The sequence below is a fragment of the Aphelocoma coerulescens genome, chromosome 3, assembly GCF_041296385.1.
Source record: "Aphelocoma coerulescens isolate FSJ_1873_10779 chromosome 3, UR_Acoe_1.0, whole genome shotgun sequence".
Lineage (NCBI taxonomy): Eukaryota > Metazoa > Chordata > Aves > Passeriformes > Corvidae > Aphelocoma > Aphelocoma coerulescens.
In genome coordinates, this window is record NC_091016.1 from 23,046,752 (window position 1) to 23,187,539 (window position 140,788).

Consider the following 140,788-nt stretch of genomic DNA (forward strand, 5'->3'; position numbering starts at 1 on the left):
ACAGAAACCCAGCCCGTGATGCCAGAGAAACCCCACACAGATGTACACAGCATCACACCACTCTCTTCCCAAAGGGCAGATGCCCTGGAGAGGCTGCCAGGCCCTGGGACAGAGCAGCTGCTGGGACACAGGGCAAGGGATTGTCTGCGTTTGTCAGTGCTCCTGCTCCATGGCCTTGGCAGTGTCCTTGATGGAGGCATAGCTGCTCTCCTGGTCACAGAGCACACACGGGCTCCTGGATGCCACCCTGCCGGTCCTTACAGAGATGTCCTACATAAAATGATGTAGAAGGTGTAACTTGTGACACCTCTTCCCACTTTAAAGCTGTGGTGCCACTCCTGGGTGCACTGTGCTGGGCAGCTGTGTGGAAAAACTGCAGGAAAAACACGAACTCTTGGTGGCCATCACTCCAGCAGAGTCCAGTGGGAATTTTTTATACATTTGAGAGGGCTCTGCTTGTGCTGTTATGCAGTTTTTGACAATGTTTGGGGAGAAGGTATTGACTAAGCTGTGCTGGCAGAAATTGGGGAAGCACGGCCAGCACAGAAGAGAGTCCAGATATCACAGAGAACAAGGTACCTGTTTCAGACATTCAGATTTGACAGCAACTCAACAAAGCAAAGGCAGCCTTACATCCAGAGGCCATCAATATGGACATTGCAAACTGAAGGTGAGTCCTTCTTTGGAAAAGCCAGATAGAAAGATTGGAGGCACAAAGCAAAATTATTAAAGATGGGACTCCTGGAGGCACCAGCAGATGCATGTCTGGTTCAGATAGGGAAGACTGAACTAACTGTGCTAGTGAGGCTTCATCTAGAATATTAGAGAAGTTATTCCCAAATAACCTCCCTCACATCGTATACAGAATATCCCACAATATCACAGACCTTGGCAAGTATTGGATTTTGTATAGCCATAAGAAATCCTACCTAATTACTTTCTTTTTTTCTGAACAGGAGTTTGGGAAGTCCATCTCCTCTCTTCCTGCCCCAGGACTTGACATGCTTCATTGTAGCTACTACTTCCACATGCACCCACTTCACGTAAGTATCTTCCTGATTTAAGTCCTCCTTTAAGCAAGGATTAAGCATTCCCTATAATTAATAAAGTTGCATTAAATTGCAGAAAGTAACACTCAAGACAGAGCCTTTTCCTTGCTACTATAGTTAAAATTTTAAATAATGAAACAAAACGTGAACTCTAAGATTGTTTATTTTAAATGGTATTCTGAAATTTGTGGTTATATACAAATTTTCCAACTATGAAGCTTAAGACTGCATGGTGACTGTCTTCACAAAGTAAGGCTGCTCGGTCAGTGATCTCAGAGCTGATTCCATTGAAGTGTGATTACTCGGAGTACAGGATGACTTCAGGAAGGTTGCTACCCATGAAGGCACCAACACCAGAGGAGGGAGGCCTTCCTACACAAAAAGCTAATCGAGGGTCCCCTTGGTTGCCATGGGACCTTTGTTGAATTTGAGAGCATCACCAGTGGGGAAAGGTCTGAGTGAAAACAATGGTCACTGTGGAAAGGCCTTTACACTGCACTCACAATCTGGAGACAGGTACACACTGCAGGGGCTTTTCTATGCCAGTCTTACTCACTGTGCTTTATTCCTCACTCAGCTGGGCCAGTGACAGGAAAAAAACACAGAAAAAGGGGGGAAAAAGCAGCTTATGCTACTATAGGAATTTAACAGTGATCTTTAGAGACAGAATATTTTCAGGAATAATTAATAGGCATGAACAGGATTTATGTTAATGCTGAAACTTCAGTTCAGATACCAGACACGGGTGGGATGAAATGTTTCACCCTGCAGCCAACAGACAGAAAGTCTTCACTTCTTGGAATTCCCATGGAAAACAGATGAGCTACTGCCTCCTCTTGTGTTCCCCAATACTAATGGCAGAGATATGCTTCATGAGTTTGTTTTATACACAATTAAAAATACATTTTAGCAATGTTTCCCATTAAAACCTCACCCATAGCACAGTACTGAAATCAGTGCAACAAAATGAAGGAGTATTTACAACCATACTGTATTGTACCAAATTTGCAAGACAAGAAAATTCTAAAGTGCAAAGTTGTCTCTATTCTACACAGACACAGGGATCCATTTTCCTGCTCATTGTATGAACCACTACCATCTTTACAGACACACCACGTATCCATGCTGAACATCCAAGTGACCAAACTCCATCCCTGGGCTGACAGGCAAAACTCCTCTATCAAATCCAGGAGGCAGACATCAGCATCCAAGGGCCAGGTTTAGTCCCTCAGCTGTCACATGCTGGATGGAGAGTAACTACTGAAAACCCAGGAACACGGAACATGGAGGAAGTGTATTTAAATACATGGAGAAAGTGTATTTGAATAGAAATCCTACAAAGAGCTTAATGGTTTGGTTTATAGTAGACTAAAGACAATCACTGCTTTTCTTAAAGCACAAAACAGAGGGCCCAGCACTCTGTATTTCATTCAGCTGCAGTTCTGTCCTGCTTCAGATGGGGCACAAAATTTTAAAGACTATTTACACCGATAAGATTTGCAGGCTTAGCCATGAGAACCTCTAAAACCACAGAGAGGCCACAAAACCAGGCTCTTGCAGCATTAGAATATTAAAAAGTCACCATTCAAAATACCTCACTCTTAAAAATTACTAAAGGGAACTATAATAGAAGGAACATGGCTGCTGGGTTTCCAGATTAACTGAAACTCCCAGTTCATTCACCCATATTCTTAAGCATATTGATCAGTTAATCTATATCCTATTTACAGTAATTCCTACTACCCAACAAAACCAGAAGAGAAAGCTGCTCATTGCCTCACAGCTCTCTCTACTTTACAAACTAAACAGTCTCCAGTTTCTTCTTTTTTGGCAAAACCATCCAATGTTTGCCACAGGATTTTAGCTACAAGTAAGCAAAGTTTGTCTTGAAAAGCAACACATGTTAAGCGAATTAGTTTGTTCCATTAGTCTATTTTTAAACTACTACATCATATTTACTGAAACAGCTATGGCCTAAGAGGTTACACGGCTAGGCTTAAGTAATGTCATCATCTGACACAATTCACTTGGTTATGCCCCAAACTATTTACAGTGAACTTGATTCAGACAAACCACTTGGTTTGAGAAAGCGTCCAAAGAATTCCAAGTCCATAAAATAATCTTTCCTACCAAGTTGTTTGGGAACGATTTAGTCATGATTTGTTAATTTGATTTTAAGATATTCCTATACTGGAACCCACCCATGGGTAAAAGCTGCATTGGAAATGAGTCCCAGGATCTACACGTGCACTAGCAAGCAAGGCTAAGTCTGTGCCACAGTTTGTAGCAGATGGAAGGGAAAATGAGGGGAGGGAAAGCAGGATCTACAGAAAGAAAACTAGTTCAGTTGAGAAGTGTACATATTGACAAAGAATTCTGAAAAACAATGAGTAACTAAAAAATTGTGATTATGAAACTGAGTTAACTGTATCTCGATCCTTAAAGGGAGCAGGCTGAGCAAATGTTGATGACTACAGCTGGAATACGTTTTTAGAATTAAGATCTCTATAAGAAAACTAACTCCACACTCCACTCTGGCAAAACCTAGGCTGGTCTTTTAACAATGCAAGAAGTCTACTGAGTCAACTGATCAAGTTATGATCAAGTTATGATTTGAGTAACTCTTCATGAAACATAGCCCAGGTCCCTGTGGAGCACCAGAAGAAATGGAGGAGCCATTTTAGATATGTATTCTTCTTGATACTCATTATCCTCTAGGCCCCTGCAGAACAGAAACTTCTTCCAAAGAAATTCAGCTCACTTTACACTTATTTTTATGTGCAGGACTGACAGAAGGAAAAATCCAGCACAGGAAGCAAGGAGGTCTGCATTTGATCAACCCACAACAGCCAGCATTAAAAACCTCTTTGCCTTTTGTAGCAACAAATTTTGTAGTTTGGTCCAGTATCTCAGGAAGAGTCTTGAGCTTCCTATTAACATCCTCAACAGCTTTTGTGCCACAGGCCTTCAAGGAGATACACACCTGCTCTCTAAGGTAAGTGACTCCAAGCACCATGAAAGATTTTAGAAGCACTGAATTACAGCACAGTGGAAGGTGAACAAAGAGTACAAAGTGAGGAATGTGTTTACAGTTTACATCATGGTAAGTGCATATGCCATCATGTTTGCTGAAAAGGGTGAACCTTGTCAGGCTGCCCAGTTTCTTTCTCAGGCAAAGAGAAGTACCCAGGGATTGCAAGGCTCTCACTTCAACATATGCATCATATTCCTTTGCATTTGCAGCAAATCAGAAAGATGTTTTTGTTGTCACGGGTGTTTTGCAGTGCTCAGCACTAAAGAATGCTGTCACATTTTCCACAGCAGGCAGAAATGGAAGCAGCAAGTTCTACAAAATCCTTTCTTTCTCAGCCTTGACTGGGCTTGGTTTTTGGCAAGTTTTCTTCAGAAAGAGCTGATTTCAGTGAAATACTGAAGCTGAGAAGCAGCACTGTTTACACAGGGCATAAAGGAAATCTAGAGCTTGGCTTCCCAGTTATGCCATCAGCTCTTCAGCTCATCTTTCCTCCCTGTTCTCCTGACAGCTTCTTACAGACACCACCCAGATGGAAACACAGCTTACAAATCCATTACCTTAGCATGACAGCTTCAGGAACTCCAGTGCCAGGAGATCTGAACCATCTGCAGCCTTCAAACTTAACAAAGCTTTGAAGATTCAAAAACTCTGAACAAATATCACAGTGATGCATTGCTTTTAAGCACTTTCATATTACTTGCTGCATCACTTTCAGATACACTTTGATATTCAAGAATTTTGATTAAAGGACAGACAAGCTAAGGTACCTTACTACAAATTCTGATATAAAAACCCTAATCTGTAGAGAAAAGAACGGAGACTAATAGTTTCAGAACATAAATTGTGCTCCAGTTAAACTTGAGGTTTCCCAGGTTCTGTGAAAGTCCTGTGAAATACCATAGGAGTGTTACAAACCAAACCCAGATTTTCTTCCCTCACTACAGTTAGGTGAATTGGAACACAACAGGGTGCTAAGTCTGAATGACAAAACTTGAATAAATATAACTGTTCATGCAAACTTCTGTTTGCAGAACTGGACATAATATAGCATATAAGGTAATGGAAAAATCCTCAAGCATTACAATCATGATACTTCCTTTGCTATTTCTGTGTAAAACTAAACCCACAAAAAGAAACTCCCTAGAGGCACAATAGGAACATTTAAGCCCATTCATTCTATGATATCCCACTAAAACCAAAAATAATTCAGATATAAATAACCTCCTAGAAATCCACCACATTCTTAAACAAGATAGACACATATTAACAAAGGTAAATTAAATTAGTCTTCTAAATGAAAAAAAGGAGAATCAAAAACGGGAGATCAGAACTAAAGCCCCAGAGTCCTATGAATAGGAGTTTCAAAGTGAATTCAAAGCACTTATGGCATTTAAGAAATCTGGCATCCACTGTCTCTTTGAGGCTTTATATCTGGTTCCTTCAGAGGTTTTACTTCTTCATCTGGTTTTGGTTTAGCCTGCAAACAAGAAGAAAAAAAACCCCAACTTAATACCACAAGTACAAACCACTGTATCTGCACAGTATTTATGCACAGCTAACTTTACATCTTATAATCTAATAGTCCCCTCTCTTTTCAAGGCTGAAGACTTTGAGTAAGCCTCAAGCAAGGGGGAAAAGCTAACTATTCTCTGTTTCAGCATCCTTAAATGAATCTTTTTCTAAAAAAGAATCTTTCTCTAGCATTCACTCCTGTAATGTTACAGGACTTAGTAAAAAATGACCTGAATTTCTAGATGCTGGCAGTGTGGCAGAGGTTAATTGATTTGTCCCTGGCACAGCAGGATGAGCTTAGGTGGTAGCTTTGTGTCTGCTTCCTACACTGAGCTGGGGAATGTTAGAGAAGAGCCAAACTAACTGTATGATACACAGAATAAAGCTGGGGCAAAGAACAGCACATGGGATTATCTTACAGTGTCATCCTTTGGCCTCTTGGTGAGATCAAATGCTGCAACTGTTTCAGGAGTCCAGTGTGTATTCAAGGCAGGAAACTCAAAAGGAACAGGCTCTACTAAGCCATAGTTTGCTTTCAGTTCCAGCTGGGGAGCCTCTGCTGGCACCTTCTGGAAATAGCTGGAACAGAATACAGAAAGGTACTTAAAATACAATGCACCATCTCTGCAAGTCTTGTTTGCAATTCTAAACAAAACAATCTAGGTTTTCACAGTGGCAATCACTGCTGGTCTCTTCCATTTCATTAAGGCACTGCCTAACATGCATTTTGCCAGCAAGATTCACAAGAACAAAAGCAACTCCTCCTTAGTATTATTGTTTGTTCCCTAATAGTGTGGTGGGTTTTCTCCTACTTAATAACCATTATTCCCAGTGCTTCAATGAGAAGAGCATCTTTTGTTGAAAAAAAAAACCCTTCAAAATACAAATGAGGATTTAAAATACTTCCCAAAGATGAAAAGGACAGTTCTTCTCCTAAACAGTCTTAATGTGCCACAGTGGATAATGGCAACAACACAGCAGCCCCCCCAAAGACTGGCTATAGGGCAACCCACCCTGCTGAACTGGCACAGGACACAGAGTGGGACAGCACAGACCCACTGCAAATCTGCCGAGAGAAAATTAGAGAATCTCAAATTTATCTGTAAGTTACATGCCGTGCCCTAAAGTAATGTAACAATTGGAGAGTAAAATTTACCATCCCATCCTGAAATAAAGGCAAAGGAGGTAATAACACTTCATACAGAGTGCTGTACCAACCATGAATTACTTACATAAATCCATTCTCTCTCTGGCATTTTTCTAGTGTGTTCTTAATCAAACTTCCTAATTTCCTAAAGAAAAGATGTCCAGAAGGCTTGGCAGTAGTCCCAGGCCCTTTGGTTTCTCCGTATTCTTTGCACAATGCTTCAGCCTTGGCAAAAACTTTGCAAGAAAAAAAGGAAGTAAAAATTATTAACATGACCCTCTTAAATCATGGTTCTGCTCTACAGTGCTTCAGTCCTAGAAGACACCAGAATCCATTCAGGCCTCTTTCTTCTTAGAAACAAAACCAAACTAGTTCAAAGGCAGCACTTCAGCCAAGATTTACTGCATCCAACAAGTGACTAGGAACAGGAAAAGAAAAAGATAGCTTTTTGGGTGGGCAGATGCAGGAAAGTGTTCTTATGTGTGGCGCCAAATGCAACAATAAGCCCAAGAACTGTGCCATGTGGTAGGGAAAAACAGGGTATGAAGGTGTCCACACACAGTTGATGTCCCAAACCAAACAACAATAAACAATATGGAGTGGGAGAAGGACTCTTCTCTGAACAGCAGAACAGTATTTGTTTTACTCCAACTAACCCAACTTAGTTTGTTCTTAATAAATTTTTTATTTCTTTTTACAATTAATACTGATGTTCCCAATTTGAAGATTTGAGCACTTCTATACATTGCAGTAAAGTTATGCAGTGCAGGCTGTTGAGGTAGCAATAGCTTTGAAGAGAGAAGACTGGGCAGAAGACCTTGAACTTCTGCAAACTTGCCTGAATCTACCTTTCAAATGAATAGAAAGGAAATAAGTTACTGAAACCTGTTTAAAAATAAACAAGCATGGTCTAGATTTACTATTTAACCTCCAAAGGAGAAATGGCTGCACTACTCTAGAAACCAAAAAACAGGATGACCAGACCATTGGTTTTTACAGTGTATATTGCAGGCAGTTCAAAACCAGTTTTTAAGCCAGGCTGAGAAGTGAAGATGAAATTTTCTGCAGCACTGTTACGAAAGACAGTCTTTGGTAAGACAAAAAAAAAAATACACTGTCTCTATTTAAAGGTGTGCTGGATTTCCATCAGGTGGCAGATAAAAGCTTTATGGGAGAACAAATGAACACGATCCAGGAAAACAGAACAGGCATGGCATCATCAGACCCTGTAATCCAGTCTCAAGCACACTTACATTTTTCTGATTCCTGCAGAGATCTGATTGCTTCCCCACACTTATCACTCGCCAGCAAAGTCTGGCCATGGTAACAGTATGCCTGATGGGAGAGGACAAAATCATTACCAACATCACTTGGGCACTTCCTGCACCAATTCCCTTCTCCTGCTCCCTACACCAGCTGCAGCTCTTTGAGGCTGCCATTCCCTGCAGGTAGGTGACAGCCAGGGAATGCAAGTCAAAGCAGCATTCACTGAACCATTAATGCAGCTCAGCATGGACACTATGAACCAGACCCATAAACACTTGGTATGAACCGAGCTGTCTCAGGTCTAACTGAGCTGCACAACGCTGTTTGACCAAAAGCACTGGCACACAGGCCAGTTCAAGCTCTCACTGTAGCAGTGTGCAGATTTAAGCACCAGCACAGAAACAGAATGAACCCCAGGTGAGTTTGCAAAGCTAAGACTGAAAACTAAAACCACGTGAACACTCAAAAACTCCACCCGCAACAAACATCACTGAATCTGGAAAAAATGAGGTATTCTGCTGTCTGAGATATTTTGTCATAGTTCCAATAACTTTTCCACCCCAAAAAGTCCCATTCTTTCATATCTATGCTTGAAGGTGGTATTGCATTTCAGTGAGAACTGAATTGCCTGTTATCTATTATCAGGAGTTGAGTTGAAATAGTAAATACAATAGGCAAAGGAACAATCCTACCAACTACTGCCTACCTTGCCCCCCTTCCTTTAGTGCCTGTTCCCACAGTACAACTCTATCTAAATCTACCATTGCCTAGATCACACCAATTAAAAAAAGGAGAAGTACCACAACTCTGACCCTCCCTCACCTCTCACACTTGCTAATAAGGCAAGCAGCTTTTAGCTAGACATTCACCCTAAGAGAAAGACAACGCTGTTACCTGCTTAGTTTGGGCCTTTTGTACAGTATAAAAAAGACAAATTACAGGCCGTAGTAAGCTACAAGAAATACACAGCAAATGAAGCAGCTGAGGATCCCAAGGGCCCCACTGCACTTGTTAGGAGATCCATCAGGCAAATAGGGACAGCTCTTGGAATGGTACCTACTGGTACTTGATGCAGTTTCATTCAGAGCCTTCCAAAAGATGCTCGGCTCTGAACTGTGCCTAGGATCAGACTGTGATGTAGATAACAGAGATGACCATTATGCTCAACCTGAATGGCTTCAATTAAAGATCCGTGATCACAATAAATCCACACTGCTGCAATTTCATTTGGCTCCACGAAAACACTTCAAGTGCCACTGACACTGCACAATCCCTCTTCACAGCATGGAAAGAAAGCCAAGGCAGTACTTAGCCCCCATTCCCTATCCAGCCCTTGGCAGACAGACAACAAGCTGTGACTGCTGCCACCCAAAGTACTTACGTAGGCCATATAGAAACAGCTCTTCAAGTTTAAGTACTTCCTCCATTTACCTGCATAGGTTGGATCCAAACTGGATAATGTTTGATCTATGAATAGATATGTAAAGTTATCCTTAAGACATTTCCAGAAAGAACCCCAAACACATTAAAAGACCAGAATTCTTAAACTTAGCAAAAGATCCTAACTACAAAGAATCCAGAAACAAGGGACAAAAATTACTCCTGCAAAAGCATAGAGAAACTATGAGAAAAACCCCAGAAATATGCAGCTATCATGCAGTTGTCCCTAGAATCCCTGAAACTACTGTCCACTAAGTTTGGATGGCTAATTCTCCTAAGTATTTTTAGGCAGCATTTCAAAGCTTGTTCCTAGTTCAAGTTCCAGGAGTGACCTACAATGCAACATATGTTACAATGTTCTCCTGACCCCCATACTTCTGTGCTCCTCCCTGTTGGCTCAGTAAGCCCAGAGGTCATTTTACTCATCTGGAAGGTGGTACATAATTAACCCACTGCACTCTCCATGCTCTGCATCATGATCTGCTGCCCAAAGGCAGCTGGAACATGCTCCATTTACATCAGGCCATTTGTCTGCTGCTAGTCTGTCTTCTGTCATTAACATTTCCTACCATCAGCTACAGAAAAAGATTCCCACAAAACCAAAAGGCCTTATCAAAATACATGCTGATAACTGAAGCCTTAAATGTGCTAAATAGAAGCTAAATACACACTCCATATCCACCAAGAACAGTGTTAATATTCAATTTATGGATGGGTAAAGCACGTCTGCTGGCAAGAATGCATAAACCAAGTCACTAAGGATATAAAACAAGACACTCACCAGCTTTTTGGTAGAAGTTGGCTGTTTCATAAGCAAGAGCAGCTATTAGGCCTGGATTGTGTTTCAGCTCAATAGCCCGAGCAATTGTCACTGAAAAAAAGTTCCACACCACGGTTTAAATTTAATTGAAATGTCCCATCACATCAAATCAGCAGAGGCGTTTAGGGTTTTAAAACCCCGGCATGAACAGAAAATAGATGTAGTGCAGTCAAGCAAACAGCAGAATAAAGACAGATTGTTTCTTGGATAGAATGATTCCAGTTTAATAGAAAAACTGAAGGAATGTTAGCCTTAAGATTAGCTAATAAACAGAAGCTGCACATATTTTAAAGGAACTGGGAATTTATGTTAGGCAAGCATGGTGGTGAAAGGGTTGCATGAAAGGAAAAAACAAGAAAAAGGGAGGAGTGCCACACACAATTCTGCCAAAGTGAAAGATATTCCATATTATATTTGTAATACCACACTGATTTTTGGCATTTTCCTTCTAAAGTTGTAACTTAAGTTTCTTTAAAAGCAACCTGCCCCACTAAGCCACAGTACTTCAGGGGAATAAAAAACCCATGGCCTTGCTGCCAAGCAGAATTCATGAGACATCAGTGACCCACAAAGAGTCATTTCCCACACCCAACCAATGTATATTTGAGGGTACCTTCTTGAGCTTCAGCTTGACACTGTATGATGTAGGAGTCTATAAGTCGAGCTTCTAAATCTCTTCCCTTTTCTACAGGTGTAATCAGTCTTGGAATGTGACTTTCCTAAATACAAAGCAAGTTTCAGAGTCAGTTTAGGTTTAATACTAGTGCAAAACAAGTGCCTCGTTCCTAAATGGCACACTCAGTAAAGGTCCCAAGGCAGCTGCCCACACTGTAGCACATGATATGGGCAGAAAGACAAATTACTGTTCCACTGCCATTGGGAACGAGTTGCAGGGATTGAGAGGCACCAAAACATATTAATATCCTTCTTTTTCCTGTATCATTCAGGAGGTCTCAGGTGTGTGAGTATAGCAAAGGCTTTTCTAAGACAAAAAGTCAAGTATTTGGAGTCAAGTATTTGGAGACACCTCGAAGAACAGACAGCAAAGAAAGTCCTTCTACCTTCAGGTGTTTAAAAATCCCAGCTGCTATTTTCAGGCTGCGGTGAACATCTTTTGCTTCATCTTCTGTTATACTGAGAAAACAGAATGAATCAGTAAAATTACGGTTAGAAAGGGCCTCTAGGTGTCATTTAGTCCCACCTCCCGCTTTGGGGCACCACAATTTGCAACAGTAGATCAGGTCAGTTATGGCTTTGTCTAGATGAATCTTAAATCCTTCAAGAATCAAGAGTCCACTGATTCCCTAAGTGACCTGTCCCACTGCTGTGCCACCCTCAGAGTAAAGGAGGGTACAATGTTCTTACAGTGTCCAATCATTAAACAATCAAATAGAACTTGCCTGAAAAAAAACCAAAAGCATCAGATCCTATGATGACTCTCAAGTAAAAGGCAACCTCAGTGTCAAAAGCCAAGGATTTAGAAGTCTGTAGGGCTAAAAGACAGCAGATCTGTGATTTTGAGAATCTCAGTTTTGTACCTGGAGCAGGGAGATGAAGGGTTTATTCACAGCGGACACTTTCTCTGTATTACCATCACGTGGTATTAATCCACTTGGTTTACAGAGGCAAGAAGGGATTGAAGTGCTTGTGTATAAAGGCCAACTCCTTCCTGGAACTCCTCTGTCTCAGCTGGACATGCCTCACAGCAGGCAAACCCCAGAACCTGCTAAATCTTTGGTGGAGTATTGCTGCAGTAGAATTATTAAGAAAAGAAAACCACTTACTCTTCTTTTCCAGCGAGTCTTGATGCATATTTTGTGTACCATAGAGCTACATTAAATCCCATGGAAACCAGTTCAAACACTGCATCCTGCTGGGCACTAAAGAAAGACAAAAACCCCCCAAAATCTTAATGCATTCAGTTTTGTTCTGACAATCTCTCTCTGCTGATAGTTCATGTAGCAGAAGTCAACATTTCTCTCCACAAAACATTTTTCATTTAAGATGTCAACAATCTGCAATTCAGAACTTCCTAGCTGCTGAACTGCCTAAGAGAGACTTCAATTTTTTTATTTGTTCCCTTTAAGAGCTCATAAGTAGATTCTCCCACATTCAGATGCCCACCCTTCTCTTTTGAGAACTTTTATTTTAAAACTGTAACTTGAGATTTGTTTAGCTTTGGGTGTGGCTGACATTTTTCCATCTCTTTTTTTTTTTTTTTTTTTTTTTCAATTGCACATTTTGTGGAAAGCCTTGCCCTGGAATGTCCCCTTTAAAGTTGTACCGCGAAGTTAATAAATCAGAGTCTGTTACAACCCTCTCAAATGAATGTTATTTCAAGTATTTATGTAACTGCAGACAAATAGCATGTGCAAATAGCAGCATATTTCAAAAGCTAAAAACAGAGTCTTTGAAAAGACTGAACTTGCAATCACAAGCTCAGTATAGCTTAGGAACTAGCAAACCTTTTAAAAACAAAGATGTGGGAGTGGGAAGAGTAATGTTGGCACAAGTACAAGTGTGTGTGACCGTGAGAAAATTAGAAGAAAGTCCTAATCAACAGATTTTTTTCCAAGGGGAGTAAAAGCTTTGAGGAGGTCAAGCACTCCTAGCTAAAGCTTGACAAATTGGTAGGTGTGGTTATACAACACAATTACCTCCAATAGCAAGAGACAAGTGAGTAATTCAGAAGGTTACAGATCTGTATTCCTACTGGAACAGAAGATTTGTTTGTTTGAACCAAGAGTACATGTACTCAGAGCTTCAGAGGACAAGAACAAAATCACATCTTCAGCAACACTGGAACCTCAAAACACACAGAAGTTGCTGGTCAGGCCATAGTGCCAAACGAGGAAGTTTTAAACCACAGTGAGCTTTGTTACCGTGCTCAACTCACCAATACCCTCAAGGCTCTTCCTTGTAGTGCTGTAGCCAACTGCAGGTTTAGTTTGTAGATCAACTAAGACCCAATGGATCCTTCTACAATTATTGTGCATTCTCACAGCTTTACATAAAGGCCACGGACACTTCAGAACACTTAACACACTAGGGCAGTTACGAAAAACACAGCAACACCTTTTTAGAAACTACTTTGTGTTCAAGACTTTGCTACATTTCTGTTTCTCCTCAAATGGGTGGCACAGGTGCAGGTGTGTAACAGAGCAGCAGACAGCAGCTGCATACCCCACACCCAGAGAAGCACACGCACCTCGGGACTTGTCCTTGTAACGTGTCTGTCCACTTGAAATTCTGGATATATCTCAACTTGCACTCTTGGGAAGAGTCATCCAGTGAAAGGATGAAACCTATGGAATAAACAAATGTACCAACAGGCAATCTCAAAGTAGGAAACAAACGAGTAATGAAGGAGAGGGATCAATAAGAATACAGATATAGATAAAGGAATGTTTCTTGCTGAACCCCTCAAAACCCCATGTTTACTTCCTGAGGTGTTTGTTCCTCAGTATCTTGAGAACAAAATGTGGAAAAAACCAACTGGCTACTCCAGGAAACTGCTTGCCCAGCACATTACCAACTCAGCCCTGAGAAGCTTGACTGCTCAAGGAAAACCTGGCAGATGTCTGCTAGTCCCAGATGGTGACAAGTTGGGAGTGGGACTGGCCCAGGTACAGGATGGCTGAGGTTGTTCAAGGTGAGTGAGTGGCTATCTCTGCCACCACAGTGGCAACCTGGAAATTCCAGGGAACTCACCTGGTCAACAGGGAGAGGGAAAAGGGCTTCTAAGCATGGACTAACCTAGTCATCATCTCTTACAGCTGGTGATGGGGTCCGAGGCTGTGACCCAGGAAGAGGTGACCAGTCTGGGGAGATGGTCCCGAAAGGAATCGCCTTCCCGAGGTCCAGTGTCTTCCCCCAGCTGCTGGCAGAGGGGCCCTTGCAGAGGCTGTCAGCTCTTTAGTGATTGTCAGCTCGTGATTCCAGCTCAGCTCTGCAGGGCAGCCTCCAGGCCAGACCAGACCAGAGAGAGACGAGAGGCTCGTGTGGCTGGTTCCACACGGAGGTAGCTTTATTATGGGTCCCCTCCGGTGAAGGGGAAAGCCAGTGAGGCATGCCCTTTCCCGAGGGGCCTGAGGGAGCTTGCCTTTCTAGGGATACAGGGGATCAGTAGGAGACCAATGGGTTACAGAGGGTCTGGGACAGACCAATGGGTTACAGAAAGATCTGCATAGTGTCTCTCAAAGGACTGTGGGTCTGCCTTTCCTCGCCATGACCCAAGAAGTGGTTGCCTTTCCAGGGAGTCCTGCTGGGCGATTGCAAAATCTCTTGTCTCAGCAGAGATTCCTCCAGGGCAAGGGCTGGGCATACCCCACAATCATCTGTCTCCAGGGCCACAGGAAATTGGCTCTTTATGTCCAGCAGTCCAGAAAACAGCAGTCAGTGGGATGAAGCTCATGCTATGGGATGTTCAAATCCTAGCATATGCAGGCCCAGGAATTTTTTAGGGAGGCTTGAGAAGGGCCTTCGTCTGATCAGGTCTTACAGATTTTAAGAGGCCAAGAGCTTGCCATAGCAGCGGCTGGGGCTACAGCTTTTGGTGTGTCACATTTTTATAAGCCCAGAAAATACTTGTTCCTTTCACATGCAGATGATTTTAGTGGCCAAGCACGATATTTTCCTAAAGAAACGCTCCAAATCTTGGCTGTAGCAACAGGTATTTTTATCTTACCTTTATCTAGATGTGGCATTAGCCTACACTCTCCCAGGGCCTCACTAAACCAATGTTCACTTCCCACAGACTCAAAGATCCCACTTTCCACAAATCAGCTGATTCCCGAAAACCCAGTCCTAAGAAACCTGGCTGAGCACCTGACTGCTATGACACAGTTATCAAAATATTGGCAGAAGGAAAGTTTCAACAGGAATGTGTCATCACAGGTGAACCATCTACTGAAAATGTAGATATCATGCTAATGAGCACCTAAGACAAGCAGCAGTAGAAGGTAAACTTGCCAGAAGTCTATGGTCTAGTATTACCCAAACCAGCAGTTTATACTGAATTGTAAATGATATCACCTAATTAATAGACTCAATTTATACTTAAGGAGCAACTCACCACCAAATACATAAGACAAATACACATTTTCTCCTCCACCAGAATGGAGTTAAAAGGAGGAGGGCAGGACTGCCAGTACTTAGTACTGGCAGGGTCACAAAGGACACTGAAAACTTGGAGAAGGGGCCTGGTGAGCAGCCACCACTGGTATCAAGCACAGAACCCATGAAGACACTCTCCTTCCTGAGAACTGCAAAGCTTCTTTACAGGAGATCAGTACAATGCACTTTCTGAGAAGTGCCATTAAAATTCAGCTGATGCTTCTCTTGGTGAATTAGTAGTACTGCTAATAAATCTTCCTACCTTGCAGGAGTGAGAAGTACAAGTCAGCTGCATTCTTCATCATTTCTGGATTACAACTCGAGTCTGTGAACAGCTCCAGTAGCCGTGCTCGAGATAACCTCAAGTCACTAAATGAAAGAAGAGAAAAAAAAACCCAAAAAAAACCCTTAAGAAATCCTACTCAAAAATGTACTAATACAAAAGAATCTTCCTTTCTCCTCTGGATACATATAATTGACTCTTTAGTATGATCCATTCTGGACACACAGCAGTGGATAATCAGTACTCAATCTGTTGTTCTAACACTAAAATAACTATGCCTTTACCTACCAAGAGGCTAGGTGCACAGAGAGGAAAGGGAAGTAACAACAGGAACATTCTTCGACATTAGAATGGGATGATGGGATAAAGAGATAAGAACAGGTCTGCAAAATAAGCTGAGATCTCTTTTCATTACATTCCTATCCACAACAGAACAGTCAGGCCTTATCCACTTATGGAAATGAAGCCATCTTTTGCAGAGGAATGCACAGTCATCAGAAAGACAATGAAGTGTTTCGTCTTTTGCCTCTGCATTGTTGTAATTGGCCTTGCTGTGCACTCAGAGAGTCAAAAACTGGAGAATTTGTTGTCTGTAAGCAAATGTTCCGTGTTAGCAATGTCTTACTGCCTCCCTGCCTACACATCTGCAGCCAACTTGAGCTCAAAAACCAAAGAGCAACCATGACTTTTAAGGATGTGCCTCAAACTGTACGAGGCAGAGTGAAGTCAGTCCCAAGTACACTTACTTGCAAACCTTTGTTGCAGCTGGAGTGGTGGCTACCCCATAATAATTAAATGAAACAGGAGCTGTAGCCTTCAGAGGGTTGCGATGGAACCAGTGGGTCATTTTCTTCCTGTAATGTTGTTTATGCCAAATCTAAGGAGTGGAAAGGAAAGATCAGCTGCAGGAACACGTACAATTGAGGTGCTGCACATCATGCTCCTCTGCTCACAAAAAGATATTCCAAATGTAACCAACTAGGCAAGAAATTAATTTGAAATTAACTTCTTTTTTTTCCCCATTTGAAATGCCAAGCTTCCATGTGCTTTGTGCTCATCATCCATGTGCTCAGTGTGAGACTCGCACTCTCTTGAGATACAATTGCTTTCTGAGGCAACAATTTCAAGTTAGGGCAAAAGCTACCACCTACTTTGTGGTAGCTCTATGTGAGCACACGCATTCATAGGAAAAAACCCACATTTGTTACCTCCTGCACAAGGCTGAATATACCTGTAAATTACATGAGAAATATCTCAGAATCAATTAGGTTGGAAAAGACCCCTGAGATCACTGAGCCCAGCCTTTGACAGAACACCCCCATGTCAACTAGACCTTGGCACTGAGCACCATGTCCAGGCTTTCCTTAAGCACCTCCAGGGATGGCAGCTCCACCGCCTCCCTAGGCAACCTGTTCCAACATTTAACAACCCCTTCTGTGAAGAGATTCTTCCTAATGTCCAACCTGAACCTCCCCTGGCACAGCTTGATGCTCTTTCCTCTCATCCTGTCACTTGTTACCTGGGAGGAGAGGCCTATCCCCAACTTGCCACAACCTTTCAGGGAGTTGTAGAGTGGTAAGGCCATCCCTGAGCCTCCTTCCTCTTTTCCCCTAAATCTCAATTCACTGAGACCATTAAACTGTGTCTGGTCAATCTGTGAACAGCTCGTATTTGGGGGCCTTTGGCACAAATAAACCTGCAACCACAAACCCTGACTGAAAACAGGGATCTATTTACATAAGTGTATCTGACCTGGAAGGCTGGGAGAGCAGAGATAAACCCGACCATCTCTTTTCTTTTACTTCAATTTCAGCAAACAAATATAACACAAGTATTGCAGTGAGCTTTACAACAGCAGTGTATGGTGATGGAACATAATGGGCACATCCTCAACATGGGAAGGCCGAACTGGATAAAAGGAGAAACTCCTTCACCATGAGAACAAAAAAACTGAGGAACAAGTTGTGTGCTCTCCATCCTCAAAGGTTTTCCAGACCTCGCCGGACAAAGCCCTGAGCCCCCTGGTGTGACCTCGGAGCTGTCCCTGCTCTGAGCACGACGCTGGACTGGAGACCCCCCAGGACCTCCATCACCTCGTGGTCCTTTTGGAATCCCTTAAGTTCATCCTGATGAAACACTCTGGACCTTTGCTGAAACAAAAAACCAAAAACAAACCAAGAAGATCTGCCCGCGACCCGTCGACACTGTCCAGATCCTCCTGCCCGAGCGGGGGGCTTGTTCACCGCGCCGGCACCTCTCGGGGCCGGTCCACGGGGCAGCGCCATCGCGCCGTGCGCACCCACCTGCGCGGCGCTGCCGTCCCCGCTGTGCCGCACCCGGCCCGGCCCGGGGCGCTCCCTGAAGGCTCCCGAGGCCGCGGGACCCCGGCCCGGCCCCGCCGCTCCCGCCCGTGCGTCACGCGCCCGCCGCCGCAGGCAGCGCCAGCCGAGAGCCGATGGCACCGCCCCATCGCGGCCGATCGCATCGACCCCGCCGCTCGCCCTCCTCCCCACCGGGGTCCCTGGGCCGCCGCCGCCGCCTACAACAACAGCCCCGCGGCTGTGGGGCCTCCCCCCGGGACAGCGGCTGGAGGCGCGGCCGGGGCCCGCAGCCCTCCCGCGGGAGGGACCCCCGAACGCCACCAACACCGGCGGGAGCGGGGGGCGCCAGCAGGACACCAGCCCTCCCGGAGGGGCGAGAGGCACCTGCGGTGCTGCAGGTGGGCGCCGGGGCTTACCTGGGGGCGGGCCTGCGGCGGCGGCACAGCCGGCAGCAGGGGGAGGAGCGGAGGGAGGAGCGGAGCGGCCCCGCCCGCGCCCCGCCCGTGCGCACGTGACCGGCGCCATGACAGGTACCGGGGCGGAAGTGGCGCCTTCGCCTCGGTAGCGATGGCGCGGGCGGGCGCGGCCGGCGCCGCCTCCCCGGCTGGGCGGTGCGGGCGGGAGGCGCCGCCGCGCTCGGGTGTCCCGGGGCTGGGCCGGGCTGTGCCGGGCGGGGCGGTGCCGGCGGCGGCGCGGGGCTGGCGGGAGCGGCTGGCCGGCGCGGTGGGTGCCCCGGCGCGGGGTGAGCATGGTGCCCTAGCGCTGGGGCTATGTCGGAGGCGGCCCGCAGCCTCCTGCAGCGCTGGGGCGCCAGCTTCAGGAAGGGCACCGACTTCGACTCCTGGGGGCAGCTGGTGGAGGCGATCGACGAGTACCAGATGTGAGTGCGGGCCCGGCACGGCCCCGGAGTCCCGGGCGAGGCGCCGGGGTGAGGGAGCGGCCCGGGGTGGGGTGGGGCAGGGCAGGGGGGCCCCACCGGGCCCAGGCCGCGGCCCCCTCACCCCTGGGGCCCCGCCGGCGGGTCCGGCCCTTTCCCGAGGCGCGGGGCCGGGGCGCCCCCTGGGGCGGGTGCCCGACCGAGGGGCGAGGCGGGAGCCGGCCCGTCCTGCCCTCCTTGGGAGGGCGGCAGCGGCCGGCGTGGAGCTTGGAGCAACCTGGTCTGGTGGAAGGTGTCCCTGCCCATGGCAGTGGATGGAACAAGATGATCTTTACTGTCCCTTCATACCCAAACTACCTTGTGATTTTGTGAGCGTGGGCTGCCGGGATTGGTTGGTGGAGCCCCACAGGCGCCACTGAACCGGGCTACCCCCATCCCATTACCCTGTTGCCCTGGCACCACACTTGTGGGAACGGGGGGACCTGGCAAACGGGCTGCCTAAGCATCGGCCTCAACCAGAAAAGCCCCCAAGCAACCTATCAGAATGAAAAGGGGTCCATCACACACTTGTGTGTTTTGTCCCTGATGGTACCAGGGTGGGAGAGTGGGGAATCTGGCAGCCCCAATCAGGTTGGCTGGCACAGGGTGGGACCGCACCATCCATGAATCCTTTGGCAGTAGAGGAGTATTGGCTGTAGGGCACTGATGATGGACTCCTTAGAAACAGACTTGGTACCTTTAGTCAGATGTTCTCCCCTACTACTCCATTTGCCCTGATGATGAAAGCCATTTCTTTGTGATTGGAGTATTTCAGGCTAGGCTTCTTGTGGTAAATTTTCTGGAAGTCGTCAGGAGGGTTTGCACTTGTTCCCCAACAGAAAGTCAGCTGAAGAGATGCTCCCTGAGGGATCTTTTAGCGCTGTTCAGGACTGGTCAAGTTGGGCTGTAATCACACTGGCTGCCAGTTCAGTTGTCATTCAGAGTAACTGGTCTGCTGGCCACGTACTGTGTGGTCAGGAGAGGCTGTAATCTCATAAGTTCATTCACTCACCAGGCAGGATGATGCAAGTTCAGTGATTTGCAGTTTGCTGATGGCCTTTAGAGTAGGGCAAGCTGTTACTCTACAAACCTTGGCACAGAGATGAAAAGAAGTTTTCTTACAGATCTGTATCTCAGCAGAAAAAAAGAATCATCAAGAAGTAAAAGAAGATATTTTTACTAATGGCCCTTATGTGGATGTCTACGAGGAGTCCAGTAGAATCCTAATGCTTTAAACTGTCTTACCAGTCTCAGCAGTGAGTTTCATGTAATGATGTTTCTTTGGGATGAACAGTCTTTGGGCTCTCCTTCTGAGCTCTCTTCATTGAGAAGTGAGGTCACTAAATGTTTGCAGACAGGCCAGTTTGAGAATTGAAGTGCAATTTATGTTGCCTTCCTCCCTCCTCTGCTTGCATCGGACAAGAGCTGAGGTGATCTCCACACCCTGGCTCTGTTCTGACCTGGGAGCAGTGTGGTGTCTTTGTAAGAAAGCTCCTCTTGGGTGGAAGCAACATTCTAAGCTGCTCTTATCAGTGAGTTGCTACTGAATAGTTGTCAGTAGATGAACTCTGTAGTCTGAGGACTGTGTAGAAAGGAGAGAGAAGATCAAGGGATTACAGGAAGATATTTCCTAGGGAGGAACAAAACCTTTTCTGTGTGTATATCTTATCATTTGTATCTTTAGCAGGTAAATTAATAACAATATCAAGCAGTAGGGTAGAAGCTGCAAATAAGCAGCACAGGGCAAGATACCAAGCTGTAGTTCTGGAGAAACATTGCAGGATAGGTTTATTCTGTTGCCTTCTCAGAGGCACCCTGAGATGGGATGAACAGGTGTGGTGCTGCTCTTGACCAGGTGCTGTGAACACCAGCACTGTCTGTGCTGATCCACACAAGCATCCTGGAGAGAAGCTGCTTACACTGAGCTTGCTGATGCTGAGAAAGCTTGGATTTGGGAAAAAGCGAAGTCCTGATGGCTGGTGTTGTAAAACACAATTATGTACCTCCTCTGTCCATCTGTTCAGGTCTTCATGTTACTCCTGGAAGTACAAGAAGCTTGGTACAAAGACTGGCCCTCCATCATTCAGGTGCTTATTCATGCAGGAACCCTTCGAGCTGTCAGCAGTGGCTTCCTTGTTAAATGTCCCCATCTGTGGAACTTGGTCTCATCCAACTTTGAACGAGCTTCAAGGGGAATGCCAGATGCATTTATTTGGATTAGGGTGGATTTTTTTTTGTGTTAGTGACAAATGGAAAGAGGGTTGTGTTAGTGATGCTTGCAGAAATGTTAATGCTGTGATGCTGCCTGTTGTGGGTGGCATATTGCTGCTATGGTGATATGTTTTCTTAAATCATTACTTTTAAATGCCCTTTCTCTGTGTCCTGTGCATCATAGGGCAGTAGGCAGGGAGTGTACTTTTGGGTTCAAGCATGTTGTGCTTTTTGTCTTTTCTCAGACCCAGTCCTTCTCCAGTTTTGAAGGGGGACCACGCCACTGGGTTGTGCAATTACCTCATCCAGTTTGTGTTTTCCCTGGTGAGAGTGAAAAGCTACAGTGCCCTCAATCAGTATGGACATTTTTTGAGAGAGCTTATTTTGAGGAAAAGCAAAGAAATTGAGTTCTGATGTTTGTTTCTGCCACAGGCTTTGACAACAATCTGTTCTGCTGTATGTACCTTGATGTATATATTTTAAACTCCTCCTAAAGCTGAGCCAATGTCCACAGCAGTGGTAGAGAAAAGCAGAGTCCCTTTCACAGTGGAAACTTGTGAGGTTCCAGGAGGAAGCCTATTGTGATGTCCCTGGGTTTCCCCTCAACAACCCCTGTCCTCCCTCTGCCTCTGCTTATAAAAAAAATTATTTACAGGGAATGGCAACAATTGCCCAGAGGTTTTGCTTGTTTAATGTCCTCCTTCCTCCTGGGACGGAAACTGTAACTCTTCCCATAGCTTCCCTCCAGCTTCCTTTCGCTTTCTCGAGCTGTTTGCTTACTGTTACTTTCCAAACCCTTTGGTACTCCTGCCTTGGTGATGACAAGGGGTGGGGTTTGTGCTCTGCCTGTGATGCTGACAGGCACAAATGTGAGCGGATCCACCCGACAGCCTGGGCCAAGCTGCCCTGTGCCTGGCTTCCAGTGTGCTGGGAGAGCGGGTGCCATGGCATAGGGTGCCCGAGCCCGAGCCCCCGGCATCTCACTTGCCTCAGCCTCTCCCTGGGAAATGTGTGTGGGATTGCACCACAGTGGGTCTTCACAGGGGTATGGTTTGTTATTATAAAAGAAGAGGTTTGTGAGAGGAAAAAAGTCAGTGCTTGTAAGAGGGGCTGTTGGCTATAAGGACCCTCTTACCTGTTCTCCCTTCATAATGCATTAGTCTTTCCTGCCTAATGTAGTTGCACACCTTGTCCACCTTCTGGGGTTTTTTCCTAAGTAGGAGCTACCATGGCCATAGAAAAGTTTGTTTCAAAAGAAAAAAAAAAACAAAACAAAAACACAACAGCAAAACCAACCCAAACCTCTTTGGAGCAGCAGTCTGTGAACCTTTTGGCTGACATATTTTCTGGAGCTGGGGTGTGTGTGTTTGTGTTGTGTTCCCACTCTACAATTTTCTTTTCCCCCATCCAGATTAGCAAGGCACCTACAGAAAGAGGCGCAGTCTCAGCACAACAACTCGGAATTCACAGAAGATCAAAAGGTGAGTACTGCTGTTTGCTCAGGCAAGGAGCTTGACTCATAGATGTTGATGTGTGTTATGTTTTTTTATCTCGCAGGCCAGGGCCTTATGAGACCTTTTTTCCTCCCTCAATGTACGCAAACAGAAACAGAGCCCAGCGTGGCTGAAACAGTTGCTGTCATTAGATGTGAGGGATGCTCTGCTGTGCTATTGAATGTCAGGCATGCTGGCCAGAGTCCTTCATAACTTGGGTGTTTCTTTTTTTTTTTTCCTTTTTGGAGTAATGGTTGATAACTTGCTTATTCAATGTTAGCACAATTTATGTCGTGAGGTCTGAATACAAAACATCTTGAACTGCAGACGTTGAGGGTGTATGAGGGGGTTGAAAGCTTAACATGTAACACCTGACAGGGAAGGATCCTGACAGAATACTCCCTAGCAGCCTCTTAGAATGTTGTTTATAATCTTTCAAAATATTGAAATTACTTTACTCCTCCCTCTCTCCCCTCTGTTGAAAAGGCTGTTTCTTGTCTCAGCAACATACTACTGCAGTTCTGTGATGGGATTTAAATGGGCTCATGCACTCAAGCATTTACTGCAAAATAAAATCTTTTGAGATTTGAGGCCCCACTAAATTTCCTTGTCTTCTATAAAGGCATGTTTTTCTTAGGAATAACAAACTAGAGACTTGTATTTCCAGATAGCCGTGTCATAAGATCATTTGTTTGAGCAATGCTGTTACCTGAAAATGGACATTTGCTAGCTCAGAATCTCACCAATGGTAATAGGATGCTAGAGTAATGGGATCTGTGCTCAGGAATGGTACTCCTGAAAACAGGTCCTGGCTATAGAAATTCAAGATGAACTTGCTGTGCGTAAAGAAAGTCATACAAAGAAATGCACCTTTACATAGACTCTGAGAGAGCATTGTAGCTGTTTCCATGTTGTGTTCCAATAAGAAAAGGAAAGACCTGGTCTTCCATGTTCTGCTTACCATCTGCAAAGAAGATGATAGAGCTCCTGATTGCCTTAAACGGAGCCATAATTCTGGAGAAGGATTTGGTCCACTTTTCCTGAACTGTAAGCCTTGAGAGCCTTGCTAATGTTGGACAGCTGTTTATTCCTTGAGTGCTTCTGCTCTCCCTCCCTTGCTGGTAGCTTTCTCCATCATTCTCAGCTAGAGTCATCTTTACTGTGTGTTTCCCCTCTGTGGAGACTTTTGAAAACGTAGTTACTTCATGAAGGCGAAGCTGTTAATCTCACTTCTGGAGACATCATCTCCTGTGAGTATGGGAACCAGAACCACACAGGGCTTTGCCTCCAGATGTTCCCTGAGTCTTATGAAAAGGACCTTGGACCAGATTGTGGAAGTGAATGAGGTCAGCCGTGAGGGAAGGCCTGGGGGGCTCCGGAAGTGGAGATAACTGACCTCAGATGTTTGATGCACAAGTGCTGTCATGTCTTAAGGCAACAGTCTTCTGAAAGAAAAAAAGTAAGGAGTGGTGGTTTTACATCCTAGCAGAGTGATACCCATTTCTAAAGCTGATATAATTTACAAAATAGGATGGCATTTTTATCACTTGCTGGTTTTTGCAAATCATTAAGTGGCTGATGCACTGAATCTTTGAGTCTGGTTATCAAATAGCAGTACCTGTTTCATTAGCTACATGCACAAACCAATTCCCCAACATTTTGTTGAAAGAACACTTTATCTCCTCTACCATGAGGAATGCTAGTCACAAAAAGATTTGTGACTAGAGTCTTGCTGTTGCTTAGAAAAAAGCAGTTAAAACTCTGTACAGCAAAATCTCTGATGTAAAGCTTCTTGCTGTGCTGGTCTTCCCTATTTCTGCAGGAGCTCAGCCAGTATATCATCTAGTGATTATGACTAATTACTATCATCACTAATATCATTCACATGGCATCTGGTTGGAGGGCTTAGTGTATGCTGGGTTTGCAAGCAGTTTGATTAAATAGAAATGTATCTTCTTTCCTGCTGCCCTTCCAAAAATCAGCTACAAATCAGTAACTTTTGCTCAACTGTTCTCCTGCCAGTGCATTCACCAGCATGCTCTTTCCTCCTGGTTGCCAAAAATCTCTTTCCCTAATATCTTGACTTTCTGAGACTCTGTATGTTGCATAAGAGCCACCTATTTTTTTTTTCTTTTTTTTTGTTTTTACTGTAGAAGAGTCTTTAACCTTCAGGGTTTGCTTATCTGTTGTCACTGCCCAAGGCTACAAGCAGAATTTCATAGATTGAAAGGCCATGAGGCTAATTATGATTTCCAGTTGCTTGATCTAACATCATTCCAGTTTTTTTGTAGATTTCCAGTCAGCTGTTTTCCAAAGAACCATACATGCTGCTGAGAATTGCTGTGAGGCTGTCGTTGTTTCTTACTTTACTTTGTGGGGAAGGTGGATTTCAACAGAGACTCCTCTGTACTAAAGGGAAGCTACTTGCTTTACAGCTGCAGGGAAAAAGGACAAGAGTAGGTTCAAATCCTCATCCCTATCACTCTGTATGAACTTTTACCACATCTGGGTTTATTTCATGTATCACATGTGGTGTTACAGTGCAGATATGGCCACACCAAAATTGATGGTGTGTTACTTGCTAGTGTAATCGTACAATCTGTCAATCTAAGAACACTTGACAGATACCACCAGTTTCTCTCCTAGTCATACTGTGAGCCAGTTATCATTTATCTTCTAATACATGTATTGTTTATGGTAAGAGTTCAGGCTTTGAAATAGTCATATCTTTCCTTTTTGCTCCTAAAGAGTCAGTTTTGAAGCACTGTATGCTACTTGCCTTGATAGAGCAGACTCCAGATTTTGTTGTTCATTCCTGTATTTTCAAATTCTGATGAGTTGTCATAACTATTGCTGGATGTAATTCTGGAGTTTTAGTCCTTAGGGAAGGCTCTGTCTTGACTTGGGTAATTGACAGTGCTGGAATCTTCATTAGTGATTGTGAATTTTATTGAAGAATTTCTCGGCAGATCCTGTAAACAGCAAATCATTTTGTTTAGTCTCCCTTCAGCAGCTGTAAAGAGGCTGTGCAAGTTTCATCACCTAGAAGCAGCATGTGTGGAATACCTACAGCTACTGCTACTGGTGAATTTACCTCAGCCTTAACATTTTGAATGCTGCTGTTCATTGTTTTACCTCCATTCTCTTAAAATCCCATCTTCATTCATGATCAGCCACTGTGTTTTGCGATAAGAATTGTTCCAGTTAGGTTTGGCCCTGGCTGTCAGCTTGCCTCCAGCTACAGTTACTCTCACCCAGTTCTCTGTGCAGTAAATGTGACCTTTAAAGCCCTCTTCCAACCACAGTTGTTGCTTCTCGTGTAACTGTTTTTGTACTAGGCTGAATTCTCGTCAGTGTTAGAAAATCCTGCTTTTGAAGCAATGATAACTTGCTGAAATACGAGCACTGTTGAACAGTCTTAGCATGATTCATTAAACTACTGGTCTTCTAACAGCCTAAACTCTGGTTAAAGCCAAGCTCTGCTCTGGCTCTGTGTTTGTGCAAACATCTTTGCCTGCATTACAGTTAACGCAGTCATTACTCACACAACTGCTCTGAAGAAACCTTGACTACGAGATCAACTGACTTTTCCCCGTTCTAATCATGAGTTTACATAAAACTGAATCTTCACTATTTTAAACTAGCAAAGTTAATTGGGGCTTCAGTCTTTCTAATGAGATGCAGAATGTTTTCCCTGCTGCAAAAAGGAGCCTTTGCATGGGGTAGTTGCAGCTGAAAATGATAGCAGTGTTTAGCTGCATTTTTAACTTTTGGGTTGGGTGTGGTCCCTTAAAAAAATAGTTATGAATAATGCCTGCTGGGAGCTTGCCATATTTCAATAGATTCCATATAAAACCCATTCTTTACTATTTTAAGACTCCCAAACTCTCTTCAATTAATCTGTTTCTAGAGCCATTATTGCCCTTCAGCCCCCAGGAGCCAGAGGACACACATTTTGTATTGCTGTTTGTTCTGTTAGGAGGTTCCTAGTTCGGGCACTTTTCAGAACACACAGTCATGAATCTGCAGGATAGGGAATAGTGGAGTTGTTGAACTTACTGGTGAATTGACAAATGAGATAGGGGCTGAGCAGTGCCTCTGAGATCTTATTTATGCTGTGGGCTTAATGAGAGGCCAGGAGGGCCAGAGCCAGGTGAAAATCTGTTTACGTGTTCTGGTTCTGTGGTGGGGCATGGAGACCGTGTGCTGGTACCCTGCAAACTCATAGCCCTCTTTCTGTTGTGCAAATGGAGGAGTTTTGATCTCACACTGAATGGGCATGCTCTTTTCTTAGCAGTCAACACCCAAACCATTGGAACAGCTGGACTTTTGCAAATGCTGGAGCTCTGGTCAAACCTCAGAGATTCCCCTCCCTTCTCTAGGAAAGCTCTGGATTCTTTTCTTTTACCCATTATTTCACACCTTCCCCTTTAAGAATCTACCTTTCCAAATATATTCTTCCAGATGTTCTCAAATATGAAAAGGAATTCCTTTTGTTGTACTGCAGCTGATTAGATGGATGTAGTGTGTTCTCATTCTAGGGACTGAGAATCTGCTTCTGCAGTACTACCTGGCGCCCTCTCACCCAGCCTGGCAGTACATGTCAATAAATCCACAATGCCCATGTGTGCAATGTGGGTCTGAAAGTCTCAGAGTGAACTCAGGACTCTACATGCTCTTTTCTATTTCAAAATACCTGTGTTTTTTCAAGCTATGCTGGAGATCCAGTCATGGGTCTCTGTTATGTAGCAGAATTTATTTTGGGGAGAAGGGAGTTTGTTGACTGAACAATGTGTCCTGTGTTAATAGGCATCACTCGCTGCTTTCTGGGAAGGTGCTCAGAAGAACTAAAGTTTCTGAAAGGCCTCCATACAATGGACAGTAATGAAAATTATGAGGATGTAAAGTCTGGCCTAGTGCCATATTGAAACAGAATGTTAAGGGGAGAGGAGATGCCAGCTGGGGAGAAATGGCTTCAAAAGCTTTGATGAGCCTGTGGTAGCAGGTGAAAATCTGCTCAGATACCTGAGGCTTTTGCATGCTCCAGTTGGCTCTGCCCTTGAGGTACTGATGTGTGATCTACTTATGATTCAGCTCCTGAACTCTTTCAACTTTCAGAGTGGCCTAAGCTGAATTGAAACTTCAGTCACTTAGCTTTTAGCCCAGCCTGTTGAAACTGCTGGTGGCCTAGGAGCTGATTGAGAAGGATTTGTGACACCCCTTTGCAGGAGAGCCAGAGCAGGTGATGGGGGGAGGTACCTGGGAAAGCATGCCTAGTTTTTATCTGCTGTTCCCAACCTCTTGGGGTCCAAAAACTGTAACCCTCCTTTTGGATTTGACAGACACTGCATAGCTTGCCAGGTGCCCATACTCTTGAAGTTCTTTGATGCTAGGGTTGTGCTCTAGGAAATCTTTTCCTCCCCTTGCATCTGGCTTGTGGAGGAGCTGTTTTTATACTGCCTGATTTAAAATGAGAGAATGAGTTACAGGTTCATATTTCAACTTTAATCTTCCTTCTGGGGGGAAACTTAATTTGAAAATAAACTGCTTTTCTTTGTAGCTTCATTGTTGCTGGTTTTCTTGCCCTATAAATGTTCTACAGAGTATTTTGAGTTTATATCTGGCCCTTATTTCTGCAGATTATCTGAGTTTTTCTTCACAAAAAGGTTTTAGTCAATGAACAAACTTGTGATGGTCAGGCAAAATACGCTGGGCAGTTGTGTCCTCTTGATGTCGCTTACAGAAGTCCTAACTCCTCATTTCAGCTGGTAGTAACAAACAAATGTGACTTGCTGGAGCATCTTATTTTGTGAGATATAAAAGCTTAAAATTGTCTTCAAAGCAAGAGTGCTTGCAATGGGCTATTCTGAAGGCCTTCCCTCTCTTCTACCTTTTTGAATTAAAATGAGAAATTACTTCACAGTTCTGCTCACAGATATTTTAGATTGCTGACAAGTTTGAATTCAGGAATATATTCCATGATTCACTCAGAGTTTAAATCTCTTAAAATCACAAAAATAGAAAGTTAGAAAAATAATCCACCTTTAGACTTCCTCTCCCACCAAAACCCACAGAAGTGGGCTGTGTTGTTTTAGGGCTGAGATACTGGGCTGCTGTAATGTCTGATGTGGGTGGACTTGGTCTGCTGATGTTGGGAGCCTGGTAGAGGAACTGTAGGCCTGGCTCCTAAAAGGGCAAATCAGCACAAACCACTCAGGTTCTCACAAGGTGCTTGGCTTGGATTTATTTTTTTTCAGTCCCCTATCACCTGAGAGCAGTTGAGTTTATAAACAGTTTATGATGTGATAGGCATTATTACAGTTTCTGCTGAGTGAATGACCCCCATCTGTGTTGTTGGGCTGTGGGAGGGGAGTTAAGTGGCAGATGTCTTTCATCTATTGTGCTTTCAGCAAATCCTGCTTGTGTATAAAAAAAGCTTCTGATGAATGGTCTGGTATTGAACAATAGGCCTGAAATCTTTGCAAGAAAAAGCAACTGTTTATGTTTATGTTCTTTAAAAGTGTCAATCTGGACAATACAGTTTCAGTACTAATTTTTTTTTTTTCCCTTTCAGAAAACCATAGCTAAAATTGCAACATGCTTGGAACTGAGGAGTGCAGCTTTACAGGTATAGCTCTTTTTCCTATCTGACTTCATACTTTAGCAGCAGGGAACTGTAGAGCTTTTTAAAACTCATTTACTGTCTTCAGAAATACCCAAACTTCTGAAAACAGAGTGAACACTTGGAATTTCCAGGTTGTTGTCGTAACGGCCCAGGTGGCTGCCTTAAAAAAAACTGCAAGTGCTTGCATGAGCATCTGTTAGGGCTTGTACAGGAATTTAACTGCACATTTTGTGTCTTTGGTTCTTTGCCTCATTTTCATCCTTCAGAACTGTTTAGTTTCTCTTCCTAACTTGTGTGCAAGGGTAAAAAGATCCCCAGAATGATCTTGCACTTACTCAGCTGCTTCACAAATCATAATACACCACAAAGAAGAATGTGTATGTAGAATAAAAATTACTTTATAGCAGTCATGAAAACTGGCAGTGCTCTAGGAAAATGTGGGAAAACAATAATTGGTAAACTACTCTTTGGACTTTTTTCTGGACTGCAAGTAGATGTCATAGGAGTGAATATCTTTTTTTCTCAGCATAAGCTTATCCCCAAAACAAAAAGTGAGCAAGAGAAGTTTCCAAAAGACCATGAATAGGGAAGGGATGAATCAAAGCCTGGGTTACTGGATTACCTCTTTGCCAAGAAAGAGTGATGACAGGCAAATTTTGCATCAAGTTACTCGCAGCAGCACTCCCAAATACTTGTGTTGCTGGACAAGGTGCTGCCTTCATTTGCCCAAGAGGCTGGGATACAGCATGCTGGACTGATGAGGTGGGGGCTGACCAGTCGTGAGGCTGTGAAGAATTTGAGGAATTATTTGGTTACCTCTACCTGTCATTCTATTTTGATCTAACCTGGGGTTACCTCTACCTGTCATTCTATTTTGATCTAACGGGTGCTTCTACGACTACAATTGAACATTGATGTTCCTAATGCTGCTGTCTTACTTGGATGGTTCTGGCCTCTTTCTCTCTGAATTGTGCCTTTGTTTTGTGGTTTTTAAGTGTATCTTGAATAGAGTAAATCTTAATCAGGCCAATACCAGCCATTTCATAAAATGCTCCGTGAAGTGTTTTAATTCACGTTGTCAATTAACTTTGAAGAGTGTGGTGCTTGCTTGGAGTCACTGTGACTTTGACAAGGACCTGCGTGTTCCACTGTGGAACAGCTTTGTGGGTCAGGTCACATCTGGGAGCAGCAGCAGAAGCTGCAGCCATGTCATAACCTGCCAAGCTGGAGAGATGATGTTGTGCAAGAACAGCCTTCCTTGCTGTTGATTCCCCAGCAGTAACTCAAGGATTTTTATAACCTTTTGAGAGGGTACAAGAACCTATTGCCCACTTCACTTTGGGGTGGGGTTTACTTGCTGCAGTTTGGTTATGGTTTCTTAGCAGAGGTTAAAGCAGTTAGTGAGTGTGGTCACCTTTTCCCACTCTCCTAACACTAAGTGTATAGCTGCTTTAGTATCCTTACACAGTCTTGCAGAAGGTCCCTATTCACTCTTGGACAAAATCAAGAAAAAAACCTCATTGGACCTTAAATGCTGAAAGCAATAGGCAATCTTAAGGAATGCCAAGGGTGCAATGACATAATAGGTAAGACCTGATCATCCACCTAGAAAAGGATGCAGTGTCAATCCTCTTATTTGCACTTCTTTTTATGCCAGCTCTGCCACTTGTCTCAGAATAAACTAATCTTACCAAACTGTTGGTGAGCTACCTCAGAATAAAAAATGGAGAACTTCTCTGTTGCGTTAGTAACTCAAATAGGCTTACTGAGAACTGTACGTGTATGTGCTACAGACAGAGGAGAAAACCATCATCAGAGCTGGAGAAAAGAAAGATGGGAATTCCTCTTCTGTTTTCAGTGAGTTCTTGGCTGAGTTTTGTCAAGCTCATCCTGTGTACTGTAACTCCTACTAGTGTCACAATGTTGGACACGTGTCTTGAAATGTGAATGTTCCTGTGTGCAGTAAGAATGTACCACTAGTTGGTTTAAAAATATTTATCTTGCATTAGAGCTTGGAATACTGGATAAATTTGTTCTTAATATTTGAGAAGTAACGTAGTCTCTGCCTCACCTGGGAACCTGCCTTTTGTTGGGTAGATTTTTTGGGGGGATGTAGCTTTGAGGTAAGTTGGTGTGCTGGAACAAAAGAAGCACCTTGCACGTTTATTTTAAGAGAGGGTAGCTCTGTGTGAGAGGAAGGTGCATCCCAAGATCTGACTCTTTCTTTGTACTGTCCTAGTCCACCCAGTCGCAGGATGAGTTTAAGCTTGAGGATCTGAAGAAGTTGGAACCAAGTAAGTGGTATCTTTGTATTTTGAATGCCATTTATCATGACAATGGAAAACATGACAGCAGCAGGAATACTGACTGACCACACTGCAGTTCAACAGTCATGCTGGGTTTAGGTGCTTCTTCCAAATGTCTGTTTCCGTGTAGACAAAACTTGATGTGTATTAAGGAATGTAACATGAGTAATTTAAAAGTACAGTAACCCAAATGTTTCAGATAATATATAAGCAACTTGGGTGCTGCTAATTTTTGCACAAAATAGTATTTTAAGGTATCAGTAGTACATTATATAATTTACCTGCACATTTTTTATTTGAACTGTGTTTCAACGCTTTGTGGTCTTCCTTCTTGCAGCATGAAATTTATTTTTTCTTTTGAAAATATTTAACTTGTGCTTATGGTAGCCAATCACCTGTCACCTCCCACTGTAATGCAACCAGACCAACGAAGCTGAGAGTCAAAGTGAGGATGTGAGTCAGTCTTTGAAGGGTTTTGTGTGATGTTGTTTTTTCCCAACTGATCCTGGGTCAGTTCTTGGTATGTCAATCCAGAAATAACTTTTCATGTAGGAAGTATCTATTTATCTGCTTCATTTTCCTTCCTGTAACACTGGCTGCTTTGTTCTCAAAGCATCCTTATGATTAGAGCTTCCACATCTAAGCCATATTATTGTGAATATTAATGTTTCTTCAATTCTCAGGGAACAGGAAATGCGGAAGAGCTTCTTTCATGCTGACAGAAGTTGGTTTTATTTTGCTTATGGCACAGTTATAACATTAAGGGGCACGCTGGGGATAAATATGATGGGCAGGCAAGTGTTTTTCCCCTTCATGAGTAGGCTGAACTTCCCTGCAGAGGATCTTATGGGGAAGCTTGTTAAAAAGTGGAGCATTGAGCTGAGCTTCCTGATATCTCTACCAAAACATAGAATCCAAATGCTTTTGAACTGTTCCCTGAAAGTGCAAAGTGAGGTGTGTTACAAACTGCTGGGTCTGTGAAGACCATAACTCAGGAAAGGGTTTAACTGGGTGTTGGAATATTCGGTCTTCCTCACTCTACATATTGTATGTCTGGCCTCTGAATCCTCTGACTTGGGATTTTTCTGTATAGATACTGCTGCTCTCTGTTTACAAAGTATTTAAAATGTTGTAATCATTGAATGACTGTGAATTTTAGACTCCATTGTGCAAATGCCCTGTGAGTGACTGAATGTTGGAAGAGAGATGGGAATCCTGTCCAAAATTTAAATTAAGGTGCAACAGTCCTGTTGCTTATCTTGCCCTCCATCAGAGAATTGATTTTTAGCTGTCAAAAGAACTGCTCAGCAGTGTGAAGTGCATTCAGCCCACACCTCCTACAACAAGCAACTATATTAAAACTGAGGAAGAGTGTGTGGCCATCAGTTTTCAAATACACTGAGTTATTTTCCTTGGAGGAGAACGGGTGCTTCTACGACTACAATTGAACATTGATGTTCCTAATGCTGCTGTCTTACTTGGATGGTTCTGGCCTCTTTCTCTCTGAATTGTGCCTTTGTTTTGTGGTTTTTAAGTGTATCTTGAATAGAGTAAATCTTAATCAGGCCAATACCAGCCATTTCATAAAATGCTCCGTGAAGTGTTTTAATTCACGTTGTCAATTTTCTTTTGCATCCCACCAGAAAAAGCTAAAAAAATCTGGGCTGGCAATGCAAATAAGTGATTCCTTTGTTAGGTCAAGCCATTCCATTAGGGTGGAACAAAAACAGCTATTCACACAAAACAGCTATTCACACAATTTGGCTTGTTTTAATTACTTTTGTGCCTGAAGCTGTCAGAATGGTTTTGGTGTTGTTATAACAACCAGGGCCCTTAGATTTACTTTTTTTTCCCTTAATCTTGTGTTGTTGAGTTCTAACTTTTCCTACTTAAGCTTGCATTTCATGCAGCTTGGAAAGTGAAGCAGTTGGCTACTTCTGTTTGTTTATAGGATTTGTCACTGAATAGTTTGTGCTGGAATAATGCTACAGGAGGTTCCATACATACAAATAGTTCCTTTGAGGCTGCACTGTGTGAAGTCATTGTTAACACACTGGATCTCACAAATCCATTTCTTTGTGGAAGCTTATACCAGTGTTAGAATTCACAGTACAAATGGAGGGGCTGGGGCATCCCTTGTGCCTAGGTGATAATTATAAGACAAGTGGATACTGAGTTGTACTGGGAAGCCTAGTGTCCAAATTATTTTATGTTGTCTATTAAAAAAAAAATCAGTACAGGTATGACAAAAAATCCCTGTCACAGAAAATCTAAATGGACAGCGGTCTTTATCAAGTTAATGTGTCCTGGTCTTATGGCCCATGTTGATATTTCTTTTGAAGTCTTTCAAGAAAGAGCCAACTGCTGATAAAATCGGGCTATGAGGATGGTGAAGGGCCTCTAGGGGAAGCCTTATGAGGAGAGGCTGAGGGCACTTGGTCTGTTCAACCTGAAGAGGAGGAGGCTGAGGGGAGACCTCATTGCAGCTACAACTTCCTTGTGAGGAGCAGAGCACGGGCAGGCACTGATCTCTGCTCTGTGTGACCAGTGACAGGACCCAAGGGAGTTGTGTCAGGGGAGGTTTAGGTTGGATATCAGGGAAAGGTTCTGCACTCAGAGGGTGGTTGGGCACTGGAACAGGCTCCCAGGGCAGTGGTCACAGCACCAAACCTGACAGAGCTCAAGATGCTTTAGGACAATGCTCTCAGGGACATGGTGTGATCCTTGGGGTGTCCTGTGCAGAGCTGGGAGGTGGACTGATGATCCTTGAGGGTCCCTTCCAAAAACTCTGGAGATTCTGTGATTCTATGCAAATCAAAGTGACATTTGTCCAATGTCACAAAAGGAAAGGCAACTTCTGCAGAAGAGCCTGCAGAAAAGTATTTTTAAAAGATCTCTGTTGGAAATGCAGCAGAGATGGAGGCCATGATGCTGGGATCTACTGATTAGTTGCACTCGTGGAGAATTTTCCATGAATCACGTTCTCGAGCAGCAACATTACAGAGGGGAAGGGCTCTTTCTCCCAGAGGTGATTGTGTTTTTGAAAACAAAACAGAGATCCAAAAAAGCTCAAACCAACCTTTTAAAGCTTGGCTGTCTTACACAGCATTACAAGGGAGATTCCTGTTCATATTAACCTAATTTTTTTCCTGTGATCTGGTATTTTTATTTGAATCAACTGAAGCTCACACTTGTGGTAGATGCAAAGAGGATTTTCCTTTTCCTCAAAATTTTATTGCTTAGCTTTTTCTTAGTGGCTTTGAATAAGTATTTCACCAGGCTGAGTGTGGTGGACCTGCTGCTTATCCTGTTGATCTTTAAAGGAGCACTTAAATTGCTGTGTTACAACTTTGCAAAGTTATTTGCCACTGGTGATGAGACAAGAATTGAAAGCATTTTAAAAACTTGAGCCACGGCTCTGTGCACCAAAAGGCGACAGGTTCTGCTTCTGAGCTGAACATTCAGCACCACATTTGTTCCCGGCAGGACAGGGGTGCTCAGCCTCGGGCAGCAGCAGGATTTTAGGTGCTGTAGAACTGTCTCCTCTTGCATGTGCTCATGTCAGCGGAGCACTTTGGGCCCTCTAGTGATGCCTGAGGTGAATTACTAGGAGGGTTTTTTCAGGGGCTGCTCGTGAGAGGACCTGGTTACTAGAAGAGAGGAGTCTAGCACTTATCAACCTTTGGAAAGTGGGAGGAAAGCTACTGTGACTCCTGTCTCTTCTGTATAATGTGCCTATGATCTGTAAGAGATCTCACTTCACTGAGGCTTTTCTCCTGGGGTAGTTTCACTTTCTGTTTCTGCTGTGATGTAGCTCTGTGAGAGCAGGGGAATTCTGAGAGTAAGAAAAATCCCCTTCTTTTCCTGAACCTCAGCAGTACTGGAAGGTGACTGCTGTTGATCAGCTGCTTTTCTGGTGGGAAGTGGCTGTGATTCTTAAGATTCATGTTGAGCTCTGCATTACTGGTGCCTCAGAGCGAAGTCTTTGGAGAGAGAGACATGGCATCAGCTTTGTTTCTCATCACAGCTCTGACTTTAAGGCACTTTAAACCTTTCTCTGTATTTATGTATTGTGTCTGGCTGGGATCAGGCAGTGCTTAACCTCTCATGTCATAGCACAGAAATCAGAAAAAAAATCAGTATGAGTAAAGACTGGAAAGACTTTTTGGTTTCTTTATAGTTTCCCAGAGGGATACTTTATTCTTAACGCATTCAGATGGTGTCTGGTAAGCTAATGCAGGAGCCCAGGCTGGGTGATGGGAATGTGAAGGCAGACAGGGAAGCTCTCCTGCACTGGCTGAGTTGTAGTGTGCTCAGGCAGAGGGGCCTGGCAATGGCTCCTTAAGCATAACTGCTATTTAAGTACCTCTTGGTATTTGTGTAATCTGAACATTGTTTGAAAAGAGTTTTGTTCTCATTCACTACTCCTAAGGGGAGGATTCCTGTGCTCTGAGAGGTCTTACTGCAAAGTGAAGCTCTGTTAGGGGACTCAGGAGTTTTTTCCTCTCTGTTCCCCCTACCAGTCTGGGATACTCATTGTCTGGTAGGAGAGTGCCTCTCCTTGCAGGTGTTCTCTTGTAAATTTTTAGGCCCTTTAGCCATCATGAAATGCTTATTTCTTTCACATGTTTTTGGCAGTTTCTCTTTCACTGGTAGATGTGTTTGGAAATGGCAGATAAAGTTGGGATTACTAAAATGTGAGTAAGTTTCCAATATAAATGGCAAAGCCATTCTCCATGGAATGCTGAAGGTATAGGCAATGTCTCTGGAGCTTGGTGCCCAGGTATTGCACATTATCTCTCCTGAATTTCACCAATCTGCCCAGACATCCGAGGGCAGATAAAAAGAAAAGAAAAACAAACAAAGCCATCACCACCAAACAAAACTCCCAAAACACATGACTGAAGAAGCAGAAAATGTCACCAAAGCTTTGTGTTATCAGCACAGTTGGTCTCCCATGGTGGCTGCCTGAGTGTGCACCCACATCAGCTCTGGAGATTTCAGTCTGTGTGGAGCTGAGGGCAGTAACACCACCCCCCTGATGGCAGTAACACCACCACCCTGCTCTCAACAGCCACCAAAGATTGCTGCCCTCACCTCGGGGCTGCAGCTTTTTCTCATGAAGATTCTGGTTGTTGCCACGTTCATCTTCCCTGTGTGAGTGTGGTAGTGATCTTGTACTGCAGTTGCAGTTCAACCTGTCTGAATGTTACTGTGATAGTTGTGATCACAGCTGTGCTGGTTTTTAAAACAGGAGAGAAGAGGGGTGTTTTTTGTATGATCTGATTATTTTAAAAATTATTATTATTTGTGTGTGAAGATGCTGTGAGAATGGACATAGCTGTGCAAAGCAGTAGAATTAATGCTGATTTATGAGTATGGATTTTTATTTTTTCCCTTCTCTGCAGTCTTAAAGAATATCCTCACTTACAATAAGGAGTTCCCCTTTGATGTTCAGCCTGTCCCACTCAGGTAAGAGAGAACTTCTTGGACATCACTTCATGTACAGATATGTACTTGAAAGGGAGTACCTGGTGTGCACCTGGAACACATTTCTAGAGCCATCTGCTTGCCAGACTGCTTTATGTAAACTGGTTAAAAGAACTTCTGAATTCTGTTTGTCTCAGTATCACTAAAAATCAAGACCATGCTTTTGGTAAAATCAGTACTTGGTACATCCCTACATCTCTGAAATTTCCAGTATTGTCTCCTGTTTTTAGGCTCTGTGCTTTCTATTGGTCTGAGCTCCTGCAGTCTCTGTCGGAGAATGTAGGTAGAGATAGAAGTTAAGAAGTATGAAAGGACATTAAAGAGTGTTGTCCCTGCTCTATACTCAGATGCTGGCTTGTGAATTGACAGCCAGGTGGTGAGTGAGTGTTGGTCTCATTTCTTCTTTCTTGTGTTTTACAGGAAGATTTTAGCACCTGGAGAAGAGGAACACTTGGAGTTTGAGGAGGATGATGAGGAAGGAGGAGCTGGAGCAGGGTCTCCAGACTCTTTTCCTGCTAGAGTTCCAGGTAGGGGTACTAGCCTTGCCATGCCAGCCTCTGTAGCTTCTCTGAGAAGCCTCTTTTTCCACCTGTGATTTGAAAAGCTTGGGTGGGGAGCTATAGGCTCATGCAAACAAACCCTAATGCTGTATTGGACAACCAAGGGTGGCCAGTGATTTTTTTTTTTCTCAGCAAACAATATCTTACTGTGAAACAGTTGTATGGAGAACCTGTGAGGGTGGTACTATCTACCTTAAATAATTAGCCTTTATGCCTGACTCAAACTCAGTATTTTCATCCCATGCACTTTCTTAACTATGTGAAGTGTTTCAAATGTGTTCAAATGTAAATTGTGGCAATGTTTCTCCTGCAAGAAGCAGCACATCCTCCTAGAGGTGTGGTAAGTTGTTGCTGGTTATTTTTGTGTGGTGTTTCTTGGTGAGACAGTGGCTTAGAGTGAAGCCAAGCTCTGAGAGGACAAAGGGGGGTTTTGATTTTCATAGCTTTAGTTCTTGTCCATGTGAAAGCACTTGTAGAACTGGATATACCTACAGAGAGGGTCTTCCTGTAGTTTCAGGTTTTGACAATTTAGATGTTGCAACAGAGGTTCTTTAGGTCCCTGGTGTAATTTCTTTGCAGAAGAAACAAGTTTCTAGTTCCAGAGCTGGCTAGCAAACTTTGTATTTCAGGAATGAGATAACAAGTAAGGAAACCAGTGCTGAAATTATGGTCAGAAGAGCTGGGGTGTTGCATTACTGATGCCTGGAGAAAACAGATGATATTCAGATATGATCCCAAGCTCAGTGCTGAATGTGGTCCCTGCAGGCTGTACTGGATGTGGACATGCACATTCTACACCTGTCTATGCCAAGCTCCCAAACAGGCCATAATATATGGTGCTACTGACTACTGACATTTGCTGTTTTGATCCTTGTTATTCACCATGATAAATCCATTTATGGAGATGCCTTCTGTCTGTCCCAAGCACAGCATGGAGACCTTGAGTAGGTGATGGTGGATCAGCAAGGCTGTGACCTTTGCCACAGTGCCAACAGTTAGCTCTGCAACCCATCAGAGCTGTGTGCATGTAGTGGACATAGAAGCTGTGTATGGGCTTAAGAAAGAGTGTAAGTAGGTGATAAGCAGGCTGAGTTTACAGTTAAATCATTTTCAAAGAAGGAGAGTAGCCAAGTTGGAAAGAGGAGAGGCTTGGGGCTTATACTTTCTTACAGAAATACTCCTCAGTAAGATCATGCTTTTAAGAGGAGGTGAGAGCAACTTGTGACTGCTGTTTTACATTGCCATCTATTTAACAGACTGCATATGTGACTTTTCTGAGCTACTTTTTTTCACATTAAGGTAAATGTCTCCATAACTACAATAATATAAATCTCTAAGGTGGTTTTGTACTACGTGTTTCCCCACTGGATGTAAATACTGTGGTGTTTCTTACCTGATTGGAGGTTGGTCTGTTTCTCTTCCCTGGGTGATGAGGCTCAAACAAAAGCAGTTTGCAGCCCTGGGGTGAGTCTTATGAGTAAAGTGAATTTTGCCTATCAAATTGACAGAGTTGTGTTGCACTCCTTGCTTTGATGTGCCTTTAATCCATAGTGTGTGACTGTACTGTCTAACTGACCATGGTCTTGTCTTCTCCATGCATGGCTTCATCGTTATCACATTGCCCCATTCATCTAACCCAGGAGCCAACAAAGGTATGAGAACCTTTTAGTATGTACAGTAATTTCTGTGATCATGTTCATGTAGCTGTGGTCTTCTTCATGCAGCTCTTAGTGCCAACCCTCACAACACAATGTTTGGTAACACTCACAGTACTGGGCATCTATCTGTTGGTCTTCATTTGTCTTCAGTACGAGGAAAAGGGAAGGCCATGGTTGTTGATTCAAACAGCTCTCTAGAAGTCCTGCTGTACTAATGAAGAGGTTCTGAGTTGGGGTGTAGCCAAGAGTAGGTGTAGCTGGATTTTATTTACTGGAATACATATTTTATGGGAAATCTTACAAAGAGTATTTGTGTAGTTGGACTTCTGCGCTGTGTGGAGCTGAACTGAGCAATGGCTTGCTGCCTCTAACAGCAAAGGTTTCCTGCCTTTCTCCTGGTTATATATGACTTTACTCCAGTGCTGTGCTCTTCTGTGATCCATTTCACTTTGTGAGCCCAGCAGAAGACTTGTCACTTTTTCCCCTTTCTCTGAACTGGAGAAGGGAAGAGAATGCCTGAATGTCTGTGTCTCAGCTGCAGTGGGCTGCTGGGCTGGCCCATTGTCTGTCTCTGAAACCCACTTGGAGGAGGACACTTCCTTCATTGCAGGTGCTCCTGGTACCCTCTGGCAGAGATGCCCTGTGGTTGTGTCTGGCGTGGCTGCAGCTTTCTCCTGAAAGGCCTCAGTGTGAGCCTGCTCAGGGGCCCAGGCCGTGGGGCAGACAGCGGGTGGTGCCCAGCCCAGGAAGGCTGTACCACAGAGCGGGCACTGTCACCTCCTGGGGCTGCTGTGTGAAGTGGCTGCAGAGGCTCCAGCACAGGCCTGCCTGGGGCTGTGGCTCACGTGAGACAGGCTACTAGAGTCAGCTACTCTAGTCCACTGCTGGCTTGGCTGTTCCTCCTGCTGGTTCCTTGGATACTCTGTCCTACTGTTCTCTTATCTCCTGGAAGTGAGCTTGACTCTTCTCTCCATTGCAACTCTGCAATTTCACACATTCTGGAAAGCATTCTTCAAGAATAATTTCTCTTAAGCCACTGTTTTTATAATAAATTCCAGGCTGAGGCATCTTTCAGGTGATTTTTCTATCAAGTATCACATCTCTTAGTCCCTTGGAGTGATGGACAGGAAAGCTGAAGACTACATTTGGTCCTGGCTCTTGAGGCCCATGCTGCTTTTAGGAGACAACTGAGAGATGGTGGAGCAAAGTTTTGTGCCAAAGAGAATGCAGGCTTGCTTCTGCCTTCACTTAGATTGAAATAAGATCTCTATCTTTGAACATCTCTTCAGGAAAGACAGCAAGATTACCTAGAGCATGTGCTGCTTTGCAGAAATGAGGGATCTCTACTAAGTTTGCTCTCTAACATTTCTCCCACTGCAGTCAGAAGCCTTTCCCATGCTCAGAACACTGGGCTGTGTCTGCTGTGCTGTGTTGGGAGGTGCCTGCAGACACAGTGCTTTGGAGGCCCTGAGTCTCCTCAGGACAGGAAATACAGAAACATGCAGCATCAGAGATGGGAATTCAAGTCTTGCATGTGATCCTGAGAGGGTGATTGGATGTGGGAACACTCAGGAAATCTTGCTGAAGCTGTGCCTGTAGTTCTCAGAGCAGAATGTAAGGTCCCCTCTTGCAAAGCCAGTCTCTCATAGGACAAAATCTTTGTGGTTCCCCAGCTCCTTAAGCAGAAGAGAGGAAAAAATTGTGTCAAGAAAAAACCCATATTGGATTTGTCAAAGGAAATTATTATGTTGTTTAGTGCTCAAGCCTTAGGATAACTTATTTTTTTCATTAGAAAAGCAAAGCTTTGATCCAAACTTGCTCATGAGCCTGAACATTTTCTGTCCTGGTGCTTGTTCATCCAATAGGGGAGAGGAGCTTGAAGTGTGCTGGTTTTTGCTAAATTCAGCATGAAATAACCTACTCCATGTTTGATGACAGACTATCATGACTTTTAGTAAGTTTGAACAGTCTGGATTTCTTGCCAGCTGCACTGTCTTCCTCAGCACTGTGAGGATTCATTTATACTGACCACCAGGTTTTGATGCTAAATGTTCTTGATGCAGAGCTGGGAACTCCTTCCTTCAGGCAGAAGGGAACTGAGGGGATGCAAACTCTTATATTTTTTTCCCCCTTTAAGTAGAAGCCAGTAGAGCTTACTTAAGAATCAGTTTTCTGGTTTCCTTTTGTACTGTGGGATTTGCAACGATGCCATTTTCCTCCTTAATCTCCCAGTCTAAATGTTCAACGTGAAGCCAAGTCATGTTCAGTGGGGTGGGACTCCTAATCAAATGTCTGAACCTCCTGCAACTGCAGATTGAATCCAGCCTCCCAAATTTAACCCTCGAAAATGATACCAAGTGAGTTCCTTGAGTGGGTTATTCTGCATGACAGCAAGAAATAACACTTTAAACAATGCTCCCCTCTATCCTTATGGCACTAGTTTTTTATCAGTTGATTTGACTTGAGGCAGTCCTGGGTTTTTTGGGAGGGGGCTTTGAAATGTGTCAAATGGTGTTTTGTGTCTCTGCACACAGACATTCCCATGGTGCTGTGTTCTATTGGGATATGAATCTTTGGAGTTTGTACCCCCTAAGAACAGCATCTTCCATGAGAGAAGATGGGATAAGCAAAGCCTCTGCTGTGAGATGACCCCAAGGGTTAATAATATGCTTTACTCTTTCCAGGTACTTTATTGCCCAGATTGCCATCTGAACCCGGGATGACATTACTCACCATCAACATAGAGAAAATTGGTCTGAAAGATGCTGGGCAGTGCATTGATCCTTACATCACAGTCAGTGTAAAGGGTAATGATTTCTGTTCTGCCTCCTCGGTGCTGCTTTGGAGAGAGTGCATTTTCTGAAAGCTCTATTGATTTTTCAGCCTGCCAGGAAAAACGTTTGTTGGTAGTTCTATTGTGGATTTAGGGCTTCTGCTTTAATCATGGGTGGAAAACTCTGTATTTGAGAGCTACTGGGAGGTGAATCTCTACAGGATACGCTCCTCTCTGTGCACTCAGGGGTGCCCTGTCCCTGCTGAGAGCTGAGTGACTTTGCCCTACTTCTCTGCCATGACTTCTGCAGCTGACTCCTGAGTACGGATCTTCTTGGACTGTGTGTACTCCCCACACATACTGGTCTCCAGGCTTTCTGGAAATGGGGAACCACGGCCCACTGACTCCATTCTTGCCCTCTCATTAAACTAATTTTGTAGTACTACAAATATAATCTTACCAGGGCTTGAGGTCTAGAGGAATGGGTGTGAAGCTGGGAAGCAAAGCTTGCAAGTGAAATAAAATAAAAGTGTTAGCCTGGCTAGTGAAATGCTTTGGCCAAAGCCTGGTGGGCTGAGAGCCTCCATAAATCTGGAAGAACCTCTCTCTCTGTCAGTCCAGGATAGGCAATGTTAGGATTTCTCTGTTTCAGATGGTAACATAGTTGGTATCTTTTAAGGCTGAGATTTTTTTGGTATTCACACTCTTTCTAGTGGAAGTATCTGTCCCCCATTTTGCGTTTCTTAGCAGGAAGCCCCTGTAGTCAAAACTGCTTACCCTTGCCTTGTTCTGCTTTACTTCAGCTTCTCTTTACAATCTTTGTAGGAGTTTGATTTTTTTTTTTGTTTATCATGTAAAAATCTGTAGCTGAGCCAATATCCTCTTGTTATTATCAGTTGTGATAATGACCTTGTATGTGTCCTCTTGAAATGTGCTATTGGATATTAAATGTAGGGATGAAACACTTGTCAGATGTGTGATCAGTGCTTCCTCCACCAGACGTCCTCTGGCACAGGGGAAGGAGCAGTTATCAAATGTCCCTTGAATACTTATCAGGGCTTTTAAAGCAAACATTCCTTGTTCCTTGCCACTGAAGTGTTTGTCTCATTGCACACTGCTAAAACTGCTGCTGTAGCTCTCATTTCCCTTCTGGAGCTAAGGGAGACTCTGTGTTCCTGGGCTTGCTTTCCCAACAGGTCTCTCTGTTAACATGAGGCTCCCTGTTTCCAAACTCATTTACCTATAAATGGTGGCTGCCAAGTAAGGAGGTAGAAACTAGGATCAAGAAGTGAGTGTGTGGCCAGGGTATGGCTGAGTCTGCTAATGGTGCCTTTTGATACTTCTATTTTTCAAGGTTTTTGGTCAGGAAAAGTATCTCTGAAGACTCATTTTGTCACTGTTAGGAGTCTGAGGACACTTAGTAGCTGTTTTCCTTGGTTCTAAACCAAGCTGCTTTTCTGCAGGTTTGGAGAGAGGTTTGTTCCTGATGCAGCATTGGCAATCCCAGCCCATGCCCTGGATGAAGGGAATCACTGGTGCTCCAGGGCCTCAGCCTGTGCTCCAAGCACAATGTGTGCACTCCATACCTGTAATCTTGGCCACATCATTAGCAACTTCCTCTGCCAGAGGGAAGGGGATTGGGAATGAGAGGAAAGACAGTAAGAGGACAAATGTACCCCTGGAAACAGCAGAGCCTTAGTGAGAAACAATATTGGCTGTGCCAGACCAGCACAACCAGGGGCTGGTGCTGAGAGCTGGAGTCCATCCCATGGCCCTGCAATGCCTCTGTGGAAAACCCAAGAGGAATAATGCTTGTTGTGTCTAGGGACAAAGCAGGGCATACACAGGATGTGTGAGCTGTGCCAGCTGTACCCTGCAGACCCTGTGTGGAGGGCAGCCTTTGGTGTGTATCCCACTTGGGCTGGAGCTTTGCTGCACTCCTGTGTGCACAGGAAAGGGAATCTTTTGGTGACAGCAGAAAGAAATGCACTCTTAAAAAGAGGGATAATTCCTTTTTTTAGTCTGAAATATTGCTAGAACTTTAGCTGCTTTCCTGTTGTAATCAAAAAGAAAAGGGATATGATTTCCCCTTTTTTAGATTTTGTGGAAATATCCAGGTGTGCATGAACTTTTTCTGGCAGAATTAGGAGAGACTCGTAAATCTCTTAAAGCTGAACCTTAAAGTCTGAGAAGCTTCTGCCATTTTCGTGCTGTTTCTTTCCTGCAGATTTGAATGGGATAGATCTGACTCCTGTGCAAGATACTCCTGTGGCTTTGAGGAAGGAGGACACATATGTCCATTTTAATGTGGACATTGAGATTCAGAAACACATTGAAAGACTAACAAAAGGTATGTGGTACCAGAGACCTGAAACAAGGCCCAGGAGCTTTGGGAACACAGACACTGGGCTGCTCCTGAGCTGGTGCTGCAGGGCTCAAGATCCAGACAAGGATAAAAATAGACCTTTGCATCCTGTCCCTTTCAAATTGGTCACTGGGATGGCTTGCAGGCAAGGGAGAAATGAAAAGAGATAAAAACAGAGCAGTGTGCTCTGCTACACAGGTATTGAGCTGCTTTATCACCTGCTTAGTCATTGGTACCTGGGTGTGAGCAATGGAGTGAAGAGTTTAAGCTGTTGAGAGTGTGATGGGCATTGTAAGAACACAATGTAGCTTTTGAGTAAATAACAGAAGAGTTGGAGATAATTCCCTTCAATTTAAGTAGAGCAACTTAATGGCAGATAAGATTTCAGATAACTCTTACCCATAATTGCTAACTTTTCTATTCAACAATTTTTCCCTCCAGGTGCAGCTATTTTCTTTGAATTCAAACACTACAAGCCTAAGAAAAGGTTTACTAGCACCAAGTGCTTTGCTTTCATGGAGATGGATGAAATTAAACCTGGGGCAATTGTTATAGAACTGTAAGTGACTCACAATTATGGATGACAATGGCAGAGGAAATGAACCAGCCTTCAGTTACAATGTGTGGCTTGTTGCATTAAGGAAGGTTTCTTGGACTCATTAGATTGACTTCCTTAAAGAATACTTCAATAAAAAGGGGAAGATAAAATGCTTTTAGGCAAGTAAGATGGTTAGAGACTCAGAAAGCAGGCCTGTTTCCAAATAAAATGCTGGTGTTAGTAATTTAATTTTGTATGAATTTAATGAAGTCTGTAGGGGAGATTTTAATTTGGAGTTTAGCCTGAGAGTCAGATCTGATATATTTTAAAAAATAATCAACTCATTCTTTTGGTACAGAACTTCTGTAAAGGAAATCTGATTTGAGGCATGAGATATCGATTTGCAATTAAGTTTATGAACATTTCAAAGTAGTATTGAGTGGTGTGCATCCTCCCCTTGCTGAGTGGCTGAAGGTCTGAGGGGAGGGGTTTGGGGTTTGGTTTTTTATTCAAGAAGAGGGTGAATCTTGCAGTTCTTGGAAGAGTGCTTAGTCTCTGCTAGCTTGGAGTACTTCTGAAGTACTGAGTAGCCGATACTGGGTCTCTCCTACAATCCAGAGTATTATGTTGGGAATCTCCTTACAAAAATATTACGTTCATTTACATATTGAAATTTTTCTCCTGTAAAAATCATCATCCAGAGAAAATACCATTTCTTCATTATTGTTGCTTCCAGCAAGCCTTGTCAGATGTACTTAAAAGATGAGGGTAATAAGATCTGTACAGGATGAGCTTTCTAGTTTGCTTTCATCCTCCTGCACAGCCATTAGCACTTGGATTAATGCACTTTCTTGTGGTTACAGGTACAAAAAACCCACTGACTTTAAAAGGAAGAAATTGCAACTGTTGACCAAGAAACCACTTTACCTTCACCTCCATCAAACATTGCACAAGGAATGACCCCAGTTGTGAGACCTCTGTGAACTGAACCACAAGTCCTGGTAGCTGTGTAGTAGCCTTAGGCTCCGAGGGGCGGGAAGACGACTCTGTTCATGCCAGTAGGTCACACGGGACCATCACCCACTGCACAGCACTACTTCAGGGCCAGGGACAAGCCCACCATGCAAGTGCAAGATTTTTTTCAGTAACTTCTAGCTACAGGTTTTTCCAAGAGCCCTGATATAGGTTGACTGCTTTTCCTAAGTTTGCTGTTCATCACTTTTTATCTTTAAGCGTTATTCTCCTTTTGCCTCAAGCTCCCCCTGAGGATGGAGAATGCCCCTTTGCCAAACCTGCAGCAATAAAGATGTGGCAGGCCTACTAACTGTTTACACTGCTGTGCTATTGTAGTTCCTCTCATCTGCATTTCAGAGTCCTCTGGAGTGGGCAGGGTGAAAGAAGACTGGGAGAAGGACGAGGTGGGCTGGGAAGGAGCTTGAGGTACTGCAAGTGCTTTGAAGTGAGGGAGAGGAGAATGCGGGTCAGGTGGGTGGCCACAAGTCCCTGTGGTCAGGTCAGGAGGAGGACAACTGCAGATGAGAACGCTGAACTATGATTTTACAGCCCTGCCTGAGTTTTGAATACGTTACAATCCTTGCAATCACTGTTACTCCCTCCTAGAGCTGTTACTTTCTGTATCTTGTCACAGAATGGTTTGCAAAGGTGGGTGGGGGATAGAGAGGCCTTCTCCAGGGCTTTGTCCTGGTGGCAGTGGGCGATTTGCCATTTCAGTGACAGCAGGACAGGCCCTCAGTGTTGAAGTGTCATTTTTCCAGAGCTTTGTATAAAGTAGGTCTGGCTAGCAGGCTGACCCATCTTTTACATGAAACTGCTGTTCTTATGGAAACTGATTGTATGCAGTTTTCTGCATATTTTGTGCAAGTCTGGAAACTTACTCAAAAAATTGCCTTTTTATGTAAGTAGATAGGATTATCATTTATTTTCTATATTTTTGATTTGGTGTGTAATAAGCTGCAGGACATTGGCTTATTATGACACACTTGCATTCACCTTTTGACCTGAAAAAGGGACAGAAGTAGAACCCAGTCAAATCTTTCATATATTTGCGTGGATATTTAATATGATACTTTATGGTTTGATAAACTTCTTGCATATCTAACTAGTGCCTGAATACTCTGCTATGCTAACTAAAGACCCAGCTCCCAAACTAGTGTCAATTATTTTTAACAGCCTGGATGCAGGTGTATCATCCGTTCCTCTTTTCTGTCACCTCACCGCAAGATGTTACATCATGTGTTAAGGGAAGGGATGTTACTTTTCTTCATGCTGTTTGTCTTTCTCCACTCAGCTGTTCAGCATTTTTAGCTTTACCATGTTGATTAGGATAAAAAGCTGGTTTTGAATGTCCTAATCTTCTTGCCTTTCTTTGCTCTGGTATAACTAGGGATGACATTATTTAGGTGTTACAACAGAAGTCAGCAACACTTCCTCTAATTCCACTGCTGGTTGGAGGGGAAAAAGGGCAGGTGAAATGTCCTGTTTATGGGTCTTTACAATACCCCACTGGTTCTAAAGCTGATGGGTGACTATCAAGATATCCCTGTGAGTTATGGAAATACCTCTGAATGCAGCATTCTGGACACCAGACTAAAGGAGGATACCTACACTGATAAAAACCAAATACAAATCATCCTTTGAACTCTGCAAAAGGACAGAGCAAAGAGTTAGGATGTGGTTGTAAATAAATCTGAGCTTGGCCCATTTACTTGTCAGTCGCCCCTGGCTGGCTCAGAACTTACTCTGACCAAGAAATTGCAGGCACTGAGTGTCCCCAAAGAGTGGAAGGGCTGGTTCTGGAGTTCAGTCCAGCCCTGCCATCCAGGGTAAGCACTGCAGTTGAGTGTGTTGGGTCTAAGGTGACTCCTGGTGCATCCAGAGGGAGATTCCATCCAACTTTTAAGTTCTTACTGTTAGCTGGGATGGGTAAGAGAGAGGAGACAGTGAGCACCACAAAGGCTTGTATGGGGAAGGAAAGATCCTGAACTTAGAGAACTTGACTTTAAATCATGGATGTTCATCAATGTGTCATCAGCCACCCTGCAAACTGAAATACTGTCCCTTGAAGTACAAACCCATCGTTTCTGCTGCTTACCTGGACCCTTCCCCAGCTTGTAGATGTCTGTATTAATGCCAGTTATATGAAATGTCAACTTTGAAGTATTTTTGTTAAATACACAAGTAGAGCTTTGTATTTAACTGATTGTGAATTCATGTCTGTTGAGTGTGAAATACCATTTTTAAAGTTGCTTCTATCCCTTGCCTTTTTTCTGTGAACCGTCTCACTGCCAGGACTGCTGCTGCACACACCACAGGCTTTGGGATTGTTTTATGCTTCAGTGATGTTCCAGCTTGTCTTTCATCTGAAATCTAAAGCTTTACACTTGTGCTGTAAGAATGTAACACCTAGATGGCAATTTTAATGGCTGCTTGTTCTCTGGCAGTAAAGCTGTAATGGCCTCCCAGTAGGGTTTTTTATTATTCTGCATTGTTTTCCTTTTTTCCTCCCTCAGGCTGCCTTTTGTACAGTGCACTTGTGAGAAACTCACCGAGACAGTCAAAGGCCTGGTGTTCCAAATACTTGCACTAACACTTGAACTGCAAGTGTAGGGTGTGTTTTTAAAATTATTCAGTGTTGGTAGCTGCAGTAGAGGTTTACATGGTTTCACAGCCCCACTCTGCTTTACAGAAAGACGCTACTTTCTTTTCTGATGGAAGAAAAAAGGCTCTCCAAGTCCAGCCTTCCTGTTAAAGAAGCTCAATTGCTCTTAACCCTGAGGAAGATGAAAACGCAGCTCTCAAACTTTGCTTGATGCTGCAAGGTACTCTCAAAAGCAGAAAGCAATTTGGGAAGTTCTGAGTTTCTCTAGTGGAGAGGCACTGCGGAAACACAGGTCAATTCCACAACTTCATCAAGGTTTCCAGCTCTGGAAGCTGTATCCTCCTTGGTCCTCGTTACTCGAAGCAAGTCCATATTGTGTCAGAGTAGATCAGCATGAGGGTAACATGGTCATTACCCTGCAGCAGCATTAATTTGGCCTTGATTCAATTCTTGTACCCAGAACTGTAGTATTCTTTGTCACATTACTGAACCAGTTCTTTCTGAACAAAAAATGGCACTGAAACAAAGCCTTCGGGATTTAGCAAAAGGAATTTTGCTTTTTATTATAACTTTCCTTTGAATACAGTGTCATTTGTACTTCTGATCTCTGACCAGACATCTTTTTTAAAAAACCCCAGAACCTCAGAGTCCTCATGTAAACCCCTGGCCTACAGTAACTGCAGCTCAATGATGTGATGAAGAAGGCAGGTTGGATAGCATTTTACTTAAAAAATTATTTCCACAGGAAATGATTTGATTTACATTTTTAACGAAATTAGTTCATTTGCCAACTGGTTACAAAGGCTACATTGAATTAAAAGTCTCCACACAGGTACTTTCTTCCTATTGCACTTTTAGAGTAGGTTCAAGTCCATCACAGAAAGGTTCTTGCAGCCGAAGTGGATGGATGAGTTTGTGATCATAAATGCACATAAGATGGCTGTAGCAACTGGATAAAAATCAATCCTGCAAAAGCTGAGATATACTGAAATGGGACCAATGTCTTCAAACCAAGAGCCATTTCCTAGAGTTGTGCCCATGGGAAGCACATGGGAGCCAGGTCCATGGAGGCGGCCGGGCGCTGCAGGCAGGGATCCTGCGCTGGGGCTGTGCGTAGTCCTTGGGGCCGGCTGCCCTCAGTCCCTGGGTGCCGGTGGAGGCAAGTCTCTGTTGGGAGAAGGAGCATAGTCCCTGGAAGCCTGCGGGGGGAGCCGAGGGCCTGGAGGATAATCCCTGGGGCCAGGAGGGCCGAGGGGGCGGAAGGGAGGGTGCCCACGTGTGTAGCCTCTGGGATCGGGAGGAGGCGGGAGTGGGCCAGGAGGCAAATCTCTCATTCCTAAACGAGGAGTAGGTAAGAAATCTCTTCCAGCCGGAGGTGGCAAGGGAGGACAACCTAGAAGGAAAGGAAATCATGGAGTTAAATGAAATCTTGCTTTAACTTAAACAGAGAAGCTCCTGATCAGTTCCTCAGTTTGTCATTTTCTGGAGCAGCTCTGGAGTGGATCACTGTCACATGCAGGACTTCAAAGCCCATGAATTATATTCTAGGGACTTTTGGCTGCTGGTTTGCATTTTAGAATAAACAAGGAAAAATACCTCGGCATGAAGGAGGCTTGAAAAAACCCACCCAATCCAAGCCTACTGAGCCAGCCCTGAAGCCCACGAAGCTTGAAGAAGCCACGTGCTAAGGAAAAGCAGATCTGGGGTCTGCAGTTGGACTCCAAGAAGTGCAGTGCCAGCACAGGGCCCTGCAGCCATACCTTGGGGCCCAGGGAGAGGCCGAGGCCCGAAGTGCCCCCGCAAAGGAGGTGGCGGCGGTCCATAGCGAACGGGTGGCGGCAGCGGAGGCCCCAGCACTGGGGAGCTCATCAGAGGTGTCCCAGGGAAAGGAGAGGGGCCTTTGGCACCAGCGTTACCCTGGGCAAGATGAGGTTACACATCAGTGAGTTACTGCAGCAGACAAGCACTGACACTGCTGAACAACCTGTCTGCTCACCCAGAGGCAAACACGTACAAGGGGCGGGGGAAAGAAAGAAAAATAACCCCCAACATACTCCACATTAACCAGGCAGAAAACAGGGACAGCTACTGCACCATCATCATCCCTTCTCCCAGAACACTGCTGGCACTACTCAGGAGTGAGTGGGTAGTGAGACAAGTTCATTTAGATGAAGCTGTACTAAAGAAAAGTTCAATCCCTGTTGAGGTGTCCTTTAGTAAAGGACCTGGAACTTTGAATTACACATGGAATTGTACTTAAACACCACAAGTCAACTACTTATGATTATTGTTGTAGTCACTCCAAAGTGTTTGCCCACAGTCCTTAACAAGAAGCATCTCCTTTCCTCAATCCCACAACAGCCAGAGCACAACTGCTCATCATTAGAGAAGCTCTTTGAGACAGAGGGACAAGCCCTTGGTTAGTTCCACAGAGCACTTGTTATTCAGCAGTTCAGAACACCAAGCCTGTTACTCCTCTCCATCAAAGCAGCATCACCATGTCCAGCCTCGAAATACTCACTGCAGCTGGTTCCATGGAAGAAGGTGAATCTGTAGTTACACTGGGGGCTTCAGACTCTTTGGGAGAGGGTTGCTTTTGGGGTTTTTTTGGACAGCAAATAGGGATAGTGACAGGATATAGACAAGACAGAACATGATACAGTTAAAGAAGCAGCAGGAAGTACAGTGAATCATGTATTAGGAAAGGCTTCCTGAAGGTTGGGATGTTCTCAACTCACCACTCCATCCATTGCTGTGGAAGGGGAGGAGGTTCTTGGCTCACTGCTGATCAGGGATGCCACAGCAGGCCCGATATCTAAAAAGAGAGCCACAAATAAGTGTCCTACCATGTGTAAGGTAAGGAAGGTGGGTTTAAAATTGCGTTTTTGAAGGGAGAGAGTAAGTTGCAGACTACACAGCTTACCAGGAACAGACATCCTTCCAGGTAGCTCTGGTGGCCGTCGTGGGGCAGGGGGGCCATCCACCATTGTACCTTAAGAGAAACAAGAACCCCAGAGACCCTAAAGAACATGGGCCTGAGCTATTTCTCTTAAAAAAAACCCACCACCAACCACTCATTTGTGTATTAATAAAGCAGTTATCAATATCAACACTATTCCTAGAACCAAGATCTGAGCTTAGTGTTCCTGGGCTTGTAGCACAAGAGTTGTCAAAAAAGGGGAGCTTCACTACTTACCAAATTCACCCCTTGCACCTTCCCTTCGAGGAGCAGAGAGGGGCCGGGCAGGGACATCAATCATCTGTGTGGGGGATGGATTTCCTCCACTCACAGGTGATGGGCCAGAAGAGCCATCTCTGCTTAAGGGCCCTGTGCCAAAGAATTAAAACCACTTGATTTGCTTTTCTACAATTTATCACAGCCCTATATTTTTATGAGGTACTGACTCCAAGACCAAAGATTTGGGAGAACCAGCAGCATTTACCTCGTCGTGGTGGGATTTGGCGATCAGGTCTGCCTGGAGTTGGCTTTACAATGACTGGTCTTTGAAGCATGATGATTTTTTGGTTTACTTCTATTAATCTGATTTTGAAAAATAAAGGTCTCTTACTATTATTCAAGCAATACATGTGAGTTGTATCTATTACAATGTAACAAGGCAAACTACATTGTAAAATGTTACAGCTTTCACTAAGAAATGCTATTTTAACCATCAAAACAGTTTAACAGTAGTTAAAATTAGTAACTTAAAAATGCACTGCATATTCTGAGCTTCTTCTCCCCCAAGCAACTCCCAGCACGTTCAAAGAGCAATAGGGAGGGTCTTTTCTGTACTTACTTCTGCCTCAGGTTGGCTGCTTCTCTTTTCTCTTCAGCCAGAGCTCTCTCGGCCGAGCGGGCAATGAGCTGGGAGGGAAAATTTTGTCAATTGCATTAATGGCACTGATGTGAAATCAAATACAAACTGTTGGCATCAGAAAAGGAAGAACATTCTTACCCAGTTGTCATGTGCCTTTTTCTCATGAACAGCAATCTGAGAAGAAAAGAAAAGAAGTTAGTAAGTTTTTATCCAGCTACCAGTATTTCCAATAACTCACCACAGAGTACTGGAATGATGCAGTAGAAGATGACACAATAACCAGCAAGCAACAAGTTTACCTGGTTTTTGTAAGATCTCTCTGTTTTTTGCAATTCTTCTTCCATATCTTGGATCCTTTGCCTGTACAAAAGGAAAAAGAGTGGAAGGAGAGACAGTTGAATGAATTTTCATCAGTAGGTGAGATAGAAGGAAAATTGTAATCTTCAGAAATTCAAGTTACTTGTAAACTTTCACTTCCTCAATGGCCAGCACGGCTTTTTCATCTGCAGCACACAATTTCTGCTCCTTCTCCTGACGCTCATACTCTTCCTGGGTTAGTTTTCTGCATAGAGAAAAACAAAATCCACCATATAGTCCAGCATTCTACATCTATTACAACTCGAAATCTAGGTATTCCCCTGCCAATGACAATATCAAAATCTATAATAATGTGTGAGGTCATAGAGAGAAAAAGATTTTTTAGAAAGAGAGACAGAAATCCTGTCTCTTGAAACCAACAGACAAAAGATTTGTGTATAAAACCTTAAAATTACGGACATGGAGTTGACTAGAAAGTTCTGTCAGCCTCTGAAGATGTCAGAATCTATCAACTGCAGACAGTTCATCCCTTCAGATCCTGTAGTTTTCCTAGCAATTCCACAGATGGCAATCAAGATTTATGGAGGTAAAAACAAGAAAGTCTGCTGGACTGACACTAACCACGGGAAATGAAGAAATGAGTGTGTGGTGAGAAGGGGCAAATTGAGGGCCCAAGTGACAAACACGTTCGATAGTTATTAACCGTGTGGGAAGCTTTTTCCAAGCATTCTGCATACCAATTTGCTACACAATCAATTTCCACAGTCTTTTTATAACCTCATGGTTCATTTTATTTTTTTTATTTTTGACATTTTTCTGGAATATTTAAAAGGTCCATAGTGTGTTCCTAACTTACAAGAGCTATCCCACAAAACTGGAACCATTAAACCAGTAGCAAGTTAACTGTTACTAATAGCCAGTTCAACATAATCCATTTCCTTGGCTAAAAGTCAAAGCAGTTTTCCAGAAAAAAAAAAAAAAAAAAAATCAGTAAGTTCTTCATGCTAATCAATAAGTACTAAAGGCAGTGTAATCTCCTGTATGTCTTGGAAGGAACAGAAGTTCTTCACAGAGGTCAAGAGAAGTTTTCCCTGAAGGGTGGGCTACCCTCCCCACCTCTCCATTCTAAGTTTATTACACATGGATCCATGGAAGTTACAAGGTCAGGCAGTTTCACTACAGCCCCAGTTCCAACCTTGCGCTTGTTCCAACCCTGTGCCTCCCCCAGCCAACACACTCAAACCTTAGGAATTTCAATTGCTTCTCCATCACAATTTCAGCTTTCCTGCAGAATTTAGCTGAGAATGTCCCTGAATCCCATTCTCCAGTGTTCTCCACAAAACTGATACGGTATTACAGACATTCCAATAAGTAAATAAATGAATGAGGAATGAACACAGGCACACAACAGATCCTCACCACTGACAATTCATTCCTGTCAGCTGCCATCACCAACTCAGCCTTCATTTAGCCCTTTGAGAATGCAAGAAGCTCACAAGGCTGAAATACTAAAGTTTCTACATTATGAGAATTAGGCTCACTGAACTGAAGTCAGAGTAACAGAAACAAATCTTAATGGCCCCTATGTTCTCCTTGACACTTCTGGATGATGTAACAGAGCAACCACAGAATTTGCAGACCAAGCCACCCACCTGCCCTCTCCAGAAGTTTAAAAGTAGCAAGCAATACTGTGTGTGCACACTGACAGTCTTTTTTTAGAATCTCTGGAATAGTGGCAAAAGTAAAGAGAGGGTACCAGCCTCAGCTGTACTGAAACAGTAGCCATCACTTATTCCAACCACAACTTCCAAGTTCTTTGACCTTTCTGAGTGAAGAGCATTTGGACAGTGCCCACAGTACAACAGACAGAGTAAGGAAAGGCTTACTTCTGGAGTGCCATCTCCTTCTGCTGGTACAGTTCACCAAGTATCTCTACTTTCTGCTGAAGAGTTTTGCATTCATTTTCCAGTTGAGTTTTGGCTGACTGCAACGAAGAGGAGTCATGTTCCAATGTTTTTATCTTCTCTGTTGGAGAAGAAGTTGCAGTAAGAACCATTATGGTCACTTATATGCTGCTCTCTTTCTTTTTAAGCCACCAATAGCACTTCATCCTAAGCAGTTATTTTGCTAAACCTACCTTCCAGCTCGTGTCTTGCTGTTACCTCATCATTCAGTTTGGACTGCAGAAGATTTCTGTCTTCTTCAACTATGGATAACATTGTTTTGACCTGAAAAAAGGAGCAGAGAGTTCATGATCATAGGCATAGCAGAAACGTGACTGCATTTATTAGACACTTGTGCAACATACCCTGGAGACATCCATCATCTGCTTAATCTGAGTCTTCATTTTCTCACTCTCAATATCTAAAAGAGAAAAATATCTTTGTTTTCCCTGGTTTTTAACTGTGAACAAGTCTGTGGACAACTGTTAAAAGTAACACTCCCTACACTTTAATTAGGATAGATCTCCTTCCTTACATGGTCAAAAAAAAAAAAAACAAAAGAAAAATCAAGAACTTGGAATTTCCAGCCCACATACACTATAAGTAGGAAAAAGGGAAAAAAAAAAGGAATAAAAAAGGATTTCAAAACCAGATGCAACAAATACATGTGCAACATCACAAATGACAAACTGCCTGAATAGTTTTGAAAACATCTATTTTGGTCTTTCAGATTTAAAAAACGTGGTTACCTAAATTAGTTATTTATCTGGAGGCAAGCAGAAAGCTCATTAAAAATTCATATCAAAAATAAACGTAGCAGAACAACAAAGCTGAGACTCTCAGCTTTTGGAATGCTCTTAATTACTAACCTTTATACACAGTCTTTACAACCATGTCATTACACTCATGGTTTACCTTAAAGGTAATCTAAAAGCAATTATTGACCTTGTTGCCAGTTCCTCCCTTCAGTTAGGTATATTTTGTGTTTGAGGATTCCAGCAGGCAGCCTCTCAACCCACAGGCAGCTCTATATGCATGGATTCCCCTTGTTCCCTCTGTAACATGCCACAAGCACACCACCACATGATCCTCAGGTGGGATCACTGTACCTGGCAACTCTCCATTGGCCAGATCATCTCCTGGGCTCCACTCACACCCTTTGTCATCCTTCTGCGCCTCTGAATCCATGTCCAGCTGCTTCAGCTGCATAATGCAGTTGGTTAAAACCTAGTAAAGAAATCAAAGATTCAACTGCTCTGCATTTTGTGAAGTATACCAGAGTATTTTATGATACATAATACTGAAAGCAAGCTGGTTGTAGAGGACCTACTTCAATTTCATTTTCTTTGTAGGCAAGTGTCTCTTCTATGTCCTTCTGAGATTTCTGATACAGTTGAATCTGCTCACGGAGCTCAGAATGCCTCTCACTCCAACCTTCAGCTTCTTTCAGCAGCTGTATGAAGCACCAAAGCAAGATGATTACTTGCTTTATTTTTAGTGCATGGTGTAGGTAATTAAAGTCTATTTTACCACCAGCTTTGGTGATAACTGATCACCACGGGTCACAGATAAAGGGTGAACTTCAGTTACAGGCTCATTGCTACTCCACTGGCAGAACTGGATGCTGGGAATCTTTCTGCAGTTTATTATTAGGTGACTTTAAAAATCTGACATTTTCTCAGCTAACATCCCAACATCAGACTGCTCACACACCTCAAAATATGAGGAATTAATTGCAGTCCAGAGGTAATCAAAACACATTCCTTAAAAGCCACATACTTCATATATGAAGAATGAAAAGAGATATTTATAATTATTTGGAAAAGAACTATCCCAAAATTTCAGGGCTAAAAGTCCTCCCCATTATCTTGGCTTCAGAATTGCTTTCTGGCAATTCTTTACCATTACCTCCTTGAGCCCTGACCCCAAGTGGCAATCTCTCCATCATGCCTTGACTACCCCATAAGCACAGACTTTCTGTGACTTTGCTGACAAAAACTGCATCAGGGGAACTGGCAAAGCCTTTGTACCAGAGATGTGGCTCAGCTGCACAAACAGCCTATGCAAGCAGGCACAAAGCATTTAAATTTTATCATAGTAATAGAAAACGTGGAATTCTGCCATGTTAAGAAAAGAGAGACATGCTGAAGCTACACTCAAAAAAACTAGGAATAAAGGCCAGATATTTTGTTTGAAAGACAAGGTTGCCTGGCCTCAGCATAACTTACCTGCTCCTTGCTCTTTTTCAGTCTAGCATTCTCTTCCTGCACATGATGAAGCTCAGATTTCACCTTTTCTTCACTCAGTTTAGCTTCATTAAGGGCTATCTGCACCTACACACGAAATAAAAAGGAAGAAGACGACAAACTACAGTGGAGCAAGAGCTACACAAAAACTGGTTAAATGGAAAAGAAAAAGGTACATATGCACAAACAACATGCAACCTGCCAAGCCAGCATCTTCTATTCCATAGATACTAATTTTCCTGGTATAAAAATTTGTGACTGTTGAGGGGGTATAAATAATGCTTTACCTCTGAAAGCTCTGCAGAATGCATAGTGATAGCTTCCTGAAGTTTTTCCAAGGATTTCTGGGTTTCAGAGAGCTATATAAGAAAAAGATGAGCAGTGACTTAGTGTTATCCTGACACATACCTCAGCCTGAGTAATTATTTAACCCGTGTCATCTGGAAGCGTAGAAGCAAAGTCAAAACACCAACAAACTTCCATTTAAAGCATCCATTAGCTGGCAGCAACATAGCACTGCCTTATCAATAAGGTAAGGAATAGAAACATTCAGCACATTCAAATCAACTTTTACCCCCGACTCCGCCTGCCTGTGGCCAGGAAGTTCCCCGTACACCTGTGCAGCCCACAACAAGAGGAACGTGTGCTGCTATCATGAGCAGCAACCTTTGACCAAAACAAGGCCAAAGAGCTTGTTGATACAGAAAAATCAGGGTTTAAAAAGAAGAAGAAAGAGAAAACAAATACCTCTGGACAAGAAAGAGGGGCAGCTTAGAGATCTTCACACTTACTGTAGAACTAAATGCTGCTCTGAGTACAAGAAAATGTCTCTTACCAACCTGAAACTTCCAGCTTATATTGTCAAGAAACTTCCTGTCTCCAGCTAGGAAGTACTGGCCTAGCCCATGACTTGAATACGTCTGTTTGTATGTGAAAGCACATAGCCACACAAGTCCATCAAGATCTTACAAAAATACCCCAAACCCTACAAAATCCCACAAAAAACCCAAACAAAATAAATCAACAGACTAATCCTTTGATCTTGGGATAAACCTAAAATTTCATTTGATCTCGCTTTTTGAGGTGACTCACCTTGTTTGTTCTACCTCTATCTAACCCATCAGGTCATGACCAGTTTTTAGGGCACATCAAGCTAAGGACAATGCAAGACACAAGTGTAATTGTTCTAACCTTGTTCTGTTTCTTCTCATTCTTTTTTCTCTCTGTTTCAAGCATGGTGTGCAGATTTTTCACTTTGTTATCTAGCTGCTGATTTGCTTCTTCCAGTTCTTTGACAGTGTCCTTAAAAAAAAAAAAAGGTGCAAACGACCAACCTAAAGCAAACTATTTTTATTTGTATTTCTGCTTTCAGTACAGAGACAGTTAACTTTCTCTTACCTTAAGCCCTACAGTTTCATCTGAGAGAATGTCTTTTTGTTCTTGGGCCACTTTCACAGACTCCTTTGCCTCCTTTATCTAAGCACAGAAACAACCACACAGAACTGAGGAAATTGTCAACATAATATTCAGTATGAACAGAAAATAAAAATATATTAGATGTTGCATTGACTGTGTCATTAAAGCAATAACAAAATGAGGAAGCAAAGAACAACTTAGAACAATACCTTTTGATCATATTCTGACAACTTTTCTAAGATTTCAGTTTTTTCTTGCAGAAGGTTTTTAATCTTTTCAGCAAGTTGTTTTTCTGTCACTAGGAAGAAAAAGAAAGCTTACAGTAACTGTACTTCATATGCTGGGGAAAAAAATCAGTTATCATTACTACCACTTCAAGGAATATTTTCAGATAATAACTAAAGCATAAATCAGGACAGTGGTAATTCCTTGTCTGTCAGCCCTTTCTGCATCTCTAGCTTTCACTTAAAGTTAGGATTGAAAACAAGACAGTAAAGATGACACAAAGCACAAAGCTCCTGCATCCACTTCACAGAAGCTGCTCCCAGAACCCAGACCAGAGTGAGGTGCTGGCTACACACAGCTGAGATGTGTTCAGGGGAAGAGTCAACAGCGAGGATCTCAGAGCAGTCTCAGAACATTGCTCAGACACTCAGGGAGATGCCACACTTTCCCTAACAACCTTCCCTTTCTGCTCTATTGAAGCTGAATGTTTCGTGGGCAAAGGTAAGAGGATGAAAGCTCTGAAAGATCTGCTGGGAACAGAACAGAGACTGTCAGCTGGGAGACAGCACTGGTAGGTCTTAAGGAACTGCTCTGCTTAGACCTCAAAAGGCCTGTGACCAAGCAGCAGCCTTTAGGCATGAATTTGCTTCTCACCCTCAACAAGCCACCCACCAACCCTTAGGATTCAATGAAAATCTTTTAACATACTTCAATTATTTTATTGTGAATTATTTAAAAACCACCCAACTGCTGTTCTTTTTCAAGTCCTAAGCCACCTTGGTCTGGATCTGAGTGCCTCAAGTGCCATTTACCTCACAGCAAATCCTGCAGCACAACAAGGAGCACTGGTTGTTCCACCTGCATCCCACAGAGTGCAATGGCAACTGCTACTCCTCCTTTCCCTCCCACACGAGGCCTCCTGGGACAGTGCATCCCTGGCCTTTCCCACTTTGGGCAGAGGAGAGACAGCAAGTGGCTGCTAAGGTTCAAGACAGCTCTCAGCAATTTAAGGGAAGCAGCAATCCCTGCACTAGCTTGGCCTCCTAATTTTACTACTGTCATTAAGAGAGGATAATAGATTTTTATCCTAGGGACTCCAAATGTAATCTATGTTTTAAAGCATTTTTGTCACTGTTAATATTCCTCTATTTTGGATAAAGATTTTAGTAACGACATGGCCTGTATCACACTTGAAGAATATCTATTTGTTCTTATCTTTAGTAGTTTCTATACAGCATTAAAGAGAAAAGTATTTGGGTGGTAGAATTAAATCCATGTTCCTCAGTTTTTTAGGGTGGGCTGCTAAGTAATTTCTGCACTACCAATACCAATATTTTTCCTGCACTATAGAAATCACCTTAGAGATCTAAGATGGACTTTTTTCAGCTCATTAGTTCTGCATTAACTGTACAGAAGAAAACTGCAGTATAACCACAATGAAACTAGAGAAGAATGAATGGTAAGTAAAATGGTTTGTGAGGGAGGGAGGAAGAGGCAAAGAGTGCCTATGAAGACAATTCTTCCATATTTTCATTTTTTATTCAATTATGAGTTCCAGCAATCACCCTACTTTGAATTTTTTTTTAATTCAGTACACTTTAATTTTATAAACCTGAAGCTGGAGAGAAACCTCTTGTAAAAAGTGATGTGCTGGCCACAGGAATACCTGCATATCTAGATCTACATTTAGAGTCTCTTTGCACAGCAGTCAGTTCCAGGCTCCCCTCAATCCAAAAAACAAGAGGAACCAGCTCCTGCTTTCTGAGAGAAAGAGCAAGCAAAAGCAGACACCCTGCTGGTCAGAAAACAGAAACAAACTGTCCCATGACCCAGTGGCTCATATTTATGTTGAACGATGTGGAGCTTTTCCTTACCCTTTATTTTGCAGGTGCAAGCCGCATTGTTTCTCCTGATCAAAGCATTATCAGAGGCAAAATTTAAACCCTCAGATTCAACTAAGTATCATTTACTGGCCAAGCTTACACTGTAACCTTGGACTGAGCATTCTCCTTGAAAGGGAGCGAAGATGAATACTTGGTCCTCTGAAACAGTATAAATCTTCGAAACTTTTACACCTAAACATCAACTGCACTGAAAAGTAGAGAGCAACTTACCTTGGTATATTCTACTCTTTACCTACAGAAGAGAACAAACAAACAAAAAGACAAACAAAAAGATTAGCCCTAAAAAGTGGTAAGTGAAAAATGTTATTAATATTCCCTATGGGGACCACTTACACGCAGGTTAAAGCAGCATATGGAAAACACATCTATCACTGCCAATGAGTGTTGAGTAACACTACAAACGAGCTTAAGCTGTTTTCTAATAAAAGCTCCCAGGCTAAAGCCCTGTCCGAGAGCCTCAGTAAACCTCTGTTTACTCACTCCCTAAGGGGATACCAGTAACTGCCCACAGCCAATTTGCACAGAAAATGAAGCCATTTTGTATCAAACCACAGCCACAAACTTGCAAACACAAAAAAAACCTTGCATCCCGGTTCTGTGCCCTTTAAAGCAATATGTTTACATGACAGGTGCTCATTTCGAAATTAACACTGAGTAACACAGTAAAAGAAGAATTTCAGAAGCTTTTTTATGCTGCTCTATTAACACCATTTGGCATTTGAAACTGACCCAGCGTATTCAATACCAAAACTAGGAAAGGAGAAACAGTATCAATATTGTTATAGATAACAAAGTTTTAATTTATTTTTGTCAAGCAAATATAAAGTATTCCACAAACTTCCAGAACATATCGTGACTAAACTGGACAGCTGTAAAAGCAATCTGCCTATTTGATTCTCATGTCTCAGATCCCAAGGAGAAGCACTGCCATAGTTGAGAGCTGGTGATAAGACTTTTTGTTGCACAGAAAATTATCCATGTAGGAATGAGGACAAATGGAAGAGGCTCTCCAATGAGAATTAATATCATGGGTTTAGGTTTCTAAGTGCAGTTAGACAACATGAAGTGGGGAGCATTAACTGCTTGTTTTGGATATAGCCAGCAACAGGCTCAAGCACATGGAAGGTTTCTCATATCAAAGATATGCTGACCCTTTCCCCAGCCTTCTTTATTTACATGATACTCCTCTATTTTGCTTTCAAAAATGCCTCTTACTAAGCAATCTTCAATTAACAGCTTACAGAAAATGCTTCTTAGCACTGCAAGTTACTTTAGCCACTCAGCCCAGCATTTAGTTCCCACTAATGCTCCAAACAGAAAAAGTAAAAACACAAAAGACTACATATTGCTTTGACACCACTAACGCTGAAACAGTTTAACCATACAAAGGACCACTCAATTAGTGAAACATCAGCAGGCTCGCAAGCATCAAGTATACTCACTGAAAGGCAGGTTCTCCAGAAAAATAAAGCAAGTGAAACAATTCCCACTAAGGCAGTTATAATAACAGGCTCCCATGGAAGTCCATGGAAATCAGGCCCAGGACGCATTTCCTCAGGCAGCGTGGCGACCAACTGCAAACCGACAGCAGTGACAGCTATGAGTATGTTTTCACTAAACAGAGAGGTAAAACAAGCATTCTGACAGGTGCCTTTATTCCTCTCACAAAGCCAGCGAACCATCTAGAGGTTTCTTGCAGTTTTTCTGCAAACTGAAAACCGAAAATGAAGAAAACCACAGAGCAGCCGGTGCTCTCGTTTCGATGCAAAACTCCCGAATATCAGGAGGACACCTGATAGTGGCAGTCTGCTGGCAAAGAACAGCCACACCAAAATGAGCTGATGCACACAATTTGCGTTACATAGCAGTGGTAGTTATTTGACCTGTCTCCAAATAAAGCTACAAGGATGAAAAACTATAGGGAAGAAAACCCAAACAGTTTTACGTCTGATGCCCGTACCAATCCAGTGACAACGGCTCAGATCTTCTCCCAGCTGTTGCCCCGGCCAGAGGGTCATATGCCATGAGTCTCCTCCTCTACATGGAGGCCAGAGAGCACCTGGGGAAGGTGCGAATGCCTGGTACATGATAGTGACATGACACGGCTCTCAGGGAACAAATTGTGCGAGCCACACGGGTGCCGCAGCCTTCTCCCTTCCTTTCCTCCTGTCTACCCTCTCTCCCTACCTTCTCCACAGCCGGCAGAGGCGGGGACGGAAAGGAGGGCGCACACCTGCCCCTGCAGAGCCCGGCCGAGGGGCGAGCTCTCCCCGCCATCCACGGAGGCCGGGCAGCGATCCCTGACGCCAGCGGCCGCCTCCGCTCCGGCGGGATTGCCCCACATTACGGCGCAGGGGCGCGGAACGCCAGCCCCCCTCACGGCAGGGTACACCGGGGTGACCCCCTCAGGGACCCGCCTCGCTCGGGGGGAGGTGTGTCAGCACCCGAGTCGGGCCGCCGGAGCCCCTCCGCCGCCCCTCACGGCCCGCCCGCCCGTTTCCCTGCGCTCACCTGCAGCAGCCTCCGCCGCGGCGAGGGCTCCTCCGCCGGCCAGCCGCTGTCGCCCGCGGGATCCATGGCGGCCCGGCAGCGCCAGGCACACGTCAGCCCTCCCTCCTGCCCTCCTTCCCTGGCTCCCTCCATCTGGGCCCGCCCTCGGGGCCCGCCCGCCGCGCACCGCCCATCCCGGCCGCCCCGCCCCGCCCCCGCCGCGTCACACGGCGCGCGCCGCCGCCACTCACCCGCCGCAGCAGCTCCCGCGCCTCGGCCACGGCCCCCCGCCAGGCGGCGCCCGCGCCGGCACCTGCGGGCGAGAGGGGGGGCGGCGTCACCTCACGGAGCGCCCGCGAGCCCGGAGCCGCCTCAGCCGCCGCGCCCGGACCGACAGCGGCTGGGGACGGCCCCCGGGGCTCCGGGGAAAGAGGCAGAAAGCCCTCGGGAAGCGCGCTGATATTCCACAGGCGGCGTTAGGAGGGGTGCCGCGGGAAGGGACACGACTGTGCGGTGACACTGTGCCGAGCCTGCCTCAGACCGAGCACACCCGGCTCCTCCAGCCGCGAGTCAGAGTGGCACACACTGCAATTCCTAACCAAGAATCCCTCCGATTAGTTCCCAGCACTGTTCACAGAACCACTGAGTATTTTAAGTTGAAAGGGACCCACAAGGATTGTCAAGTCCAACTCCTGGCCCTGCACAGGACATCCCCAAGAATGACACCATGTCAAACACTCCTGAACTCTATTAGTACTTCGTAAGCACAGCAACCATCTCCAGCTCTACCCTGGCCTCAATCCTGGCCTCTCCTCTTGCTGCTCCTGCTGCCACACTTCCAGGCCAGCAGATTCCATAGCCTCCTGCCCAGCCTGTTGTCACACCATGGAACAGCAGCTGTGACCAGCCATTCTGCAATCACCCACCCTGTTACTCACATTTCTACCAGCCCTCCTAAGAATTCCTGGCAAGAAGCATTTAACCACCTTCAGGAAGGAAGATGATCTGAAACACAGAACATCTGACTGCTTAACCAGTAAGTTATCCACTTGCCATTTAAAATACATGAGTTATCTTGATCAACCTACAGTTTCCCTCAGTTCTTAGGAGATGCTCAAAAGTGCTTGGCCCTGGGGATGGTACAGCACCTCAGCAGCATACAAAAGCTATGGAAAACGTGCCTGAATTTTTCCTAAATGCTCAGTGGAGACAGAATTATTAGGCATAATCAGAAGTGAAGGCAGAACAGCAAAGCTGAGAGTAGCACTGAGAACAGACTCAAAGATTGGTTCATGCAAAAAAACAGCTGGGAAAGATGACAGTAATAGGATCCCTTCTTGGCATAATGATGAGTCGGCACTCTAGCTTCAGAGGGATAAGGCCTCAGCCAGAGGGAGCCAAACATTTCTCCTATTCCAACACACACAGAAATTATTGAACTGCCTGAGGGGAAAGCTACACATCACCTTTCCTGGAAAGTAACATGGCCCAGAGACAAGGGCTAAAAGGAGCAAGAAGAGAGAGCACACAATTCCATGGGCAGTACTGTCTATAGCAGGTGACCTTTAGGCTGTCAGTCCCTGCAAGGAAGCAGAAACCTGGGCTGATGGTATACTTCCAGGGATTTCTGCTCTTTCTCCACTACTATCCTGAGACACAGTCCACAAGCCCAAGCACAGAGCTCTGACACTCACCGGAGCACTTTTCTTTTTCCTACATTGCATAACCATAGTAGAAAAACTGCTGTGCTAAGTCAGCAATACAGTACTGCCACTAGAGGGACTGTCACTGATCAGGGAAACCCATGAGGATTACAGCACCATAAAATGAAAGTATCAGTGAAAACTCCTGCTATTTGCCGAAAAAGACATTAAACCATGCACCTATTCAAGAGCAAAAGAACAAAATAAGCCAATTCCAAATGGTTACCTTCAGCAATGTGTTCGCTGGCACTCTCTCCTGAATCAACTGACCCAAAGGAAGTATCTTCCAGGAGCGATCCTCTTTCACTATCATACCCTTCTTCAGCTCCTCCATTATCTGAGAAGTTGGCCTCTTCATGCTCAGGTGGAACATCAACAGCCTCCTCCTCCTCCTCCTCAACAGGCTGGTCTGGCCTCTTGTCTTCAATGAGCTGCTGAAATTCCTGATTGCCCTCGTCAATGGCATTCGGGTTTCTGGTGGAAACACGGTCATATTCAGCCTCTTTTGCACCATCTGTGATGGACAAGGAGATATGAATTAAGCACTGAGCTAATATGCATTTCTTACTCACAGCTACCTTCAGTGAAATGCTGCATTTAACAAAGCTTTCTTGACACTTTTTAAATATTTCAGCTTGTGTACTGCTTCCAATACACTTTCAATCAACTTTCAGTAACATCTAATTAAATGTCTGTATGAAATTCATGCAAGACATCAACCACTGATATATTAAGGTGAAATATTAGCATAATTTGTGACCTTATCAGAAATCACATACTTAACATGTACTACTGTAAGAGGATCCTGGCTAAAAGTGTATCTTAACATCTTGCAGACCAATTAGAAAAACCAGCAAGTTTGCAAAAGACTCTACCTCTGATTTTTGCCCAGTCAAAAGATCTGTTTGTTCAGTATTTCTGCTTACATGCTCTTTTATGAATGTGGGCAAAAATACGATTATAAAGACACCTGAGATTTTAGGTGCCTGGATTTAGTACCTCAACTTTGCATTAATCACCAGATCTCTCATAATCAGGTGATAATCAGTTCAGAAAAAGAGACTGCTCTTATCCCTCCACAAAACTCAGCACATTAGTATATGTGAATCCCTGTTTCTTAAGGAGGTACAGACATGTCCTGAGTGGCTCCTTCCAGCCATATCCATGCATGGATCTCACTTATCCTGCACAGAACTTGCTCCATAAGAACAGACATGCTGAACTCAATATTTTCTCTTAGAATTTGTCCCTGAGCCACTCATCACAATGCTGAAAACATGCATTAAAAATAAGTAAGCCCCAGGTTATTTCACAAGGTGTCTTTCAATTCTACTCCCTCACCCTCTTCTTAAAGCTTCTCTGGGTCAGTGTTGCTTGGGACAGGGTTTTACTTCCATTTCATCTATTTATTAACTGGTTTAACATCCTACCTTGAATGTGCAGCTGGTCATCTTCCTGTTCTGGAGGAGATGCAAGTGGGACACTCTCACCAGCAGATGAATATTTACTCCTTAATGAATATATTAATTCTTGAATATCATCCATCAGTGCACTCTCCTCATCATACAGATCCATCTCTTTCACCACCTCCTCCTTATTTTCTGCCACCCTGGAATCCAGAATTTTTCCTACAACATCCATGATGCTCGATTCTGAAAACTCCAGTATCTCATCCAGAGCATTTTCTATATCTTCATTATTCTGGCTCGCCTTCCGAGCAAGCTCCATCTCCACCCTCATGTCGTGGAACATGGCTTCAATCCTAACCACGTGCTGGAGCCCAAGGTACTTCTGTAGGCGCATCACGCGCTTTTCATCAAGGAAATCTCTCATTATTGTGAGCCGCTTCACAGACTCACTGAAGTCTGTCAGAGTGTCATTGGTGGCTTCTGAGCTGTCAGCAGGGCTGGGGACATGTGCAGATTGCTGGTGGTCATTTCTTATTTGCTCTAAATTTTGCTCCTCTTTTGAGTCTTGCTGTGAAATGCCCTCTGGAAGATGATCTTTCCTTTGGTCAAAGTCATTGCTGTCTTCTGTGTCAGGAGATTGGGAATTAAGTTCTTCCACAGCTGATGGTTCCTCAGGTTCAGAGGGCTCCTCATCAGCTTCCCTGACATGTTGGATCTCATCCAATTTAGCATCTTTTCTCACCGGTACGTCAGCTTGTCTGTTCCCAGTCTTGCTTGCATTTTGCATGCTGATTGTTTTATCCTCCTTAGGAAATGAGTTTGTTTCCTCTCCTGTTTTGTAAGTAGGATTTGGGGTTCCTGAAACAGCTTCACTTAATTCTTCTAATTCAGGATTTGTATTTTCACCATTTAATATATTACCCTGGACATTTGCAGCCCTTGCTTGCAACAGCTTTGCACTTGCTGCATTCTCATCTTCCAGTAGCTCGTCATCTGCTTGTTTCAGGTCAGGGTCATCTTCAGCATCTGGGTCTTCAGACTGCAGTTCTGGCCTTTGTGTTGTTTCTTTAGCCAAATCTTGGCCAAGATTTCTGTCTGATCCTGCATCCTCAGGAGGAGCAGTTCCTTGCCGAATAAGATTCTCTGTATTAGTGTTCTGTGTGGTGCTTTTTGATCTTTTTTCAGGGGAACTTTTCTCAGTGCTTTCTTCAAACATCGGCATCTTGCCAGGATTTCTTGAAGGTTCTTCATTCACATCAGCCTCTGAATACTCAGTCTCATTTTCCCACAGCCTAGGTTGCTCAACAGCTCCACTATAGCTTGGGTCTCCTTCCCCTGCAGGGGTTTCTTTCATGTTTCTCTTTTTTATTTCCAGTTCTTTGTTAGAAGAGGCAGGATTTTTATTTTCAAGATCAGTTTTCCCCATTTGTTTTAAATCTTCTTCATGTCTGAGAAGTTCTTTCTCCACAGTGGGCATTCCATGCTCCACTTTCTGTCTCAAGAGGTCAGTATCTCCTAGGTCACGTTGAGATGCATTTTCTACCTCTTCCACTGGTTTGGCTGGAACATCAACTGGAGGCTTGTTCTCAGCTTTTCCCTCCTCCATTATTTCCTCCCATGATCTTTTGTGCTGTAAATCATTTTCCAAGAACTCCTCTGAGGTATCATCCTCAAACTGTTTATCACTCTTCTCTATTGGAGCAAGTGTAGCTCTTTCGGGACTTTTGCTGATATCGTTATCAGATGGTTCTGAAGCATCTTCCTTGTTTTTAAGAAATGATTTGGACTCCAGACCATTGCCTGGACTAGGCAAAGCATGAGGATCAGCCACAGCTGTACTCTTCAGTGCTGCAGAATGTGACTCTGTTCCTTCAGTGAGCTGCTCTTCCAACTGTTCAGTTTTGTTTGCTTTTTCTTTTGAACCCAAATCACCTGTACCCACAGGTTCCTTTCCAAGGGATTCTTTGGAGAGATCCTCAAGTTGAGTTGTTTCTGGTGCTTCTCTTTTACTAATTAGCACCACCTCATCCTGTTTCTCTTTTGTTTGTTTAAATTCAGACCTGTCCACACTTACACTGTCACCCAACTTCTTGCTCTTACTGAAGGCATCCTTAAGAATTAATGCATCTGAATCGGGTTCCTCCTCATTGTCTCTTTGGTTATTTAGCTTTGTAGCACCCTTTGAATCTTCATCATGTTCATGATTTTGTGACTCAACATCATAGTTTCCATCATCTTCTAAATCCACAGGGGATGTAATTTCATCCTCTGCTGTAAAAGACAGCAAAGGGATTTCTGCAGGCTGATCTGCAAAGTCTGGCTCCTCCTCTTCATTGTGAGGATTAATGCTCAAATCTTCATTTAAATCATCTTCCAGTGACGTAACAAGGCGAGTCACTTCATCATCTGATACAACAGCATCAGCAGTTGAGCCAAATTTTGTTTTTAAGTTCACAGAGAGCTCTCTGTTTAAAAGTGTATAGGCATTGACTTCTTCATTCTCTTGGTCAAGTTGGCTGGTTTCACCCTGAGGAATACTAGTGTTTTTGGTATTTTCACTTTCTAGCCCTTTTAATTTCCCATGTAGCATTCCTTTCAAGTGCTCATGTGCAATTTGATCTCCCTGAGAGTTGTCCTTGTGACTACTGACACTGGAGTCTCCCCCAGTATTTTCAGTTCCTTCTGTAAGAGAATTGTCTACTTTGTCTGTCAAGACAAAGTTTTCCTTTTCTTCTTCAGCACTTTGCTCAAGATTGTCCGTCTCCAAAGCACCAAGGGACTTTCCTCTATCAGTCTGTTCAGCCTCCTTATCCTTCTCAATTCCTTCAGCTGGTTTTGTCCCTGGATCACTCAATTCAGTTTCTTCTTCATTTGCTATCGTCTCTTGCAATGACTTCAGAAGTTCATCCACGTTATAATTATCAAAGTCATCCCTTCCTCCATCAAAGCAAACAAAGTCTGTTTCCTGAAATGAAAAACAATATGCAGTCAAAAAATATTATTTTCTTTATAACAGTGATGAGACCAAAAACATTTGCCTACTTAAAGAGAGATGCAGCAGCAAAGTAAATTATGTTAATCCCACAGAATTAACCCCTTGAGTCCTTAATCAAAACTCTCTTTGAAATCAGTGGAGGTTTTGCCCAAGGACTCATAAAAACCCTAATAAAAAGGTTTTGCATGAACAAACAGTAAGGCAGCAATGGAGCTGGCAGTATTACACTGCACTCATCACCATATGTCCTGAATGAAGAACAAGTCTATTGCTGAATGCCAGTGAAGAAAAGAAAACAAATGTTGCTAAACTTGTTTGTCACAATCTCTATTAAACTGGTGTCCCCTTAAAGGACCAAGTCCCCCAAGCAGGAGCTCCCTGTCACACAATTTCTGAAAAATAAGTAGAAGCAGTGCAAGACACTGAACACAATTTCACAGAACCATAGAACGGCCTTGGGTTGAAAGGGGCTTAAAGATCATCTCATTCCAATCTACTGCCATGAGCAGGGACAACTTCCACTAGACTAGGTTGCTCAAAGCCCCCTCCAACCTGTCCTTGAACAATTCCAAGGATGGGGCATCCACAACTTCTCTGGGCAACCTGTGCCAGTGCCTCCAAAGAATTTCTTCATAATATGTAATCTAAACCTGCTTTCTTTCAGTTTGAAGCCATTCCCCCTTGTCCTGTCACTACATGCTCTTATAGAAAGTCCCTCTTCCATCTTTCTTGTAGGCTCCCTTCAGGTACTGGAAAGCTGCAATCAGGTCTCTCTGGAGCCTTCTCTTTTCCAGGTTAAACAATCCCAGATCTCTCAGCCTTTCCTTGTAGGAAAGGTGCTTTATCCTTTGAATCACCTTGGTGGCCTCCTCTGGACTCATTCCAAGAGGTTGATGTCCTTCCAGTGCTGGGGACCCCAGAGCCGGATGCAGCACTGCAAGTGGGGTACCAGAGCAGAGTAGAGGAGCCTGCTGGCCTCACTGCTTTGGATGCAGCTCAGGATTCACTCAGCTTTCTGGGCTGCAAGCATGCCTAAAGCTGCAGCCTCAAAGAGGCTTCATTGACACAACTCTGGAGTTGCTTCTGTTAGTGCATGAAAGCCAGTCATGTGTGAAAGGGCTGCAGGACTAATTCTAGAATCAAAGGGCTGAGTGTTTTGTTTGTTTCTGACAGTACTTTAAACTTGGAAAGTTTGGGAAAATAAGCCATTTTGATTACACACCAGAAGGCCTATGCACAAGCCAGTTAGCAGGACTTTTATAGAGCTCAGTCCAAACAGATTTCGTTAAAGAAACCCCATAATTCAAGAAAATAAAGGTCAATACCCACATTTTGGGCTCATGCTTTCACACCCATCCACACACAGAGCTGCACAAACATTCCACCCCGCCCACATACATGTGCACCTCTGCATGTATGTAGCTGCTTACTAACAAAAAGTTACTATAAATCACTAGTATTCCCATTTTCTTCCTTGGGAATTTTACTGAATGCCGAGGTAAGAAACAGTAAGAACCCCAACTGAAAAAAAAAAACAACCCAAGACTTACATCTGTTGGTAATTCTAGCTCCTCATTGGAATAATTATGATTTATTTCAAGTAAATCCTTTGGAAAATATCCAAAATCACTTCCAACCTGCCAAAAAACAAACAAACAAATAAAAAGCAGTAAAGAAGGTTTAGAAATCACATGACTGTCAAAAATTGCAGACAGCAGTAGCAAGTATGTTGGACTGACTCTCAAGTATTCTAATTAAGTTTAACACCATGAATAAAAGAAGACCAGCAATGCCTTGTTTGTGCAAGACTTTTAACTGAGGTTTTATACTTACATTTCACAACAGCCTTGTGAAGTTGGTTTAAGTTTTCCTGTTCATGTTTTAAAGCCTGACTTAAAACAAATTATTAGGAGAGTTGGGAATGAAGCCCGGGCCTTCTGGCTCATGTGCTGTAACTGCTATTGTGCAGGCACCAGAGGCACCACACATGCCTCAAGGATTTTCTCAAGTAGCAAGCAGAAGAGGATCTTTGACTAATAAGATTTATATCCATGCACAATATTATAGCCCAAAATATACTCACTTTGTAACTTATGGGGAAAAAAAATTATTCAAGCAAATTGTAGGGAAATGCAAAATTGTACCCAATGTACTAATCATTTTAAAACCTGTGTGGAAAATATACCCCCCTCTGCAAATGCACTGTTGCTCTTCAGTGCCTGACACAAGCAAAAATCAGTCACAGAATGGTGATTTTCAGTGTGCTAAGGCAAGGCAAACAGTGGAAGACAAGAATCTCTCTTATCACTCACCAGATAAGATCTACACAGAGTAATGCTCTCACTTGAGAGTTCTGACAACAGCTGTCAAGACGCCAATATGAGTAGCATGCAATCACTACACTGATTAGATAATTCAGGTAATTAGAGCCTGGTGGACACACCTAGAAAGGTACAGAGTTCCTAGACAACCAAAATATCTGGGGGACAAGAATAAAGTTGGTCATTTCCTCAATCATTTGTTACATGAGAAAGATGACAATTGTCAATTTTCTCGAAGAGTTTGTGTGAGGAGAGCATTCAGCTAGAGATCAAATTAAAAAAGAAACTGGGTATGGGATATTAGGGATACTCAGGTATATTGTTACACTGATAGCACTGAAACAGGTTAACCTTGCCTGAAGCTTTCTGCATTTACAATATACATATATACATATATATATATACACACACATATACACAATGGTATTAAAAAAAAACATGAAGAGGAAATTAGTATCTTGCAAATAATATGTACTAATAATTTTTGGAGGTGTTTGTTTTGCTATGCAAGTGTAGTAAGCACTGATACATTAGAGGACTTCCTTTTTAAACTACTTCTCATTCAGATCTTACCTTCCATAGTTGATATCTCTGAAGTTAGTTACATATATATTAAAAACCCAAACTGTTCCCTCCCCACCTTTTGTAAACATATATGCTCTCTTACTGAAAACAGATCATGTATGCAGGTTTATTATTGGGAATTACCAATGGGAATGGGAAATTCATTTAGACAAGTCAAATCAAAAGTCTGTCTTTGCGTGGTACACTAGAGTTTAATTGTAAAGTGGCTTGTTTCTCTCTCTAAACATCTACTCCAGTTTTTAATGATCTTTCTAAAAACAAAAGCTGGACCTTCAAAGTAGTCTCCTTACAGACTAATCTCTGTGACTACCATTATAATCAGGCATCACAATTTCAAACTCCTTTATTGCAATCCAAGCTGCTGACCATACAAGTCCTCTGCAGTGACCCAATTTGCCACTTCTGTGGTTTATAAGCCATATGGGATCTGCCTGCCCAAAATTCAACTGCTTCTCTCCTTACAAGTCCTCTCTTGTAAGGGGAAAAAAATGCCTCATTGTGCAAATAAAGGAAACATTCATTCTCTACAGACATGACAGAGGAAAGGCACTATCAATGCCAAAAGGGAGAAAAAAGTGCATCCTTCATGTTCACTCTCCTCCCAGCTAAAAAGTTGTGCATGGGCAAAACACGTAGCTGTGTGTACAGCATCTGGCTCCCCTGGTGCCCACATGTGACAGGCAGCTGCAGCAGATTCACTGACCAAGGTGCCAGACCCTCATACCATCTACCAGAAAACAGACAGCTGGGAAAGAAGATGTTCAAATCTTAATCTTAAAGCCTACATCCCTAAAGCCCACGCATCACAGGTACCTAAAACTGCAGAACATTGGGCAAAGAAGAGCTGGTTTGTCTGCACCTGCTGAATATTGGAAGTGTTAAGAAAACACAGTATTGCCCTGACCCTCTGGGTCCTCCAGAAATACTCTGTCTTCCTGTCTTACCTTAATTTTACCCACCCTGTCTTCTTTTTTACTAACCTATGTACAAGGTTAGAAAACAAACAAACAAAAACAGACCAAAAAACAACCACACAAAAGAGCCACAATCTGTAGTCAAGGCCATTTCTTGTAATGTGAGGCCAGAAATGGTTTTCTCAACATTGAATCAAAGGTATGAAGTTAATCCATTTGCCATAAGATAAAATAGCCATCTTAAAAGTGTCTTTGTCAAAATGTTTTGTGAAAAAGCAGCAGGTTTTCCTTGGAATGATCTAAAGTACTTCTGGAGTTCTGGACCCTGCTAAAGCGAGGACAGAGTGCAGGAAAAATGCACAGAAGTCTATATAACAACTTGGTGGTGTAAGCAACACAATGCTGAAGAGGAGACTGGTTTTACAGCAGGATGCTGTGCACAGGACAATGAGAGCACCTGATGTGCTCTATCTTTAGGGCTTTGGGGAGAAAAAAAATCAAGCATTTTCCTGCAACTGATGTATTAATGAAATTTGTAACATAAAATGGCTATTAAATAATGGTCATAGAGTATTTTCCAAGCATTTGGCTTTGCTTTATTATTGAGGTTTAGAGAGCTCTGCTAAAAATTACAGGTCATATAACATATAGAATATTAATTACAGCTGGGTTCCAGAATTTTTTTCACATGCAAAATAGCCAGTGAACATAGTGTGTGCTCTGTAAGCAATTTAGTATTCAAGACTGACATCACAAAATAAAAGAGCTATTTTGTCAAAATACAACATGTTTGCTGGCACAGGGGAAAAAAAAAAAATCAACAATGGCTTGAAAAGGGTGGAGCGAATTAGAAAAGCAAAGGCAAATAAAGCCCAGTCCCAACTGCTGTAGATTTTTCAGCCTTGGTGAAAGGCTCCTTTCCTTATCTGATCATCTCCCTCCAGGTCAGAAATACTATTCTATTTCTTATGGCTCCTTCAAATTGATTTTGGAATTAGAATCTGTATTTACAGCTTGTTTGAAATAAGCCCCCAGGTTGTGTTAGTTGAAGCTTCTCATACACACATTCCCCTGACCTCTGCCCACACCTGACAATCAGAATCCCAGTTAGCCCTTGATTTCATAGTTTCTATTCTGCCCTAATAAACCCTTTCCCCCAAAAAACTTTGGGGAATGGAAAAAGGCAGGAGGGTGGATGGATGGGATCATATCATGCACACAAAGCCAACATGAAGTCACGTGATGAGATCCCAAAAGGGCCGTAGCAGAAGGTAACATGCCTTCCATTGGAATTCCTTTGATGGCAGACCTCACTGGGTAGCCTGGTTTTAATTAGCAAGCAGCAGCTTCCCCCTAGCTCCAAGACTTCATGCAGCAGGCACGGCTGGCCTGCATAAATCGAGCTGCCCAGCCAAACCTGGCATGGGAAATCAGGCTGCCCAGCCAAACGTGACACGGGGAGTCACGCTGCAGGAGAGAGACCCCAGCGCTATCTGTGAGTCAGGGACAGGGGCAGCCGTGCCAGCGCCCTACTCAAAATGCAAGGGCAGGCACCTCTGACCCTGCTGCAGCGCTTCCATGCTGGTAGTTGCAGGGTTATGATTAATGCAGCAGCAGTCAATCCAATTGGGGATAAAAGAAATAAAGGCTATAGCCACCAACCAAAAGGAAAGAGTCTGGCAGCACTGTCCTAAAAGGAGCACTGAAAATCGTGTAACACAGTTGAAAAAAAACAACAAATAAAATGGAGCTTTGCAATTCTTTCCGACCTGCCAGCTGCAGCTTTTACTTGCTAAACTCAAAGCAAACATCCTTTTAACTTGGAGACACACCTAACTGTTGCATGAGCTGCCTATCAGTGAATAATTAAACTGAATATTAACTCAGCAATTACCTTAACCTGCTGTCTGATCTTGCAGCCTACATTATACCTTGTTAGAAGATGCAAAATTGGCCCCATGCTGCTACTCTGCATCTCGAGAACTGGCAGCCCTGGAAACCTGTACCAGCTAATTACCCAGATTATTTATGGTACAGTACATGTCAGAAGGGAATTACCAGCATGATAAAATTATTAACTCTTGTTTCACCACGTGCTGCAGTTTTTCCACTCACTTCTGTATCGTTCTAATTGGATTCAGCTCCTACTGAGGGCTTGGCTGTTCATGCCCAGCCTGAAGCAGTTACAGAAAGTGATACATCCTGACTTTCACTAAACCACTGGTCCCACAGTCAACACCCAGGTGTGGTTTCAAGCACCCTAGACCACTGTCAAAATTGTCTATCCTTTGTAGACAACCAGAAAGGAGGTTGAAGTAAAAAATTTGGACACTAAAAAGGATGTAGGGGAAACATGAGGAGGAAGCAACAGGGACTAGGTCTAAGCAACCTCCTGATTGCCAACAGTTTCAAGGGAAGCCCACAAAAACTGCTCTTCCTCCGTGGTATCTCAGTTCTGCCTCTGCCAGGCAAATAAGGTGCTTATTAAAGTTAAGAGAAGCTTTCTACAAAGTAACTGCAAGTATGGGGATGTTCCTTTCCCATTAGCAGAAGCCTCTCAGGTCGTCCAAGGACGCTGACTCAGACAAGGCCACTACAGCTGAGAGAGACAGACCTTTTCGAAATCAAATTTACCTTAATCCTTTCTAGTTTTACTACTTATTTTTCCTCCAACTCTGCATGCAGCTTAGATAAAAAGGGGAAGAAGGCAGATGAATATTAGTAGGAGAAATGCAATTAAAACATGCACATGGAGTGATCTTTAGCAGGATTACAGAGTGCAGGATGAGACCACGTCACAGGAAAGCACAAGCACGGGCTTAAGCCTCCCTTAAGTGGGAAGGGAGGCTCAGCTTCCAGGCAGGCCTGTGTCCACCACCACTGACAGTGCTGCAGTAAGAGGTTTCCAACACTAAGGCAGTTTTCTAACAGTTTTCAGAATACAAAAGTGTTGCCCATTTTTCACAGCACTTAGGTTTGATCAAACCTCATCCCATTTCCCACCAGCCTCATGACAAAGCAGCATTCACTGTGTTATTTAGCCATGTTCAAAACTCCAAGCATTCTCTTACAAGGTAAAAGGAATGAATATAGATTACCAAGAAGAGCAAACAGAAGAAACGCTTTACAGTACTTACGCTTCCAGCCCAAAGCTCAGTTGATTTTCCTATTAGTTTATAATACACATATACCGCTTCTCCCTTCTTAAAATTTACAAAGCGACAATCTGGACCTTTAAAATCCCGCATGGCCTTCCCTCGGCACATTAACACTGTCAAAAGAAAACAAAGAGAAGAGCATTACTTAAAAAATAGTTTACATGAAAAGTGTCTTTGCTAACTGGGAGTAAACAAGACCTCCTCACATGCACCTCTTTGCTATTTTCCAGATTGGGTCAAGAGATAAGAACTAAATTGAAAGTATAACTAAGATTTTTAGCTATAATTAATGCAAACAAACAAGCCAAGTTATAGCTAAGGAAAAAAAAAAAAAGCAAGTTATAGCTAAAAAAGAAAAGCAAGCATTCTAGTCAAGACAAGGGTTTGACAAAGCGCTGGAGAGCCACGCTTCACGGGTGCGCTATGAAGCTAATTATTAATGTTAGTTCAGAAACATGACATCTATGTCCCAGCGAATCGGGCCTGAAATTATCCCAGAGAACACCCAGAGAGCGGGTTTATAAGGAGAGGGCTTTTCGGGGGGGGGACCAAACACGGAGCTGCGGGGATCTGAAAACTTGGCCGAGGAGAGAGGAACGGCGCGCGTGGGCGTCGCACTCCCGTCTTCCCGATTCTCCCCCATTTCCGTGCCAGAGCCGGCGGAAGGAGGGGGCGGAACAGCCTCCGAGAGGCATCTTCGCCCTCAACCCCCTTGCCGGGGCTGTGCCCGCCGCCCCCACTCACTGCTGCACTCGAGGTCGGCGCAGCGCTTGCGCTCGGCGAAGCGGCGGCCCAGGTCGGGCGCGGCGGCGGCGGCGCAGCGCGGGCCCGGCGGCGGCAGCAGCAGCAGCAGGGCGAGCAGCAGCCGGGGGTCCGGCGGCGCGGCTGCGGCCATGTCGGCGGGCGCCGGGGAGGGAGGCAGCCGGGCGGGGAAGGAGGGAGCAGACACGTCAGCAGCGCCCGCGGGAGGGCGATGTGGCGGGGGAGGGACCAGCCCGGCCCCGCCACCGCCGCGGTAGGAGGGCAGCGCACGGACCCTCCCTCCCTCTCTGCCGGCGGCATCCCTATCTCTATCCCAATCCCGAGGAGGCAGCACCCCCGCCCGCTGCGCCGGGCAGGAGTCTGGCTACCTTTCCCGCTTCGCAGGCCGGAAAGGAAGGGAGGTCCTGTCCCTTATTTGTGCGGGTTTCTCTAGCGGAAGATCGCTGGAGCAAGAAGAACCTAGAGAAAGGGTGTGGGTGCCGCCCTGTAAGGACGCGACAGATCCGAACATGCACTTGGCTGCTCTCCCTCCTTCCCCACCGAGCAGTTCTATCTATCTCCGCTGGAGAGGAGCAGCCGCCACTTCCCCGGTGACCTCCGAGAGTTTGAGGTTACACCTGCGGTGCGGCGGGCGGAGGAATTCACTCATCCGTGATCCCACTGGGGAAAGTGCTGGGTTTCACAGCGAGCAGCCCGCAGCGCAGGATTCCCCGACAGGCCTATCCTTGCCCGTCTGTAGCCGCAGCTTCCATTTGCTGGTGTATTTTAACTGTTGAGTATTTGCAAACCGAAAGATGTGCTACTTGCAAGTGCGCCTGCACTTACCGTTCCCTTTTCTTCACATTCATCACCTTTATATTGCCTTAGAGATCTAAAATGGCAAAATGACAGCAGAAGTCACAATGCAGATGAACAAAACTTCTCTTTTCTCTTTTTCAGGCCCATGTTATTTGTTCAGCACAGTACCCTGAGTGGACAAAGAGAATGAAAGATGCAGCCAAGAAAGGACAGGTGACATAAGAGAATCCTCTTGCTGGTGAATCAAATGACCACATTTTTTGTATTTTTTTTTTCACTTTCCAGAGCAAATTCTGAAGCTGCTCCCAAAATGAATAGGCACTCACAGAACTGATAGTCAAGGTGAATAATTCTGCTTTTTTATAGTTTTTTTGTGCTTGTCAAAGCACCTGAGTTTTTTTTTCAAGAGCTTTTTAAGAGCCCTTTAAAATGCTACATCTCAAGAGTTAGCAATCACTACTGCTAATTGCATGTGTTCCTCTTGCATCATCCTGCCTATTGATTTTTGCTCCAGACTCATTTCCAGAGTCTCATTGTACAAGGCCTGAGATCCAGGCTTAGTTACTGCTGTGTAATCTCTGAAAAATGCATGTTTCATTTTCAGCTCCCATCTAGAGCAGTTTAATGTTTTAATCACACTGTGAAAAAGTATCAAGGTAGAAACAGGTGTTGGTACCTCTTTGCTCAGCGTACCATGGACACCCTGGCATTTCTTACAGTCCTGTCTATCCCCAGGACCCACGTGCTACAGGAATGCAATGATTCATTCACCCAGTGCTCATGTTCTCCAGGCCTAGTCCAGTATAGTGGCTGTAGCTCTCCTGCAATTTTGTTGACATTTTTGTGTTTCACATCTTAGAAAATGAGATGATACCTATTTGCCATCACTGACATTGGCTGATAAAAAGCTCTAAGAAAGCCTAAGGCAGAAAATCTAGAAGTGAAGTTTGTCACAATTTACAATATGGAAGTAAATACATTCAAGTCACATTTTATGACAATTGCATGAGTGAAAGATAAGCATTCTTCTCTCAACATTAATATTTCCTGTTGTGTAATGCCCAGATTATTAGGTCCAATTTCTTGTGAAGAAAGAGCTGTTTGGTTATTTTCCATCAGTACAAATTATCAAGCTTATTTTTTATAAAGACCAAGATAAAAGGTAATGGTGTCTGTGGTTGTAAAGACAAAGGCAAGAAAGAGAGATGTGAAGAGAAACAGGATCACATATTTCTTACATAAATTACTGCTGTTATTGTGCAATAACAAGCAGCTTGCACTTGCTCCATATACACAAGTGTACCACTTGCAACTATCCAGCATTTCCTACAATTTCAATTATTTCAGAGTAAAATATACCCAGTTATTAACATACCCAGCTTTCCTCAATGTGTGACAGAAAAGAAAAATATTTCACTTAGTTCAACTTAGATATTTCAGGCAAATTTTCCTTCCAGTCTTCAACCCCAATCTTGGAAATGTAATTAGCTATGAGTGTAGACCCACTGTACATGAGGTATCAAACATTCATCTACTCTTACAAAGGGTTAGGGTAAGATAGTTCTCCTATCTCTTCTGCACTAAAATATCTACTAAAGTAGCTGACACCCATTAACAAGATTAGTTGGCTAAGTTTAGCTAAGGATCAGGAAACACTCATTTATATGACACAGGAAAATAAAAACTACAAGCCAAAAGTAAACATCCTTCTATGTAAACGTGAGAACTTTTACAAATAAAGTGGGGTAAGTGGGATTCTGAAATTAGAGTACTGAGCTAACAGAAGGAGTGTTGTAGGAAGTGACATCAAAACTTGGGGAACACCAGTAATCAATGAGACACTCATAGAGCACAAATCATAAAGGACAGTCAAAGAAGATGGCACTGTTAAAGATGTGGTACTCTGTAACAGTTTACTGCCATCAGTCAATTTAGTTAATTATCCATTAATAACAAAAATACTTATGAGCTCAATGCGAGTCATATGTTGGAAGAACACAGGATTAAAAATAAAGAAAAAGCAAAGGGAGACTTCTGTTATCCCCACACCAATTTATTAAATGTCATATTAAGGTATGATACTCAGTTTAACTGTTTAGATGCTGCAAACAACTGTTCTGCCTTGCACTATTCCCCTGACACTGGTGATTGACCACAGCTGAACCAGGAGACAGCATCACACGAACCTTTAATCTGAGCCAGTTTATTATTTACTCACCCTCCCATGCCAGAGCAGTTCTGAAAAAACCTCTGTCAAATCTTACTCGGAAAACTGGACTTCACACACACCAAAACAATCCATGGCAAATTTAGTTGCCGGAAGTAGTTTAAAGAAACAAGTTCCAGCACAAATTTGTACAAACCAGATGCTGTGGCTGAGGCAGACAGATTCCCAGAATCCAGGTACTCTGCAGGAGCACAGGCAACATTATTGCTCTACAACGCACAGGATTTTGATGCGGAATCCTTTCCTTCTGTAGAACATTATGAGTTACAAAGGAACAGAAAAGTAGCAATACAGCTAATGGGAAGGGTGATAAGAGGAAATCGCTAACTCTTAGAGTAACCAGTGCATTAGTCACGGTTAGTCATGCCCTGATCGTGCTACATCTAGAAATAAACACCTCTCTGCCACACCGCTGCACACACCCACCTACCCCCGTGCTCCTCCCCATCCCTCCTGCTTCACCCTTGGCCGGCATCCCTCATTTCCCCACTCCCACACGCAGAGGGAAACAGGGAAGCGCTGCGGGGGCACCGAACCCCCGCGCCCTCCATGGCGGCCGCGCTGCCCGGCCCCCTCCGCGCACGCGCAGGAGCCGTTCCCGCCCCGCCCCGCGCTGCCTGCCGGGATCGCGCGCCGCCGGTGCCCGCGGGGCAGCGCCGGCCTGAGGGGGCGGCTCGGCCGCTGCCCGCCCTGCCCCGGCTCGGCTTCCGCCCCCGAGCTGCGGGGTGAGCCTGGCTGCCCGCGGCGCCATGGACAGCTTCCTGGAGGAGGAAGATGAGGAGGCGGTGGTGGTGGTAGGGAAGAGAAAAAGGAGGAGGAGGAGCCCCGCCGCTCAGGCGGCCTTGCAGCCGCCCCTGCACCTGCCCTTCCTGCCGCCGCAGCCGGGTAAGGGCGGAGCGTTCGTGAGTTCTCTTTGTCAGCTCCTTTGTGCTGCTGTGGGAATGGTGGCACAAAGTTTCTGCTGCTGTTCAAATTGTGTGCCAGCGCCGAGAAAGAGATTCGAAACAACCGTAGTTATTTTGTGAGCCGGCGGTGTGCCCTTGCGGGCAGGAGGGCTGAGGGTATGATTGGGAAGAGCATTGCCAGCAGGTCGAAGGAGCTGATCCTGCCCCTCTACTCAGCCCTGGTGAGGCACATCTGGAGTCCTGCGTCCAGTTCTGGGCTCCTCAGGGCAAGAGAGACGTGGAGCTGCTGCAGAGAGTCCAGCGGAGGGCTCCAAGGATGATTCGGGATCTGGAGCATCCCTTATGAGGAGAGACTGAGGGAGCTGGGCCTGTTTGGTTTGGAGAAGACTGAGAGGGGATTTCATTAATGCATATAAATGTCGCAAAGGCAGGTGCAAGGGGATGGTGCCAGACTTTTCAGTGGTGCCCAGGAAAAGGACATGGTGCATTGGCCATAAACTAAGGCATAAGAAGTTTCACCTCAGCATGAGGCAGAACTTCTTTACACTGAGGGTGGCAGAGTGCTGGAACAGGCTGCCTGAGGAGATTGCAGAGTCTCCATCTCTGGAGACTCTCAGATCCCACCTGGACATGTTCCTGTGTCACCTGCTCCAGCTGACCCTGTCTTGGCAAGGGGTTGGACTGGATGATCTCCAGAGGTCCCTTCCAACCCAAAATATTCTGTGATTACCTAACTTGGCCATAGTTTGAATTACTCCTTTGCCTACAGCACCCAGGTAGGAGGTGTCTTAGTGAGCTCCTGATGTGCCTTGCAAAAAGCTTTTTATGGATAAGCATTGTTGTAGGGTCATACAGCTGTGACCTTTAAACACACTTCATGGGAATGAAGTTTCAGTTTCGTGCTGGTTTCAGTATAAATTGAACCACTGTTGGTGTAAAAAGGCTAAGTGGCCTCTCTGAAGCCTTGTACTCAAAAGAGAATAATTCTCTATGTTTATCTGTGTGGGAATTGCTTAGCCTTTGGTACTGTAATGGCCTGTTTGCTTGTTTGTATGCAAATCTGCAGCACAGTGGGGTCACAAACTTAGGTGATGATTAATAAGTGAAGAGAGTGGTCCCCAAAATATGACAAAATGTACTGTGAAGTTATCAAAGCACCATAGCTCCCTGATTCTAGTAGGGTAGTAGTGTGACATAATTGCCTATTTACTGTTTCAAGTGAATGGGAATTTCAAGCACAGCTGTATGCTGCTTGTGGAAAATGCCATTTCATATCAATTTTCCAGTTTTTCCCATAGTCTTGCTTCCACGTGGACTAACAGGTATGCTTATCTTCAAAACCACAGAGCTTAAGATGATTCTCTGTAGTGTCCAAGAAAGGTCATACAAGAAGGACACTGAAATGGAAGGCATATTGCCATCTGAATAAGGGTTGTGACAGTTGCGGGCTCAGTTGATTTAATTATTTTGTTTGTTTGTTTGGTTGGTTTTTTGTTTAGCATCTTCCCATGAACACAAATTAAACTTCAGGAAGAGCAAGGAAGCATGTTTAAGTTACATTCAGGATGCCATGCTACAAAAGCAGTGGAAAAGGGCTGCAGAGTTCCTGACCTGCTATGTTGAGTCACTAGAGAAGGACTATTCCAGAGAACACATTGGTCCCTCAGAGGTAAGCCCATGTTCCTTATCTCGGTTCTTTTGCAGTTGAAAAAATACTTGCAAGCAGCATCTATATACTTCAGGACCAACATCTGTCTTAATTAGCTAATCACAGGTTTGATTTTTTTAAATAGATCCTTGACCCAACAGGTGAAAACTTGGCTTAGTATAAGTTCACTCCATCAGCAGTGTATCTATAAAAAGTCAAAGTAGTCTTCTCAAATGGAAAAGCAGTAAATGTGTTTGGTTCTGGCATGCCATCAGTCAGAATCTGTTTGAAAGTTAGTGGCTTATTTAGGTTGTTACTAGTTCTTCCAGTAGCTGAAAACTCTTTGGAGGTGTTGAGATGGAAGGAGGTGGAGGGAAAAGGATCAGAGCTTTTAAATAAATGGAGTGCTTGAATATGGCTAGCTTGCAGACCTTGAAAACAAGTGCATGCAGATGGGGAGCTACATCAGATTGGAAATAATCTTTGCTATTAAGTTCAAAGAATTGTGCATACCTTGTGTCTTAGTGGGGTCATATCAAAGGAGAACATAATTTTTTGGTGAAGGGAGGAGGAACGCTCTGGCATGCAGTTTTCATAAGCTTTTCTGGAGTGCTACACTTTTAATGAGCAGTTCTGAACCACCCACTGAATGACTCTAAAAGTCCTACTGGATCAGTAGGTAGGTTACTATAGCAGTAGATAATACTTTGTAGTATTTTTTATTTGCAGTTCAAATGTACATTTTTCATGTGTTACAGTAACTATAAGTTTGGTAAGACTATATATGGTGACTGTTGCCATTTTCATAATAGATGATTTGGAGAATAGGAACTGAAATTTTGTGGCATCATTCCCAAAGCAGCATGAAAGAGTTCAACTGTTTCATGGAACAGATGAAAACTTTAGGAGTAAAAAGGTACCTGAAGGTGAGTGTACTTAAAGCAGTCTTGATGATTTTTCTCATTCACCTGTGCACTTACTTGTATGTTAATTTCCAAATCTTTTTTGAAATGTATTACTGACATTAGTGTCAAAAAACCCAACCCAACATTTGAATTGCCAATTGCATGGTATTTTAAGATTCTATTATACCTAACCTTATCTCATTTGGTCTGTATATTTGATCACAGATGCATGTTCTCAGTCCTTAGAAGTGCTTAAACCCTTTAATTGAGCTTTTAATTTGAAAGAGTCAAATTCATTTTCATGCATGTCCCAATGACATGTAAATACAGGTAATACCTGTCAAGTTTTATTTCCAGTCTTTAATTTGACCACTGTGCTTCTGACTAAACATTTGTGCTTAAATTTTGCCTCGTTGCCATCTCACTTTTTGAGTAGCTAATCTGATTATAAAACAGAATGCTGTGTCACCCAGCTCTAGGGGGTTTTTATGTTTTTTTTCCTGTGGTGGCTCACTCAAACCTATATGGTTTTGGTTTCCTTGGCTGTTTCTAATTTGGGTTGGTGCTTCTGTCTTCCATTCTGTTGTTAAAAGTCTTCAGAAGAAGTTCCATTCAAGGGTTTTCTGGAGGTAACTGAAGGTTTAGGCTTTAATCCAATACCTAATCAACGTGGTAGGGTGATAGGACATCCCTCCTTCAGGTGCTCTGCACTTGGGTAGCCAAATGAAAACTCAGTAAATGCAGCCCAGCTGGGTTTCCTCAGGTCATTTCTAAATCTTCTGAAGTAGGTACAGCACTTGTTAAAGACAAGCAGGTTTTTGAGACAACTCAAGTAATTAAAATACTTCACTAACTGCGTTGGCAATATTTTTTACACCTGTCAGTAAATCTCTTTCTCTGCACATGTGTGTAGAACTTTGCTGTGTTGCTGAGAATCTCTCCATTTGAGCGTGAAATGCTGTGGTTTGGACTGTTTGGGTTGCAGGTCTGCTTGGAGCATGTCTTCCATCTCCTCTGTAATGGGCAAATAGACGAAGCCTACCAGAACCTGTCCCTGGCAGAAAGCTGGAGGTTTGGAGAGCAAACAGCCATTCAGGATAAGGAAATGAAGCTGATTGAGGCTTACAGGGGACTCTTGGACTACTATAGCTGGTCTAAGCAGAAGAACATCCTATTAGAGCACAGTAAGTGTTTTTTGGATTGAGCAGTAGCTTAACTTGCTTATGCAGACACCATGGTTTGCAATGACACCTTTTTCTTTACTAGACTTCAATGTTTGATGGTATGGCTGGTACAGAATTCTGTATCAGCAGTCATGCTGGTGCCAAAATAGCAATTTTAGCCCTGAAATGCTGTTCTGAAACTCTTTCTCCCCTTGTCCAGCCAGCATCACCTAAAATAATGATCAAAGGAATGTCCTCCCTTAAAGCAGTGGCTTAATAGGTGTGCAAGTGCTTGACTGCTGCTGGAATTTTGAGTGATAGCAAAGCCCTCAACACTTGTGTTTGAATTTCAGTTTCTTTAAAGATGTGTAAGTTGCCATATGCGTGTCACATCTGATTTTGCACATTCCTGCTGGCTGTGTTATCAGTTACACTGGATCTCTACTTGTTTCCAAGTAGAACCAAGTGTTGAATTTGGATTATGGACCTTGTGCTGATAGCATCTTGCCTTGGAGTGTACTACTCATTGTGCTCCAGAAGTTGAAATTGTTTGATTATAAATTCGAATGAGGAGCAGTTTCTTGTTTCAATAATGAGGACTTTTCTTAAAGGTCTGGAGTCCTTGCTTAGCAAAATGTGATCATCCCTTAGGTGCAGCACTTCAAGATCCCTTTGCTTGGCAGAGTTAATAGCTTTGTGACCTTCTTTTGTGTTTTGGTAGGTGAGGATGGCTTTTCAGACTTGGCTGTGGAGCAGGAAATGCATAGTTACTTTCGGAAGGCAGCAGTGAACATGAAGGAGATTATTAAAATACCTGGAGTCTGGGATGTCTTTGTGAAATGCTATGTGGATGTAAGGCCATGTTTTACAGATGGCTTCCTTTTGTGTTTCCCTGTCTGATTTTCATATAAGATGCCCATATGGAGCTTATTTTCTGTGTGTGTGAGTGAAAACAAAGTATTTCAAAAGCAACACATTTGTATATGCATGTCACTGGCTTAGATATAGAGCACAGTATACTCCTGGTAGAGCTGCAGAGACTGAACAGAGCACAAAAAGAACTTTTAGCTGTGCATTGTCGAGAAAAAGAAACAAAGAGCTTGCATGTTTTGTTTTCATGGTGCTGCAGAAATTGGAGCATAGCTGCTTTAGTTTAAATTCCTGAAAACAATTTCTCTGGTTTTTGGCAGAGCAGTGTTTTTTCTGGATACATGAAATGTTAGAGACACCAAACATGCAGCCCCTCTGTGTTTTGGTTTGGGTTTTTAAAATATTTTCCTAGGATTTGTAATTGAGAATTAATAGTTTCAAAGAGTTTTTTAAGATTCACTTTTACATTTTGTAAACACTGCTGAGTTCTGACTTCTCTAAGCACATCTTGGGGAATTTTCCTTGGTGCTGGCATCTGCCAATTTCTGTCTTTAGAGATATGGCATGTGCCTTCAGCATCTCTGTCCAGGGAGCAAGTGCTGGTAATTCTTTGACAATTAAGTAGGTGTTAAGGCATTTTCTCCCAGAGTAGCTTCTGTGTGTGAATTCTTGTCTCTGTGCTGAGAGTAGCCAGTAAAATGAAGATAGGTGGGTATTAGCATTATCTAATATGCTGCACCCTTAGATACAGACTGTGCTGTTGGATGGCTCTGCTGTGGCAGTCCAAGATTAGTTGTAAGAGTTGGGTTTGCCTGTATCTGACAGACTAATGAGATTTAACTTCCAGTTGTTGGAGTTCTATGGAGACCACAATGAAGCCCGCCAAGTGTTAAATGAATATGCCTACAACTCCAAGTTTCCTGCTAACCCCAATGCTCATGTCTACCTCTATCAGTTCCTCAAGAGGCAGGGTGAATCAAAGAAGTCCCTCATATCTGCACTGAAGGTATGTATCCCTTAGGAGGTACAGTCTGCGTCACTCGTTTTGTGTGGTGGTCTGACAGCTTGGTTGAACCCTGTAACATTATTATTCCCCATTGTATTCTTTGTGGGAAGTAGATGGTTAGAGGGAAGTAAGTGGGAGGGAGCAGAATCCTTTACTGTCTTAGAATTCCAGTTCTTGTTTTGCCTTTGACTGGTTGCATCACTTCTTAAAGTCAGTAAGCAAGCTCAGAGAACATGTTTGCATGGTTCCAGAAGTCTGTATCAGCAGACTTGTGCATAGCATGCATTGATTTCTCTTACAGTTTGATCTTTACAATATTGTACAAATTATTAAATGCCTTCTCTTGCACATATTGATCCTGTCTAGCAATTAGTTTCTTTGCTTGTTTTCAATGAACTGTGCATTAAAGCTAAAAGTTAATGTCTGCTGGTTGTTGCCAGACAAAACCTTGGTGGCTTAAGCTTTTAAATTCCTGCTTTCCTTGCCCTCTTAAGTTGATCTTGGTACTGCCTGCAAACCATATTTTGCCACTTGATGGCACTAATGTGCTTTTGTTTGTGTAGGTGTTGTTTAAAAACAGCTTTGTCAAGATTAGACTTTGAAACTGTAGCAGATTTGTATGAAATTCTCCTCAGTGCATTTTAGCAGTGGCTTTAGATATGAGTCTCTTACAAGACAGAGATAAATCAAAGAAGTGGTGTGATAAATCCAGAAACTGATCCAATGCACAGAGCAGTAGACAGGGGAGCTAGAACTGGCCTAGGGAGGAAATAACGCTGCCTTCAAAAAAGGGGACAATGGATATGGGTTTGGGCTGCTCCTTCAGAATGTTGTGTTTGCCACATGCAGTGTTTGTCAGCAGCCATCAAAGTATTTCGTCCGTGGTGTAACAAAGTAGTGTCAGATGTGCAAAATGGACCTAGAGATGCATTCTTTATATCAAGGCACCAAAGTACCAGATTGCTTAGTTTTCTGAACTAAAAGCACCCAGAGCTCTGAGGCCTGTGCTTTTCTTGGTCAGGTAGAAGTCTTCAAAAGCTTTCAGATTAAAATAAATAACCTAGCTGGATTTTGTCTTTTATTTTTCAGATCTTGCATGATATTGTTCCTTCACATGAGCTAATGATAGATTTTAATACCATGCTTCAAAAATCAAGTAAGTCTTTACCTTTGCTCTTTTTCTTTAGGTTAATTTCAGAAAATTATTCTAGATTATGCTGCAGCCTTTTTTTTGCTTTTGAAAGTAGTTTTGTTAGTTAAGAAATAATACCAAAAACCAACCCAAATCCCAACTTTCCAATCACCATAACCTCTTAGCTGGATGTATGAGCAGTCATTTACAAACTTGTATAAACAAATGCCTTTCTCATTTTAAAGGCTGAGCAAAACAAACTGTTGTAAGGCACAGTCAGCATCTCAAAAATAATTTTTTTTTTAGGCACCTTACTCCAAATTCTAAGGTCTTCATTCCATGTTTGGGATCTGTTTTATTTATTCTTTTGTTTCTAGAGGACTTGGGATAGATCTATTCTTTAGTTCATTGGTATTAATCAAACCAGAAAATTTTCCTTCTCTTCAAGGAAGCATTATCTTCAAGCTGGTAGAAAAGTCTTCCAATTTGAAGACTGTCTTTTTCCATGCTGATCAATTGTATTCCAAACTAACTGTCTTCTTGTGGCTTGGTATGTCCCAGCAGGTCAACAGATTGGTGAAATGTCCATGAATAAAGAATGTTCTCTTTTCTAATATGATGAGGGTTAATGGCTTTAAACTGAAAGGGGGAGGTTTAGAAGAGATTTTGGGAAGAAATTCTTGACTGTCACAGTGGTGAGGCATTGGAACAGGTTGCCCCCTCAGAGAAGCTGTGGATGCTCCATCCCTGGAAATGTTCAAGGCCGGGTTGGGTGGGGCTCGGAGCAACCTGGTCTAGTGGGAGGTGTCCCTGCCCATGGCAGGGAGTTGGAACTGGATGATCTTTATGGTCTTCTCCAACCCAAAGCATTCTATGATTCTTCTTTGGGAGGTGGAAAAATAGACCTTTTGTCTTAAACCTCCCTTTTTCTGCTCATGTGTGACATATTTGCAAACTTTTCATAACTAATGAGAACAATCTTGAGGTTTTAAAGAAACTTATACCAATAAGCATAACTTATGTTTAAAGTAGCAGCATTTGGGGAGCCAGAATGGAGAACTGTATTTCAATTGTGGCTTACTAATGAGTTCATCCTGTTCTGTGTAATTCACTAATCAGCCTCATCTTTTTTCCAGAGAAAAGAAAAAAACGTCGACTGGGCCTGGAAGTTATTTTTGCAGCCTTGGATTATGCTGGCTGGAAAGAAAATGCAAAAGCATGGAGCTGTTTGGCAAGACAGGTGAAACAAATTGTAATGTAAGTAGGTCTGATGCAATGTGCTGAAAGAAATGTGTCAAGTCTCCACCTTTGGGCAACTGACAAAATGAACCTCTGGGCTCTAACTTGGCCTTCATTTTTGCCTTTCAGACACAACTTCAGAGTACCTCGAAATATACTGGGCATCCTGGTCATTGTAGGGGAATGTCACTTCCCTGTTGCAGATAGTTTTATAGAATCCTAGAGTAGTTTGGGTTGGAAGGGACCTTAAAGACCATCTTGTTCCAGCCCCCCTGCCATGGGCTGGGACACCTCCCACTAGAATGGTGTAGTGGGCTGAGCATGGCTGGATGCCAGGCACCCACCAAAGTGGCTCTATCCCTCCCCTCTGCAACTGGACAGGGAGAGAAAATATGACAAAGTGTTCATGGATTGAGAGAAAGACAGGGAGAGACCACTCAGCAAATACTGTATTGGGCAAAACAGACTCGGGGCTTCACTATCAAAGTGAAGAACTTCTTCCCAATACCTAAACTAAATCTGTCCTTTGTCAGTTTAAAGCCATTTCTGACCCAGGGCCTCACCATCAGAGTGAAGAATTCCTTCCTAATATCTACTCTAAATCTGTCCTTGGTCAGTTTAAAGCCATTCTTCCTTGTCCTGTTCTACCTGCACTTGCCAAAACTCCCTCTCCATGTTTCTTGTAGGTTCCCTTGAGGGGCTGGAAGGAGTTTGTGTTGCTGAAATGCTTGGTTTAAGGGCGTTATTGCATAACAGTAATAACTGTTTGGGATAAGTTACTCTTTGAGTATGCCTGGAGTAACACAAACCTTTCCTAAGGACAAACCAACCCCTTCATACTACGTGTTTGTTGACAAACCTGGAGAAACTTCCACATTAGTATTGACAAACTGGCACACAAGTGAAAGGCTTGCTTCATTTCACACCATGATCTGTGTTACTGCCAAAGCTAAATAAGACCGCTAGAGTTCACTTCCAGCCTCACAGGTGTTGCCAGGGATTAAACAAAAAAGAATTAGTTTTATATAAAAATGCTTGTATTAGTGTTTTGGTTTCGGTATAAAGTCAGTGTGTCTATGTTGGCAATTTAGGAGACTTGTAGCAAGCTGATTAAACATTCACTGTCTCCTAATAATTTTTTCCGTCACAATTTAACCTTTTCTGTAACTTCTTTAACCTTTTTCCAGCTCTGAGAAGCATCTCGACTGGATCAAGCAAGAGTGGAACTCCAGGAAGGACTGGTGGCCAGCCTTCCATTTTAGCCGTTACTTGGCAAAAAGGAATTGGCAGGAAAATAAAAGCCTTTCATATGAAAAAGCTCTGGTGGCTGGAATCCTACTGGGAAAGGGTAATACTAAATGATTTTTTACTTTTCACTACATAGAACAGAAATAATGTCTAGTTCTGGCCCTAATGACATGGGATGCAGCTGATCTGCTGCCTGGAAGAAATGCAGTTTTTTTCTTCTAGAAAAGATTCTTGTCTTTGGAGCTGAACGTGAAAGGTGTTTAAATTGGTTTGATATTTAACAGTGAGGCAACTTGTCTTATCCTGGTTTAGAATTCAGTTTTACCTGGCCTTGTTAAGCAGCCACAATACTATTTGTTTTGTTTGACCTTCAAACCATAGCTTCAAAAATGCACAACACCCTCCTGTGGGAATATTGTGAAGACTGCAGGGAGTTTGCTTGCTGGATGCCAGCCTAGGCAGTATCTCAGCAAATACGGGGTGTCAGCTGGTCACTAAGGACCATGGGGATGTTGTAATGTAGGAAGGAGGAGGGAGGGTCTTCAATGAAAACCATCAGCAGTTTGGTAAGAAGGAGAAGATCACTACCTCTTTAGTAGCATTATTTGGAATGCTTCCAAAACCAAGGGGAGGATCAGGCCAAGAATCAGTTGCTAAATTGAGAATGGGAATATGGCGTGGAGACAATGGCTTGTACACTGGTTTGGACTTTTGGTTGACAGGCAGCTTGTTCATTGTCAGCTTTTCTAGAACTTCATCTTCTGCACTTCATAGAACAATTTCTCGTATTGGAAGCAGTTTGGATTTTTTTTTGTTTGTTTTCAGTAGTATCAGATATCTCCCAGCTTTTACTTCCAGATGGCTAATAAAGTCATTCCAGTTCCAATTTTCTTGAATGAAATTTCAGTACTTACTGGTGTCAATTTGAGTCTCTATTTTCCTTTTCCAGCATAACAAATCAATGTATGATATCAATGTTGCTTTACACTCTTGAAATTTTACTTTCTAATTTGCAGAGGAAAAATGAAAGAGAAAAAAGTATTTTGCAAGATAACGTGCATTTAGATACATGTAGAATGTTTGCTGGGCTAAATGAGGATAGATTATTTAATGCTGCAGTTGTGTCTCTAATGTGCATGTGTTGTATTTTAATACCTTTAATTACCAAAAAGTTTCTTAGATGTTTGCATTTATTTAAACAATGAAAGCGTTTTATATTTGCTTGTATCATGATGTAACTTAGTGTTGGGTTTTTTTCTTTCCTTAGATTGCAAATACTTTAAACATGTATCACACCAAGGCTGCAAAACTCAACTGAAGAAGTTTCGGATGCTGAAGAAGTTTGTGAACAGGCACAATCCTGTCTACCTGAGAATATCTGGTCCTCCAGATTCCTCTGTTTAGCCTTGATGAGAAGGTGTCTTTAAGGTTCTTAGTGTACTTTTTCCTCTCTGTAAAACTGACTGTTGTGTTGGTACTAGTCCAAAACTTCTAGGCAGACCTTATTGACTCAGTACTAGACTTTTTTTTAATATATTTATGTAAAAACGCTTTGGTTTGTATTTATTTTATAATAAAATGCATATAAATCAATGGATAATGTTGAAGAATTTCTGTAATGTTGCTCTCGTATTTGTGTGAAATGCAAACAGTGTTGATTTCAAAGTCTTGAAATCATCTTGAAAGAGCAGAGGCACAGAAATACTGAGAAATTCTCTTCCTGCTGGAAGAGACTCTTTTTTGCAGTCATACCCATGAGTTGAAATATGCAGTGTTGTTGTGTTTGGAAAGCAAACATTGATGTGTTATCACAAACTAGAATTCCAGTTTGCATGAAAACAACAACTAATTGGTTTCCAAATACTGCTTCTGTTTTAATGCCAGATCTGTAGAATTCTGGAGGGTGAAGTGCTTTGGGGCTCCTTCTGGGATTGAAATAGATGTCTTTAGCAGCAGAGTTAAGATAAGCACAGTTGTGCTTTTAAAAACTCAGTGTTTATCTGGCATTTTGGTCTGGGTTCACATGGGTCTTGTGAGAAGTGCCTTAAGACAGTGTGTCTTGAACATTAAGTGAAATACTTGCTGTAACTGTTTTGTTAAAGGCAATTACTCATCATTCCCAATCATAGTACTCCTTTACTTCTGACTCCCTAAGAATGCTGCTGCCTCATTTTGTAATAGTCAAGGGGTTGTGTTGGAGATCTTCAACTGGGTTTTGACTATTTTAATTTAGATTGTGAAGTTTCAAAATGTTCTTCCCCAGCATCCCGTAGGGTGACCCCCACCCTTGGAAAGCATCCCCTCCTTAGGTGAGAGAGATGATCCAGACTTGCTCCCAGTGATTCATCTCACTGGGTTTCCTGCCTGGACATTGGGGCTAAAGCTGTCGTGGGACATCCCTGAGAGGCAACCAGACACAGTGCCCTTCATTTGGCTTCTTGCCTGCCATTGTGCCCCTCTGCTCCCCTGGACTTGCAAAGATGAACCTTTGATGAGCTGGTGCCTCTCCTGTGATGACCCTGGCAGCATCCCAACAGAGTATTGCTTGGGCTTCCCCCTTCCATTGTCTATGTTCCTTTGTGGGTGTGCAGAGGAGCTTTTATCATTAACCCAACACAAGCAGTATGAAAGCTGAATGCTGGAACCACTGGTGCTTGGTGAGAGCTCCCATGTAATTTCCCTTTGTCCCCTCAGCTTCCTGTGGGAGATGTGTGTGCCTTGCAGTGATGCCTTAGGTTTTAACTTCCATATTTTTCAAACCCTGTACTGCCTAGTGTGTAACTCTGAAGTCTCCTGTAGCCTGTTAACTCCTGCTCTCTCGTGCTAGGTAGACATAACAAAGCCTCTCCAGGCCTGCTCTCCAGGGACACTCAGACTGTCCTAGGCCCAAAAGTATAAACCAAAAGCCTCTAAAGGGGGGGGGGGCAAGCTTGGGGAAACGACATCATTAACTGAAGCTTTAATTAGAGAGTTAACCCTGATATGCAAATGAACCAAACCTATAAAAGTGTGAAGAACTCGTGACCTGTCGTCCATCTTGGGTCCATTTTGAGAGTAGCCTCTGGCTCCCCAGGGTGTACCTTTGAAGGCCTTTCAAATAAATACCTCCCTTTATTCCCTTATTCTTGTCCAGTCTCTGTTTTTAGGTGGCCTCTGAAGGCATCAGCAGCAGCTGAGACTGTTGAGGAAGAAGTGTGAAACAGCATCAGAGGCTGGGATGGAGGTAAGGAAAGTGAGAGGATAAAAGAGGCGCTTGATGTCTGAAAAATCTGTTAATCCGTTGTGGTGCTTCCAGCTTTCTCCTGTGACCTCTGGAAGCAGGGTTGCTGTGGGGGATTGTGTCCTCTCCTGGTGCTAGAACTACCGTGCTGCAGTCAGCAAGTAGAACAGCACAGTCACAGCTTTTGTGTAACTGTCCCAAGCATTGCTCTTCCATGTCCTGCAAGAAACTTGCTGTTTGCTGACACCACAGTACTTGCACCTGAGACAAACCTGCAGATCACAAGTCCTGAGTGAAATTTCTGTGCAAATTATTTCTGGCAAATTATTCACTGCCCACAGGGTTTTCAAGCCTGTGTGTTGTACTTTGAATGTGTAACTCAGTGGATTGGAATGGTTGTCTTTGGGAGAACCAAAGTTAGGAAGTGTCATCCTCCAGAACAGGCTGAGTCCAATGTGTGCAAACCCCTGCATCCACAGCTGATGGGATAGCTTGCTCAAGCATTATTCACCAGAGGGGAAAGAGTGCAAAGGTCTCATGCATTTTAAATCAGTTTAATGTCAACTGGGATCAAACCCACAAAAATCAATTGCTTTAAGTACAGGGTTACCACAGAATATCACAGTCAACTTCAAATTGTGCTGATGCCTTAAAAATGTTTTTTCCTTCGCTCTTTCAAAATTCTCATTTTAACCCTGAATTTGTCCCTGGATTTGTGGGTAACAGCAATATCTGTAAAACTTTCAATCCTGAAGTTACTTGTTCCTGTGGTTAATTGCTGCCTTAACTTGGTTGTATTTTATGACCCCTGTTCAGTCTTTATGAACCCAGCCCCAAGTTTGATGCATTTTAAAAGCTGAGAAAAATGGTAGTTAGGAATAGAAAATTGTTCACTTGTGCCTTGTAAAAGGGGAGAGATTATCGAGTTCTGTGTATAGGTATATCATATCTCATGTTTTTGTTATTCATATTTCTGGGTGAAGGATTTCTCAGCCAATTTAACCTAAAATGTAGGGATTAGATTTGTGAGTACTTCTAAGGGCAGGAGAAATGTCCAGAGGGGAGGGTTCAGCCATGTGACGTGTGACATACCAAAGAGGCAGCCTGGAGGGTGTCTCTGATGCCAAGTAGTAAACTTCAGAGAGAAAGGAAGAGGGAATGTAAGCAAACCTCAGGGAACGCTGAGTTCCGGGGCTGGCAATTAATAAAACACAGAAGCTGAATGAACCACGCAACGAAGGAGTCTGGGATTTCTATACATCTGCCTAAAGAAACCTACACTGCAGGAATGAATGCTTAGCCACAGGCTGGAAAGAGCAGAAGCAGCTCTGGAGTTTCTTTTCCTTGCCCACATGTGTGTGTTTGCCTCTCCTTGTTGTGCCTCACAGGCACTCTGCTGGGACATCCTCAGTGTCTGGATTATGGGCCACCTTTCCAGCCCCCTTTGCCCTTGGAGTTCTGCTCTGCCTATGAAAACTTTGGCTGCTATGACCGGGAGAGAGACAACAGCATTGCAGCAAAATACTGGGACATCATGGTTTACATGGATCCCCAGGGGCATAAACAGTGTGGAACATACATCAAAGATATCCTGTGTCAGGTAGGGAAGAAAAATACTATCTGTGTCCTACACTTTGGGCTGGTTTGGGGGTCAGTTGTGGTTCTGACAGCCTCTTTTAACCAGCTGTGGTGCTGTGAAGGGAGGTGTGGGAGCAGGGGAAGGGTGGGCTGGCAGGGGAATGGCACCTAATCCTCAGCAGGCATTTTGCAAGGTGCTTTGTGTAAGGTGCATCACTGGAATCTGGCAATATATAGTGACATTTGCTAGCAATAAGGGTTTATGAAAACATTGCCCAGTGAGGATGGTGATTTTCCCATAATGAAGGAGAGAATTATCAGTATTTACCCTCTGCTTGCAGCTGCAAGGCGCTGGATTGCAAGTTCTACAGAATCAATGATAGGGGAATTACAGGCAAAAATGTTTGGATCTCTGGACTGCATGGAGGATATTTTTTGGTTGTGTTCCTGCTGATGATGCTCCAAATGGTGTGCTTGTCAAAGTAGAACAGAATTTCACAGGCAGTGGTTTCACACAGCTGCTGCAAGGTCCCAAGGCTGCAGTCAGTGTTTTCATCAGTGCTGTCTCCCCACTGCCCACCTGGCTCATGGAAAGTGTGCAGGGAGGAAGGACCAAAGGCACTTTTCTGCCTGAGCTCCCCTGCATCCCTGAAATCAGAGGGCAGGACCCACCTGCCTTTTTAGCAACTGTTAGTCATGCCAAGCTGCACTCACTGCATGCCAAAACACAAAGCAGCCAAAAGACACACTTAATCTTTCTAAAAACATACAAAACTCTTGTAGTTAATATTTCCTGAGCTCTAAAATGTTATCTGTGTACCAAAATGTTTCCACTCTTTTTGGATGCTGGCAAGATTTTGGCATCTCCTTGGGGTGGGGGATACACCTTTTCAGCACCAGGGCTGAAAAAAATAGCAGCAGAGTTCTTTGTCATTTTACAGTCAGTAAACCAGCAAAAGATGTGTTACAGATTCTTGCAGAAACACTGGTGTTGATGTTGTGAAGGTTTTTCTACATGATTCAGATAGAAAAGAAACATTATAAAGATTACTCTTGCTTCTTTGATTCCTCATTCTGCAGGGCATAATGTAATTTTGCACTATTTCTAAGTGTATTTTGTAGAAAAATACCCAAACCACCCTTATTTTCTTACAGATTTTCAAAGTTTTAAGCTATTACTCTTTCCCTGATTTTTTAGAATAAGATTGCTGTTGAATCTTTGAGGAGAAGCTTGTGACTGTGATATGTGTTGCTCTTCCTGGTCAAGTTGGTAACAACTTGAAATGAGATTGGGTTGTCTGCCAGCTATTTATTATTTCCCTGTTGAATTAGTGAAAAGAGCAAAGATTTACCAAATGGTTTTGCTTTAGTGAAGTCACATGGAAGGGATGGAATTCCCTTCTGCCACTTCCACAGTATCCTCGTAGTTTGGAACAAAACAAATTTTAAGAAAGTGGTGTAGGTACTTACTGATAAACCTGAATAGTAGCTGCTCTAATTTAGCAAAGACAGCATTATTTCACATTTTTTGGGGAGATCAGAGCAGTGGCCATGTGTGGTAACAAAGCAGCTCATTCAGCCAGGTGTTCCTTTAGTGTCAAAACTCACTAAAAGCCAGACAACCTTCGTGGGGTGGTAATGAGTGGGGTGCTGAGTGTTACCCAGAGGAAGCTGGGTTTGGCAACTGCGGAAGTTTCACTGGCCCTGCAGAGCCCAAGGAGGAAGCCACAGAGTTCACCTTACCTTGGCAGTGCAGCTCAGTGTTTCTTAATGGTCAGGGGATTAAACAGGGATGTGTTCTGGATCATGGATTTGCTGCTGTCACTCTAAACCAGATTAATTTCTCTTAAAAACTAACAGGTTAGAAGAGGCATCTAAAGCAATCTGGCTCTGCTGGTAGAGCTCAGTCTGCATCTGGCAAGATCTGGGTCTATTTTAGCTCCCTACACTTGTTCTAAGCATTTAGAGATTTAGACCCTCAGCTGAGTTGTTCTAGGATTTAGCTTAAAAACTGAGTATGAAACTGAAGAATGCTTGTAATATTGTTAAAGAGATGCAGTGCAAGTTGCAGGGCTAGAGAATTTCCCTGGATGCAAACCTTGCTATATGTGCTAGAGCAGCCGTTTGGCTGGTGGCTGACAGAGTGCTTCCCTACTCAGAAAACTGCTACAGGAGGGGCTTAAAAAATCAAAAAGGCCAATTAAGCCTTGTTCAAGCTGACTGAAAGGCATAGAATGTGAGCCAGTGCAGGGAAAGCAGCAGATCTTAAAACCAGTTTTAATCTGAGGCCTGATTTGATTGCTGAATGCATTCTCGTTATGAGAAACTATTGCAAAGCAGCAGAGAAGTGTCAATATGATCTTAGCAATTTCTGCTTTGTTGTTTTTATAAAGTGATGAGATTGATTTTCCTTCATGCTTGAGTGAAGTGAAAGCAGACAACCAAGAGTGGCTGCAAGGCCACCTAATCCTGGGAGTTTACACAGACCTTGAGGAACGGCCTCCCTCTCATGTATCTTGCTGGATCCATGTGCTGCAGGTGTTGTTTTGGCAGGGAAACACTGTGTGGGAGTCCCCATGGCTGGAAAAGCATGGCAGCTGCTCAGGGATGCTGCTCCACTTTTCGGAGGATGGAGTGTAGGAGACCTTTCTGTTGCAGTCTGTTAGCAGAACAGAGCTGAGGAAGCTCAGAGGCACTGAGAATACTCCTTGTTTCAAAGGAAGTTAGTTTTCTCTTTTTCTTTCTCAGGTTGCTGGTCCAGGAGCTGGACTCTGTTCACACTTATTTGAGAGAAATTAAAAAAAGTTTTAAAGGTGTTAATGAAGTAATCACTTCAGAAGAGGACTGAGAGAACAAAAAGACAAGGACACTCACCTGAAGCTTTCACGTTTGGGGGTGGCATTCAGGGCCTGGTGGTGCCCTTCCTCATTCTGGGAAGACCTTAAACGTGGGAACAATGGTGTGGTTCTGCCAGCTGGGACTGGGCTCAGACAGTAAGGACAGGCCTGGGGAACTTGGCTCCCCTTTGCAAGGCTGGAGACTTGATTTGGGAAGAGGGAGAGGTTCCTTACAGATGTGATGTGGAAGCACAGAAACCAGGTCGTTCTGTGCTGCTTTCTGGTAACCAAATGGCAGCAATGAAAAGTGAGAAACTTCCTACACCATCCAAAAGTATGGCCAAAAGTCCCTGGGTGTTGCTGTGAGCAAAGACAACAACTTGCTTGGAAGTTTGGAATCAGGGTCTGTAGTGTTCACATTAAATATCCTGGGAAGGCTGCTACTTGCACCAAAAAAAAAAAAAAAAATTCAATCCTTGTATAACTGCCCAGATTTTTAAAATTAATTCTGTTTAATGATGCAAGCTTGTTTAATGAGGCAGAAAAGTTACTAATGCAGTAGTTCTTTCCTGGGCTGTGTATGTACTTACCTTCCTCCATCTGTGCCCAATAAAAGATCTGGATAGATTGTTCTGGGCTGCTGGCATGAAAACCAGTAAAATAATATTTCTGTAGATTGTAGCCTCTTCTTCTTTAACTTCTGCAACTTTGTGCTGATTAAAACACAAGTGGGATTTTAATGGCAACATTTTATGGAAGTTCTGGCCCAGAATGTTTGCAAGATGAGGAGTTTAAATTTTAGGTACAAATTCAAACACAGTGCTTGATTTTCAGAATTTACCCTACATTTTACATAGATAAACACTTAAAGGTATTTGAAGGAACATAATTTTAGATCTGTAACACTTGAAAATGTTTCCTGCAGTATTTTTTTCCTGATGGTCACAGGAATTGCATGAGATGGTATTTACTTATTTGAATCAGTTTTAAACCTCACCTGCAGTCTGCTTCAGTAATACTGTGCATGTATCAGATTAATTTAGCCTGTATATTTCATCAGTGTACATCTTTAGCACCTACACTTTCTTCTGGCAGTTTCACCTGCTTTTTTTAACCTGGCTCCTGTTGCCTTCATCTACTCCCTCATTTTTCTTCTGGGGAAAGTAAGCCCTATTCATCTTCTCAATGTCACTTGTGATATTAACAGAGCTCTGTCAGGTTGTTTCCCTGCTCTGATCACCTCCTCCAAGACTGCTCAGTTCCACCTTACCAAGTGGAGAATCCACAGCCTCCACACTTGTACTTCTGTTGGGAAGAATTTTGGTGCAGCTGACTGTGCTTTGATAAAGGAAACTACTACTGACCTCTAAGTCCATTTTGGCCACATTCTGAGTGACTTTCTACTGCTCCATTTCATAGGGGGCTCTTTATGTTCTCTGTGTTGCTAATTTTTCATTTTATTAACCAGTTTGCTCCCCTGAAGGTGTCTCAGCTTCTCCTGGATGAGTGTGCACAGCCACATTTTTAGTTTCCTTTACTTTCTGGGAATGCTCTCCATATGCTGCACATCTCTGTGATGCAGAAAACTCTTGGACCCCTCTAAGAAGCCTGCCAGGACTTTGTTTTGACTACTGCTCTGAGCTTCACCTCAGCTGCTACTCTGCCATCCGCCTGCTGACCGGTGACAAGCACATCCAGGAGTGCTGCGAGACAAACAGGACCCGCTTCTGCCGCCTCCTGCAGCTCCAGGATGAGGATTACTGCTTCCCCCAGGTGCTGCAGAACTCGGCCCTGAGCCACAGCCTGGGCTCGGCGCTGGAGGGGAGTGGGGGCTGCGTCCAGCTGCACCTGGCTGAGGTTGCCAATGGCCTGAGGAACCCGGTGCTGATGGCCCACGCCGCTGACCAGACCCACAGCGCCTTTGTAGCCAAGCAGCTGGGCCTTGTCTGGGTCTATTACCTGATGGCAGCCAGCTGGAGGAGCCATTCCTGGATATTCAGAGGATAGTGCAGGCTACCCCAGGGCTTCCTGGGGATGGCTTTCCACCCCAAGCATTAGGACAACAGGAAGTTTTATATCTATTACTCATACGTGGATAAGAACCGAGTGGAAAAGATCAGGATCAGTGAACTGAAGGCTTTGGCATCTGATGCCAACAAAGCTGATCCACATTCTGAAAGGTAAAGTTCATGTGGAATGCTACTCTATGCCATGATGAGAAATCATTTTCCTCTGTCCCCATCCAACCCCCAATATCAACACAGGCTGGGGACTGAGAGCCAAGAGGGACTTGGGGATGCTGGTGGGTGAAAGGCTGGACATGATCCAGCAGTGTGAGCTTTCAGCTGAGAAAGCCAAACCTGGGCTGTCCTGGGCTGTATCCGAAGCAGTGTGGCCAGCAGGTCAAGGGAAAGGATTCTGCCCCTCTACTCCAACTTCAGGAGATCACACCTGCAGTGCTGCATCCAGCTCTGAGGTCCCCAGCACAGGAAGGACATGGAGCTGTTGGAGTGAGCCCAGGGGAGGCCACCAAGATGATCAGGGGCATGGAGCACCTCTCCTATGAGGAAAGGCTGAGAAAATTGGAAGTGTTCAGCCTAGGAAAGAGAAGGCTTTGGGGTGACCTAATTGCAGCCTTCCAGGAAGCCTTCCCTTCCCTTCCTGAAGGGACCCTACAAGAATGATGGACAGGGACCATTTGCAAGGGGTCTTGTAGTCCTTTGTAGTGACAGGACAAGGGGGATTGGTTTAGATTAGAGATTATGAAGAGGGTGATGAAGCACTGGAACAGGTTGCCCAGAGAAGATGTTGATGCCCCATGCCTGGATGTGTTCAAGGCCAGGATGAATGGAGCTCTGAGCAACCTGGTCTAGTCGAAGGTGTCCCTGCCCATGGCAGGGGGTTGGAACTGGATGATCTTTAAGGTCCCTTTCCAGCCCAAACCAGTCTATGATCCCATGATTCTTTCCATTTGCAGAACCTGCACATTCCCAGTCACCCTGGTTCAGGTGTGTGACTGGCCTGCTATGAAACTATCAGAGTCAGGTTGGCTCAAGGTCACACAGCAAACCAAAGTGGATTGAAAAGACTCAGGAACTAAGCTTCCAGATTGTCTTCTCTCCCTATCTTGTGCTCTTGTCTTCTACAGAGCAGTAACAGCCCTAAGTCTATTATGGAATTAACATCTGCCCTGAGAGGTTTGTGCTGTCAGAGAGGACGTTTCACTACAGTACTATACACTCATTTTATCTGTCATGTGTGTACCTGCCCTGTCCCCTGCTAAGAAAAAAGCTAGTTCTTACCTTTCCCCTTTCCCCTTTCCCCTTTCCCCTTTCCCCTTTCCCCTTTCCCCTTTCCCCTTTCCCCTTTCCCCTTTCCCCTTTCCCCTTTCCCCTTTCCCCTTTCCCCTTTCCCCTTTCCCCTTTCCCCTTTCCCCTTTCCCCTCCTCGAGCTTGAGGAACCAGCTGCAAATCACAGTGGTGGGCAGCTGCTCTTTGGTGTGGATGGCTATTTGTATGTATTCACAGGGGATGGAGGGAGAGCTGGAGACCCTTTTGGAAAATTTGGGAATGCTCAGAACACATAAGCAGGAGGACAGGTGAAAGCTTTGAGCTTGGTCACCGAGGTTTGGAAAGGAGACAATGTGGAAGAATAGAGTAAGAGTGCTTCCTGAAAGTACTCATGCATCTTCAAGTCTGTCCAAAGAAATATCTCAAAAATGAAAATTTGACATGTTGAAAGCCAAGTTGTTAGAGAAGAGAGAGTTTTCTGGCTTAAGCAGGTTGCAAGACATACCAGCTACTGGTTTATTTCTTTCAGATAATTTTTCCTTTGAAAATGGGGAAGGAGAAGAAGAAAATTTTTGTGTTTTCAGCTGGCTCTCATGCTGGGGTTTCTTTTTCTGCCTTCTCTTTAGGAGTACTTTTTTGGGGAAAGTGTTGAGGATTGATGTGGATAGAAGAAGCCCTGATGGAAAGCCTTGCTGTATCCCTCCTCATAATCCATTTGTGTCTGATCCCAAAGCCCGCCCAGAGGTTTATGCCTACGGGGTCAGGAATATGTGCTGCTGTGCAGTGGACAGAGGGGACCCTGTCACAAAAGAGGGGACAGGGAGGATATTCTGTGGGGATGTTGGGCAGAACAGGTTTGAGGAAATTGACCTCATTGTTAAAGGAGGGAACTATGGCTGGAGAGCAAAGGAGAGGTTTGAATGCTATGACACAAAGCTTTGCCACGATTCCTCCTTGGGTAAGGAAAAACTTTCTTGTAGGAGATTACTTTATCATATGTGTATATTTAGTGGCCTGTAGCACTATTTTTTCTGTGAAGCTAAATAATCCAGTGGTGTGTATTCAATGGAGATTGTGTGCTTCTTAAGAGCAGAAATCCCTTCTCCCCAGCCCTGCTGTGTATGGTGTGAAATGATGCTCTGCTTATCCAGGGAATTCCCTGCCACACACTGCACTGGACAAGGTGTTTAAATACAAAGCCTGTGTCTTTTGTGGACAGTTTTTCCAGTGAAGCCAGGAAGGCAATGGATTTGATTTAAGCAGAAAGTGATACTGTGTTTTCTTCAGAAGCTCTGAGCCGTGACTGTGGCTAAGGACAGTGGACCAGGCTGATGCTGAAACCCTGAAACAAACCCTGTGGCAGAGGCTGCTTGGTGCTGCAGCAGAATGCCCAGAAGCTGTGCTCTGGGTCTGACTGTGGGTGTGGTGGCAAAACTCACTTGCTGCCTTTAAAAAAAGAAATTGGTGGGCTTTGTAAAGCTCTTGGCAAAGCAAGGTAGAAGAACTGAGTATTATTATAATGTTCCTTAAGCTGTTGGGTGAAGACACCTGGTCTCAAGGTCATGCAGACGTTCCTGGAACGTTTGGATGAGCAGACAAGTGCAGAGTTTGTGTTATTGACATTAATGCAGGGAAAAAAATTGAGGACAAGAATAAAATACTGTGGAATCTGATAAGACAACACAAGAAAGGGCTGAATTCAATTTTAACATTGCCAGAGGCAGAGTGTTTATTTTACAAGTCTCATAACACAAAATTGAGAGAGCACACTCATTCATGTTCTGTGCTGTGTCAGTGAACCCGCTAAGATGTTGAGCTCACTGGCAATTTTGATCTTATTCCCTTCTCTAAAAACACTGGAATTGGTAAAGATGATGCCTGCTAAAATGACTGGTACAGTCACAAGTAAGATAACACTTGCTGCAGGCTGATGCCTTCCTGCATCACTTCTTGATGCAGAGAATCTTGGTTTAGTGTGTTATGGAAGCTCATCACAACTAAACCTTGATAAACAACTACACAGAGATGTCCTTAAAGCCCCTGAGTCTGTTCTGTCCTAGAGTAAACTGCTGAATTACCATAGAAATTTCACTAAGCACTTTGTTAAACTGTATTGGTACTTCTAGTAATTTTTGTACCTGTCAGTGTCATTGAGCAACTGCTTTTTTATGCTCTCTGAAAGTAAATTTTCTCACTTTTTATTTCTGTGTGTTTAACAGATGACATTCTGCCAATATTTGCATATGGCCGCAGTGTGGGCAAGTCAGTTACTGGAGGCTTTGTCTACAGGGGATGTGAATCACTCAACTTGAACGGCCTTTATATTTTTGGTGATTTCATGAACAGGTGAGATTGATTGTTTCCTCTGCAGCTCCCATTCTGTACCCACATTTGCCTTGTCTGGGCAAATAAGTGCATTGGAGCATCCCAAAACCTTTTGGACTGGAGTAAATGAGAATCTTGGAAATAGACTAAGTTCTGTGTTTGACTATTACAACAACATTTTTGTTGGAATCTAAATTTTCTCCATTTCAGAATCCTTTGGATAAGTTTGCTTTTGTTCAGGTGTGTTTCTCCAAAAGCCAGCCAAGAGTCGCAGTCTTCACTGACTACTTTTTTTGTTTCAGTAATGCCTGATTTTGACAGGAACTAACTTTGATGATGGAGATATAAAATACATGGGTTTATTTTTCATCTAGTTGACTTATGGCTTTACAGGAAGATGAGAAGACAAATAAGTGGAAGAAGCAGGATATCTGCATTGGCAGCACAACAGCTTGTGCTTTCCCTGGAATGATCAGCTCCTACAGCAAATTCATCATCTCATTTGCTGAGGATGAAGCAGGTAGGTATTGTGCTGGCTGCACCTTCATTGGAAACTGTCAGTTCTCTCCTGTAGGGAAAATGTGGAAAATTCTGTGGCTCCTGAGGCATGCCTGGAGAGCAGGCAGTGCAGAGAGGTTTGTGGCTGGCTCAGCATGGCAGGTAGGGTTGGTCTGTGACTCAGGAAGGCCTCCTGCCCTGTGAGGCTATTGCAGACCAGCTTGATGGAGAGCTCAGGAGACAAAACTTCATGTGAAACATTCATTTTGTTGCTGTTTCTTTGTGCTATTTCATTAATCAAAGGACCATATCAATGCAGTTCACTTTTTCATTGCACGACCTCATCCTCACTTGAGTTCTTAGAGCTTCTCTGAATTTCTCCTGCTTCCTTTGCACAAATTCCTCAGTCTTATTCACAACAGCACCTCACCCTGTGGATTATAGACCAGGGCTTTATTTGGGGATCAGGAAAGACACTCATTTCAAAATTTAATGTAAAGGCCTCAGCAGATGGAACACTACTTAGGTCTCAAGGACCATATCTCTCACCAAGATGGAAGTACCAATGTGCAGTTTGTTCACTTCTCTACAGCCTCCTGACAGAGCTATGTAATACAAAAAGCAGCTGCAAGTTTTTGGAGAACACAGGTGTGCTTTAGTGCTTCACCATTCAACAGAAAAGATATTTGCTTGCCATGAAAAGATCCTAGATCATCTGCCTAACATTTTCTGTCAGAGCTGCATGGAGATGCAAGCTTTGTTGTGAAATGTGTACAGTTTTTAACTATTCTAACAACATGGGGAATGAGTGGATGTTAAATATCTCTTACTCTGGTGGTCCTTTTAGAAACCATCAAGCTGTTATGCAGTTTGAAAGACAGCAACGGCTTTGCCTCTTGCAAGATACTCTAATTTCTCTTTTCCCTGGATATTGTTCTAGTGGGTGCTGAAGGAAAGGCACAAGGAGCAGTTGTCTTCCACAGCTACCAGACAGAAATAAGAAGCTTCTGTCTCCCACAGATTAGCCAATGTAGCTCTTGCTGAATTTTTGTCCTTTTTCGTATGACTATGAGATGGAAAATATATTTCTTGTGTGGTCTTCCCCTCTATTTGTAGCTTCTGGCTGCTTCTTTGGTACAAACAATTTTTAAAAAAATATGTATTTATACAGAGGAAAGTAACCTTTTGGAGAGGCACAGAGGTGAGGTAATGAATGTGCTGCTCAGGCTCTCTGCCTGAATGAGACCTGCTGGTTCTGCGTGGAACCCTGCTGCAGCCAGGAGGTCATCTGGTGTCTCTGGGAAGCCACCTGCATAGGCTAGGGTGAGAACAAAGAAGGCACGGCTGAGGGCGTAACTGAAGGGGTTTTCTTTTCTGACCACATGAATTCCTGAAAAGCCAGGAAAGAGGGAAATGGAGAACTGGGATCCAGCTTAGGCACTTGAATCTAAGACCAGTTTTCTTTTTTCACTTCCACTTAGGTGAGCTGTATTTTATGTCTATTCTTATCCCAGTGCCTATGCACCACATGGATCACTCTATAAGCTCATTGATTTGTAAGGTTTGTAATTAAAGATAGATTTCCATGCCAAATTCTTCTATAATTGTCATACACTCTCCAGCAATTACAGTAAAAGAATGCCAAGTACTACTGATATACAATATCACTGTCATCTGCATCCAGTCCTTGGGTTTTGTTCACCCACTGTACATCAGGTGCAACTTTAATCAGTTTGAGTGAGTTTATTCCTCACTCATCATATCTGTGCACACAGAAACAGGAAATAGAGTTCAAATTCCTTGAAGATTTGGGAGAGTTAAGGATTAAAAGAAAGTCTCCTTGGTTGAATATCTGAATTATAGCAAAGCAATGTTTTCAAAATGACAGTCCATATCCTTCAGGGTCATTGCATCAAATATCTATGATGCACTTTATTATAAATAAAAAAATGAATGACACTCTACAGTTTCATTTTCTTCACAAAGATGAGAGAAACATGGTAGTTCATGCAGTGCTCAAATAATAACTGGAGCCTAAACATGAGTTTTTCCAAGCAAAATGTTTTTCCCCATTAGGCAGTTATCCCTGCTAAAGTCTGTTTTTACAACAATAAGCACACTTATGTAATTTTTTTGCCTCCCAAGCTTTCCAATTTTGCTAAAAAACATTAAATGAGTTTCAAATCTCTGTGTAAAGTAGATGCAGTACAAATGTGTCTGTGCTGTTGCAGAGACTAGCAAAATGAAGGAAACAAGTTATGTTTTCTTGAGAAGTTAAATCCAAAGCTAGATAGTTAACTCAAGCTGTGTACCAAGGTGATGGGAATAGAACCGGAATCTTTTACTGCTTGAGGAGATTTCTGCCTTTAACAGCTTATCATTTGCCAGGAAGTGCATTAACTGCGGCTGACCAAAATGTAAGATTTTCAACTAAATATTTATTTATTTATTTGTGAGCTTGCATAAATATCAAGAGCTTGAGCAGAGTCTGTCTATCAAAAAAAACCCCAAAAAACTCTGTTGTCTCTGTGCCACTCCTTCATGTGCCATGAAGACCCTGTGCTTTTGAAGCTTTGTGTCCATCCTTCTAGAGTAGGACCAGACACTTACTCCCTTGGCTCTTAGGAACATTTTCGCGCATTTCCCGGTTCTCCTTGTTTGCCTTAGCCCGGATGGGGCTGTGTCAGCTCTGCCCTGGTGTGTTTGCACTTTGCAGGCGTGCCCAGGGTGTGCAGAGCTTCTCTGGAGCCTGAGCAGGCTCTGGAGAATAGTCCTGCCACCACCAGCTCCTGGGGTGATTCTGGTCTCCTCACGAGTCTTTCTCCTTTGCATTTTACTACTGTTTAAAGATTTTTCCTTTTCTGTCTCTCTGGCATAGCTGGTTTCTCTGCTGGGTGCAGTCCCAGGCAGTGAATCCAGCATTCCCTGCCTCCTGCCCGCACGGCGGGAAGTGCGCTGGCACGGACAGCAAGCCACACAAAGTCCTGCTTCCAAAGCATTGCCAGGGCCACTGCCATGTGTCTGATGGCGACTCAAACTTCCCGAGGAACCTGCCAGGAAAGCTGATGGCAGCAGTGCCGCTTGTCCCGACTTCAGCTTGCCTCTCTAGTAGTACTCTTGGAGACAGCAGGGTGGCACCAAATTCCTTCTGTCCCGAGCAGAGAGAACACGAGCTAGAAAATAATTTAAAAATTAGAGAGGAGAGAGACTGGGGGGGAACCCCCACAACAACCCACCAAAAAAAATCCCCACAAGCAGTGCCAACAACCCTGCTTTAGTAACTTTTTTTTTTTTTTTAATTGAAATGGTACGGGGGAAGCACTTGGCTCTTGCTGCTGTCTGAAGAAGAATGCCAGTCACAAGAAAATGAGATTGCTTAGGTCATGCTTTGCTTTGCTCGGTGCTGTCAAGCATGCCAAATTGGAAGAACCTGTTCTGATTTGTCCTACAGCAGTTCCCTTGGTGGGTAACAGAAAACACAGGTGTGTTGTGCTTCTTTGTACCTCTCTTCCTGTTTCTTAACATGCAACATCTTTACCTCAGGGAAAATGTGTTTGGGTGTTTTTGTTTTGGTGCTTTTGTACTGTGGGAAGTTGTCAGGGAACAGCAGAAGAGGAATACAGACACATTTCTTTGCAGTTGTTGCTCCCCCCCTCTTTGCCTGTTCCTTTCCTTTCTCACCCCTCTTGCTGCAGCACGCTGTTGTACCCAAAGGAAATCCCAACGAAGGTCATATTCACCAGCTGCTGTTGGGACAGGGATTTTATGGCTTGCCAGGCCTGTGTCAGGCTTTTGAATTCCACCTGTGCTGCACTCCAGGTGCCTAAAGTACTTTCATGCCTCTTCCACCAGTGGCAAATGACAACAGGGGGTTGCTGTGTGCCTATGGAATAAATAAACTTCCCTAACAATCTGTCAGGTGTTTGCATCTGGCTTTCTGTTTTCCAAGGAGAGCTCCACCAGGGAAGTGCAAATACAAGCCTGTTCCAGTGAAAACACAGAGCAAGTGGATATCATTTGTTCCATGTGCAAGTAAGTTGTCAGGCTTTGATTCTAATGAGAAGCAAAACATAAACTTACAGGCATGTGATTGAGATCTTTAGCAGTCTTAAAAACTAAAGCACTGAGCAGGAGCAATCCTGAAGTCTGGTTATCACATTCAATGTGTGCTTCTGCCATCTACTCAGTGCCATGACTTTTCTTTATCCCAACCTCTGAGTTTTTTCGTAAGTTTTGCTAAGTAATAGTGTAAATGGGCATCACAAGGGTGACTGATGACTTTGATTCAGGCATTGAATGAGGTCTGGGAAATCCTGAGCTTCTGTCCCTGGCTCTGAGACAAGTTCCTTGAATCAAATAATCCCTTCTCTGTACATCTGGGTGGAGTCAATCTTCTTTTTTCCTAAGTGCATCCTGTCTTAAAGTCCCATGCAGCCAGGGCAGGAGTTACATCTTGAGTAGAGACAGTTGATATTATCTTGCCTGGGATTTCCAGACATTAGTGTATTATGAACAATTCATATTGTTATGTCTGCACACTAAGAAGTGTGCAAGGTTTCATCATATTCTGTCTGGAAGTAATTTTCCTTAAACATACATTCTTAATTTCTAAAATTAATCATTTTATTTCCAAGAAAACCAAGGGTCTTTTGATAGAAGGAGAGGTTTATAGTGTGCATTTCTTCTTCCATAATTTCAGCTATTTTTCCTGACTGTAGCTCTAACAAGGGTTTCTATCAGTCACATCTCTGAATTAGCCTTTTGCCTCAAAGCAGGAATGCTGAGCCATGTTAATTACTTTCCTCAGAGACTGTCCTTGAGCTGCTAAATGAACCTTCAACAACCAAGCCTCCAAAAAAATCTTCTACTCTCACTGCAGCCACCCCAAGAGTATCTTCTAAGAAAGCAAAAAGGACCCCATCCACCAAAATAAAAGCATCAACAGTGAAAGCAGCTCCATCTGGTAAAGGGAGACAGAGAGTCAAAGCTGAGGCTGAATCTCACAAGGGAAAGAAGGTTGCACACAACTCCAGAACTGCACCAGCACCACGTTTGCCAAGAAAGAAGAGCTCCCACTTAGCCAGAACCAAGGAGGTTCTTCCAAAGAAAGCAGCACCAGTTAAGGGAAAACTGGAGAACAGGAGGAAGAAGGAGCTTTTGGAGCTCAGTGATGTCCCAGAAAAAGCAAGTCATGTATAAGACAGTGAAACTATTGAGTAGTGATGAAATAAAAGAGAATTTGGCTGACTTGTTATGGAGTGCTCCCCGGTGTGCCCTCATTAATGGCAGTGTTAGCAGTCTCTACATATGTTCTGTTAAACATATTAAACCTTAACAGCACCAGCTTCCAAATCCTGCTGTGCTGTCCTTTTCTGACATCAGTGGTTATGAGAGCCTGTGCTGGATATTCACTGGTAGGATTTGGCTGTGTATGACTGTCTAATAAATCCAAGTGCCTCTAAATTCTAGGACTTTAATCTTCTATTAAAGAATATGGAATAGACATGTCAATTACCTCATCTTTCTTTTCTTTTTTTTTTTTTTTTTTGTCCTTCAGCTGAAATGCGGTGAAAAGTGTACTTCAAGAGTAGCTGCTTTTCAGACTGAAATTAGATTTTTTTTTTTTTTAAAGGAGGGCCACTAAGATGCTCAGAGGGCTGAAGCACATCTCCTATAGAGAATTGGGGTTGTTCAGCCTGGAAAAGAGAAGGCTCCATATAGCAGCCTTCTAGTCCCGGAACAAGACACACAAGAAAACTGGAGATGGACTTTTTACAAGGGCAGGTAGTGACAGGACAAGGGGGAATGGCTTCAGACTGAGAGAGGGGAGGTTTAGATTAAATATTAGGAAGAAATTCTTCACTGTCAGGGTGGTGAGGCACTGGCACGGGTTGCCCAGAGAAGCTGTGGATGCCCCATCCTTGGAAGTGCTCAAGGCCAGGTTGGATGAGGCTCTGAGCAACCTGGTCTAGTGGAAGGTGTCCCTGCCCACGGCACAGGGTTGGAATGTGATAATCTTTAAAGTCTCTTCCAGCCCAAGTTATTCTATGATTATTTTTTCAAGGTACAGATCACCTGCAGTTTCCATAGGGTCCACTACGGGCTGGAAATGTCCAGCAAATCTGAAACACCAACACAATTCAAAGCACCAAAAGCAAAGCAAACCCCCCCTAAAACCCCGCGTTAGAGCTGAGCCATGGGCGAGAACCATCCTGTGGCTCCAGATCCCACACGGTGGAAGCGGCGCCGTACCAAGCCGCGACGTTCAGATCCCGGGAAATGGTTTACTTCGGAAACGGAGCCGGGACGGCACTTGCGCTCCTGCCCCCGGAGCCGGCCGAGCCCATGACGTCGGTTCGCAGTTTCAGCGCTGCGTTTGTCTCCCACCGCCGCCCTCTGGAGGCGCCGTGCCGGGATGCAAAACGCAGGGACCCCGCCGCCCGCTCTCCCGGGAGCCCCCGGCTTGGTCGGGGGAGAAACCACAATGAGAAAAGCAGGAAAAACTCGGGAGGCCCCAGCGAGGATCGAACTCGCGACCCCTGGTTTACAAGACCAGTGCTCTAACCACTGAGCTATGGAGCCACCTATCATTTCGGCCCCTGCCGATGGCTCCTGTCCCTGTGCGGGGCCGCCTCCCCGGCGCGTTCCGGCGGTGCCGCGGGGTCCCTGCCCTCCGCCTGGGCCTCAGCGCCCGGAGGGGGCCCGGAGCAGCCCCTTGGAGCCGTGCTGCACCTGCGGCACCCCTGGGGCTCAGCTGGGCCTCTGGAGGCCCTCCACGGGAAAAGCTGCCCGTGGCGGGGGCGGGAATCCAGCTCCCGGCCCAGCCCTGCGGCGTTGCCCGAGGGAGTCCAGGGGTCCTTGCCGTCTTCCACTGCCGCGGATTGAGGGTGGAAGTGCCTTGGAGAGCGGAGCTCCGGTGGCGCTGGGGAGGATTGCTCCCAGGAGCGATTGCCGGTTCTCGCGGGCATCCCCCACGCTGTGAGGGAGGGAGCCGTCGCTGCCTGAGTCAAGGTTTTGGGAGGTAAGGCTGCACAGCACCTGGTTTTGTGCAGAGTGGGAAGAGAGTCACTTTAAGTAGATGATAGTCAGCTCAGTGTTGTAATTCTCCTCAGCTTTTGTGAAATCACGGTTGCACAAAAGCTGGTTTAACTCTCGCAGATAAACCACACGTCTCGCTTGCCTGGGGTGTGAACCCGACAGCAAGGTGGGCAGTGTGGAGCCTTCATCTCTTGGTTTTTACTGAGCCAGGAAGTTTGAAGCCATTTGAGGATTTTCTCCTTTCCTTTGCATGAAAGAACCAGTCTGTCACATGCTCCATGAAGACTTAGGTGAAGGTGAGAAGGTGAGCTATGCAGAGGAAGTGGAGAGACATCGCCGTGGAGTAATAAATCTGAGCGGTTCTGCTGAACACCAGAGTCATGTTCTAGAAAAGCACACATGATTTACTGGGTGCAAACCTCAATCTGCGTGTGACCAAAAGTAAAGCTCCTTGAAATGAGAAGAGACAGAAAAAGCTGCATTAAGGAGCTAAAGACGTTTCATCCATCCCACACTCCACAAATCATGAACTAGGTCAACTTCCTCTTTTTTTATTATTTTTCTTTAGTTTTATTTCACCTTCTCTTTAAATGGATATGATCTCTGTGGACAAACTAGATCAGTTCTGGTGAACTGTCTTGTTTATGTAAGACACTAAAATTACTTTGAAATATCTGCTTTTGACCTCTAATGTGGCAGCTGATAAATTAATGAAGTTTCACATTTCTTTGGATGCTTTTTTTCCCTTTCCTTTGAAGATAGTGACTCTTTAGAGCGACTACAGCTCTTCCAAAGAGGACTAAAATGTCTGTGGTGAGTGTTCTGCTAATGCCTCAGGGAACTGAAGTATAAGCATAGCTTGTTTTATGACCTTCAAGTAGGCAGGAGCAGAACTGTCTTCCACCTTTCATGCTATATGACAAGCCTACCTTCATCAGTCTAACACAGCTGAGCAGCAGAACTGAGAGCAGAACAGTGTTGAAATAAGTTTTCTGTGATAACATAGCTACCTGCCACTATTGGGCTTTTAAACTTAGGTGCAAATCTGTAACTGTTGTGATTGCCCTGCTTCCAGATGCCTTTTGCTGCCCGCTGAGAGCTCCCTGCAAGGTGGGCTGCACTTCAAAGTCTGTGCCACGGAGTGTTTCTTAGTCAGAGAGCCTGGGTGGGATTCAGGAGGTGTGATGGTGGTACCACGATATCAGTAAGCCCCTTGACTTCTCTTTGTAATGAAAATGAGGAAATGAGACACTTCTGGGATGTAATTCCTCTCACCTGAAGGGAAACCTCTACAAAAAGTTATCTTAGTCGTGGTCTAGAGGTGCCTGTTCCTCAGCTGGCTGTGAAGGGAGTCGAGGCAGCCTTCACAGCAACTTCCCCAGCCTCTCTTATAGATGGCAATTGGGAGTGGAGATACCAGAGCAGGTTATTTCTTCTGATTTTTTTTTTTTTTATCTTGTTCTAGCTCATGTTTTGTATCCAATGTTTCAAAGACAAGTGGATCTTGATATTCCTGTGGAATATGAAGAGCAGTGATTTTTCAAAGAACTGACGGGGTCAAAACTGCAGAACACTATCTAAACAAGATTCTATGTTTCTTTCTGCAGCTAGACCCACACAGATGTGAAAATTAAGCATTTAGGCAATAAAATGCCTGTCTAGTCTGCTGTTCAATGGCTGTTGAAAGCCACTAGGTGGAACCTAAGGACTGCATCAAAAGATTAAGAAAATACTTTTAACAGACTTCAAATGCTGAAGAGTGAGGTTTTTTTACCACGCAGGTTTTTAAGAAAGATCTGTAGGACGACTGACCTTTAAAGGTGTGCCAGACATCTAAAGATGCACGTTTATGTATGCTCTCTAAAGTTCCTTCTCTAGGCCAAGACTGAGCATCAAGCTAGAAAATAGGGTGGCTCGGGTAGGAATAAGTGTAGTCTTGCTCAGTCTGGACCAAGGCTGTTATTAAATCCGATTTATTTATTCCTGATTAGCTCCCTGACTGTCCCTAACAGCCCCACTGTACAAGTCAGTGTTTAACCCTGTGTAAAGCTGGTGTCAGCCCACAGATGTCACTTGTGCTGCTGTGAGTTTTTGTCCATCTCGTTAAGCATAGTCAGCTAATCCCAAGCGTATTCTATGATCTTGCTGCCATATCTTGTATTCAGGAGAAACCAAAGGAATGACTCTTCAGACAGCTGGTCCATGGCAATTTGTGGAAATCCCTGGAAATTCTCTTGCACTACTGTATTCTCTTTTCCAAACTCCTTTGCCTGGCTTGCCACCCAGTTCCTGGCTGGATTCAGTTTCACTGGTGTTTCACAGCGTTTGGTTCTTTGTTGCACAAAGCTTTTGGGCTGCAATAGTATGAAAGAAATAGCAGCCCATGTTTCCTCTGCAGACACTGTGTGTCTCCTAACAGGTTGTCAGGCTTGCCCACATTTGTCCTCCACACATCTGGCTCTCTGTGTCCTGAGGGAAGCTTGGTGCACCTGGGATTATCTCAGTGGAGGTGCAGATCAGCAAAACTGGCACTTGTTAACCTCTGAGAGAAAGGAATTGCAGCACAGCTTCAGTCTTCTTGTGAAATGGGACGTTCTGTGGGTTTTAGTTTTTTGACAGGTTCAGCTCTGTTTCTTTTCTTTCTTAAAGAAACTGTAGGAACCTGAAGGTGTCTGAGTTTAATGTAATTCATTTTAGTTGGCAAGGGCTGATGGATTACTTTGTTTTGTGCAAATGCAAGGGGTTTTTTGAGTAAAATATTATCAAAATCAGGGGAACACTTCTTGGTGATTTTGGGTGGCTTTTGGAGGCAGTCCTTGGGGTATTTTAGGCATGTAATGATCTCAGCATTTGGTTGAGGCCTGCCTTATCTTCTGAATGTGAAGCTTTAAGTCCTGCTTGATTGAGATGTGCCTCAGGAAATGTCCAGTGGTTTTACAGTTTCGACCCAGTCAATCCTTGTGAAAATCATTGTTTTTCACATTACCTAAGAATGATCCACTTTTCTTTGAAACACTGGATACAAAACATGAGCTAGAACGAGATAAAAAAATCAGAAGAAATAACTTGCTGTGGTATTTCCACTAACAATTGCCATGTATAACAGAGGCTGGGTAAGTAGCTGTGAAGGCTCTTTCCAGGTTTTAGCTTGTGCACTGCTTCCACTCCTACTCCAAAGCAGCATGAGAGATCCTGGTGAGCACCCTTCCTCTTCCCTGAAACTCTGCTTTCCATGGGAAGGAAGTTCAAACATGCAACAGATACAGAGCCATTTCAAAATTAGTTTGGTAGTCTTGATACTCTTCTGTTGGACAAACATCCATTATCACATGCAAAAAAAAATCTTGCCTTTTTAAAAGCATTTTTGTGCCGCTTTGAAGAGTGGAAGAGATTGATGTTTCTGCGGAAATTCAGTTATTTTTGTTCCACAGAAAGGTGACAGAGCACACAAAAGAAATGTAAAGACCATCAGAATCAACACATCTCTATTTGCTCGTAGCTCTGTTCGTGTAATGGGTGTCCATTCGTGGGGTTCATGTGGTGTCCACTGCTCATATTTGAGCATCAGTAGTTTTCTGTGGAGAAGCATCACTATTCCCAAGTCTTATTCCAGAGTAACAGTTCTGTCTCTGCCTCATTGTGCTCTCCTGTTGTGTTTTTTCTTAATGCCAGGGGTCCAAGCAGAAGAGATGTTGTCTTCAAATGCTTTATCATTTGATCTGCCTGAAACTAGAAAGGATTAATTGAATTTTCTTTGCTTCAGGGTTATTTCTCTGATCCAGACCAGATTTGGAGCTATTTATTACAACAACTTCACACACCATATCCAGTGGGACTTAGCTGCCACACTGCACCCAGTGGTGGAGGTGACAAAGCCATCTATTACAGTCAAAAGGGTCTGGAAAGTTTGATAGGAAGCAGATTTTCATCAAATAAAAAAAAATTCAGCAAAGTAGTGAAAAAGCAAAGTATATTTTATTCTATTTTTAGAAAAAGAAAACTCCTGTGTTTAAAATAGAAAGATGCATAGTTTTTGGATCTAAAGGGGAAGAAAAAAGTCAGCAGGAAATAGCTGACCCTGAGCTGTGCATGTGCTGGTCATTCTGTCACTAAACATGTGTGTTTATGTCTGAGTATTACATGTATATACCCATGTAAACATGTTTGTGCTACTGGGCAGAGTGTAGGACAGTGTTCTCCCTCTCTGGAGATGACAACCTGAAGGTCTCTGCTCAATTGTTGGTTTCCAAAAAGTCCAGGAGTGTAAGGACCCTCTCTGAGGTTGTAAATCCTCTCAGATTTGTCTAAAGACACTTAGCAGATTTGAAGATTACTTGGGAGAGGGGTTGGCAACAAGTGTGGTTAAATGAACCCCCTTTCCAAAGAAAACCAGGCTAAAAATGTACTGATCACCTTTCCCAAGGAAGATTTTAAAATTTTTTGGAAAACAGATGATTCAGGAATGTGTGAGGCAGCGGAACCAGGAGATCCAGTATCCCCATCCTTACTCCAGTATGGATTCTGCTACTTAACTCTGTGCCCTCCCTCACAGCCTCCCAAAGGGATGGTAACATGTTTGTTGGTAGCATCAATGCAAAGTCTTATTATCATCAGTGTAAAAACAGACTTGGGATATTTCAAGTGGGCTGCAGTAGAATAAAAACGTAGCAACTGGATGGCTCAAAATAATCATCAGGAGCCTTGTTTTAAATAAAACTTTTTGGGATGGTTTCTCCCAAGGAGCTGTAAAGCTGTAGGTACTGAGTTCCTTCTGCAGCTCGGTGGGCGGAAGGGAAGTGGGAATGTGTCCCAGCATGGTCAGCACTGCTGTGGATGGGAAGCTGTTGTCTCAGCCATGGCCTGTTTGCAAGGGTTTGGATGTTTGGCTCCGCTGGCAATGCAGCCACCCGAGTGAGACACAAGTGTGTGGGTCTGCTCTGGGTTTCAATTACTGGGAAAGGCAAAGGAAAAGACCTGTCTCAACTATTAGGCACCTTCCTCAAGTGCTTACATTCTCTTTCCTGTGAAGCACATCTGAGTCCCAGAGGTAGATAGGCCCTGTGCTCATCAAGGAACAAATTGGGTTTTATTCTGAAGCTCTCTTAAAGTAGATGGAGGAAAGGTGCGTGTATGATAAATATTACATAAACTCTGAGAAGCCAACTGTTGCTTAAGTGCTGGACATGATAACTGGAGCTGGGTGATTTGTGACTCCTGGAAAAAGCAAATGAGCTGAAAATGTGGTTTTGTTCCCAGCTCTGTTCCTGGTTTTGCCATATATTTGCTGCTAGAGAACAGTTTGTGTATTAGTGTTGCACAAGTGTCTGTGTGTTAGTCTCCTGTGCACTTAGTTCAGAATATCCTGCCCCATTTCCTCAAGTGCCTGGGAAGAGAGCTGCCCTCACCACCCTGGGATGGGCAGCTGGAGAAATGACTGAGACCAGGTGTTTAATCCCCCAGGTAGGGTTGGTGGCCCCGGGACACCAAATGGGAATGGGAATTTACAGCTTCCCTTCTCTGTTTTTAGGGTTAAGCTGGATGGACTTGCAGGCTCTGTCTCCATACAGGCCTGTCAGTGATTCTGCAGATGAGATTTGTTGCTCAGCAGCTCTGCTCTGCTTTCCCAGGAGAACACATTCATCTTCCTGCTTACTGGGCTGGACCAACATGTGCTACAGAACAAACTGAATAGAAAAATGTGATTCTGCTCCCAAGCCTTATCCTAGTAATTGGTAGAAGCCCCTCCTCCCAAAGTTGCTGCTGTGAAGCTTTTCTGAACCACATTTTGGAAAGGTTTTGGAGGCCAGCTTTTGTGTGATGTGCTCCTCTTTGACACTATTTCCAGTAGCCTCCCCTTGAGCATGGAAAATCTCACTGCCTTGAGCTTTAGGCAGTGTTACTGTTTCAGAGTAAGCTTTGACTGACAAAGTATTGTCAGGTTTTCGAAGTGGTAACTGAATGTTTCCAAGTCCCTTCTTTGCTTCTGAAGGACCAAACTGTCTGCAGACTCTTGAACATCCTTTCTTCTGAGTAACCTTGGACCCACAGTTCAGCTTTGTGATTGGGTTTGTGTCTCTTTTGCCATTTTTCCTGGTTTTGATTGGTTTGGAAATCCTGAGGGCACAGCCTTCCTGAGAGTACTGTCTGTTTTCTTTGGCTTTTCCAAATGTAACACATCACAGAGTGCTGAAAATGAATGGGGAGGGAATGAATAAAAATGTTTTGAATCTTGAGGATTTAGATTAAGCTTTGTGTAAAACTGTTGGTTTGAGGTTTGCCTCTGTTAAATTAGCTTACTATATAGTAGGGCACTTCTATCTATCACTGAGGTCCCAACTAGCCCATGCAGACTCAGGCAGGTGATACCACATCCTTCAGACACTGGTATCCAGTCTGCTCTCTAATGGCTTTGACAAATCCCCTCAAGCAGATTTGTCAAGCTGACTCCATGATCTAATGTGTCCAAAAGCATTAAAAGCACCACTGGGACTCTCAGAGTGATTAGATCACATCTGCATGCAGGGATAAATTGTTCTTGAGTGTAATTCACAAATTGGAACATTGGACTGCTGTAATCAAACTTTGAGGGAGCCTCTCCATAGGGCATCAATAGCAGCAGCTGCTCTTCATACATGACAGGTCTCTTTCAAAGCTTATACGTGCCTGATAATCCTTCTCCTAACTAAAATTTAATTGAAGGGTGCCTCAACCTGCCGTAGGGTAAAGAAGGGAACTTAAGCATCTTAATTCACTTAGGTGACGGATCCATTCATGCTTCTAGTGTTAGGCTTGTCCTGATCTACTTTGCTATTATGTGAGTGTCCTACATACAGAGGACCCAGCTCTGGTGACCTTTCTACTGGTGCAACTCTACACAAAAACTTACTGAAAATTGCACTTACCTTTTGCTTAATTGTGCCTGTTCTTTTGGTGGAAGCAATTCCAGCAGTGGAATAAATCACGCCAGTGGTGGATTGTTGCTTTTGTGTAAAAAAAAAAAAAGTAATTAACTTTGCATTTAGTTTTACAGTTAAAGCAGAGTTGCTTCAAGGTTGAAGCCACTAGTGGCCATTAATATGCTCCAGGAGATTATGAATGGGAATTTTCTCTTTCAGACAGTTCTGGAAAATAGAAATGTTCACATCTTCAAGTAAACAAAAAGTGATCCATTCCTATTTATGGTAAATGAATAAGTGCATATGAAGGATAAAGACTAAAAAAAGATGTGCTTTTAAAGACTGTCTCAACTATTGTAGTTTTATAGAACAAGTGAATGAAATTTGTTTGGATTCTTCCCAGAATAAATACACACACTTTTAAAGTCCTCTGGAGAACAGAAAAAGAAGCAGCAGTAATGCAGAAGCACTGGTTTAATCTCCAGTCCACCAGGTACTTTTGCACTAGCGTGGAGTGCATGTGGCCACTCTTAAACCGTTCTTATGCCTCACATACATGTTTAACATTTGGAGTCCTTGGACATGTCTATGAAACAAGAGTTGAGAGACCCACATTATATTTAGTGCACAAAGTTGAGAAGGAAACTCAGAGAAGTATGGGTTTGCTAGTACCCAGCCCCTTAGACGTATCCTTGGGCTGAGAGTTCTCTGTTAAAAAAAACTTCTTGGTATATATTGTGGGATGTCTGGAAAATAGATAGTAATAAATACATCATTTTATGTGGAAGATGGATAATTCAGTGCCTAAGAACGTGAACTGGAGAATAAATCAACGCAAAGAGACTTTCTGTTCTTTGGTGTTCATTTCTCCTTTCTCTTTCCCCAGTGAACGTTCCTCAGCAGTCCCAGCAAAGGGATGTTTTTACAAATGTCTTGCTGAAATACTCAGATCTTGCTGTGTTTCCTCATGGGAATTGAGACTTGCAGACTAGAACGTGCATCATCGCAGCTCACGTTTAAAGCATCAAGTAGCGAGTCAAGGTAGTATCAAGACTAAGTTGTTGTTTGTAGCAGAACCAGTGGTCACTTCTAAATCACTCTGACATGCTTAGTGAGAAGTAAAGCACAGTGCTGTCTCCTCTGAACGCCAGAATTTACTGTGATAATTGTACAACATGAATCTCAGTTTAAGCTAATCTCCAGTTGCCTCTTCCATTTTCATTTTACGCTTCCTTGCCCTGCAGTGACCCCCTAGTTTATAGACTGCTAGTTCTATAAATCTTTGTCACAAAGGGTCACTGGGCTGAGGAGAAAAGAGAAAAAACTGTGAACAAAAAGAAGTCTAATATGCTTTCTCCACTAGATACTGTGCCAGAGGTAGGTTTGCTTGTTCCAGCCTGATTTAGGTAGTGCAGATGTCACTGCTAAATGCATAAACTAAATACAGTCTAGTAGGGGTTTGTAATTAATTTGTTTACAAAAGCACTTACAGGAACAATTTGGTTCAGCTAGAGCTGATCAATCAAACTTCATCTGAAGAAACCCCAGAGAGATCCTTTCTTTCCACCTGACCTGCTGGGAGACAGATTAGAAAGTATTGATAACACCAGCAGCTATTGGTTTAATGTCCTTCGTGCATGTTTGGGCGAAACAGGGAGAGACTGCTTTTTCCAGCTTAGTTGTAATGCTGCTTCTTTTACAAAGGCACCTTTGCCAAGAGAAAAAATTACTAAAAGCCTAATAAAATTGAAGATTATGTAGATGAAAATGTCAAAGCCCTTGGGCCCTGACCACAGCATTGTTTAGATGAATTGGCAGAGCCTGAAAACCTTTATGTTATACTTCTGACCTAGGGTTATTCCCTTAAATTCCTTCTCCAAGCTCATTTTCCCAGTTCCCACCTTCTAGTGGTGCAACTGGAGGAAGCTCAAAGCTTGTGTTCTCTTGAAGTGTTGCTTGGTAAAGGAGCAGGAATGAGACTGATACTCACCCTGTGGATCAGTGTGTTGTGGCCCAGCCAGGCTGGAATGATGTGGAGATGCTGTTTCTGGTGCGTGGTACCCAAATACAGCCTCAGAGGTGGGAGCAGTGATTTCAGGAGTGTATGTTCCATATCCACCTCTTCAGTTTTACTTGTGCTGCTGGGCACTGCCAGGTGCAAGGAGTCCTGGATTCATGGTATCAGTCCTCACAAGTGGAAGGCAAGAACATGTCCTTGAGGAAGCTTCTTCCTTGAGTGCTCCTTGAACTTGGATGTAGCTGTCAGACTTTGGATGATCACCTGGTGTGACAGTGGCTGCCCTGCAGGTCCCCATGGGTGTATTCTACATTCTGGGTGCCCGTGACAGGCACAGGTGAAGGCACTTTGCCTTCTTAGCAACATGACAGTTTGGGCTTCACACAGCTCTTCTGGCTGTCCATTAGTTCAGCTGGTCCCTGTGTTAGAGCTGTGGTACATCCAGTTGATGTACTTAGTGGACGATGAGCAATTTACCCAAGTTGCATAGCAGGTCAGAGGAGAAGTGAAGGATGTGGGGTTTCTTACTTCTAGGAGCAAATTGTATACCCACGTACACATGGTACACACTGTAAAGCCCAGATCCTGCCTTATACCCTGCTGTTCTGATCTATGCTAGATGCCAGCCTGAGCCTATAACAATCTAAACCAATGATTTTAAATGACAATTTGAGCTGTGTAATTCAGAACTGGACATTGTTTTGAGGTGCTTCCCTTTCAAACTACACTACTTATGCTTAACATCCTTTTTGTCTGTCATAGCTGCTGCTGGATGGAAAAATAATTTCATTTGCGGGATGCTATTTAATGAAAATAATTCTTTATGTCTGAATTTATAAGCTGTGATCAGTGCCAATAAAGAAAGCTGTAGGTGATCCCATCAGCAAAATCTTCATCAAGTGCTCCCCTCTGGTTTTCATTTTCGCCTCAGAAGCAAGGAGAAGAAAGTGAGACCTTTTCAGGTCTCAATCTGCAATTGTCCAATGAAATTATGAGATTTGAATTACACACTGAGGTTGAAATTGTCCTTGTGCAGGAAAAGGCCATCATCTGAAACTGTCATATTTGGCATCTATAAAACTGCACATTTGATAATTTGTCCAAAAACAAATAAGGGAGATATGTCTCTGTCAGCCAGAATGTCACACCTTGCAGATTTAGAGCAGGATGAAGTGATTTGCCAAGCCCCACACTACTCCATCCATCCATCCAGAGGCCAAGTCAGTCTTTCCCCTGTGTAATCCCACCTGCCTTTCTGTGCCAGGGCCAGGCAGCTGATGATGTTCAGCATCACTGACCCACTGGGTCACATACAGTTTGAAGCCCAGTATTTTGCAGGTTGCCATCTGTCTCTGGAAGAAAGACCATGGCACAATGTATGACGACTTTATTTGCCTTTTAATATTTATCTTAGTCAGAACTACTTTCATCAGTAGTTCTGCTGGATAATAGCAGTAGGAAAACATTATGGAAGTGTACCAGGAGACCTGATCTCAGAATTACCAGTTATGCTGCCTTAGAGATAACATCCTTCTGGTAATGCAGCCTGTTTATCAAAGCATCTGTAGACAAGAATTTATTTGAAGAAACTGCCTAGGGAAGGTGTTTTTCATTAGCTTGGAGAGAGAGGGAGTATATCAGGTTGAGAGTGAACCTGGAGCTGTGCATAGGGTTTTTGACAGAGACCATATGCAGGGTGAGATATTGACATGTGGAGCACAGGGACCTCATGAGCAATGTGTGAGGTCACATGAGAAGATTACAAATACGTATTGGGGAAATGAGAGCATGTGTCTCAAGCACTGCCAAGCTTTGTGCAACTGCTCAACACTAAAGAAAGTTCCAGCATCTTTTTAACTCATTTACAAACAATCTGCATGAAAGCTGTGAATTTAGCACTGCATGACAGTTCTAAAGAATGGAATCACTTGCTCATGTGTAAGTTCATTGCAGGTCACTTCTCACCCCCTTAAACCTGTCAGCTGAGTGCATCAATGATTCAAGGAGAAGCACAGAAAAGTCTTCTGGGAACAGCGATCCTTCAAAATGGTATGGCTCCTGCAGTTCTTGTGTCTGGTGCTGCATCTGCCAGCTCCAGTGACGTGGTGCATTTGAGCTGTAGGAAGTGGCAGGGAGCTCAGACTCTCCCCAGTCTTTGGATGAGGCAGCTTGTAACTTGTTTTGAGCAGGAGGGGTTTCCAACTAGTACCTGATTGATTGGGCTCATGTACAGTAAAGAGGGTAATTAATTGCTCCTGCTACATCCCTACACACTTGTCTTGCATTCAGCAGCAAGCCTAACATCCCAAACACTCAAAGTTACGGTGTTGTCCTCCCAGCTTTCTGAGAGATATAAACCAAGATATTTAAGGCAGGAATGCATGTGATCTTTTTAGTTTTGATATACCACAAACCCCTGGTTTTAAAGGTTGTAAGGTGTCTTTGACTAGCATTTGTAGGCATTGGAGATCCTATTTTGTTAAAGCTACACTTACTGGCTGAGTTCTGATCTTCTGGCATGTTAGGTAGAGGGGGTCTTCCAGCCTGAAATACCTTCTTGCAGACTGTTTGCTCTTTGATTGTACTCTAGCATCAGATTCCCCGCTCTGTTTTTACAGGCACAATTTCCATTTACTATACATACTCAAATATGTAGTAGCAGGTTTTCACTGGCTTTTTTTAGGTGTGCTGTCAAGTGTAGCGTGTGGCCATTTAACCAGGAATAGCTACGTAAGGAATCTTGCACAGTGGAAAAGGATATTCTCTGTATGCATAGATATATCAGAATCAAATACCTGAAACAGAAGAGAAATGTGTGAAAACAAACACCCAGGAGCTGGTGGAACAGGAGCTGAAGATAATGTGTAAGGCCGTTATTTGTTCATCTGACCATGTGCAACAAATACAGTTCTCAATACAATTCTCAGCTGTGTTTTCCCAGGTTTTCCCATCTGGCTGTTGAGCAGTACCAAGTATGGGACTTGTGTGGCGGCACGGTGTTGGGGTTCCTTCCCCCCTGGCATGGGGTCCGGGGGGAGGGGGACCCTGGGGGGGAGGCACAGAGTTTCCCTACTCCCTGGTCAGCCTCGTTCCCCATTGGTTGTTTTGTGTTCCCCTGCCTGGGGAGGACCCTGCTGGTCCCGTGATTGAGCAGCTCCTCGGCAGTCTCCGGCCATGCGGCTGGAAAATGAACATCTCTGAAAAACATCTATCAAGAATCAGTCCTTATATTTTTCCACAGGCCTCACTGTCTTATGCATGTTGCAAAAATCCCCACTGCAACAATGGTGGAGAATGCGGGCATAACGATCCCTTGGAGACAGCGCCTGAGAAATAACTAAAATTCTGAACATCCCTGAAAATTTGTGATTAAAAAACACTCTAGATCTCTCTCTTCTCACCTCAGTTTGGCTGTTCTCTCTGGATTATGGAGGAATTCTGGGAAATGTGGCTGTCTAAGCCACAGAAAGAAATGTATCTAGAAGTTAAAGGAATCCTGGCACAGCAAAACAAGAAACTTGCTCCAGGAGATCTAGAACATTTTTTTGACTGGCTTTTCAAAAATTTATTTTATATTTCTCGAGACTTACTTTTTGATATTAATCCTCCTGGAATTGTTAACTTGAATTTTTGGTCCGAGATCTTGGGTGAGATAATAGCTCAATCATAAAAGCACTAGTGATAGAACTTCTCCGTGCATCCCCTGTAACCACTGATGCTCTTCAGGAGCATGTGCATGGTCCCATTACCTCTATGGCAGAAGATGACCATCATCACATGGCTGAGACCGTGCAGTGGCCATTCCAGGGGCGCGTGACTGCAGCCACAGGGTCTCCTCTACCTGTGCCGGCAGAGGTGCCTGTGCTGGATGCGCCCGGCCCCCTCGGGAGCCCGCGCCTTATCGCAGACCCCATCCCTGTCTCGGGGTCCCCGGCTGTGCTACCGCAAGTGAGGGAGCGATGCCGCAGGTGCCGCGGGTGCCGTGGGCCACGTGCAGCAGAGAGGCGGCCCCCACGAGCAGCCAGGAACCGGGGGCCAGCATGGAAACCCACGGCTCAGAGAGCCTTGTAGAGCGAGAAGCGGTGGTTTCTATAGTGACACGAGAAGCCGCGCAGCGCTGACCCGAAACGGGGCCGCTCGGAGGGCGCGGAGCAGCAGCAATGCGGGGGTCCGACCGAAACGTTGGAGTCAGCGAGGCAGCGGCCGAGCAGGAGCAGCAGCCACGACAAACACGCAAGCACGTGATAGGAGAAGTTCTAGCTACGAAAGTCACAGGAACTGTGAAATGGTACAATGTCAAAAACAACTATGGATTTATAACGAGATGTGACAACCAGGAAGATGTATTCATCCATAGAACTGCCATTAAAGGGAATAACCCTGAAAAATACCTCCAAAGTGTAGGAGATGGAGAAGTTGTACAATTTGATATTGTCCAAGGAAGAAAAGGCCCACAGGCGGCCCACGTGACAGGGCCTGGGGGTATTCCTGTCAAAGGCAGCTGTTATGCACAACATTATAAACAATATCCATCCCAGCAACCTCCCTACCTGCAGCCTACTTTCCCCTTTTACCCTATACCCAATATGAACCCTTTCTTAAGTTTACCCCATCCCCAGTTTATCCCTAATCTTTTTTTGTACCCCATGGCTTCCCTATACAATTCCCTTTCCCTACAACTCCTCTCCGATGCCGAGGGGGGGATGAAAAAGGGGAGGGAAGAAATTAACTTTTGTTGTTTAGAGTTCCAACAGGTACAAATGGAAGAAGCCCTCTCCTGCCTCAGTTTCCCCACAAAGCATGCTCAGAGAGTCCTGTCTCCCTTCTGCCAACCTTAAGATGTTCCAGAGGAAAAAAAAAAAAAAATCCGTTTGGACATTTAGAGACTCAGGAGGGTGGCTTGTTTTCTTTTGAAATTGTTCTTGTTATCTCATGTTTATCCAGTTGTTTTCAATGTTAAGTTTTAAATCTCCTTCTGTTAAAATAAAAGGGTAAAGTGTTGGGGTTCCTTCCCCCTGGCATGGGGTCTGGGGGGAAGGGGCCCTGGGGGGAGACACGCGGTTTCCTTGCCTCTGGTCAGCCTCGTTCCCCATTGGTTGTTTTGTGTTCCCTGCGTGGGCAAGGACCCTCGGGTCCCGTGATTGAGCAGTTCCTCGGCAGAGCCCCAGCCATGCGGCTGGAGAAATAAACATCTCTAAAAAACATCTATCAAGAATCAGTCCTTATATTTTTCCACGGGCCTCACTGTCTTATGCATGTTGCAAAAATCCCCACTGCAACAGCACAGCTGCCTCTCCTATGAGCTGCGGGGTCCAAAGGAAATGTTACGGGCTGTGAAGCTCAGCCTAGAGAGGAGGCATGCACCATTTTGGCAGGAAGAGTCAGACATGGGCTGCAAGGTTAGTGTGAGGGGTAGGAAGAACAGGCACATGTATCTTTTAAAGGCAGATGAATTTAATTTGGGATGACAATGCCACAACTACTTCCAGAATTTTACTCCCACCTCTGCTTCTTCAGTCCTGCTGACATTCATAAACCTATAAAGCTTGATGCAGATCCCAGTTGCTGGTGTGAATGGGAAGGAGTGACAGGAGTTTGAAGTGGGAAAGCTGTTTTTTGGCAGCAGCTGGTGGTTATGTTGGCTTAAAGTAGTCATGGAACAAGAGCTCATGACTGGGCACTCACATGTTTTAGTTCTAGCCATGCAATTTTATGCAGGTTTTTTTCCAGATCTAACACAGATTTCTTTAAATTTAGTATCTTGGGTTTTCACTGCTTGTTTTGGAAATACAGGTAATATGTCTTATGTACAGTGTACCTCAAGTTATTTTAAGCACTCTCAAGCTCTTTATGTATTTTTGTTTGGAGATCAAAGAGAATGAATTCCTGCCTAGAGTGGATTTGATGTGAGGTGACCCTGCCTTGGCAGGGGGCTTGGACTAGATGATCTCCAGAGGGGCCTTCCAACACTTAACAATTCTGTGATTCTGTGAGTTACACCACCCACTATGGTGTTGTGATCATCTCCCTGTTGCCCTTAAACAGATCACCAAGCACACCTGGAAGCAGGAGATCTTGAACTCTGCTATGGGTATTCGTTTTCAGCTTTCTGCTACAGCAGCTCAGCCTCTCCTCCACCCTTTTCCTTTCTTCCTCCATCTGTTTTAGGCAGTAGCTCTCTCCCTTTACTCCACAGTCGACAAAATATTTACGTGAGAAATGTCACATGTGGGATATTTGCTACTGTGAGCTCCTGTTCCTGGTAGCAGGATACATGTGTTGGTGAAATGACTGACCCAGGGTAGCTGGGGCCATGTGTTGGTGTGATTCTGCTCACAGTCACTCTCCACTCAGCTCTCCTGATCTCAAGTGGGAGGTGTGGGCTTTTCCCATTCCATGGGTGTCCTCTGTCTTGCCTGGTGTCAAAAGCAAGCTGTCTTCCTGAGCTTGTGAAAGCATTAGGGGTTTGGGAGCTGCTTCCCTAGGCTGATGCTGGTGCAGGTGGAAAGCAAAGAAAGGGAGAAGAGGGTGAATAAAGAGGAAAAGGCAGGCCCAGTATGTGCTGTTTTCCCACTGATCTGGATGGAGATGAGCTGTGAAGCAATGTGCCTCAGTTTCCCTGTCTGTGTAGATGGTGTAATTGCAAGTCTTTGAGGAGTGTAGAGAGAATTATTATTTCCTTTGCTTGGATGAAAAGCACTATGAGCACAAAATGTTTGCTATTGAGAAACTGATTCTATTTCATGATGTTTGTCAACTGTTGATCACAGAATCATTTAGGTTGGAAAAGGCCTCCAAGATCATCAAGTCCTACCTTTGACCAATCACCACCTTTTCAATTAGATCACAGCACTAAGTGCCAGCTCCAGTTGTTTCTTGAGCACCTCCAGGGATGGCAACTCCACCACCACCCTGGGCAACGCATTCAAATGCTTTAAAACTCTTTCAGTGAAGTTCTTCCTGAGATGATGTTCTGCTCCTTTGCGGTCTTGCCCATTACGGGGGTGAGAAGACATCAGCCAAAGGGTTCTGTTTGCTTCCTGTGATCCCTGATTCCCTTGCTGTTGGCTAAAAAATCATTAAGCTTGTTCAGAAGGAGACTCTTGTAGATTTGTTTCTGAAAGCTTTACAGAAATCTGTGGACAAATTGTCTGAGCCCAGGGCGTTTCCAGATTGCATATCCTTAATTGTATTAAACACTTCAGAGCCATCTGACAGTTTGTCTCACAGTTCAGCCATCTGGTCTGGAAATTAAGGCAAGCTTTACTTTATGGAAAAAACTCAGAGACACTCACATTGGAGTGTCATTAGATGGCCCCTGGGCTGCTCTTTGATGGAGAAAAGGCTACTATAGTGTCACTGCTGATAGTGTGCTGATTGAGAGAAACAAGGTTTTAGGGGCTCATTAGTTCTGATTAATTAGGCCAAAATACAGCTTTCTTGTCCTTCTTGTCTTTGCAAAATGGCTAGTTACCCTCCAATCCAAACCATAAAAATTGGCATTGTTATTTTAGTTTCTTTGTATTTGTTCGTAAAAATACACAAATTAGTCTGCTTTCAAAACAAATTCTTGTTGTGTTTTACTGGTTTAATTGATTACACAGCACTTGGAAGACTCTGATGCACTTTTAACACTCATGTGAGGTAGGGTGTATGGCTCACCCTCACAGCAGCAACAGGAGGACCCACAGAGAAATAAGGTCATATAGGAGAAGCTGCCTTTTCCTGAGGACTACACCACTTTGTAGCCGGCAAGGAGAGGCCACTACTGAAAGGCAGGAGAGGTGGTTAGAGAAATGCTTTCATTTGCATGCTGTAGCCACTGCAGACCCAGTTTGTGAGATGATTTTGGCCATTAAACAAAGATTTTCTGTTTAAAATTTTTGGGATCTATTTGTGTGCTTGAATCTGTCAGTAATTAGGCCCAAGAATACACGGTATTTCCCAGAAATGCTGTGGATCACAGAAGGCTCTGCAAACCTGTATCTCCAGAGAACCACTTTTAAATTTGCAGGAGAAGCCTAACTCTGATTTGGTTTGAAATAAAATCCTGAACATTCCATGGACTCGAACCTGAATTGTATCTGGAGACATATCTGGAGGCCATCCCATTCCTTCCAGTTCCAGATACAAAGTGAGTGAGTCCAGATGAGAAATTAACTCTGCTCAGCTAGAACTTGTGCCCAGCCATCAGATATAAGCAGTCAGCAGTGGCAGATAAGAATGCTTTTCTCCTCTCTTGGTTTGCCAAAGTCTTTCACCTGCAGGGCTGAACATCCAGGAGATTGTCTTACAGCTTATGTGGATCATGAGAGACTTCCCAGCTTCCTGCTTCAGCTTTTGTGTGTTCACCGTGCTGTGGGATAAATGTTGAATTGCTTTTTAAATTCCCTTTTGCTCCCCTCTCTGTCCCTCTTCCCCCATTCCCAGCTCTCCCCATTGAGAGCATATAACATTAGGAAAGAGCAGTTTCTTTGACAGCCAATGTAATCCATCAGACACAGTCTGCTATCAGTGCTCCATGCTTGAGTAAGATTCATTACTTGTATGACACAGCAGAGTTCTTTGCTTATTACCTCTTTAACCCTCTCCTTCTGATTAGGAAAAGCCTCAAAGTGATTGCTCCGTCTGGGATGATCGCAAGGTCAAAACTCAAATTTTGATCAGTTCTGTGTGTCAAGAGAGGCTGACTGCTCCTGGTTTCCAATGGGTAATTCCAAAGCAGTGCTGTGGAAGTGAAATGATGTTAGTACTAGAGCCGGGATAAACATGACCAGAAGCTGAGACATTTCCCTCTTCCTCTTGGGTGACACAGCAAGCAATGCTGACTTGCAGCAGGGTGCAATTTTAAGTTTTTTGGTGGCTGGGTAAAAGACACTGTTGGGTGAGGAGACTTTGTTCTGCCCAGCTTCATTCCTGGCCCTCTTACAATCTGCTGTTATTTTCTGCTGTGCTTCCGAAGGTGCAGCTTCAGGAAGAGAGTACAACAGTGGCTTGAGGCATCTCTGCTTCTGTTCCTCAGCTTCTGAGCTGCTCAGGGGCCAGTTTAAATTAGAGCAGCCCCTGTGGGTGCTCCTGCAGACGCTGTACCCACCTGCTCCTGTTTCTGGAGCACAGAATGCCTCAGCCACACCCCTATCCCTGACTTTGCCCCTGTGCCAAGGACAGAGATGGTGGCACTGTACAAATACAGGCTTTGTGACGCTGCGTAGCAGCTGCTGTATTGCAGGAACAGTGAAGGCCAAAGTGTGTCTCTGTTCTCTGAAATATTTGTATTGTTTCTTTAGGGTGTTGCAAGGGTTGGAGGCTATGAGCTTTGGTGTTACAGAACCCAAATTTTAATATGTTGGGGGCAAGTTTAGCTTGTGTCCTGTAGAGGCAAAAATCAGAGTGGAGGCATTCCAGCTACGCTTGAATTCTTGTGAGTTTGTCTAGCCCAGCATGTAACTAAGACCTTGCTGTGTGTCCCAGTGTAGCAATACCAGTGGTGGGAAGCTGGAGATAGAAGCAATGGATTCATTGCTCAGCTTCCCACCCATTCCTTAAGCAGATGAGCTGGAGAGCAAAGCGGGTTCTTCAAAGGTTTTCAGGAAAGTCAGCCAAAGATTGTGTTTCTATGGACCAATTCATTAGAAAAAAATAGCATTTTGGTTGGCTAAGAGAACTTGGCATTCACTAGTTTTATGGGGTATTTTGACAGAAAATAGGCATTGCTTAAAAAAAAAAAAAAGAAATCTGAATTGCAGAGAAAGACAAAAAGAGACCATTTTTCATGAAAGAATGGCACATGAAGCATTCCTTCCAGGTCTTAAGATTGCTTCATTATTCGGGTAAATTATTTATAGCTAACTGGGATTTCCTTTACTCAAGCCCCTATAGCTGTGTACAATAAAAGGAATTTTCCATTACAGAGGCATGTAATGGGGTTTTGAATTTAATATTCATATGGCGTGATGTGGGTGTCTGAGTAAAACATCCTGCCTGAACATGAAGTATCAGCACTAACCTGGTTCAGCAGAACACTGAACCCCTTGCATTTCATAGGCCTGGTCATCTGCTGTGTGTCACAGACATAAGGGGGTGAAAACTGATCTCTTGCAGTCCCACAGCTGAGGGGTGTCATAAAAAGGCTCCTCAAGGTTTTTCTAGATTTCCTGGTGGATTGCAAGAGCAGCCAGCAAGATGAGCTGGTGCTCCAAACAACTTTTATTTTAGTAGCCTCACTGCTTCATTGAGGTGTGTATTGTTCATACCCAACATGATTTCCTCTTCCCAATGAAGATGAAGATATCTGTGCCTCCCTTTGCCCCAGGTAATTAGCACAGACCTTCCCCAGGAGGCTAAAGGTCTCTCCTGCTGCATATTGTTTGTGCCTTCTCCACAGTGAAGCTGCTTTTCCAAGGTGTAAACACTATAGCAAAGGTTATGTGCTGCTTGGAACAGTTTTTCCAGCAGGGACTGAGCTACTCTGATTGCCTCTCCATTTTTAAAATTTATTTTATACTTGTGTTGTATAAATACAGAAAGCAGATAGATATATTGCTGGACTAGAAGGCTGGAAACTTCTCATTTTCCAGTTAGACTCACAAACAAATTTATTTCTTATATTATTCTATATATTTTGTCCTGACTATTGAATTTTCTAGTTTTTCCTTAATCTCATGGGGAGATTTTTTTTTTTAATGTTTATAGTGCATTTTCTCAACTGAAAGTGAAGGGGAGAGAAAACTGATTGCTGATCTAAACATCAAGGATCTAATTGTTTTCTCCCACACAAATGAGTGTGCAAGGGACTAAGAAGGAACTCATTTAGAAATAATTTTTCCCCATCTTTTCTCCAGGATAGCAGTACTATGTCCCTTGTAGCTGAAATGGGGAATTTCCTTCCAAAACTCTCATGCAGATCCCACAGGACTCTAAGCTGTCCTGTGCCCATGCAAAGGGGCACCAAAAGGTGAGATTTGGAGTAGCTGCTGAATTCTTTGCTGTTCTGTTCAGGCCCTGCTGAAGCCAGTGGCAATGCCTTACAAAGGCACAAGGTGAGGTCAGGTAATGATGAGGGGGAACCAGCCCAGTCTTTCCTTTCACTGTCTGCAGATGAAATCCTCTGTGAACTCAGGCGAGTTCAGGGAAGGCCATTCCAGTTTCTGAAGCACAACTGGAGTCAGTCACATGATTTACTTTGTGCAAGAATGCATGGTCAAGCCTTTCAAGACAAGGTGTGCTATGGGCTTCAGGAATCCCATGGCATCCTTTATAAAGCCAGTAAGTAAATCCAGTTAGAGGAAACCAGCTCCCTCTTTCTTGCAGCAGAACCAACGAGCAGAAATCCCTGTCCTGGGAACAGCCTGGGTTGTGACCATGCCGTCACAGCACTTCAGAGCTTAGGGCCCCATCTCTACATGTTCCAGCTGCACAGTGGGTTTAAACAGGCATCTTGTGAGCTGTGTCTGTCTGAAAAAAGACTGAGGAGTCTGATAGAGCCCAGTGCTGATAGTACTTTAACCATGGGGTTGTTTGTAAACTGCTTAGAGCACCAAATGCCTTATTTTGCTTAGCAAGCCTGGAGAATTCATCAGAAAATAGGTTTGTACCCCTCCTTAATGAGATGAATTATATCTGTGCTAACCATGACAGATATAATTCAGCTTACTATGGAAGGGCCCAAATAATTTATAAACCAAAAAAAAAAAAAAAAAGAAAATGTTGTTCAAGAACAGGCTTTGTAAACAGCTCAATCTTGCCAATTCCTATGGTACTAGAAAAATTAGTTTCCTTCTGGTTGTCTAAGTAACAAAATCTTTGGGGCCAATTTTCAGGCAGTATAAATCAGCAGAGCTTTTATGCTGACTTGCATCAGTTTATATCCTCCTGCAGCTTGTGCAGCACCATGAGCACTGCCAGCTCCTTACAAAGGCAGCATGTTTCAGTATCCACCAGGTATGGCACGAGGCAGGTGCTGTGTATAAAGTCTTGTGTTCTGCACCAGTTCTAGTTGTCACATCCATCCTGCCTCTTGACAGTCCTTGTCAGCTGGACACCATTCTGGTGGATATAAAGGATCTCAGTGAACAGAGATGGGCGTCTGCTCCATGCCATGAGATGTGTGGTTGCTTTGGCTTTCTAACTCACTGTTCAGGCCCCTTTCACCCTTAGTCTAGTGTAGGCAGGGGTCAAGGGAGGGACATACCTTTGAGAAGCAAGAGCTTTTTGTGTTGCAGAGTCTGTCCTCCCAGTGTCTTACTATGGATGGTAATGGGCTTACTGATGTGATGTGGTTTAGAAACTATTCATCTATTATGCAAATGAGATGTGAAAATAATGTGCTTGGGGTTTTTGATTTGGTTTGTTTTTTTTCTCTTAAAACACAGAGCATCCGTTTGCCCTAATGCCAAGAGGGAGAGGGAAGTGGTATGAGATGTTCTTGCTGGATGTGTTTTTATCATCCTTGCTGTAGTTGGTTTGCTCTCTGAGGTACTTACTCTTTAATGGAAGCTGTTAAGTGACAGCAGAAGAGATGTTAAGATGCTCTGTTCTAGGCAGCAGTGGAGGGACTTTCAGTCCTAGATCTCAGTGCTGTGGTCATTTAGATGACTACACGATTTGACAGCCTTGTCTGGAACATCTGCATTCTTCCTGCTTGCTCATTATATGGAGAGAAAGTGAATCCCTGGGAAAATAGTAATGAATGGAAAGAAGACTCCTGAGCCACCTCGGTGTTATGGCATGACCCTGCTAGGCCTTGCACGCTGTGTGGGATGAGCTGGGATCAGAGCTCAGGTGGAAAGCCCTGGGGCTGCCCTGGCAGCCCACGAGCAGTGCCAGGGAGCAGCAGGGGCAGGGGAGGAGCAGCACAAGGCTGGGATGTGCAAGGATCCTGCCCAGCAAGGCCAGGCATCCCTTACTTAGCTACCCACAAAACAAATACAGACAGGCAGTAATAGCAAGGCTACAAGAGAGCTTTTGCTTCCTTACCCAGCTCCTGAAAATAGTGCTGTGTTGGAGTACAAATGCAAAATGCCAGCTTAGTGTGAAGACTGCACATTTAAAATAGCTAAAGGTCCGGAAGTATGGAATTGGGATTCCAGTTGCAGTTCTGACTCACAGTCCTGTTGCACATTGCAGAGTTCAGTATTTTCCCTTCCTGTGCAAGTGTATAAATGGATGGTACAGTATATGCCTACTTTGGGATTTCTTTGTTCAGTTCCCAGCAGAAGCCAGAAAGTGAATTAGAAGTTAGAAATAATTTTATTAAAATTAGAATGAGTGGTGCTGTTTTTTCTGTGTCTAAAGTTTGGCATATTAGGAGTTCAAGTCTGCAGCTGAATTTGGCTGTGATTCAAAATGAGTGAATATGAAACTCTTTTACATTACATTTTTTTACCATTTACTCCTTATCATTTAAAAGAACTCAAATAAAAACAGAATTTGAGTTGCTATTTGGACTCATTTCTGATAAGCTTTCAAAAAAAAAAAAAAAAGACAATTATGACATTGTTCCAGTGAAAAAAATTGGTTTCGTTTTTTTTCTCTGATTTTTTGCATGTCATTTTCAATACCAGCAACTGAATTGTTGTTTATCCTTGTCACTGATGTTTTCAGGAGGCTTCAACCTATATTGCCTATTTTGTCCTATCATAATAAGAAGCTTATGTGAAAGTAAAACACAAAAAACATTTATTCTGTAAATTGTATGTATTTGTGCATATCCATTTTTTGTTGCAGAGACAAGCCTGCTTTTAAACCTCCAAGTCAGAATTTCATTTGAGGTCACTTTTCTTACTCTGTGATGGTGAAAGTCCACTATAGCTGCAGCTGTAGAAGCTGGGTTTTATTCTTGGTGGAAGGAGTGAATTTCCTTAAAGGATGCCTTTGCTTCTGTCAAAAACTAATTTTGTCACACACTTGGCAAAGTACTGGAATGTCAGAGCAGATGTCAGAAAACAAAAGGAGAGCAGACATCATCAGATGCTTTAAAGCAAAGAAATTTTCCTCTGGCAAAAAAAAGTACTCAACATGTTAGACGGCACAAATTTTTTTTTATACTGTTTACCTGATAGGAGGTGTTACCTTTTTAGATGTCACAATTGCTACTACTCTTTCTGAAGTATTTTTCACTACAGAGAAGTAACACTTAGAAAAGCAACACTTTTGGTCAGAGGCATGTTCTTTGTGAGGTTCTTTAGAGTTTGAACTCTGCTCCCATTTATAGTGAGATAGCAATGGAAATTTTGCAAATCTACAGCAGAAGATGACTGACTATTTCTGCAACCTGAGCTGTTCAGAGAAGAGATGTTTGACAGTCTGAGCAATAGTTTAAACTGTTTTGTAGTTTGATAGGGGACTCTGAAGGTACAAGTCTAAATCTCAGCTTTTTGCACCTTTAAATGATCAGGTCCTCCTTTGTACACTTCTAGAGTAGCCTCCCATAAAATGGGACTACTCTAGCTTCAAAAAACCCACCAACGGTTATTTTTCTTACAGAATGATTTAAACCTGAAAACAAGAAAGAAAACGGAAGATCCAAACTAGTTACAGAGATTTGCATAGGGAGAATAGATTTAAAAAATTTAAATGTTTGTCTATATTAAAAAAAAAAGGAAAATATCTTATTCTGTGGAATGCTGTATTGTATAAAAGCTTGCATAATTTGCTCAATCAGTTCTTCATGATGACATTAGATTTGATTGGACATACTTGTAAGGAAAATCTACAAACACCAGAGGTTTATGTCCAAAAAGGAGACAGAGCTCTGAGTTCTGCAACTTTATACGAATAAAGGGAGAGAGTCCACTGGGGGTTGTCTCTCTCGAGGTTTCAGGGCACAGCATCCTTTTATCCTAAGCTCCCAGCCGCATGTTGCCCTCTTCCTTTCCCCATTGGCTGAGGTACAGGGAAGGTACAGCCTTCCTGAAGCGCTTACCCCACATCCCCCCTTGAACCTACAATTTTACCCCAAAGTTTAGAAGTTTGAGCTCGTGCAGACCCTTATCTGTTTCAGGAGCCAAGCTGTCTGGGCTCTGCAACAAACCTGCTGCCCAGAGTTAGTAGAGACATTGAGAACCATTTCGAAGACGTAACACGCATACCTTCACCCCTCAAATTGTTTGTAAAGATGTTAGCTTTCCTCATACTGCGTCCTCAGTGAAGGAAAAAGTGTCTCTGTGGAAGAGGTGTTAGCTAGTGCAGACAGTCATCCGTGTGGGCTAGACATTCAAAACTTCTCTGTTCCTCAGGATCTGTTTTGAGAGCCAGTGAGGGAAGAAGCTACACAACAGAGAAGGCTGGACATGGTAATTTGGAAGGAGTGCAGCATAGGGCAAATAGTTACCAGCAGGTTCACCTAATTCTGATGCCACTGTGTGTACTGTAGAAGTATCTGGCCTTTCAACCTGAATTGGGACTCCTTTGAAAGATCTGTATGAAGGAGGAAAACAGGTTTGGCTTCAAAGAGCAGCAAGAACTTTTATTTTGTTTCAAACACATACATATTTTGTCCATCTCCTACAGAAGAAAAGGGTTGCAATGCCGGGAAGAGTTTATCACGTTAAGTTAGCTTGTTTGGTTTGTCTCAAGGTAAAGATGGGATTTAGGATGTGCCTTTCTGGCTTGGGGCCCATCACAGGAGACGAACAAGGCATTGGTGGGTGAGAGGAGAGCAGGACCTTGCCCTTTCAGACCCTTGTGCCCACCTGCACATTTGCTTATTGGACCTCCCTGAGAGCTGCCTGCTGTGTGGATGTGCTGATGGGCTGTATGTGCCTGCTGGGCTCCTGGGATTTCTGCCTGCCTTTGCTGCTCTGGGGCAGCTCACTGCCTGTTTGCTAGGAGCACACCACGAAACATTCCTGTCCCTGGTGAATGGCAGCTCTGACTGTAATGGGATTTCTCAGAAGGATCACTGTGACCTTTAGATTGAGTTTGACCGGCTCTACAAGTTCAGAGGCGGCCCTGTGTAGCACTGAGATGTGCTCCAGACAAGTGCTGTTCCCTGTCCTTTTTCAGCCTAGCACTATGTCAGACCATTGGGGCTTTTGCTGCAATTATGGACCCAATTTATTAAAATTTTAATGAGAGCTGCCGACTGTGGAAGAGCCAGGCAGTGTCTGGAAAACGTCTCACCAAGAGCCATTACAGCTCCCAGTGCATGCATAGGGTATGAGCAAGCACTTAACTGCACTCAGCCAAGCACACTGAGCCTCCAGAGCTGTCCTGCCCTCACTGGAGGAGGTGGATGTTTTGTAACTCACTCCCTGTGCCTGGCCTTGCACTGGATTTCACACATCTGCCCTAACTGTCCATCTGATGCTGCCCCTGAGCTTTTGCATGATTCTTACAGACCAGCTTGCTCTCTACTCCAACATGCATTTCCTTGACTCGTCCTTATCCATGGCAAGAAACACCACCACGAGCCCTACCAACACATTGCTGCCTTCTATATTGTGGTTCTTTCTGTAACAGGGGTGGAAGGACGCCCCACAGGAGTGAGAAGTCACTAGAATTTTTCTAGTGCTTGGAAGAATGTACTCTCATTAAAATGTTCTCAGAAGGCAGAACAATTCATGTTGTCAGTACAGCAGCAGCCTGGAGACTCTCTCTGCCTTTTCTTAACAAAGTTTTCTCCCCCCTACTTCCACCTAGCTGGAATGGGAAACAACATCATTGGTAAGAGCAGTGAAAGGTTGAAATGGCCAAAGTACAACATTATTATGGGGAAAGGACCCTGTGATTCATTAGAAATGCAAAGGTAATGTTCAGAAGGGGAATGAACAACTCGTGCTAGAAGTGTTGCTGGAAACACTGTGATAAATCAAACTCTCCAACACTATTTTTTAGCATTAGAAAGTAGGCATTAGTTTATTCACAGCACCATGGTGCATGGGGATAGCTCCACCTAGATGCACACCCACTTGAAAACTTTTTCACTATTTATATACCTTTAGCAAACGAAGAAATCAATGTACATTGGTTACAAAGTACATAATTCTCTTAATTAGTGTTCTATCTTCTCTTGGTTATTGATTTGTCACTTCTCATGCTAATTAATCCACATTTTCGGCCTTTTTGTGATCTTTTTCCCTGATAGAGCTTTCAGTACAAGTGCTGAACTGTCTTCTTTAGTCTCTTCTTTTTCTCTGTTTTCTGCACCACATCCTTGTGGTCTGTAAATTCTGCATTCCTGGTGTCCAGTTTTCAGCAATACATCTCTCCCCCAGGCTTTGTTCATTAAAACATATCAAGGTTGGTTTAGCAAAACTTAAAGTCTCAGAGCTTTTCCCAAACTATTCTAACCACAGCAGTCTGTGAAAAAAACTTTGCTACGTGCTGGCTAAAGTGGAAGATTACACAGCTTATTATTATGATTAATTAAAACAATTAATTAGAAGAGTTAATTAAAACAATTAATTAGAAAAGTTAATGAGGAAAGTTATATCATTTCTGACAGGGGGATGTTCTGAGAATGGTGTTTAGGAGTAATGGAATGAGACAAAGGAAACACAAATTTCGGCTGAGCAAGTAGAAAATTTGCATAGCTGTGAGATTCATTACACCAACAGATACTCTCCCAGGATAGGAGGTAGAAGAATGCATCTCTTGAGTAATTGGAAACTGATGGGTGGATAAACCCAGGGAAATGATCCTTCATGTTAGGATGGGAGATGTTTTGGGCTTTCCCATCTCTCATTTCAAGGGCTGTACGTTTGAATGAAGTGAGTCCCAGGACTCCCTTTCTGAGTGCCAAAAAGTCTTGGCTGCCTTCTGTGGTTCTCACACCCACAGAATACCAGGCTCTTGCTTGTGGTGAAGGTACCTTGGTGGTTGCTTTAACTTTTCTCCAAGTATTTTAAAAACTTTTAGGATAGTTATAAATCATCTGTGTGTAGGTGCCTACATGGAATATTTAAAGTAAGTTTAGAAGTTGCTGCAAGCATCCCAGATACTGAAGATGACAAGATTTTCCATGCATACTGAGAAATCTTATTTCATGTGGCTATTTGGGGCATGATTTAGGATTTTGAGCAGTTTTTCTTGTGTGAACTATGACATATCTTGACAAGGCAAGAGAGATGGAACATTTTTATTTGCAAATCTGTTGAATAGGAGATGGGTAACAAGGGAGTCTGGTCTCAGTTGCTGTCTCACATGGTGCCTTATGGTTGTAACCAGGCAGAACATGGTGGATTCTGATGATTTTCAGTGCAGCTGTGTGTGTATCTGCAGAGGAAAAGGTTTTTAGCATGAGTCAGTCTGGGACTGGTGTTTTCAGATCAGAAGCTTTGAGATGTCCCAAGCAGCATACAATGTCTTTAACGTAGATGCTCAGGAAACATAGGAAAAGATTTCAGAAGAAAAATGAAAATAGTTTAGGGAGATGGTGACCAAAGTATCTAATAATGTGTACTTGCCTCTGTGAAAAGTCCCCTATATGTTTGTTATTTCTGACTTCTCCTTTTCATGCTGAAGGCTAGAATGGCAAATTTGGGGTCTATAGCACATCTTGTTTTTCTGATGATTTCTGATCCAGGATAACAGTTCAGACAATTTGAGAAGCAAGCAAGAATAGAGGGATTTCCAGCAAGCTTGACTTTTATATTTAGCACCCAGACAGAAAATGAGTATGCCCTAAAGTACTGTGTGATGGGTGCAGGGGACATGGCCTGGGTTCCAGGAGTGAAGTGTTATTCCAGTCCGTGAATGCTGTTTGACATTCCCATCTGATAGGCTGGAATGGCACTGAAGACAAATTGGCAAAACAAACACAAATCCAACAAGTTCATCTTTGTGTTTTGAAACGAAGTGTTCACATACACACTTTGTCTGATGTACTTTGTGCACTTTTTCCTACCTAAATTTGTCATGCATGACTGTAACTTTTCCTGACAAGAGGCAATATTTCCTGCTTGCACTTAGGTACCATTAGCTTGAGCTGTCCATGTCTGGGCAGCTGAGTACAAGTGGAGCTGTTTTAACAGCGTGGCTGCAGAATGGGGAGAGCTGCTATAAACTTGAGCTGTCTGGCTTTGCTGCAGATCCAGCCTGGAGCCGGAACTGCTCAGACATGGCAGTTATATTTCAGTGGAGATATATTATTTATGAATTCCCGGCTGTCACCGTATTTAAAAACATGTGAAATCTGTTGGTGTGCAGAAAATACGTCTGGGAGAGGTCAGCCAAGATAGCAAAGTGTGCGAAAATCATGGCAGACATCCACACAGGGCTGTAAATCAAGCACTTTCCCTGGGTTTCAGACAGATACTTGATTTTGCTGGATTTGTCATATGATGGTCTCTTAATCAAATAGGAATTTGAGGCTCAGTCTTATCAGAACCACATGTGCTGTATTATAGTTGTTGTTGTTGTTGTTGTGACTTATCATTATTAGGGGAAGCAGATACTTCTTACGGGGTGGTGAGGCACTGGAACAGGTTGCCCAGAGAAGCTGTGGATGCCCCATCCCTGGAAGTGTTCAAGGCCAGGTTGGATGGGGCTTTGAGCAGCCTGGTCTAGTGGAAGGTGTCCCTGCCCATGGCAGTGGCTTGGAACTAGATGGTCTTTAAGGTCCCTTGCAACTCAAACCATTTTATAATTCTGTGAATTGCTGAGGCAATTTGGATTGCTGTGCACTGCAGGAATCTTGGATCTCTTTAAATGAGCGGAGGTTGAGAGTTCACTCTGCTAAACAAACAGGCAAATTTGTCTGAGGCTATTAAATTTAAATCACAGTTTATTACATTTCTTCATGTAATAAACTGATCATGCCGTGAACTTTTTGTATGTGGTCATGTACTCACTGGAGGGTAACAATCACTTGGCCAAATACAGGCTCAGATAAAACCAGTCCCAGAGTTCAGAGGTGTTTAGATGAAGGGGATTGATTTGGCTCACTGTATTAGCAGAGAAACAGTTGTGTAGTTGTCTGTAGTTTTGGTGAAGGAATCTGGCTCCCAGCTAAATGTAATATTTTGCATGTGCTTATTTTTAACACACTCTGAGGAGCTCTGATGCAACTTTGAAAGTATTTCAGTAAATATTAGTTTTTAATATGGAACATCTGTGCATGATTATGACAAGGAATGTGACAGACTTTATCTCACTCAGTTCTCTTTCACCCCATGCAAAAATGTTGTCCAAGCTGAACAGTGCAGTTCCCCTTCAGTCTATGTATGCACAGGAGAGAGGAAATGAGGGAGAGCTGGATTCATCCTGTCTGATTTTAGGCAGTACGTGGACATTAGGTGTGTCAGCACAAGGGAAGGGACAGCATGGGACTGAGGATGGTCAAGGGGGCACAGGGCTGTAAATATTCCAGCTTAAAGCTGGAGGATTACTTTTGAACTTCCACAGTAAGTCATCAGACTATCTTATTCCTGCTATCTTCCATATTACCTTTTAATTAGGGTTGGTCCTCACAAGTTGAGAAACCAGAGGGCCTAACTAGGTACTAGCTCAGCTGAATCCCATTTCATGTGGATAAGACCGTGGGGAAAAGTTCAAGATAAATGTGCTCAAACCCAGCACTATTGATCCAGCACCTTTCAACAGTACTGAACTTCACTGAAAGTTAAATGTGAGCACAAACCACCCTTAAATCATTAATGCCTTTAGCTAGTATTTTATCCTCCAAAGTGTTAGCAGCCTGAACTTCAAATTGCCAAGAAATTTAAAGTGGGCCCAATGTGAGCCCACCCCTAAAGTGGGTCTCGGTGTGAAGGCCATATATTACTTTAACAGATCAGGCATTTATTCATGCTTCTTTTTGTTACATTAGGGTTTGTGAGATGGAATTGATTAATAAACTGTCACATTAATGTTTCCACTTAGCCCATTGCTGGCAACACCTGCCTTTCAACATTTTAAATGTTAACTCTGTAATGACATTGAACAGACAGACAGAAAGGACTGTGTGTAAATTAGGCTTTTTATAAGTTTCTGTTTATGTGGGATGGACTGGAGGTGAGCGTGTTATAACAAGGCAGATTTTTTAAACCTCTTTCTTTCTCTGAACCAAGTCACATAAAATTAAAGCTCTTTAAAAGATGGTATAGTGAACATCCTGAGGGAAAATTTCTGTCAGTATGACACATGCTAGGCATAAAGTCTGGAACAAATGGTCTCTTAGATGAAGGATATACTGAAGTGAGGGAATAGATAAAAGGAACTGGAAGTTTTGATATGTGATGAACAGTAAGAATTACCTG

At 43.6% G+C, this 140,788-nt stretch overlaps 5 protein-coding genes and 1 non-coding gene across 13 annotated transcripts; 3 read left to right on the top strand and 3 right to left on the bottom strand.

Annotated features, from left to right (window-relative positions):
• Nucleotides 1-1,194: 1,194 nt before the first annotated feature.
• BROX (BRO1 domain and CAAX motif containing) lies at nucleotides 1,195-18,448 on the bottom strand. Of its 4 annotated transcripts, none has more exons than XM_069009474.1 (13): nucleotides 18,404-18,448; nucleotides 16,413-16,543; nucleotides 15,646-15,752; nucleotides 13,477-13,573; nucleotides 12,053-12,148; nucleotides 11,330-11,402; nucleotides 10,882-10,987; nucleotides 10,230-10,319; nucleotides 9,390-9,475; nucleotides 7,996-8,077; nucleotides 6,828-6,978; nucleotides 6,015-6,174; nucleotides 1,195-5,560 (listed from the first exon to the last, which is right to left on the bottom strand). In XM_069009474.1, exons 2-13 carry the CDS (start codon nucleotides 16,511-16,513, stop codon nucleotides 5,474-5,476), a joined length of 1,236 nt encoding a protein of 411 aa, XP_068865575.1. In that variant the 5' UTR covers nucleotides 16,514-16,543; nucleotides 18,404-18,448; the 3' UTR covers nucleotides 1,195-5,473. The 4 variants fall into 4 exon arrangements, with proteins under 4 accessions (XP_068865575.1, XP_068865573.1, XP_068865574.1 ...); XM_069009472.1 differs by lacking the exon at nucleotides 18,404-18,448 and adding an exon at nucleotides 17,970-18,388; XM_069009473.1 differs by lacking the exon at nucleotides 18,404-18,448 and adding an exon at nucleotides 17,842-18,080.
• Nucleotides 18,449-18,640: 192 nt separating this feature from the next.
• AIDA (axin interactor, dorsalization associated) lies at nucleotides 18,641-46,246 on the top strand. 2 transcript variants are annotated; one of them, XM_069009481.1, is made up of 11 exons: nucleotides 18,642-18,867; nucleotides 22,526-22,595; nucleotides 29,182-29,235; nucleotides 31,472-31,526; nucleotides 36,947-37,010; nucleotides 37,449-37,555; nucleotides 39,229-39,240; nucleotides 41,931-42,053; nucleotides 44,247-44,369; nucleotides 44,826-44,943; nucleotides 45,786-46,246. In XM_069009481.1, the coding sequence occupies exons 1-11, from the start codon at nucleotides 18,758-18,760 to the stop codon at nucleotides 45,880-45,882; spliced, it is 933 nt and encodes a 310-aa protein (XP_068865582.1). In that variant the 5' UTR covers nucleotides 18,642-18,757; the 3' UTR covers nucleotides 45,883-46,246. The 2 variants fall into 2 exon arrangements, with proteins under 2 accessions (XP_068865583.1, XP_068865582.1); XM_069009482.1 differs by lacking the exon at nucleotides 39,229-39,240 and having other exon boundaries at nucleotides 18,641-18,867.
• Nucleotides 46,247-49,234: 2,988 nt separating this feature from the next.
• Nucleotides 49,235-77,670, bottom strand: MIA3 (MIA SH3 domain ER export factor 3). Of its 4 annotated transcripts, none has more exons than XM_069009477.1 (29): nucleotides 77,574-77,670; nucleotides 75,966-76,099; nucleotides 70,559-70,645; nucleotides 66,035-68,978; nucleotides 64,831-65,118; nucleotides 63,153-63,214; nucleotides 61,854-61,985; nucleotides 60,622-60,643; nucleotides 58,492-58,580; nucleotides 58,265-58,342; nucleotides 58,058-58,168; nucleotides 57,154-57,225; nucleotides 56,849-56,953; nucleotides 55,951-56,073; nucleotides 55,730-55,847; nucleotides 54,986-55,041; nucleotides 54,815-54,905; nucleotides 54,564-54,702; nucleotides 52,820-52,921; nucleotides 52,659-52,719; nucleotides 52,498-52,533; nucleotides 52,339-52,406; nucleotides 51,985-52,082; nucleotides 51,738-51,869; nucleotides 51,465-51,533; nucleotides 51,280-51,356; nucleotides 51,063-51,134; nucleotides 50,302-50,458; nucleotides 49,235-49,934 (listed from the first exon to the last, which is right to left on the bottom strand). In XM_069009477.1, the coding sequence occupies exons 2-29, from the start codon at nucleotides 76,092-76,094 to the stop codon at nucleotides 49,678-49,680; spliced, it is 5,775 nt and encodes a 1,924-aa protein (XP_068865578.1). In that variant the 5' UTR covers nucleotides 76,095-76,099; nucleotides 77,574-77,670; the 3' UTR covers nucleotides 49,235-49,677. The 4 variants fall into 4 exon arrangements, with proteins under 4 accessions (XP_068865578.1, XP_068865576.1, XP_068865577.1 ...); XM_069009475.1 differs by lacking the exon at nucleotides 77,574-77,670 and adding an exon at nucleotides 76,731-76,881; XM_069009476.1 differs by lacking the exons at nucleotides 51,063-51,134; nucleotides 77,574-77,670 and adding an exon at nucleotides 76,731-76,881.
• A 2,728-nt stretch (nucleotides 77,671-80,398) lies between these two features.
• TAF1A (TATA-box binding protein associated factor, RNA polymerase I subunit A) lies at nucleotides 80,399-91,499 on the top strand. Its single transcript, XM_069009480.1, has 10 exons — nucleotides 80,399-80,658; nucleotides 82,178-82,347; nucleotides 83,139-83,252; nucleotides 84,217-84,415; nucleotides 85,116-85,246; nucleotides 86,112-86,270; nucleotides 87,360-87,426; nucleotides 88,539-88,659; nucleotides 89,829-89,989; nucleotides 91,157-91,499. The coding sequence occupies exons 1-10, from the start codon at nucleotides 80,523-80,525 to the stop codon at nucleotides 91,291-91,293; spliced, it is 1,395 nt and encodes a 464-aa protein (XP_068865581.1). The 5' UTR covers nucleotides 80,399-80,522; the 3' UTR covers nucleotides 91,294-91,499.
• A 1,607-nt stretch (nucleotides 91,500-93,106) lies between these two features.
• HHIPL2 (HHIP like 2) lies at nucleotides 93,107-109,121 on the top strand. The gene is given in 13 exon segments (XM_069008378.1): nucleotides 93,107-93,112; nucleotides 94,410-94,708; nucleotides 99,069-99,478; nucleotides 99,481-99,544; nucleotides 99,546-99,707; nucleotides 100,966-101,103; nucleotides 101,438-101,772; nucleotides 103,034-103,160; nucleotides 103,514-103,659; nucleotides 105,119-105,136; nucleotides 105,139-105,195; nucleotides 107,583-107,669; nucleotides 108,445-109,121. Coding segments are annotated over 13 exon segments (2,241 nt in total). The 3' UTR covers nucleotides 108,837-109,121.
• A 1,025-nt stretch (nucleotides 109,122-110,146) lies between these two features.
• Nucleotides 110,147-110,219, bottom strand: TRNAT-UGU (transfer RNA threonine (anticodon UGU)). Its single transcript has one exon. It is a non-coding gene; the product is annotated as a tRNA-Thr (tRNA).
• Nucleotides 110,220-140,788: the final 30,569 nt, after the last annotated feature.

What these genes read in the sequence shown, in the direction of transcription:
- BROX (XM_069009471.1), bottom strand. Translation starts at nt 17,454, where the DNA reads ATGGTCGGGTTTATCTCTGCTCTCCCAGCCTTCCAG. An exon ending in AGACTCGCTGGAAAAGAAGA is followed by an intron (nt 11,403 to 12,052) that starts GTAAGTGGTTTT and finishes CTGTTTTCTCAG; the next exon opens with TATAACAGAAGATGAAGCAA. An exon ending in CAGAGAGAGAATGGATTTAT is followed by an intron (nt 6,175 to 6,827) that starts GTAAGTAATTCA and finishes ATTCTGTTCCAG; the next exon opens with CTATTTCCAGAAGGTGCCAG.
- TAF1A (XM_069009480.1), top strand. Translation starts at nt 80,523, where the DNA reads ATGGACAGCTTCCTGGAGGAGGAAGATGAGGAGGCGGTGGTGGTGGTA. An exon ending in GAACATCCTATTAGAGCACA is followed by an intron (nt 84,416 to 85,115) that starts GTAAGTGTTTTT and finishes GTGTTTTGGTAG; the next exon opens with GTGAGGATGGCTTTTCAGAC. An exon ending in TTGTGAAATGCTATGTGGAT is followed by an intron (nt 85,247 to 86,111) that starts GTAAGGCCATGT and finishes TTTAACTTCCAG; the next exon opens with TTGTTGGAGTTCTATGGAGA.
- AIDA (XM_069009481.1), top strand. Translation starts at nt 18,758, where the DNA reads ATGTCGGAGGCGGCCCGCAGCCTCCTGCAGCGCTGGGGCGCCAGCTTC. An exon ending in TGAGGAGTGCAGCTTTACAG is followed by an intron (nt 29,236 to 31,471) that starts GTATAGCTCTTT and finishes GTACTGTCCTAG; the next exon opens with TCCACCCAGTCGCAGGATGA. An exon ending in CATTGAAAGACTAACAAAAG is followed by an intron (nt 44,370 to 44,825) that starts GTATGTGGTACC and finishes TTTTCCCTCCAG; the next exon opens with GTGCAGCTATTTTCTTTGAA.
- MIA3 (XM_069009475.1), bottom strand. Translation starts at nt 76,881, where the DNA reads ATGGCCGCAGCCGCGCCGCCGGACCCCCGGCTGCTGCTCGCCCTGCTG. An exon ending in CGCGGGAGCTGCTGCGGCGG is followed by an intron (nt 61,986 to 63,152) that starts GTGAGTGGCGGC and finishes GTCGGTTTGCAG; the next exon opens with TTGGTCGCCACGCTGCCTGA. An exon ending in CCAAATCCCACCACGACGAG is followed by an intron (nt 51,870 to 51,984) that starts GTAAATGCTGCT and finishes TCTTTGGCACAG; the next exon opens with GGCCCTTAAGCAGAGATGGC.